Source organism: Molossus molossus, unplaced genomic scaffold, assembly GCF_014108415.1.
Source record: "Molossus molossus isolate mMolMol1 unplaced genomic scaffold, mMolMol1.p scaffold_m16_p_2, whole genome shotgun sequence".
Lineage (NCBI taxonomy): Eukaryota > Metazoa > Chordata > Mammalia > Chiroptera > Molossidae > Molossus > Molossus molossus.
The window spans coordinates 44,646,696-44,790,874 of NW_023425355.1; the positions used below are offsets into that span (position 1 = coordinate 44,646,696).

The following is a 144,179-nucleotide window of genomic DNA, read 5'->3' on the forward strand; positions in this document are numbered from 1 at the left end:
TAAAAGGTCAATGAAACCAAGATCTGATTCTTTGAAAAGATAAACAAGACTGATACACCTTTGACCAGACTCAACAAGAAAAAAAGAAAGAGGACCCAAATAAATTAAATACAAAATGAAAAAGACAAAGTAATAAAAGATACTACAAAATTCAAAAGATTATAATAAAATAATACAAATAACTATATGCCAACAAAAAACAATCTGGAAGAAAGAGATAAATTCCTAAAAACATAGAGTCTTCCAAGACTGAATCAAGAAGAAACAGAAAATTTGAACAAACCAATTACAACCAATGGAATTGAAGCAGTAATAAAAGTCCTGGGCCAGATGGTCATACAAGTAAATTTTACCAAACGTTCAAAGAATAATTAATATCTATCTTTCTCAAAATATGCCAAAAAATTCAAGATGAGGAAAGACTCCTAAGCTCATTTTACAAGGCCAGCATTACCCTGATTCCAAAACCAAATAAAGACACTACAAAGAAAGAAAATTATAGGCCAATATCCCTGATGAACATAGACATAAAAATCCTCAACAAAATATTAGCAAATGGAATTCGTCGATACATTAAAAAGATTATACACCATGATCAAGTGGATTTATTCCTGGGAAGCAAGGTTGGTACAATATCTGCAAATCAATTAACCTGAAACATCACATAATCAAAATGATGGTAAAAGTCACATGATCATATATCAATAGATACAGAAAAATTATTTAACAAAATAGAGCACCAATTTATAATTTTTTTAAAAAAACTCTAATAAAAAGTCTATTGCCCTGGCTGGTCTGGCTCAGCAGTTAGAGTGTCGGTCCATGAACCAAAGAGTTGCGGGTTCGATTCTGGTCAGGGGCACATACCTTGGTTGCAGTTCATTCCCTGGCCCTGGCTGGGGTCGTGCGAGAGGCAATCAATTGATGTGTCTCTCTCACATCAATGTCTCTCTCCCCCTCCCACTCCTTCCCTCCCTCCCACTCTATCTGAAAATCAATGGAAAAAATATCGTCAGGTGAGGATTACAAAAAATAAAAATAAAACCCTCTCAGCAAAGTCGGAATAGATGGAGCATATCTCAACATAATAAAAGCCATATATGACAAACTCACAGCTAACCTCATACAAAATGGGGGGAAAACTAAAAGCATTTCCCTTAAGATCAAGAATAAGATAGAGATGTCAACTTTTACCACCCTTATTCAACATAATACTGGAATTCCTAGCCACAGCCATCAGACAAGAAGAAAAAATAAAAAGGCATCCAAGTTGGAAACGTAGTAAAACTGTCATTATTTGCAGATGTATATATAGAACTGTATATAGAGAACCCTAAAGATTCCACACACACAAAAAAAAACACTAGAACTGATAAATAATTTCAGTAAAGCAGCAGGACACAAAATAAATATCCATAAATCAGTTGCATTTTTATACATCAATAATAAACTATCCAAAAGGAAAATGATCCCATTTATAATTGCATAAAAAATACCTAGAATAAATGGATCCAAGGGGGCAAAAGATCTGTTCTTAGAAAATTATAAGACAATGAAGAAAGAAAATGAAGAATATACAAATGAATGGAAGCATATACCATGCTCACAGATAGGAAATATATAGTTTTAGTATGACGTAAAACTATATTGCATAGTAATCAAAACAGCATGGTACTGGCATAAAAACAAACATGTAGATCAATTGAACAGAATAGGGAACCCAGAAACAAACGCATGCCTATATGGTCAAATAATATTTGACAAATGAGACTACAGCATAGAATGGGATAAAGACAGACTATTCAATAAATGATGTCGGGGAAATTGAACAGATACATGTAAAAAAATGAAACTAGACCACCTGCTTACACCATATAAAAGAATAGTCTCAAAATAGATTAAAGACTTAAATGTAAGTTCTTGAACATTTCTCTTAGTAATATTTTTTCTGCTTTATCTCCTGGAGCAAGGGAAACAAAAGAAAAAAATAAACAAATAAGACTACATCAAACTCAAAGTTTTTGTACAGCAAAGAAAACTATCAACAAAACAAAAAGACAACCCACTGAATGGAAGAAGATATTTTCCAATGATAGATGCAATAAGTGTTAATATCCAAAATTTATAAAGAACTCAGAGAAATTAACACCAAAATTAAACAATTCAATTAAAAAATGGGCAGTGGACCTGAATAGACACTTCTCCAAAGAGGATATACAGATGGCCAATAGACATGAAAAGATGCTCAATATCATTAATCATCAGAGAAATGCACATTAAAACCACAATGAGATATTACCTCACACCTGTCAGAATGGCTATCATCAATAAATCAACAAACAAGTATTGATGAGCATGTGGAGAAAAAGGAACCCTCATGCACAGTTGGTGGGAATGCAGATTGGTGCAGACACTATGGAAAACTGTATGGAATGTTCTCAAAATATTAAAAATGGAAGTGCCTTATGTCAGTGGTTCTCAACCTTCCTAATGCAATGACCCTTTAATACAGTTTCTCAAGTTGTATTGACACCCAACCATAAAATTATTTTTTTGATACTTCATAACTGTAATTTTGCTACTGTTATGAATCATAATGTAAATATCTGATATGCAGGATGTATTTTCATTGTTACAAATTGAACAGAAAGCATAGTGATTAATCACAAAAACAATAAGTAATTATATATTGTGAAATATCTATTTCTAATTACAAATAAATGAAATTTTGTCTTGAAGCATGATGTAGCATGGATAACAGTCTTAATATAACAGTAAACTAGAGGAGGGTATCAATGGGGTAAAAAAGGAGAAACATCTGTAACAAAAATAAAAATTAAAAATTAAAAAATAAACTACATTGCTACATTTTGCGACAGTATGTGTAAAAAGCCAGTGTCAGTGCACAGGTTAGATTGCTTCTTTCTCACCAGATCAGAAATTCTCAGGGCAGTCTTCGCAAGAGCACAACGAAGATCATCTTCCACAACAAGTCTTCTTCTGTATTTAGACTTGATAACCAACAAGCTGGAAAACCCTGTTTCACAAAGATATATTGTTGGAAATGAAAGAAGAAGGCACAACACAGTCTCAGACAGAACAGGATATGACTGCAAACACTTGATCCAGAATTTTGTAACTGGCATTGTAGAGAAATCAGTTCTTGGTGCATCGCTGTTAATAAGTTCAATGAACTCCTGTTGTGCTGTCTCAGGAACATCTTCAACTTTGACAGTGAATAAGCTTCTGGCAAGTGCAAATGGGGTGTCAGGTAGATTTGGAAAGTATGATGAAATTTTGTCTGCAAGCATGTGCAAGGGTTCTTTTACAGAAATTATTATCATAATCCTTTAGTCTGGTTCAATGTCATGTTCCTCAAAGAAAGCAGAGAAGGTAGGCAATATGTAAATTTTATTTTCATCCAATTTTTATTGCCAAAGCTGAAATTTCATTTGGAATGATTGGATCTTTTCAGACAAATCGAGGCATGTTGCATTTGGTCCTTGCAGTGATAAATTTAATTCATTCAAGATGGCAAAGATGTCAACCAAGTAAGCTGTTTTCTGCATATTACTTTTATCGCTGAAAAGTGCTTCGAACTGCGGTCTTGCTTTCTGATTAAAACATATTTTGAGTTCATCACGAAGCTCAAAAACACGTATTAAAACTTTTCCTGTCAACAACCATGTCTCTTCACTGTGAAATAGCAGAGCATTGTTCTGCGCATCCAACTCTTTGAACAGTTGTGAAAATAGTTGACTGTTTAAAGTGCTCACCTTTACAAAATTGACAGAACTTATAACGCTTTTCATTATTTCTTGTAACTCTTGTGGCAGCATCTTCATTGCTAATATTTGCCGATGAATCAAACAGTGAGTTCTGATGACTTTCGGTGACTCATTCAGTACCAAACATTGAAATCCAGATTGACATTCTAGCATAGCTGGATCAACACCTGTGCAAACACCAAAAACCTTTTCTCAAGAGATCTTATGCTCCTAAGATGAACCAACTGTGTCAAATACATTACGTGTAGTAGTTGTCATTTCAAGAGGTTTGCAAAAAAGAAATTTATCATTAAAGTCACCATCATTAATATACCTCATGTAAACCAGTAACTGTGAACAGTTTGCAATGTCTATAGATTCATCAACCTAAATGCTAAATATTGAAAGTGGAGAAGATTTAATTTCCTGGATTATCTGATCAAGAATATCAGTAGATACTTCGGGTCAAGATGGCAGTGTAGGTAAATGTGGTATCTCGTCCTCCCACAAGCACATCAAAGTTACAACTAAACTACAGAACAACCATCATTCAAAACCGCCTGAAATCAAGCTAAATGGAAGTCCTACAACTACTGAATTAAAGAAGCAGCCACATCGAGACTTGTAGGAGGGGCGGAGGCGGACGTGCCCCGCTCAGGGTTGCAGTGCCAGAAAAAGAATCCCCATAACTTCTGCTGGAAAAACCAGTGGGAACTGAGGCTCAGGGAGGCTGAGGTGGCTGGAGCCCCAGGCAGCTCCTCTTAAAGGGCCAGTGAATGGACTTATCAGACTCATTCCCTCTCAGCTTGGAGGGGAGGCAGTTCGCGGGGCGCCAGAGACATACAGGGGAGAACTGAGCTGTTTGGCACTGGAGCCAGGGCTAGAGAGGGGGCTTTCCCAGGACAAATGTGCTGTCAGAGGCCTTTGATCCTTTGGTGAGCCCTTCCCTGGGGCTGCAGACAGCCACCATAACTGGGACTCCAATAACCTGGCTCATAGTGGTTGCCCCACCCTGATGATTCCCTGAGCCCCCCCCCCAATTTTCAGGCCCATCCAAGCTGCTGCCAGTTGCTAAACCATAGTATTGGCCTGTCTTGGATCTTGCTTCAAGTTTTCCTAAATTCTTTCAAATGAGCAGCATCTGGTCTAAGCTGGCCCTATACCTTCTGTTAAGTAATACAAAGAAACAAACACAGGGAGGAAGCCAAAATGAGGAGGACAAGAAACAGGTCCCAAATGAAAGAACAGAAAAAATCGACAGGAAAAGAACTAAGTGAAATAGAGATAAGCAACCTAACAGTTACTGAGTTCAAAATACTGCTTATAGGAAAATGGCAGCAGAGTGAATTGAAGCTACACAGACCATCTCCCAGGACCAAACTGGAATTACAATGAAAATAAAGACAAATCATCAGAAAAAGGCAACCAAAAAGCAGCTTGGAGGAAGACATAAGCAGGGACGAGGACTCAATACTGGTAAGCTTGTGAAGATGCAAGAGGGGGTTGGGAGCCCATGGTCTGCAGTGGCCCGGGCTGGGAGCTGCGGGAGCCTTGGCTGGAACCTGCAGTCTCGGCTAGGACCAGCGGCCTAGGCTGGGACCTGCAGCGTCGGCTGGGGGCTGCAGCAGCCTTGGCTGGAACCTGCTATCTCAGCTGGGAGCTGCGCCCTTGGCTAGGAGCTATGCCCTCAGCTGGGAGCTGTGGTAGCCTCGGCCAGGAGTGATGGCCTTAGCTGGGAGAGGCGCCCTTAGCTGAGAGCGGCACTCTCGGGTTAAAGTCACAAGCAGCTCCACAGTGCAGAGCCGGGACAGAGGCTAAATTGGCAGCAGCCACTCACCTTGGGCTCCGCTCCGGCAGAAGGAGGGAAGACTGGACTGGAACTGGGATTTAAAGGGCGCTCAGAGCTTTTGCTGAGTTGCAGCCACACAGGACTGTGGTCATCTTACTCCTTCCCAGGGACCTGGGGAAAAGGTGGCAGCCCCTCCCTCAAAGATTCAACCACACCCGGTGGATATTAAAATGCTAATTGTGGCCCATTAACAACCAGCATCTGCCCAACCCTCAGAAAATCCTCTTACACTGAGCACCTGAGGGAGGTTTTCATTCAACTCAGAAACCAAGATTCTTCAGGTGATCATTACTAATAGCCTCCAGGCAAAAAAGCTAGAGGATAGTTACCATTCCCTGGGTTAGCAACTCTAACCAGGAAAGTAGTGTTGACAGTGGTGTTTAACGTGGGTCCTCTTTGTCTCATCCAAACCCAGGAGAGGGAGCCACAAACAGCAGAACACCGACACCTACAGGGAAAGTTAGGCAGACTCCAAAGTCCACTGTGAAAGCCAAAATGGTGAAACACAGAAACAAAAGTCAAGTGAAAAAACGAAGACCTCTACCGAAGATGAGATAAATGAAACGCAGTTAAGCAAATTAACAGAACTAGAATTCAGAGCAATGATCTTGAGGAAGCTCAACAGCATGTGTAAGGACATGAGCACCATGAGTAAAGACATAGAAATGTTGAAAATCAACCACTTGGAAATTTAAACCAACAAGAAGAAATGATGAATGACATATCAGAAATAAAAAACACATTGGAAAGTCTAAATAGCAGAGTACAGGAAACTGAGGACTGGATCAGTGAATTAGAAGATAGGATAAAAAAAAATCAACCAATCAGAAAACCAAAAAAAAATAAAATTAAAAAACAGAAAAACAGCTTAAGAGAACTGTGGGACAACAGGAAACGTAATAACATTCGCATCATAGGAGTCCCCAAAGAGGAAGAAAATGAGCAAGTGTTAGAGAATATATTTGATGAAATAGTGACAGAAAACTTCCCTAATTTTGTGAAGAAGTCATTCAAGTTCAAGAAGCACAGAGAGCCCCAAGTAAGAAGAACCCAAACATACCCACACCAAGATACATAGTAATCAAAGTGCTAAAAGTTAAAGACAAAGAGAGAATTCTAAAAGCAACAAGAGAGAAGCAACAGGTTACTTACAAAGAAAACCCCATTAAGCTCTCAGTTGACTTCTCACCATAAACACTACAGGCCAGAAGGGAATGGCATAAGGTAATCAAGGTCATGAATAACAAGAATCTGAATCCAAGACTACTTTACCCAGCCAGGCAAACATTCAAAATAGAAGGTCAAATAGTTTCCCAGACAAAAAAAAGCTAAAGGATTACATTAGCACCAAACCAGCACTGCAAGAAATGTTTAAAGGACTGCTGAAATTACCAGGAGAAATAGAAAGAAAAATAGAACCACACTAAACAAAAATGGTAATAACCAAGTACGTATCAATAATCACGTTAAATGAAAATGGATTGAATGCTCCCATAAAAAGACACAGAGTGGCTGATTGGATAACAAAGCATGACTCATCTATATGTTGTTTATAAGAGACCCACCTCACAACAACAGACTCACATAAGTTGAAAGTGGAGGGATGGAAAAAAATTTTTTCAAGCAAACAAAAAGGCAAAAAAAAAGCGGGGGTAGCAATACTCATATCTGATAAAATAGATTTCAAAATGAAGGCCATAATTAGAGACAAAAAAGGCCACTACAAAATATTGAAAGGGTCGATCCAACAGGAAGATATAACCTTGATAACCATATACGTATCCAATATAGGAGCACCAAAATATATTTACCAAAATATATTTAAAAGGTTCTAGAGGACTTCAAAGGAGAAATCGATAGCAATACAATCATAGCAGGGGACTTCAACACCCCCCTGACATCACTGGATAGATCCTCTAGACAAAAAATTAGCAAGAAAATAGAGACTCTAAATGAAGCACTACACCAAATGGATTTAATAGACATCTACAGCGAATTACACCCCAAAACTACAGAATTGACAATCTTCGCAAGTGCTCATGGAACATTCTCAAAGATAGGCTACATGTCAGGGCAAAAACTAAGTCTCTACAAGTTCAAAAACACTGAAATCATATAAAGCATCTTTTTTTTTTTATGAAGCCAGCATAATTCTAATTCCAAAACCAGAAAAAGACACTACAAACAAAGAAAACTACAGGTCAATAACCCTGAAAAACATAGATGCCAAAATCTTGAACAAAATACTACCAAATCGGATCGAACGATACACCAAAAAAATTATTCACCATGACCAAGTGGGATTCATCCCAGGGATGCAAGGCTGGTACAATATTCGCAAATCAATCAATGTGATACACCACATAAATAAAATGAATAAAAACCGCATGATCATATCAATAGATGCCGAAAAAGACTTCGACAAAATCCAGCATACATTTCTCATAAAAAGGCTCAGCAATCTGGGAATAGAGGGATCATATCTTGACATAATAGAGGCCATATATGAAAGACCTACAGCCAACATTATACTCAATGGGCAAAAACTAAAAGCATTTCCCTTAAGAACAGAAACAAGTCAAGGATGCCCACTTTCACCACTCTTATTTAACACAGTACTGGAAGTCTTAGCCACAGCAATCAGACAGGAATAAAAAATAAAAGGGATCCAAATTGGAAAGGAGAAGTGAAACTGTCATTATTCGCAGATGACATGATACTATACGTAGAAAACCCCAAAGACTCCATTAAAATTTACTGGACTTTATAAATGAATTTGGCAATGTAGCAGGATACAAAATTAATGTCACGAAATCGCTGGCATTCTTATACACCAATGAGAACTCACAAAAAGAGTAACTCAGAAAACAATCTCATTTATCATTGCGGCAAAAAAAAAATTAAGATACCTAGGAATAAACTTAACCAAAGAAATGGACCCAAGGGAATATGCTCAATTAATATTTGACAAAGGTGGCAAGAGCATACAGTGGAATAAGGACAGCCTCTTTAATAAATGGTGTTGGCAAAATTGGACAGCTACATGCAAAATAATTAAACTAGACCATCAACTTTCACCATACACAAGAATAAACACAAAATGGATAAAAGACTTAAATGTGACTCATGAATCCATAAAAATCCTAGAAGATACTTTAGGCAACAAAATTTCAGAAATCATATGCAGCAGAATTTTCACTAATACATCACCAAGGCAAGAGAAACAAAGGAGAAAATGAACACATGGAACTACATAAAACTCAAAAGCTTCTGCACAGTGAAAGATACAATCATGAAAATGGAAAGGCTACCCACTGTATGGGAGAGCATCATTGCCAATGATATAGCAGATAAGGGGTTAATTTCCAATATATATAGAGTGCTCATACAACTCCACAGTAGGAAGACAAACAACCCAATTAAAAAATGGGCAGAGGAACTAAATAGACACCTCTCCAAACAGGACATACAAATGGCTAAGAGACAAATGAAGAAATGCTCAACATCACTAATCATCAGAGAGATGCAAATTAAAACAACAATGAGATATCACCTCACACCTGTCAGAATGGCTGCCATCAACAAATCATCAAACCACAAGTGTTGGCGAGGGTGTGGAGAAAAGGGGACCCTAGTACACTGCTGGTGGGAATGCAGACTGGTGCAGCCACTATGGAAAACAATATGGTGTTACCTCAAAGAATTAAAAATTGAACTGCCATTCGACCTGGTGGTCCCACTTTTAGGAATATACCCTAAGAATCCTGAAACACCAATCAGAAAGAATATATGTACCCCCATGTTTATAGCAGCACTATTTACAATAGCTAAGATCTGGAAACAGCCCAATTGTCCGTCAGTAGATGAATGGATAAAAAAAAAAAGCTATGGTACATATACACAATGAAGTACTATGCAGCTGTAATAAAGAAAGTTCTCTTATCATTTCAGACAACATGGAGGGACCTGGAAAGTATTATGCTAAGCATAACAAGCCAAACAGAGAAAGAAAAGTATCATATGTTCTCACTTATTTGTGGAATATAATGAACATAACAGTCTGAGGAATAGGGTAGTCCGAGAGACGTGGAAGTAGGGTACAGACTGACAATCCCCAGAAGAGGGGGTGGTGAAGGAGGGATAAACCACAGAACTTAAATGCATGAACAATGGACATGGACAACAAAGCTGGGGACAGGCAGTGAGGGAGAGGGAGGGGGGAATCAGTGGGGAAAAAGGAGAAACATCTGTAACAAAAATAAATTAATTTTAAAAAATACTGTTTATAATGATGCTCAATGAACTTAGTGAGAGCCTCAGCAAACTTAGTGAGGGCCTCAAGAGCATGAAAAAGGACCAGTCAGAAATGAAGGAGGCACTAACTGAAATAAAAAATAATTTACACAGATTCAATAGTAGAATAGAGAAAGCCAAGAAGCAAACCATCAATTTGGAATCTAAAGAAGCAAAAAACACCCAATGAGAACAGCAAAAGAAAAAAGAATCCAAAAACATGAGGATAGTGTAAGGAGCCTCTGGGACAACTTCAAGCGTGCCAACATTCACATCTTGGGGGTGCCAAAAGGAGAAGAGAGAGAACAAGAAATCAAAAACCTATTTGAAACAATAATGGCAGAAAACTTCCCTAACTTAGTGAAGAAAACAGACATACAAGTCCAGGAAGCACAGAGAGTCCCAAACAAGATGAACCCCAAGAGGCCCACACCAAGACACATTATCATCAAAATGCAAAAGGTTCAAGATAAGGAGAGAATCTTAAAAGCAGGAAGAGAAAAGCAGTTAGTTACCTACAAGGGAGTTCCCATAAGTCTGTCAGCTGATTTCTCAAAAGAAACTTTGCAGACCAGAAGGGAGTGGCAAGAAATATTCACAGTGATGAAAAGCAAGAACCTACAACCAAGATTACTGTATCCTGCAAAGCTGTCATTTAGAATCAATGGCCATATAAAGATTTTCCCAGACAAGAAAAAGTTAAAGGAGTTCCTCACCACCAAACCATTATTATATGAAATGTTGAAGGGTCTTTTTGAAGAAAAAGATAAAATATATGAACAAACAAAATGGCAATGAATACATATCTACTGACAATGGAATCTACAAACAAAATGAACAGGCAGAACAGAAACATTCTCATAGATACAGAGAACATTTTGTTGGTTGCCAGATGGAAAGTGAGTTGGAAGAATTGGTGAAAAGGGTGAAGGGATTAAGAAGAACAAATTGGTTGCTAGACAGACAAACCTCAAAGGGAAGGGGGCGTTTAGAGGGTGGGAGGAGATGAACCAAAGAGCTTATATGCATATATGCATGGCCAATGGACACAGACAACAGTGTGGGAAAAGGCGGTAGAAGGGTGGGGGGGGTGGGGAGGAGGGGTCAATAGGGGAAAAATGAGGAACATCTGTAATACATTCAACAATAAAGATAAAAAAAATTTTTAAAAAAAGAATATCAGCAGATATGTCATCTATTCTTCTGCGCACAGTGTCGTTAGATAAGGAAATTGCACTCAATTTTGTAACAAATTCGTCTCCGATCATAACTCGAACAATGTCTTTGGCTGCTGGACAGTAAATCCTCAGCAATGGTGTGAGGTTTTATAGCTCTGGCAATTCTGAGTGCCACCAAATATGAAGCTTCAATGGCTGCTACATTTTGTTTGTTTGTGGTACTTGCCACCAGTGTCAAGTCTGGCTTTCTTGAGTCCATCAGCTTTGCTTCTAAAATAGGTTGTATCCTTGCCAGCAAAGCTTGAATGCTTGCTATCAAAATGGCATTTTAGTTTGTTCGGCTTCATAGATTCAACTGATAGAACTTCACAACAAATAACACATTGAGGTTTCTCAATTCCTACTATAATTATTGAGGTAAAACCATACTGTAAAAAATCCTCACTATATTTTCCTTTCTTAACTTTCTTCTCTACATGGTCCATTGTCATGGGAGGGTTTGCTAATAAAAATAATATATAACAATAACTTTAATAATACAAAAGATGATACATGGCATACTTTGCTCAATACAGTTGATTAAAGTTTCCTATAATATACCATTCTGTTTTGTCGTTTTTTTACATACCTGTTACTATCACAAGGGGGCAGTATTCACATCAACCACAGCTGAATATAAAAAGACGGATCAGCATCCAGCTTAAGTTCCTATGGTAGAGATATATTTTTTTTTTTGCAGTAGTTGATGATTTTACAGTACATGATTTTACATTTACCCAGTAATTATAATTCATGAAGTGTCATTTTACCTCCAATACTGCTGCTTTCAACACAGTAGCTGCTTTTAACAGAGTAGCTGCTTTCTACACAATAGCTGCTCTCTACAGATGTGTGACTGGACTTCATAAGTACATTATGGCGCCAACCCTGTCACATACACCTGTATTTGTACTCGTATGTGGACGTATCTGTATGTGGGCGGACCTGAATGTGGGTGGACCTGCCTGGAGATGGATAGAGGAACTGTGTCTTGGTTCCTAAAACCATCAGAAATATGTGTTTTCTGATGGTCTTAGGCGACCCCTGTAAAAGGGTCATTGGGCCCCCAAAGGAGTCGTGACCTACAGGTTGAGAACCGCTGCCTTATGACCTAGCTATTCTACTTCTGTGTGTATATCTGAAGAAATCTAAAATACTTATTTGAAAGAATATACACACTCCTATGTTCATTGCAGCATTATTCACGATAGCCAAGCTATGGAAATAACCCAAGTGCCCATGAATAGAGAAGTGGATAAAAAAAAAAGTGTGTTACATATATAGAATGGAATATTACTTGGCCACAAAAAATGAATGAAATGTTACCATTTGCAACAGAATGGATGTATCTAGAGAGTATTATGCTGAATAAAATATGCCAGTCACAGAAAGACAAATAACATATGATTTCACTTATATGTGGAATCTAATGAACAATACAAATTAACAAACAGAAACAGAGAACAAAATGATGGTTGACATAAGGGTTTGGGAGTAGGGGACTGGGTAAAAAAAGTTGAAGGAATTGAGAAGTACAGATTGGTAGTTACAAAATAGTCATGGGGATGTAAAGTAAAGCATAGGGAATATAGTCAATAATATTGTAAAAAGTATGTATGGTGCCAGGTGGGTACTGGAAATATCTGGAAGAGCACTTAGTAAAGTATGTGATGTTCTAACCACTATGATGTACAACTGAAACTAATACAAAATAATATTGAATATAAACTGTAATTTAAAAACAATAATAAATAATACTCAAATGAAAATCTATAAGCAACAATATGAACATTTAAATAAAATTGCATTTTAGAGCCAGTGCCCCTCCCATAAAAGATGTAGTGCCACCAATTAAGCGTCCTACAGCTTTTAAACTATGGACCGGTGCACTTCCATTAAAGTGACATTTCTTGACAAAAAAACTCTTGCTGAATTCTGACATCCTCATTGTTAGTGATGAACAAAGACTTTTATTAAAGTTTTTATGTATGCTTTTTTAAAAAAATAAACAAGAAAGCATAAATAGCATATGCATAGGATTCTTGACTTGTTCTAAATTCTACAATTTGAAAAACAAATTCAAATAGAATATTAATTTAAAATAATTGAGACAAGTATATCCATACTTGAAAACTTAGCTAGCAGAGTCCCTTCATGCTAAGTCTGTAAATATAAATTTAAAAGCAGCCCTGTCCAGGTTGCTCAGTTGGTTAGAACATTGTCACCCCAAGGCTCTGGGTTTGATCCTTAGTATGGGCATATACAGCAATCAACCAATGAATGCACGGATGAGTGGAACAACAAATTGATGATTCTCTCTCTCTCTCTCTCTCTCTCTCTCTCTCTCTCTCTCATCTCTCCCCTTCCTCTCTCTTGCTAAAATCAATCAGTAAGAAAAAAATTTTTTTTAAGTAGGTGGAAGCTTTTTAGTGGTAAATCACAGACACCATAAAGGGTAGAAAACTAAATTAACATATTTAGTATATCTAGAAAATATGTATAAAGAATTACTGAACCTACCTTGGACCAATTACTGAAAACCTATAATCTCATTTTGAAGCCTATTGTAAATGTGTGTGGCAATGCACTTCGTGGTTAACCTAACATCATCACATTGAAATCTGTATTGTTGAAACTGGCGCTTTTGTGCTGACCCAAACCTGACCCAAAACAAAATCTCTCACAACAGAAATTTAATGTTTCTAAAAGCATGATTGCCCTCTCATTTCGTTTTCACCTTCCGGTGCCTTTCATAAGGTTTTCCAGTTGGTTAATCATTAATTAATATTTAACAAGGCTTTTCCCCACTGCCAAGTCCTTCTCTGCTTGTCTAGCCTTGAGGCCTTATATGAACTACCCCACTTCTTCCCATTTAAGAAGCCCTGGCACTGACTACAGGTTAATTTCTCTAAAGAAATTTATAACAGCAGATGAGGTGGGGGGTTCCTTTACAAGAGCATTTAATTTTTCAGGCCACTTTAATTTAGCACTTTTCCTAAAATGCATAAAAAAATGGGATGTAATTGAACCAATTTTAAATTCTTTTTAAAAAATATCCAAGTGCACATGTTCTGAACAGAATGATTCAGACTGGAATCGGAAAGGCTTGATTTAAACAGTGTCTATGACGGCTGTCTCTCAAGCCAATCTCTAGACCTGACCCTGGAGAATCCCTCAAACTCTGGCCCTCTGGGCCTGCAGAGGGTCAAAGAATAGAAATTCAGATAAGGAGGGGAAACCTCCACTTGTGTTAATGAAAGAGGTCAGCTCTGGCTTGGAGGTCATCTCATGGGCAAAGAAGAAGAAAAGGTACTCTAGGAACAGGAACCTGTCTCCAAGTTTTCTTTGGTGAAGGGAGACTGAAAAGAATTGATGTCCATTTCTAGTCAAAGGAGTGGAGGCACTTCAGTTCCATCATTCCTTTCCACCTCCACACCCCTTTCCGCATAGACATACATACCAGATAGGTGATTTGATCAACCGTTTACTTGGCACAAAGCTAAAGACTTGAGAACCCTGTCCTGTCCATAGTCTGCTTCCCAGACCTCCTAAGGAAAGGGACAATTGCTAAAATTTTCCTTCTGCGCTGCTCCGCACCTGGGCTGATTGGAGCCCATGAAACTATTAAGAAAACCCCTTCCCATATCGAGATTCTCTTCAAGATTTCGGGGAGAAACTGTACACTCCATAGACTTAAATAGTGGCTTGGTGGCATTCAAACTCTCGTTCCCGACATTCTCATCTTTACATTTATTCCACAGGATATTTTTGAACATGGACTCCGACTCGGGCACTGTGTACTTTTCTAATCTCTTCTTAGCTGGTGAGAGGGAGAAGCAGGCGCTGGGGACAAATCTCAGATCCCAGCCTCACAGTTCCAATCCCCATCGCTCCCGGGCGCCCATCCCGCTGATTATTCTCCCTGCACCCAGCTGATGTGACAGGCTCGTGGTCCAATCCGCTTTCTGGTTCCCAGGCCGCCTTCAAGCACCACCCGAACCAATGGTGACGGCCCCTGGCCGCAGGGGAGGGAGTGCTGGATTTAGAACCTCAGCAGCAAAGATTCCGAAAGGCAGAAGTTGTCTGAGCTCCTTGGTCCCAGGCAGTCGGGCTAGATCCGGTACTCTGCGACTTTAGGTAAGTGCCCAGTCGGCACGGGAGGGCATGAGGGTAAGGGGTGTGCCTGGGCGTTGGCAGGAGTGGGTCCCGGGAGAGCATCTCCCGGAACCTCGGCAGTAATGTGCCTCGCACAAGGGCGGGGGCAGAGGGCAGAGAGGGGGCCTGAAAAAATTCTCAGTCTTAGCCCTTGGGCGCCAAAGTGATCATTACCATCAGGGATGGCTGGGAATGACAGTGTTACCCAAGACCAGCACCCGCCGCAAATGTTTTCTGCTGTACACAATAAAGAAGGTTCTTTCCCAGTAGTTGCTCATGACTTGTTGCCAACCTTCAGCTGGAGTCCCTGACGCCAACACTTGCCCTTCTTCCCTTCCGCGGCGGCGGCCCCGAAGTGGAAACCAAGCGCCTAACTTTCCTCTGTTGTCCTTCTCCAGCTACTGCCACCACCACCCCCAACCCCCGCCCCGCTCGGGATTCATAAAATCCCGGAGCCCGCAGACTGCGACGCCTCCAGCCCCCGCTCGCCCGCCTCGGGTGACCTCGCGGGCTCGCGCCACCCCGGGAATCTAGGGTGTGCCTTGTCCTCGGGAGGGAACGAGGCTCCTGTGGCCCGCCATCTGCCCGCTCCCCGTGCCCTTAGAGCGTCGTGATCGCCCCGCGTCTCCCTATGAGTAAGCACTTTTTTCCTTTCAGTAGCCGAACATCTCCCAAGCCTTAGGGGCTGTACTTTTCTGTTCTCCTCTCCCCCGACTCCTGCCGCCCTGTTGGCTCTCTTCACAGCCCTTGTGGCAATGTCTGTGGCCCCGAGCGCGGTCGGGACAGAGGCAGCGGGAGACCTCTCCCGGCCCTCTGGTAGGCAGAACCCTATAGGTGGTGGGAAGGAGGTACTATCCCCTTCCCCCCACCAGCTGCACTTGCCGGTATTTACTTATCTCCACTTTTGCGCTCTAATGAGAGGCTGGGGGATGCCCACTACCCCCGCCCAGGCTTCTAGCCAGTCCCAAAGCTGCAGCCGCCCCTGCTGCTACTGCTCTAGTGTGCCGGCTGCTCCCATGGCCTCGCTCCAGGGCAGGAGATGATCCCAGCCTGGAAGGTGGAGTGGGGTTAATGCCTTACACGTGCTTCAGGCTACCCACCTGATGTGTATTACATCCGTAGTGCTGCAGAAGGTTGAGCTTAGAACTAACTGGGTTGGGGAGCCTCGCCATTTAGGATCAGATAGATGGGATGCTTGGGGTGTCTGGCCTGCTAGAGGGATTGGGGTGGGAAAGAGAGCTGGCTGGCTACACAGTAGGCAGAAAACATAGGTGAAGTTAAAACCTACTGAGAGGTAAGCAGTACTCCACTTAAATGGATGTCACAATGTAATTGGAAGCCTAAGTTTGGTCCTGGAGATGTAATTTAAAGTGAATTCCAACGAAGTGGCCAGAGTCCCACACATGCCAGTGGGTATCACATGCCTCAAGTCTCTGAAGCCCCTAGGGTAGTGGTCACATGACTTCTTTTGACTTTAAGATTGGAATGTAATGGCTGAAGCCCCTGTTTCAAAAAGACAGCCTCAAAAAATGGGAGGGGAGTGTGAACTGGCCTCTACCTATGGGGATTCTACTTGGATTTGGATGCAGGGAACAGACAGGGAATTTAGTGGTCAAAACTATCCAAAATAAAAAACAGTTGCTTTTAAAAATAAGGGTTGGAGATATATTTGTTCTTGGGTATATATCTCCCCTATGGGCCTTCAATCTAGTGATGGCTTTTCCAAATTTTAAAAATATCTTGCTAATTATTTTCTAGGAAAATTGTTTTTTTATTCATACCCCATTTCATCTCTGAACAATAGACTTGAAGCTATATCCCATAAGATTGTGGTAAAAAATAAATAAATAAAGCTTTGTCCATATTCCTGGGTCTAGCCTATATTGTAATTGTAGTGTTCTGTATATTAGGCATCTGTTTGAAGGTGGTAGATCATTTCCACTAAAATGAACCATCAGTTGGTTGCCAGAGGGGAGGAGCTTGGGGGACTGGGTGGAAAAGGTGAAGGGATTGAGAAATACAGATTGGTAATTACAAAATAGTCACAAGGATGTAAAGTACAGCATAGGGAATATAGTCAGTAATATTGTAATAACTATGTATGGTGTCAGGTGGGTGCTGGAAATGCAGAGGGGAACACTTTGTAAAGTATATGATTGTCTAACCACTATGCTGTACACATGAAACTAATACAAAATACTATTGAATGCAAACTATAACTGAAAAAAATTATAAAAGAACAATAAAATTAACTATCAGTTATTTGTGGTTTGGAATTAATTGGATCAGAAATCGGTCACAAAAACAGCGGACACAAAATTTGACAAATCAACTTGGTTGGGCTTTTGCCTGTCAAAGTTTGGTAAAATAATGAGAAGACAATGAAACAACTCCCATCTTGACCAATACCCACCCTTGTGGCCCAAGTTATGGTTGCTGTAAGGAAAAACATGGCAGTTTTGGTGTTCAGATTATATATTACAGAGTATAGAAATGGTCAGAGGAATCTCTGAGGTTATGAGTTTAAAAGCTTTACTTTCACAAAAATGGATGCAGCCTTGAAAACAACTAGGGCAGCTAAAAATGAAACTGGGAACATTAAGAGATTTTGGCTTTGTATGTGTTAGCCAAAAACCCTTTGTCTCCAGCAGCAACCTCTGATTGACTCCAGAACTCCATTTTCCTGCTGTGCATGGGTTTCTGAGCCTAAATACTATAACTAAAGCACATAGTTCTGATCCCAAGGGCTAGCCTTGGGGCACATATTAGCTGGAAATGGATTTAAACTGCACCTGAGTTATTGGAGTTAACTACACTTACAGAAACCGCCCCCCTTAGTGGAAGTGAGGTGATATCATTTTAGATTAAACTTTAAAAAAAAATTTTATTGATTGATTTGAGAGAGACAGGGTAAGGGAGAAAGAGAGAGATTGACTTGTTGTTCCACTATTTATGCATTCATTGGTTGTTTCTTGTATGTGCCCTGATGGGATCAAACCTGCAACCTTGGCGTATAGGATTGACACTCTAACCAACTGAGCTACAAGGCCAGGGCTCTAGATTGAAATTCTAATAAATATTTAATCTCAAAAAGAAGGAGAGTACAACTATCCAACTAGGTTAAAATGGTAGAAAGATAAGCTACTTAAAATATTATTAATTCATGTCAAAACAAGATCATCACTAGACTAGGTCTACAGCATTTCATTGTCTTGGGATGTCTACTCATTTAAAACCACTGACTACATTGCTGACTTCATTTTTTAGTGGTATGATCTAATGAACCTCAATTTATGATTAAAATTAGGGGGTTATAAGTCTAATTTTGAATTTCTACTGTGAGATCTATCAAGTTATCAACCTCTTTTTTACTTGAGGTGGGGGGCCACACAAATTATCCTGTGCCCGTGACTTAATACAAGCAACATGGAAGCCCAGGGTCTCTAGTCTGATGCCATCACTGAGATTCAGTTGCTAAAATTTTGTATTATGGCCTTTGGGATAGAAGGATTAATTATAACTACTGAATATTATTTGTTTGAGATTAAGTCTGTTCTACGAATGGTTACATGCACATTAGATTTGACCATGACTATTTTTTTTAATCCTCACCCGAGGATAATTTTACATTTATCTTCAGACAGAGTGGGAGGGAGAGAGAGAGAGAAACATCAATGTGAGAGAGACACATCGATTGGTTGCCACCCGCAGGACCCCAACCGGGGCTGGGGACTAACCATACCTGCCCCTGGCCAGAATCAAACCCAGGACTCTTTGTTCTGCAGGCTGACACTCTAACCGCTGAGCCAAACCTGCCCGGGCTGACCATGACTATTTATACTGGCAGAATGTCAGTATTCAGAGCTCTATCAGAAACCAAATAAAATTTTGCTCCTAGGCCAACAGCATGACTTTCACTGAAAAGAAGGATGTAGTTTGGCCATGGTGCTGGAGAATTAAAGTGATTGTTTTTGGTGAAACTGACAGGGAAAAGGAAGAAAATCCACTTGCCATTCAGTATTCCATATTCTGTGGTAGGCATTATTTTTACGTGCCTTTCCACGGAATTTACTGACATAATATTTTAGCACATATGATAAATTCATGAATTTGCTGTTGTGTTTGATGTAACATAACCTAGGTGGAATTTGTATGCTAAACTTTGTTTTTGCTCTTTAGTACAGATTCCAAAAGTAGCTGGTATAAAGTTGCAAATGAACATCTATCTATACATAACAACTTGGGTATCTGTTTTTAGAAGTATTTTGTAGTTGCTCATATAGTAATTTTTCTTTTGGTGAAAAGTAATCCAGAGGGTGGAAAATTTGATCTGTGAAAATAATAAAACTCAGTTTATAGAAGAAAACAGATCATGTTCTGAGTCTGTATAAATTATTCTTAAGAGTGACATAACATGTAATGTATGTTCAATATGTTGAAAGTTTAAAAAGCTTTTTGGATAAATCAAAAAGCTGTTGGAAGCTCCTTTAGATACTAGTGGTCACAACTAGCTGTTTTTAGTTATGAGAGAGCTTTGTGGTTAGGTTATGGCTTAGAAATACAAAAAACTGTCTAATCATGAACTGTCAGCCTTAGGAAAATATCTGATAATACCTGGGCCAACTTGTAAGTAGTTATAGAGGTGAGGCAATTTCAAAACATTCAATATGTTTAATAATGAATTTGCCTTATTTGTAGCACTTGAAAGACAAGTGTTAGTGAGTATAAACTGCTTTAGGAATGAACAAGCATTGCTGGTTAAGTGAAAATTAAAATACTAAGGAGGAAGCATGTTGGAATTGGCTTCAGAAGAACTGGATTGTAGACATGGCTCTGCCAGTGACTCATAGTTTGACCTTGAGAAAGCCACTTAAAATTATTATATTGATAACTAACATTGAATACACACATGTGCCAGACACCATGATTTTTTTCCTTTCTAAAATGAGGGCATGGCTCAAGGTTTTTGGTTTCCTGGGATTTTTTTTTCAAATAGTTATAGTCTGTCCTATTTTATTTATATTTATCAGTTGACTTTTCAACTTTTATTGTGCCTGTATTAAAATAGGCTAAATGCCTTGTTGACAAATTGATGATTACCACTGGCTTATTCTAGGACTAATGTTAGTTCTTTAAGATATAGAGGTATCGTTTATATCATTCCTTAACAAGGATTTTTGGCATATTAAACCTACTGATTTTATATTATGAAAAACCTTAACTTTTCTTACCAGTCTAGAAATGTGTTTGATAGTAAGGAGGTAGTGTTGTTAATTGAAAAGGCATCGAGTGTGGAATCCAAGACCTTTTAGTCTAGTCCTCTACAGTTTGAACAGATAGCCCGTCTTAAGTAAATCATGGAAGTTCTCTGTTCATATCTGGATTTTACTTTATTTGTTAGCCATCTGTTTCCAATCTATGTATTTCACAGACATGCTGAAAGGATAAGTGAGCTATGTAAGCCTTGGCTCTTCAGGAGACAGGTGCTACATAAATTCAAAGTACTGTAGTAGTATATCGTACAAACACTAGAACTTTAACAAGAGTTTATAGAAATGGTACTGTTCTCATCACTTAAGTCTTGCCACATTTTTACTTGTGTGTAAATGTTCTACAGCCATCCAATTTCATGAGCAAAGGAGAAATAAAGCCAGACATAATACAATTAAAAATAAGAGAAATGGTCAATAACAAGAGAATTAAAACCTATACATAATACTTTCTTATATTTTTTAATCCCCTCAATTGTGCCAAGTAGGCTGTGAAAGCCATTAATGTGGTGGGTTGTTGTTTGTTTTTGTTTTTTACCCTTCTCAAGTAACTACTGAGCAGTGTTTTGATGTTCATTATTAATCATTACAGAATCTTAGCTTATACTTCATTCTTAGTTTTGTAATTGCTTGTAATAGGAGGTTTTGTGTAAAATTGCTCACGAAAAATCAAGTATTTCTCCTTATAATTGAGAAGACAACATGCAGGTATGCAAAAAAGCATAATGAATATAATCTGTATATTTAAATGGCATTCCATCATTAACACAGGAAAGGTGAGAAGTTAATATAAATCTTCATTTGAAAAAAATCAAACGTGTTGGACTAGATGGGTCGTTTTCACCCCCTACCCTCAAATCTATTAACTTGGAATTAATCTTCAGTGTTTATTATCATCTTGCCAATTATATGATGGTTTTTTAACTGTTGTTCTTTTGAGTTATCATGCACTTTTTTCTTTAGTTAAAATAATGTTTGATGACATTTGTTAAAATATCATTTCTAAAGTAATAGTGGTTATGTAAAATGAAATAAGCAGAAAGCTCTGGGTTAAAGATCTTTTAAAATAACCTGCTATTGCCCTGGCTGGTGTGGCTCAATTAGTTGAGCATCATGCCATGCAACAAAAGGTAGCCTGTTGGATCCAAGTCAGGGCACAGGCCCAGGTTTCGAGCTTGATCCCCCAGTAGGGGGCATGCAGGAGGCAACTGATCAATGTTTCGTTCTCTAAAATCAATTTTAAAAAACATATTTAAAAAAATAACCTGATGCCCTGGCCGGTTAGCTTAATGGTTAGAGCATCAGCCCATGGACCAATGAGCCATGGGTTCGATTCTGGTCAAGGGCACGTATCTTGGTTGCAATTCGTCCCCAACCCTGGTTGGGGTCGTGTGGGAAGCAACCACTCAATGTGTCCCTTTCACATCAATGTTTCTCTCTCTCTCTCTCCCCCAACTCTATCTGAACAGAAATGGGAAAATGTCCTTGGGTGAAGATAAAAAATAAATAAATAACCTGGTATCATAGGACTAGTTCTGAAGAGTAGCTTCTTTTTGCTATCAGAAATCATTTTTTTTAAGTCTGAGCTCTTATTTCTACCATCTCTGGTTTAAAATAATAATAGCAAATTATTTTTTGTTATCTTGTAAACCATTCATTGAAAATGTAACTCTGATTCTCTTAAACTGTTATATACTTATATATAAAGTTTTTACTATCTATAAAATAAAATTTATGGGGATAGTATCATAGCTTTGAATATTGATATTATTGCATTCTACTTTATATGTGCTGATTACATAGTATGCATTCAGTTTGACATTTTGCTATTGACACTGAATGAATCACTGTCTTTCATAGATGAGTATACTTTTTAAAGCTTATTTCCTTGTATTTCTTTTTTTAATATGTTTTTGGTTTGTTTTTTTTTTAGAGAGAGAGAGAGACATCTATGTGAGAGAGAAACATCAAGAGACATCCATCGGCTGCCTCCTGCACTCCCCCTACTGGAGATGGCAGAAGTTTATAAATTAAATTAATAGCTTTCCAAGATGATATATAGCCTTTAGAAATGGGTGAGTCCAAAATATATTAATCTTTAATTTATTATGCCCATTATTTCTTCCAATGGAAGTTTTCAAAGGGAAAAAACAGAAAATGATAAAGGACATTGACACATTCAACAAATATTTTGAGTAGCTTTTGGGTCTCCAGTTTAAAGCTACAATGAAATCATTTTTGCAAGTGTTTATGAAAAATTAAATTTTATTTTTTGTCTTGTGATGATTAAAAAACAAATATAGCCAAAGTATTAAGTGTAGATAACAAAAAAGTAATATTGATAGATTTATATGTTTAAAAATATAAGCCAACCCATGTACTTGGTGTCTTACCCTAGATCCAAATGTTCCAGCATTATTTGGACTTTAAAATAAGGCAAACTAAAGCTCTGGCCAGAGTTTCTCAGTGGTTGGAGCGACGTCCTGTGCACTGAAGGCTCGTGGGTTCAATTTCCAGTCAGGGTACATGCCTGGGATGTGGATTCAATCCTGGGTCAGGGCATGTGTATGAGGCAACCAATGAATATTTATCTCTTACATCCATGTTTCTCACCCTCTCTTTTTCTCTCTCTAGAATCAATGAAAAACATATCCTGGATGGGGAGAATTAAAAAACAAACTGTTCAGCCAGTGTGGCTCACTGGTTGAGCATTGACCCATGCACCAATAGGTCGCTGGTTCAATTTCCGGTCAGGGCACATGCCCAGGTTGTGGGCCCGTTCCCCAGTGGGGGCATGCAGGAGGCAGCCAATCGATGTTCTCTCTCTCATTGATGTTTCTCTCTTTCTCTCTCTCTCTCTCTCTTTCTCTCTTTCTCTCTCTCTCTCACTTCCTCTCTGTTAAATCAATAAAGGAAAAAAAAAACTAGAATATATTCATAGGGGCCAGCAGAAAGGAGAAAACTTCCCTAACCACAGGAATTTTCTGTAAAGCCGAGGAGAAGGTTGATAGGTCAAGTCAAATACCTTGAAATATATATTATGTAAAAGAAGGCTTATAAGCCATTTACAAATAAAGGAAAACTTAAAAATGTTCCTGAAGTTCTCAGGTATATATTGAGATAGTACAAACTTCAAATGGAGTAATAGTTAGCCAAGGATAGTAACACAGACAATACCTGTTTGTGGAATGGTTTCATCATTCATTCAACTAAATAAAAGTTGAATGAAGACAGGTAGGTGCTAGAGCTACAAGGATCTATAAGATACTCCTGCAGTTTAGTATAAGAGAAAAACACAAAAGTAATGGTTGATTTCATGAAACCTAAAAATATCCTCATATGTAAAAAATAAACTTAAATATGGCCCCTTTTCTAAACATGAAATAATTTCTAAATTCAAACATTGTGCCAACAAAGACATTCATTTAACCTACTATAACCAAATCTAAACTAAGAACAAATCAAATTTAAACATTGTTATTTCTTTGCAATAATTATTGCATCCTAAAAAAGTATCCACAATGAGTTAATTTTACTTAAATAGAACATTGCTCAGCCTATAAATGAAGGTCAGCAGACACCAGTGTCTTGGAATAAAATAGCCGTTTGGCAAGAAAATGAGCCACACCCCATTTAGTTTTTACAAAAATAAAATTCTTTCCAGCTTTACTAAATTGTAGATGTTGTGCTCAGCATGTACTTCTGCAGTAGTTGGTTCTGCAGCTGTGGAAATATTATCTGTAGTACAGTAATCTGTCGTTTTATCTGAATTAAGGATAATAGTAAATAACTACAAGTATAGCTTATACCTTAATTTCCTGCCTTGAACTTCCTGAATGTCACAGAATTTAAAATGAGCAGGAAAACCCAGGATTCCAAATCTGATCATTGCTTCTTTTCAGTGGGAGAGAATCGAATGAATGTACTATGCTTGGATGTATTATGTCTGCTGTTCTATATGGTTGTCTTCAAAGACAATAGGACTATATCTCTGCCATGTACCATAGAGAGAACTATACTTCTAGGGAGGAAGGAAAATAAACCTTGAGGGGAGGCCCCATTCTCCTATTTCTTTCACAGTGCACCTGACACACAGCAGGTCTCCCTATAAACATTTGAAAGAGTGAAAAATAAATGACCATAAATAGTTTATGTTGAATAGTAAGTTTCATTATTTTCTATGGATGAATAATATTCCACTATATAAAGATTAGAGTGTGAAATCCTAATCAGCAAATGAGTTACCTTGAATACAATACATAATGATGCAAACCTATAAGACTAAGCAAGTGACTTACTTGGTTTTCTTTCTCTTTTAGTTGTTTTAAAAGAATGTTCATAAGTAAATGTTATGCATTGCACTTTCATTGTAAGAACTACTCGACTTTAGAGGTAAAGAAGAAATATTTTTTCACTTACAAATTTTTTAATTTTTTTGCCCAACCAGTGTGGCTCAGAGGATTGAACATCATCCCATGCACCAAGAGGTCACTAGTTCGATTCCTGATCAGGGCACATGCCTGGGTGTTGGTCCCAATCCCTGGTAGGGGGTGTACAGGAGGCAGCAAATCAATGTTTCTCTCTCATCAATATTTCTATCTCTTCTTTTCCCTTTCTATATAAAAATCAATTTAAAAATATTTTTTAAAATATTTTTGTTTATTTTTAACTTTTTATTCTCAGTACAGTTGACATTCAATATTGTATTAGTTTTAGGTGTACAACATACAGAGTGATTCCATATATCTTGCACCTACCTGACACCATGTATAGTTGGTACAATATTATTGACTATATTGCCTAAACGGTATTTTACATCTCCATAACTAATTTGTACTTCTTAATCCCTTTACCTTTTTCACCCAGTCACCCAAACCCCCTCCCATCTAGCAACCATAAGTTTGTTCTCTGCATCTATGAGTTTGCTTCTGTCTTGCTTGTTCGTCTATTTTGTTTTTGAGATTCTATATATAAGTGAAATCATATGGTATTGGTCTTTCTTTGTCTGGCTAATTTCACTTAGCATAATACCTACTAGGTCCATCCATGCTGTCACAAATGGAAAGATTACATTCTTTTTTATGATCAAGTAATAGTTCATTGTATATATGTACCACTTTATCCATTATTCTTTATATTGGAGCATTTAATATATTTACATTTAAAGTAAGTATTGATAAGTATGTAGTTATTGCCATTTTATTAATTGTTTTCTGATTGTTTTTGTAGTTATTCTCTGTTCTTTTCTTATTCTCTTGCTCTCTTCTCTTGTATGTTGTTGACTTTCTATGGTGTTGTGTTTCAATTCCTTTCTCTTTATTTCTTGTATATCTCTTGTATATTTTTAGTTTGTGGTTACTATGTGCTTCATATATACCAAGCTGTGTTTATAGCAGTCTATTTTAAGTTAATGGTTGCTTAAGTTCAAACACATTCTATAATCACCACTGTTTTTATTCTCCCCCTCCTTATATTTTGTCATTATTTTTACTTCTTTGTGTGTGCATGTGTTTGTGTGTATCCCTTAATTTCCTGTTGTAATTACACATGATCTTCCTACTTTTTCCTTTTAACCTTGTACTAGCTTTATTGTTGGTTGATCCACTGCTTTTTTTTCTTTTCTTTATTGATTCTAGAGAGAGAGGGGGAGAGAAAAGGAGAGAGAGATAGAAACATTGATGAGAGAGAACATTGATTGGCCGCCTCCTGCATGCCCCCCACTGGGAATTTGGCCCACAACCTGGACACGTGCCCTGACCAAGATTAGAACTGGCGACCTCTTGGTGTATGGGTTGATGCTCAACCACTGAGCCACACTGGCCAGGCTGATCCACTGCTTTTATTATGTATTTGCCTTAGTCAGTGAAAATATTTTTTTTGGTGATACTTCCTTGTTCATCTTTTTTTTCTTCTTAAAGAAGTCCCTTTAACATTTCTTGTAATACTGGTTTAGTGGTATTAAACTACTTCAACACTTTCTTATTGGGGAAGCTCTTTATCTCTCCTTTGATTCTAAATGATAGCCTTGCTGTGTAGAGTAGTCTTGGTTGTAGGTCCTTGCTTTCCATCACTTTGAGTATTTCATGCCAATTCCTTCTGGTATAGAAAGTTTCTATTGAGAAATCAACTGACAGTCTTATGGGAGCTCCCTTGTAGATGACAAACTGAAACAGTCACCTCTCACAGACACCAGAGAGGTGTTATCGGACAGCCCCCTGAGTTGGAGGGAGAGGAATGTCCCCAACCTCGATTCTTGTCTTCTTGTATAAACGACTGAATGAGAAAACTCCAGATGATTGTGTTGTGAAAAAAACAATTCATTAAAGCAAGCAAATGTTATTAAAGAAGCAAACAAATCTATACATCTGACTTATGAAGCTCAGATGGGCTCTCAGCTAATCTGAAGTGTGAGTTTGGGTGAGGGTTCAATGCATTATATACCCTCCTGTCTATATGGTTCAAATTTCATTTACCCATTGGGGTTGTTTACACTTTTTGGCTGTCACGAATAATGGGAGATGTTAATATTAAATGTATAACCATTGCCATGGCCGGTTTGTTCAGTGGTTAGAGTGTCAGCCCACAGACCAAAGAGTCGCTGGTTTGATTTCTGTCAAAGGCACATACCTCAACTGCAGTTCGTCCCTGGCCCTGGTCGGGGTCATGTGGGAGGCAACCAGTCGATGTGTCTCTCTCACATTAATGTTTCTCTCTCTCTCTCCCACTCTATCTGAAGATGAATGAAAGAATATCCTCCAGTGAGGATAAACATAAATAAATAAATGTATAACCACAGGTCAGCTAATGAGTTAGAGGTGGTACTGACAAGATAATGGTTTATCACTATTCTGCTATTAATGTAAATCCTTGTTTTGATTGACTCTGAGCAATATTGATTTCTACATTTAAGTATAGTTGTTTTTTCTTGTTTCCTGATGCTGACTAGATTATCTTCAACTTGTTCTAAGTACCTTTGTCCCTAGTGGTATATTTACTTGAATAATGGAAAGCCTGTAAAAGTTTTAGAGTCACCTTTTGTAAAACTTATTGTTTAGTAGATGTTTACAAACTTCTTTGTTTAGACACATTTACTGAACACCTACTCTAAGAAGCAAAGGAAAGCAGGGAACAGAGCTCTAATTGATTTTTTTCTTTTTCTTTTTTTTATTGATTTTTAGAGAGAGAGGAAGAGAGGGAGATAGAAACATCCATGAGCGAGAACATCGACTGGCCACTTCCTACATGTCCCCCACTGGGGATTGGGCCCACAACCTGGGCATGTGCCCTGACCAGGAATTGAACCAGTGACTTCTTGATACATGGGTCAATGCCCAACCACTGAGCCACACCAGCTGGGCTCTAATTGATTTTTATTTCTCTCAGCACAGTTTTCAAAGACAGTGGTAGAGGACGGGGATTCCTGATGCCTGATCCATCACTCTTCTCAGCATGAATTTAAACACCACATCCAGTGTTCAACTTTGTTTAATAGGAATGCCTCTTCTTCCCTGAATCAATTAATACTGACTGGTGTTCTCTTTCAGATGTTAACAAAATGTCAGATGCCATATTATTAAAGTTGACATGAACTCTCTGAAATTCACTTCACTTGTAACTTCAGCTTCCAGCTTTTCCATAGCTAATGGAAATGCATTGGCAAATAGCTTTGCAGTGGTAAATTATTTTTCTAGGTCATATCTTTAATTCAAAGTACTCTTTATGCTAACAAAACTACAGTCCTAATTATTGATCTTAAAGTTTCCTATATTGTAATGCATCCAAAAGATTTTGAAAACTAATTCCAATACAGTATATTCTATATACATGATAGGATTCATCACTTTTGATTTCTTCTAAACTGGAGTTTATCACTTCTGTAGAGCTAGTATTTGTATTATCACCAAGAAAAAATTTTCCATTTCATTCATTTATTAATGGAGAAAATTAAAACAGGGTTAAAGGAATAGGGAGTGGGAAGGAGGGCATTGTCATTTCAAACCATGTGGTCACAGAAGATTTCACTGGGGGAATTATTTGAGGCAAGACATGGAGATCAAGGAGTGAGCCATGTGAATAACTAGAGAGAAGTATCACTTAAACGAGTAAAATATATTTCTAATAACAAATACCTAAGTTGTCATGCATTAATGGATTCTAGCCCTGAAATTCTACTTTATATCAGTTTTTGTCTTAGTATTGAACAGAAAGAAAAATGTTTTACCCAGATCAAATACTCTGGTGGAGTCATGTCAATAATGGAATAAAAATAAAGTAAAAAAATAATGTTTTGGAAAGATTAATGGGAATAATGTTTAAAACCATATGGAGTTAATGTAAGTGGATTTTCTTCCCTTTTACCTATCAGTTTAATTGTAGTATATTCTGTATTCCAAATTACATTTTTTAGTTAACTTTTTACTTTGTGATAATCATAGACACATTGTGATTATCAGAAATGACACAGAGATCTTGTGTACCTTTTACCCAGTTTCCCCTAGTGGTAACCTTTTGCAAACTTACAATATGATATCAAAATCAAGATTCTGACATGGATACAGTCAAGATACAGAAGAGTTCCATCACCACTGGAGTCCCTTTTGTTACCCTTTTATAACAACAAACACCTGTCTCCTTCTCCTGAAAACCACTGGTCTGTTCACCATTGTATAATTTTTTCACTTGAAAAAATATTATATAAATGGAATCCCAGTGTTGCCAGAGGAACAAGGGGACCAGATGCCTCTGATATTCATGAGAGTGGGGCTCTTGTGACATTTTTATAAAATTAATTTTCTTAGACTCACACGGGAGAATGGATGGTTTTTATTAATGTGGAATTACATTTCTGGGGTTTTAGTGTCCCAATTTCCCCAGTCCAGTCCTGGAAGAGGGGCAGTTGTTAATTTAAGGCCAGAAATAAGGCCAGAGCCCACACTAACTCAACCATTTAATCTCCTACCAGCAATGTAGGAGTGGTCCAGTTTTTCTACATCCTTGTCAGCATTTGGTATTGCCATCGTTTTGCCTTTTAACCATTCTGATAGGTGTGTGGTGATATCTCATATTGGTTTCATTTTGCATTTCCAATGCTTAATGACATTGAACATCTTTTCATGTGTTTATTTCCCATCTCTATATCCTCTTTGGTGAAATGTCCTTTCATATATTTTGCCTATTTTCTTATTTGATTTTTTTAAATGTTGAGTTTTGAGAGGTCTTTATATGATCTAGATAATATTTTGTCAGTTATGTGTTACACTGCTATTCTACTCTGTAGTTTGTCTTTCAATCCTCTGAACAAGCTCTTTTTTTTTTATATATCACCATTTATCCCCTCTATGCCCTCTTCCACCTCTCTCCACTCCCCTACCTCCAGCAATCACCACGCTGTTGTCATATCTATGAGTTCTCTTTTTGCTCAGTCCCACTGCCCATCCCCAACAACTCCCTCTCCCCCTGCCAGAGATGTCTGCCTACTTTCTTCTATGAGTCTATCTCTATATTGCTTGAACAAGCTCTTTTATAGAACAAAAGTATGTATTTTGACAAGGCCAGATTTATTAATACTTTCTTTTATGGGTTGTCTTTTTGGTGTCATGTCTAAGACTTCTTCATCAAACCTGGTTCTCAAAAATTTCTTCTAAAGTTGTATGGTGTTCTGTTTCACATTTAACTCTGTGATCTATTTTTGAGTTTATTTTTGTATAAAGGTATGAAGTTTAGGTCAAAGTTATATTTTTCCTTATGGTCGTCCAATTATTTCAGTACCATTTCTCTGCGATTGTGGTTTTAAATCCTTGTCAAAAAGCAGTTGAGCATATTTGTGTAGGTCTATTTCTGGCTTCTCTGATCTGTTCTATTGTTTTGTGTCTATTACTCTGCCAATACCACACTGTTCTTTTTTTTAATTAATTAATTTATTTTTGTTACAGATGTTTCCCCTTTTTCACCCACTGATTCCTCCCTCCTCCTCCCTCCCCACCCAGTCCCCAGCGTTGTTGTCCATGTCCACTGTTCATGCATATATGCATATAAGTTCTGTGGTTTATCTCTCCCTCACCACCCCCTCTTCAGGGGATTGTCAGTCTGTACCCTACTTCCACTTCTCTGGGACGACCCTGTTCCTCAGACTGTTATGTTCCTTATATTCCACAAATATGTGAGATCATGTGATATTTGCCTTTCTCTGCTTGGCTTGTTTCGCTTAGGATAATACTTTCCAGCTCCCTCCATGTTGTCTCAAAGGATAAGAGATCTTTCTTAGAGCTGCATAGTACTCCATTATGTATATGTACCACAACTTTTTGATCCATTCATCTACTGATGGACACTTGGGCTGTTTTCAGATCTTAGCTATTGTAAATAGTGCTGCTATGAACATGGGAGTTCATATATTCTTCCTGATTGGTGTTTCAGGCTTCTTGGGGTATATTCCTAGAAGTGGGATCACTGAGTCCAATGGAAGTTCAATTTTTAATTTTTTGAGGTAACACCATATTGTTTTCCATAGTGGCTGCACCAGTCTGCATTCCCACTAGCAGTGTACTAGAGTCCCCTTTTCTCCACCCCCTCACCAACACTTGTTGTTTGATGATTTGTTGATGGCAGCCATTCTGACAGGTGTGAGGTGATACTTGTACCACACTGTCTTGATTGCTATACCTAAATGTGAGTGATTCCACTCTATTTACTTTTGAATGTATTTTACCTGTTCTAGGGCCTGTCTTTTCCCACATAAAATTTTTGGAATAAACTGGTCTATGACTACAAAAAACTGTACCAAGATGTTGATAGGAATTGTATTAATAAATTAGAATTTTGAGATTGCATATATGATATTAATTAAGTTATTATGGTAATACCATTAAGGAAGAAAATTTTTCATTTCTTCTATAGTCTCATGGTAGGTCATATTTTTTAAAGTCATGCTTATTTTTATGTTTTTTAAATCATTGACTGAATATTAACTCCTTGTTTCTCTTCAGATACAACTTGGATATCTTTTTTCATTGCCAAAAATTGAAGCTTTTTCCCCCAAAGGAATGACACAGTCTTGATTTAGGTGTACAAATTTCAAGTTTGAAATTATTGATCTTTTTTTTTAATTTAAACATTTTTGAAGGCTTACTTCTAGTATGTTTTTAAGACCACCTATTAGATTTCTATTTACAAGATTCCTAAACCTATTGTTCTGCATTAAGAAAAGTATGGTTTACCTCTTCTGTTGTCTCAAACAAATGTATTTTCCCAAATAGCAAAATATAATATGCCACTGGCATTAGGATTTAGGGTATTGGATTTTGAGATGTGTTTATTATTGGTGAATAGTAGATCAGTTTTTAAATTAAAATTTTTGTGTATTCTCATGCTTTATTATAAAAAATGTTTTTAAAATTGCAAAAAGAATCTAGTGAAGCTCTTAATTTGAAAAGGACTCTTGGAAACTATTAGGCGTAAAAAAAGGCAAAAGGAACTGTTTAATGATTCAGGGTTAAGACTTCAAAATTCTTTTGGCTCTTTTTCCTACCCTGTTTATATTATAAACTGGCTTTTATTGCTGTAGTAAAATATGAGGGGGGCAAAAGTATAGGTTACAGTTGTTTGTATGGAAAATAATACAATAATTAATAAATAATATAAGAATAAACTCTTGCCTACTCACAACTATCAACCTACTTTTTCTCCACCTTGTATATCACTGGTGGCCTATAATATTATGAATATGGTATTAAGTGGTTAGACTTAAAAAGCAGGAATTTGTAAATCAAAGTCCAATTATACTATATTAAATACAGTTAGCAGAATTACTTCTCAATAATAAAGATTTTCCTAAGTTATAGCATATGGTTTATAGTTTTAGTATTATCATTACAGTGGAATTTGCTACCACTAATATCAGTGATTTGTTTCTTCTCCATCTACTCCTAACTTTGTTTGGGTAATAGTCACAGTTGCAGCAATGTACAGGTACATATCCTATGACTGAAAAAAGTGTAATTTAAGGAAGAAAGCAATACATGGGTGGGCAAAAGTAGGTTTACTGTTGTTCATATGGACAATAATAAATAATAATACAAGAATATACTCTATGTTTCCCATTATCACAACTATAAACCTACTTTTGCCCACCCTTGTATAATGATAGCAGATATCTCAATTTCTTTCTTCACATACAAGTTATCTGTATTTTTTATATTTATTTGGTCTACTGAGAGACTTTTAAAAGGTCATTCTTTAAAGCAGTGAAATCTCAGAGCCAGTGAGCTTAGGACAGCCTACCCCATCAAAAGAACTCTCTAGTGGCTTTAGCCAATTTCTGAGATATAGTACCAGAGAGAGGGATAAACTGGGAAAGGTAAGAAGTTACTCTTGTATAGATGACTTTTTTGCTAGCAATATGATTTTTAGTAAGTGAAGGCCACAAAAGCCATGTGGTTTATAGCAGAATTAATTATAATGAGACTTTATTTGCTGTATAATATCCCCACTCTTGTCTGTGGTTTCACTTTCTATGGTTTCAGTTACCCGTCCTCAATCATAATGTGAAAATATTAAATGGAAAATTTCATACATAAACAATTCATAAGATTTAAATCTCATACTGTTCCACTCTATCCCACTGGGGGATGTAAATCATCCTTTTGTCCAGCATATCCATGCTGTATATATGCTCCCCACCTGCTGGTCACTTAGTAGACATCTCAGTTATCAGATCAACTGTCACAGTACTTATGTTCCAGTAACCCTTATAGTAAGTAGCCTAACACAATGTCACATGTCACAATGCCTATGTCATTCACCTCACTTCCTCTCATCACATAGGCATCATATCACCTCACCAGGTGGGCATTGTTGTTTGAATAGAAAGGGGATATAACACTTTATAACACTCTGTTACTTTTGCTGCCAATCTTAAGGATAAATCTACATTGTGTTCAGGATTCTGTGTTGGGCCAAACTTAACAATGACCATTATGTGTAGAAAATAGCAACCATTGTTGAATTAAACTATCTCTGGAGATTTAAAAAATGTTAATTAAGCTAATAAAGCCTTAATGGCAACATAACCAAAGAAGTTAACATAACTGGAGAAGAATGGGTAGAAGTAGAAAACAGTACAATTGTTGAATTATACCTGGCAAAAAGACCCCAAACCATGTAAAGGTGGTGACAGTTTACTTGTCTAAAAAAAAATTCCAAAAGTATTCACAAACACGAATTTGAATTTTTCAGCTAGAACTTCAAGTGGATTGTTTATGACAAACTCCCAATGAAATGAAATTAATTTGTATTGCTTTTTAAAAGTGTATGTATGTGTTTGCAAGAGTTACATGGAAGAATTAGACTAACATAAAGTACTTGATGGCTCTTGAAGTGAATATTGGTGATCTTAAGGATGTTTTATTATACAGTGAGGCAACAATTTTTCTCTGGGAACATGTTGCCACAATAATAGCGGAAGTCAGAAAATATTTCACATGCAAACATATCTGAACCTCTTCATGAATGCATTTAACACTTTGAAATGATGGAAACATCTGGTAACAAGTAGAAACCAGCGTCCTGTAAACTATGGCTTCATGTTACCACTTCAGCTGAATTAGTCATTTAAGTGGTTTTACATATCTTCTTAAGAACTGACAAGGTTAATTTTGGACTAGGGCAGGCAGGCAGGAAATGCTAAAGCAGCTCTTTCTTTTGAAGGTTTGATTGTTCTTTATGAGGTCAAAAAGTAGTAGTATTAAAGTTTAGAAAAAGATAAAGCAGTGAAATCTTGATAGCTAAGTGAGATTTTTCTTTTTTGTGTGGAAAAGTTGAGGGAAAACTCAAAAAACTTTAAAGTTCTTTATACTTTCCACCCCACTTCTTTTCTCTGAAATGCTTTCATTTTCTAAAAGTGAAGTTTTATTTTTTATTTTTATTTTTTTTATTTTGTTACAGATGTATCTCCTTTTTTCCCCATTGACACCCTCCTCCCCATACCCGCCACCCTGTCCCCAGCTTTGTTGTCTATGTCCATCGGTTATGCATATATGCATATAAGTTCTGTGGTTTATCCCATTACCCCCCTCTTCTGAGGTTTGTCAGTCTGTACCCTACTTCCTTGACTCTGGGTCTATTTTGTTCATCAGTTTGTTTAGTTTATTATATCCCAGCAATAAGTGAGATCATGTGATATTTGTCTTTCTCGGCTTCGCTTGTTTCGCTTAGCATAATACTCTCCAGGTCCCTCCATGTCATCTCAAAGGATAAGAGATCTTTCTTACAGCTGCATAGTATTCCACTGTGTACATGTACCACAGATTTTTTTTATCCACTCATCTACTGATGGACACTTGGGTTGTTTCCAGATTTTAGCTAATGTAAACAGTGCTGCTATGAACATAGGGGTACATATATTCTTTCTGATTGGTGTTTCAGGCTTCTTAGGATATATTCCTAGAAGTGGGATCACTGGGTCAAATGGCATTTCAATTTTTAATTTTTTGAGGTAACACCATAGTGTTTTCCATAGTGGCTGCACCAGTCTGCATTCCCACCAGCAGTGTACTAGGGTCCCCTTTTCTCCACAACCTTGCCAGCACTTGTTCTTTGATGATTTGTTGATGGCGGCTATTCTGACAGGTGTGAAATGATACCTCATTGTTGTTTTAATTTACATCTCTCTGATGATTAGTGACAATGAGCATTTTTTTATATGTCTCTTGGTTATTGTATGTACTGTTTGGACAAGTGTCTCTTTAGGTCCTCTGCCCTTTTTTTTTCTTTCCATTTTTTGTTCAGATAGAGTGGGAGGTAGAGAGAGAGAAACATCAATGTGAAAGGGACACATTGAGTGATTGCCACCCGCATGGCCCAACAAGGGTTGGGTACAAACTGGAACCAAGGTATATGCCCTTGGCGGGAAGCAAACCCGGGTCTCTCTGGACCGCAGGCCGACGCTCTAACCGCTGAGCCAAACTGGCCAGGTCTCTGCCCATTTTTTAATTGTGTTCTTTGTCTTTCTTTTGTTGAGTTGTATGAGTACTCTATATATTTTGGAAATTAACCCTTTATCTGATGTATCATTGGCAATGATGCTCTCCTATACAGTGGGTTTCCTTTTTATTCCGATGGCTGTTTCTTTTGCTGTGCAGAAGCTTTTTAGTTTGATGTAGTCCCATGAAAAGTGAAGAAGTTTTAAAAACCACTTTAGTCCGGCTGGTGTGGCTCAGTGGTTGAACATCAGCCCATGCACAAAGAGGTCACCAGTTCGATTCCCGGTCAGGACACATACCCATGTTGTGGGCCCAATCCCCAGTGGGGGGCATGCAGGAGACGGCCAGTCGATGTTCTCTCTCATCGATTTTCTCTCTCTCTCCCTCTCACTTCCTCCCTCTATAAAATCAATAAAGGAAAAAAAATTTTAATAAATGAAAACCATTTTAACTGTCAAATATTATGGATTTGGTGCCACTAGAAATATGTAACCTATCATTTATTTGGCCGGATTAGCTTTTAGAAATCATCGTATTTTGTAGTTTTTCAGTAGGACAAGAGTGGCTGCCTTTTATATTTATTTTATTTGCATTAAAAGTTCAGCCAGAAGTTTGCTCTTAATTATGTAATAAACCACTATAGCAAATGACAGTGAGTTTAATTCCTTTAGAAGGCAATGTCATTACCATGTATTCATTTAATAGATACTTACTGAGTGTCTACCCTGTGCCAGGCACAGTCCTTGATGCTTAAGATAGATTGGTGAACAAAGTAATCAAATCACTGCCTTTGTAGAGCTTAATAAATATAAATAATAAGACAGAACAATTTAAAATCATGTAATGCTATCACTCAGCTTTTAACAACCCTCATTAAAAAAGTTTTGAGAACTATAACACATTTTATCTGAAGTTTGAATAGAGAAAAAATTGACCATTTGTTTGGAATATGTGGCAATAAGCCAGAAGCTGATAAAGTAAACATTTGTTTTTTTAAATTTATTTTTTATTAGTTTGATTTTTTTATTCTCACTTTTATTTTTTTATTTATCAGTGTTACAATTAGATCTTAAGTAACTGAGAACTGTTATAAGTTTAGCTTGATTTAGTCTGTAGAAGGGCTTAATTTGGGGAGGGGATGATGGTGAAAGGCTGTAGTAGCTCTGGGAATTAATTTTAAAGTATGACACTTGTAAACATCTTCTGTCATTCGAAGAAGTATAGTAGAATACTTAATGTATTTAATGTTCATTGTGGAAAATGAATGTACTGCTCAGTTATTTTTGCCTGTGTGAGTAGTACAAGAGCTGACTCAAAAGGAGATGACATGATGGTTCCTGTCCTGAAGTGAAATAAAATGATGGGTTGTGTAGAAAAATGATGTGGTCATGCCCATATTTGCTCACATCTCTTATTTGTTTCCTTTTATAGAGGAAAACCAAAGAGAGTCTCATTTCTTATTTTTTAACTTTCCTTTATGTATTTTCTTTTCATGCCATTTTTCTTCTTAAAATTGCATTGTAATGATTTGTAATTCAATTGGCTCAAACTGTGGCTTGCAATAATATAAGTGCTCCTTAGGATGGTTATAGTGGAGGGATTATACCCATTTTAAGGAATCTATTACATATATGGACACAGACACTATGAGCTCCATGGATGTGAAAGATATTTTTCATAAAATTTTATATTTCCTACTGCCATCTCATGCAGTGGCTTTTACAGAGTGGATGCTCATTCAGTGTTTGTCTAAGGATAAACACAAGCCAGGAATTTTATTTTTGTTTTCCAAAATACCAAAAGCTTTCTTATAAGTATATGAAATTTTAAAAATGTATTTTTATAGAAAATTTGAAAAATACAAAGCAAAATAAAATGATGAACCTCCCCCCAGTTTCAACAGTTCTCAGTATTTGATGTTTTTATCTTTTTTCTCCTCTTTTTTTTGTTGTTGTTGAGATTAGCTTTTAAATATCCTACTTTTTATTTTACCCATAAATATTACAGTGCCTGTAGTTTGTAATATTTTAAGTAGTTTTGTAACAAACATATTTCCTTTCTTAATCTTTTCTAAAAACGTATTAAAAGTTCCTAAATTACATGATCCTGATAAATTCGTGTGTCATGAACATGAGCCTAATTCTGCAAAATGTGCTTTGGAGTAGATAAACTGTAGATTGGTCCCCTCAGAATTGATATTAATGAGTTAATTTTTCCTTTCATAATTCAATAGCACAGAACTCATGTTAAAAACCTATTCTGGTAATTAATTGTAGTCTCAGTTTTGAAATTTCTTGTTAAAATCTACAGCCCTGCCCTAGCTGGTTTGGATCAAGTGGTTAGAGTGTCAGCCTGCGGACCAAAGGGTCACTGGTTCAATTCCCAGTCAAGAGCACATACCTGGGTTGCAGGTTCCATCTCCAGGCTCTGATCAAGGTCCTGTAGGAGGCAACTAACGGATGTGCCTCTCACATGGATGTTTCTCTTTCTCCCTCCCTCACTTCCACTCTATCTAAAAGTCAATAGAAAAATACCCTCAGGTGAGGCTTAACAAACAACAACAACAGAAAAAAACCTACAGCCCTCATGTTTTTTGTCTCTAAAAGTGAATGACTCCATCATAAATATCACTATGTTAAGCATAGTTCTCAAAAATGTGTGGCATATGGGCCATTGGCAGTCAAAATTACTTGCATAGTAACATTCAAATGTGACTTGATTTTTCACTGTGTTGACGTTTGCACTGGTGCATAAAACTACTGGTGCCTTAGCATGCAGGGTGTAGCACCACGCCGTATTAGTAGTCATTTGTATTCAAAACAACACTCTCCCTTTTAGATAAAGACATACAAAATGGGTTTCATTTACAGATGTTCTTGATGAAGCAGGAAAAATTAATTTTATTAAATTTCAACTCTTGGTATACATCTTTTTAGTATTCTGTGTGATGAAATGGGAAGTACATTAAAAGCATTTCTGCTGCATGTGGATGTACAATGGTTGTCTTGAGGAAAAGCACTTGTGCAATTGAGTTGCAAGCTAAACTAGCTGCATTTTTAAAAATAAAAACCCATTTTTACTTAAAAGATCAAATGACACATTAACTGATTATTCAGACCTGAATATTTGACAGCTATTTTATCAGAACTAAATCAAGTGTGCCTGTCACTGCAACAAAAATAGAATATTTGTTGCCAATGATAAAGTTAGAGCTTTCAAGGAAAAATTCAAGTGTTTGCAAATTTGCATCAGCAACCAGGTGTCAGTGCTTAGACTTTTCTAGTGAGATCAATGGTGTCTTTAATGAAAGTGATTTATTAGATACTGTAAAATGAAGCGTGACAACATTTGGAAGTTCTGCATTAGCCAAACAGTATTGTTCCAAATGACCAGTGCATGACGTTACAAAATCAAGCATGACTCAAGGGTCCCTTTAGAGTACAAGGTAGACCAATGGATTTTAATGTAACAGAGTATGAAATTTTCATTATTTGGTATCTAATTTCACACTCTAAGTAACATTAAATGAACTTCCACTTCTTGAGTTTTGACATAGTGTTATAAACAATATCCATAATTATCTGAAAAGGCTCTTAAAATACTTCTTTTTCAAAAGCATATCGGTGGGAGACTATATTTTCTTCATATGCTTGAATGAAGCAACATTGTAGCAGATTGAATGTAGAAATAGATATGAAAATCCAGCTGTTATTGTATTAAGTTAAACAACAAAGCAATTACCAAATTGAAACAAAATACTACAACATACTCTTCTCACTGAATTTTTGAAAATATAGTTATAGGTTTTATTTTAAAATGTTATTTATATTAACATGTAATTGGTTTATTTTGGTTTTAAATAAATACCTTTAAAATCATCTAGTTGTAATTTTTAATATGATAAATTACATTGATAGCTCTAACGCACATATCAAAAACCTCTTTGAGGTCTTCAGGTCCTGAGGCCAAAATGTTTAAGAACTGCTAAGTTAGTTGGGTGTTTTATTTGTGCTTTGTGTCCTTTCCTGTCCTTTTTTTGAATGGTATAGAGCATGTAAGTTTTTCCTGTATATGATTTGATTAGCTATGAACAGAACATAGATGTCTTTTTTCCAGTTTCATTGAGATATAATTGATGTACAACATTGTATTAGTTTAAGGTATACAACATGATTTGATATTTTTATATGTTGTTAAGTGATCACCACAATAAATACAGTTAACACCCACCACCTCTCAGTTACAATTTTTTTCTCGTGATGAAAACTTTTAAGATCTATTCTCTTAGCAACTTTAAAATACACAATTTAGTATTGTTAACTATAGTCACAATACATGTCTTTTAAATTAGTTTCTTGCCCTATGTGTAGTTCAGTTGATAAATTTTGAAGAGCTCTTACTTAAACCTACCGTCTATTTCAATCTTTTGTTTTAGTGATTAGGACAAGGTTTATAATTTAATATATAATAAGATATCCTATTCTAAATTTCTCTGGTTTGATTACTTGCTACACAAATACAGAGCTAATAGAGATTTATTGGGGAGACATTCCTTGGAATATTCAAATCAGGATATTTTGTGGCTTATTCCCTCCCCAAAATGAAAAAAAAAAAAAAAAGATTACATAAACCAGATCTACTTGATTGTTAAAACTGACACATCCATGCAACAGGAAGTTTGTGTACCCAATACTTTTCCTGCTATAAATTTCCTAAACTTTCCATTATAGTCTAAAATTACATTAATAATTTCCTATATGTTAATTTGGTATCTGTTTTATGTTAGATCCCTTTGCTTCAGTTCTTCACTCACTATGTATGTTACCTATTTGTTGGCTTTATAAATCAAGAAGATGGGTAAAATTTTGTTTCATTAAAGGACAATAGAGCAGTGTTATTGAGGTGTGTCATTAAGTACAGTGGGTGAGGCCTCCACTGTATATGTCACACATGGAAAGACGATACTGAGTACTGGGTGTGGTAGAGAGCATGATGTTTGAATAAAAATTGGCACATACATTAAAAATACTATATCTGAATCTTGTGTTCTAACTTTATATTACACTTGTATGTCTATGAAACTCATGCAGCATAGGGTGTGCCTCTTTCCTTCCTTTCCACCCTGACGGGTGTGTGTGTTCACAGGTTCATGTGTATGAACTTGTAACTTTATGAATTTGTTTGGAGAAAGAGAGAGATTGAGATTGAGATTGACTGAGACTGTTACGTATACAGATAAAACATGGGTTTGCTTCCATTGGCTTTCCTCAGCATTCATCATAATGAATTTGAAATGCAGTGTAAAAGTCATTTACAGCCCTGGACAGTTTTGCTCAGCAGTTAGAGCATCAGCCGTGGACCAAAGAGTCTTGAGTTCAATTCTAGTCAAGGGCACGTACCTCGGTTGTGATTTAGTCCCTAGCCCTGGTTGGGGCGTGTGGGAAGCAACTAATTGATGTGTCTCTCTCACATCGGTGTTTCTCTTTCTCTCTCTCTCTCTCTCTCTCTCTCACACACACACACACACACACACACTTTCTGTCTGAAGATAAATGGAAAAATATCCTCGAGTAAGAATTTTTTTTTAAAAAGTTGTTTTCATTCTGTGGCCTGCTTGTAAAAATGTGAAATGTATTACATAACCCTTGCCACCATCTTCTATTCCCAAACCAATTTTCATTACCCATAGTAAAAATAGAAATCTGTTCATACACAGAGTCACATACACGCACATACACAAATACTCTCTCTTTCCACCCCCACCCCGTACACCACACATACCTCAGATGATGAGTGAAACATTTAGAAGGTTACAAATAGGCCACAGATGAAAACTGGTTGAACTACTGATGTGATAGAACAGCCTTTTGGGCAATATTTTAGTGGTTAATAATTAGAAGCTAATTATTTGAAGGGAGTATCCATTCCTAGAACTTTGACCACAATATTTTATAGTTTAAATGAATTCTGTTATGTTATGGTGAATAGATTTTAAAATCAGTGGCTTGGTGTTGACAGATTTTACTGTGACCAAAGATTAGCCTTAGAGTTCAGAAAACTAGAAAGCCTATATATTCCAGATGACCAAGAAAGAGAAAGTCAAGGAAGCTGTTTCTAGGTAGCCTTAACATTGAAGAAGTTAATAACAGTTGGATAGAGCCATGTGAAAGGTTTGAAGTGACAAGTATAGCTGAAGAAAGAGTAAGGCTGGGAAAAAAAAAAAAAAAACCAGCATCTCTGGTCTGATGCTGATACTGTCTTCTCACCTGAGGTAATTGCCTGTGACCCAATTTTCTCTGTAAAATGCATGATAATACATATATGTATATCCTTGTCCATGTAACTCAAAGTGCGTGAGAATTACTAACTATCTCATATATCCCCGGACAGGCCACAGTCAGATAGTGCTATGCTTGTTTTACAAATGGTGAAATTGAGACTTGGGAAAGTTGAAGAGGTTTGACATAGTGAGTGAGTCAGCAACAATGACATGGAAAAACATACCGTCTGGCTCCTGCTGGTATATTCCTTCTGTTCTGGATTATATTGCCTTTTGATATTTTATGGGATTTTTGTGATTGATGAAATAAAGTGCTTCTATTAAGGAGATAAAATGTAATCCAGTGTCTGCTAACAGTGGTTAACGATGAGGACAGAACACTCCTAACATGGACTATCCCGATCCTCTTTACAAGTGAGTACAGTGTGAGTCGCTTCCTTATTCTGGGAATTAAGTATATTATCATAAAATACTTCACTGTCTTTGTTTTATATTATTTATAAAGAACTAGGGTAGCTATTATCTCACTTTGATTCCTATTGGGAAGATAGAACAGGTGATATTATATTATGTGTGTTATATCCCAGGTAGATTATAATAACGGCTGCCACTTACTGAGCACCATTCTGGAGCCAGATGCTCTTATATACTTATATTGTCTCATTTAACCATCATAGCAACCCTGTGAATTAGCTCCACATTTATAGATATGAACATGGGGTTCAGAGATGCTAAATAATTTGTTCAAGGTCACACAGACTTCAAATTTGTCAGACTCCTAAGACCCTGCTGCTCCCATTGTGCTCCATTTCCTTTCAAATGATTTTCAGTATTAGACAGGGTCTCCTAAGCCTGGTATATCACTCCTGTTGATTTTCAGTTCTCTCCCTTAAAGGGAACTCCCCACAAACCAGTTGCTTAATTTAGCAATTAACTGATTGGAATTGCTACATCAGTTAAAAAGCAAATTTGAGTAATAAGACTAGAGATCCCATATCAAATGCTTACCTTGTGCCAGGCTACGATCTAAATTTTAAACTCACATTAAATCACTTAAACAACAATGTACAAAGTAGTTACTATTATGTGAAGTAGTTACTATTATCATTCCTGGATAAGAAAATAGGCACAAGAGCTTAAGCAACTTGTCTAAGGAATGCTCAGCTAGAAAATTGTGGAACCAGGATTTGAACCCAATCTGGCTCTAGAGCTCTTAACAGCTCTGCAGTCTTGCCTCTCAATAGAAAATTCAGTTCAAGTATTAGCTTAGTTCCTATATGAGCCTCTGGTAGAAAATAAATCTTCCAGGCTGGTGTGGCTCAGTGGATTGAGCATCGTCCCATGGACTGAGAAGTCATGGTTTGATTCCTGATCAGGGCACATGTCCAGGTTGTGGGCTCCATCCCCATAGTGGGCATGCAGGAGGCAGCCAATTGATTTTTCTCTCACACGTGGATGTTTCTATCTCTCTCTCCCTTCCTCTCTCTCTAAAAAAATCAATAAAAACATATTTTTTAAAAAAGAAATTTAACAGTTTACATTTCAACAGAAAACACGTGTGGTAGATACTAGCAATAAATGCTACAACATGGTAAGTAAATGTTGTATGAAGGTATGAATAAGTTTGGATCAAAATGAATAATAGAGAACATAAGTGGTCTGAGAGAGTTCACCTTTCTAAGTAATGTACTTTACTAAGATCTAGTGACTTGGGCACTGGGGAGAAGCTGGTTCCATCCATGTCTTCTAAAATAAGCAGGTTACTTGGCTAATGTTCAAACTCTAAATAGGTATGTGGGTTGTAGCCATTTGACCTGAACCACCTTTAAATTCCCTGGTGTTCTTGCATGATTTCAGTGGTGCTTAGATGAAAAAAAAATGAACCTTTCTCTAAATGTGAAGTTAAACTTCACTAATACCTGGCAAAAATACTGTGAGGTTTACAGGAAGGGGATTCATAAGTATTATATCATTCTTTTGTCAGGGTGTTCTCCTTTTCTAGCAGGAAGTGTTATGACTTGCTCTCTAAAGTTGCAGTTGTAAGAAGAATGTTGGGTTTCCAGATTGGCATTCTGAGCGTGGGAGGTTCCTTCTATTAGTGCTGTGAGAAAGAAACAGGTTTGCTCTCGTCTTCGCAAAAGGGTAACTATTTTAATATTATTTTCTTAGGCTCTAACTTTTAGATTACTGAATATTTAAGCAGAAATTTACTTCAAAACTTTGAAATTCTTATTATGTGTTTTGGTAGTTAAACATTTGGATACACTTTCTGAATCTTATTTATTCAAGTAGAATCAAACTTAAGAAAAAATTTTGAAGTTTAGAATCTAACCTGTTCTCTATATATTCTTTTATTGGAGAGGGGGGAGCATTTTAGGGACTGTACTTTTTTAAAATTGGTTTTGAAATCCTAGTTATATATAGCCATATCTATCAGAGTAGATGGCCAGAGGTTTAAATGACAGAAACTAGTACTCCATATTTTAGGGATTGGGAGGGTGGGATTTCAAATGCCTTTGATCCTTGTTAAGTGGTTTTTCTATATTCTGTGAAATAGAAGATGAGGTAGCTGTCATGGCAACATATCCTAATTAGATTGATATTCTACTCATATGGAATGACTTATGACAAACAGTTGTCCTAATATTTATTTATACTTTACAAAATAATTGAAAACCATTGGTGATGAAATTTTGGTGGTGTTATAGTAGCGTCAAGTGATTTTTGGTGCTCACAAAATCACCAGGATTTCCCATCACACGGTGATCCTATAAGTTTATTTCTCCTTACTTCAATATAGTTAGTTATATAAATCCCAGCTCTGAGTTGAGGGTAATGTCTCAGAGAGGTTGTACTTAGTATACCTATATGAAGTAAAAAGTGAAGTGTGAAACAAAAGAATCTAGTTTTCAATTAACAAGTACTATATTTGAGAACCATAGAAGCAGAGTATGTAACACTGACGGAGATACTTTCAGTGAGTAATAGATAAGTTCTCAACTTAGCTCAAAGTGTAAGCTGAAATTGTATCTCTAGTTATTTCTGAGGTGTACATCATAATATTTGGTTTGAGTTGAAGCATGTTAACTAGTCTGATCCTGCCTTGTGTGTGTGTGTGTGTGTGTGTGTGTGTAGGTTGCCCTTAGTTTCAATGTTAACTTTCTAAGGAAAAGAGAATGAAAATACCCCTCAGGTGTGAAGATTAATTTCATTAGCAGCAGATTCGTTTTTTTCATAAATTACTTGGATATTTTTGGAAAGTGTCAAGGTTTAATTAGGAAATATGGAAGGGGTTAGACCTTTTAAAAAGGGAGAGTGCACTATTTCAATCCAAGCAGTTAATACACCTTAGCTTTGTAAAGATGGGGGAAGGAGTGGTATTATTTAGTTGTCTTTGGGTTTGATACAGTATTCTTCATCATAAGCAAAGGGGCTTTTAGAATATGATTAAGATGTACATTAAATATCTACAAAATTGTTGTCTGGCAAGAATTTAAAGAATGTCTTCGATCTGACTAAATTGAATTGACTGTTTCTATTATTGGAAAAGTTATTAACTTATTTTTAAATAGCTGTTGCTTTAAGATCTTATCTTTTTTAAAATAAAGTACAAAAAAAAAGGAAAGGAAACTTTTACTTAAAATGGAGATATTGGATATTCCTCCAGGAAATGACACAGACTTGGTTACCCTTTGGAATTTAAGTGACTCATTGGTATCAGTGCTTGAAAGAAAAAAAAAGGATCAGTTGGAATCTAGCTTATGATAGATTCTAGAATAGAATAGAGGTATTTCTAGAAAATTAAATCCTGGCATATCTGAGGTTTGCTTTAAAATAATTCAGGATAGGGAAAAGGAAAGGAAGTGTGGGAGGGTGTAAGAGAAGCAATTGTGGGAACTTCCTGATAAATGTAGACTCTGGATGATGGGTTTATGGGTGTTGGTTGAACTGTTTTCTCTTACCTTTGTATGTATTGAAATTTTTCATAATAAAAAAATAAGTATAGCTTTAGTTTGAGGCAATTTACATTTATTTCTAAATGTTACTTTTATCTATAAATTGCAGGTTTGTCCAAATGTAATTTGTACATGATGTGTATTGTAAAGGTGAAATGTGCTGCTTCATTGCCTAACTTGTTGCAAGTAAAAACTGTTTCTGAAAAAGAAAATCTTCCTGTTTGACTTTCAGCTAAATTCAAAGACAGGTTGCAAACACCTTGAAGAGTTTTGCAGTACCTTGAAGTATTAATCAAGAGTAGATAGTTAAAACATACTAATAGGCCAATTGCATGTGAAGAATGTGGGAACATTATTATGTCTTGACTATTTTGTTCACAGCTTTTGTAATAGAGAATGTATTTTTAAAACCACATGGACAAATATTTTGCCTGTGTTCTGTTTAAGTTCACTTTTCCTACTTGCCTCCATCAGAGTTTGTTCAACAAACATTTTGTAGGTGCTTATTGTGAGCCATGGCGCAAAGTCAAATAAGGTACCAACCTTGCTTTCAAGGAGCTCACATTTTTTTTGAGGTGGCTTAGTTGTAGATATTAGAGAGGTAGGAAGACTGCTAGAATAGTTTGTTTTAACTCTATACAGTCCCCCAAGCATGACTTGGCAAATAACAACCACTTCTGCTCCCCTGTCCTTAATAATCCTTTATACTTCTCATACATCCTCAGGAGTTGTTGGAACAGCATACATGCAAGAGATAGCAATCTCTTCTTCACATTAAATAGTAAGGTAATGTTTAAGTCTCCTTAAGTTCTTGAAAGAACCCAGGGTAAAAATTGCAGTTATAGACAGGCTGCTACTTGTGGTTGGATAAAGTGTCGAGTTAACCTTCAGTCACTGGTAGAGCCTTCAAAAGATTGTTTTTCAATTGATTAGGAGTTTGAAACATATTTTATCATGGAAATAGCAGCTGAGGTTTTTCAGGTCACTTCACAAATGTTTCTAAAGTGCTGTGTATTAAGTTAACCTGAAATGTTATGCTTTTGTGTATGTATTATTTTAATCTAAATGAGTTGTTCAAGCATAGTTGCTAAATATATCCAGACTTATGGTTCATCAGCCAGTTGCTTTAACCTTTAATCACAAATACTGTATAACCTAACAACATATATAACAGTGCCTTGTGGGAAAATACTGTTAGTTTTATTTGAGGTTATCTAGCAGTGTCCCCTGTTTAGTTTTACCAATTTGCAGCTGAAATGTCAAGTGGAAGTACCAGATCTAGGCTTGAAAAACAACCTTGCTAAGTAAAGTGGGCTGCACATGTTGAATATTGTTTCCATAGACGTTTGCTCTCCACATTGATAATAATATGCAATTTTTAATGATGCTAATGTACTAGAATAAAGAACAGTAAAACCTTTACTACTACTTCCTTCCACTTTAACTTTTCCTAAACTTTCAGAATTTGGAACCTGTGACACATGTGAGGGCATTGAAAGTTTGACTCACTTCTTTTGACTTGAAGAGTAACAAATCATTAAGTCGAGGAAGATACATAAAACCTCTTAAGCTACTGCAGTTACTCCTTTACCAAAAGTCTATTAAAGTTTTCTAGAAGGAAGCAAACAAAACTTCAAATCACATGCTCCTTGAGAAAAATCAGTTGTAAGGTTACAAACTAATCATTAAAAAACTATGGATACCATACTGATGGCTTATGCATGAAAACAAATTCCTAAACTGAAAAGTAAATCATATAGATACTTGAGTGTTTGATTGTGTTTACACTAAGACTAAGTTGTTAGCACTGATACAATAAATGTTAAGTTATTCACATGGTATTTAACATTTAAGAGACTGAAATTAAGCAATGTTAAATATAGTGAAGCACAAGCATGTCATATATAGGAATAAATGTGCCACAAGAGAAGGTAAGCATCTGTGTTCTAATTTTTTAAAAGTATGGCCTGTTTTATTGTCAATGCCCATTTAACACCAGTGTTTTGAAGAAAGAACTTTTAGACGATATACAGGGTGGAGCAAAAGTAGGTTTACAGTTGTGAGTACACAAAACAGAATTTATTCATATATTATTATTTATTAATTATTGTATTTTCCATATGAACAACTATAAACCTACTTTTGCCCCACCCTGTCTATAGTTTTTACTGAACCTGTTGCCTGTATTCTGTATGTTCTGCACAATTATATTTTTGGTGATTTCAGTTCAAAGAGTAAATCAATCCCTTATCCTTTAAAGAAAACAAGTTAGTACTAGCTAGAGAAGGGTCACTATCTACATTTTCTAGCAATTGTTCATACTTGTCAATATCATGGTCATGTTTGTTAGGAACTTTTAAATTATCTTCCATAGGCTATAATAGACATGAGCCTTCTTTCCACAAAGCAGTGTGTATGTAGCCTCTTTGTTTTTGTTTTTATGGTAAGAGTAGTTAATTACCTTCTCTCACACATACTCTTTTCATTTTACATTTGCTGAACAGCTTGTCCTGGGCAACATCCCTTTATTACCCCAGGCTCTTGTTTCTTCCCTAGTACAATTTCAGTAATCATTGGATATTGAGCATGCTGGGAATTATTCCTACCCTTGAAACATGTCAGGCAGTTGGAATATTTTTTTGAGCCATGCATCCAGCAATAAATTATTGTAGGTGTACAAGAGAGGAAGATGAAGTTTAGACTCTATTGTTGAGAAACAATCTTGAAATAAGACTTACAGATCAAGTGGTTAGACAAATATTTGTGAGCTGTTGATAAAAGAATAATCTCTCTTTTATTGGGAAAGATTATTTTCTTTGACCAAGTCTGAGGATCTGTGTGGAGGATGCAGGTGAACTGAATCAAATAGGATGGTGGATGTCCCAGACTGACTGTCCTCACATCCACTTATATAACTATAGGAAGGAACCTGTAATTAAATTGCTAAATTTGTGGCAAGATTTTAAATGCTGTGGGAGTTGAAGAAAAAGAGCAGAGCTGGAGTTATTGGGAAACATGATTTAGGGGAGGATGAGGCTTCTGCCTCACGGGGGAGGTTGAGTATAATTTGTATCAGAAGAGAAGAAAATGAAAGAGGAGAGCATTATAAATATGAGAGGCAGATGCACAGAGAGGGCATTCTTCCTAGGAGAAAGGGAAAGAAGAAGGGGTAGGATGAAACAAAAGGTACTGAGTGTTGTTGAAAGGTAAAATTAGTTAGAGGTGATTAGTAGGACCATTCTAGAGGACCTTGGATTATCAGGCAGAGATTAGATTATCAGTTTAGGCATAAGCAATTATATCTTCCTGAAAGGGGACTGGCATGATCAAAATAGTTGTAGGTACTAGTTGTGGGTTATTTTTAATTCAAATTATATTTACTGAGAATGCACTGTGTCCGTGCATTATACCAAGTGCTGTGGTGAATACAGAGATGAATAAGCTATATACCTACTCTAATTGAGTTTATAGTCTTATTAGTGAAATAAATTCATTCAGTATGTCTTTGTTAATGAGGCTATATATCATTAATCGTTGAGAATACTGACTTTGGCCCTGGCCGGTTTGGCTCAGCGGTTAGAGCATCGGCCTGCGGTCCCGAGAGACCCGGGTTCGGTTCCCGCTAAGGGCATGTTCCTCGGTTGCAGTTTGTCCCCGGCCCTGGTTGGTCGTGCGGGTGACAGCCACTCGATGTGTCCCTTTCACATCGATGTTTCTCTCTCTCTCTCTTCCTCTCTTTCCCTCCCACTCTACCTGAACAAAAAAAAATGGAAGAAAAAAAAAAGAGAGAATACTGACTTTGGTGTCAGGCAAACCTGGGTTTGAAACCTCTCTAACAATGTGACTTTATGCAAGTAACTCAAATTCTCTAAGCCTGTTTGCTCTTCTGTCAAATGGGAATAACAGTATCTACTGATGCAGAGAGGTTTTCTGAGAAGTAACTTAAATAATGTATATAAAGCATTTAGTACAGTGCATGTAAATAAGTCCTCCATAAATGTTAGCTGCTATAATATAAACTTATAATGATATGTAATTATATTGTCTTAATTATTATCATTACCTAGTCTGGAGATACTGCGATGGGGCTGGGAATATGAGGATGAATGGCATATGGTACCTTCCATGAAAGAACTTTGTATAATAGTATTAAAATGCTATCATTGTGGTGACTATATTTTCCCACTCAAAAATCGGTACATATGGTCTGAGAGTAAAACAAGATATTTAAAATTAGAGCTGTATGAAAGAGTCCAGCGCTGGCTATAATAAAAGAAAACACAGTTCTGTGAGAGTACTGGGAAGAGGGAATTTTTGTTTCAGATAGGACAGTCTGAAGAGACTTCCTTAAAGATGCTCTTTAAGAGTGGATAGGAGATGAGTGAAGAGCATTCCAAAGAGGAGGGCTAGAGGTGAGGAAATACATAGCCTACCTGGGGAGTGTGGTGTCTTTATAGAGTATGATTCAAGAATGCAGTGCATGTAATGGGAAATAACATTGGAAAGAAAGACAGGTATGGTCCTGGCCGGTTTGGCTCAGCAGTTAGAGTGTAGGCCCCGCGGACCAGAGAGTTCAGGGTTTGGTTCCCACTAAGGGCACGTACCTCTGTTGCAGTTGGTCCCTGCCCTCGTTGAGGTTGTGTGGGTGGCAACCACTTGAGGTGTCTCTCTCACATCAATGTTTCTCTCTCTCTCTCTTCCTTCCTCTCTCTTTCCTGCTCTATCTGAGGATGGATATAAAAAATGTCCTCAGGTGAGGATTTAAAAAAAAAAAAAAAACAGGTATCAATATAGAAAAGTGTAGGACCCTGAATGTTGTGCTTTAAAGTTGGGGTGTTTTTCTTAATGGACTATATAATAGATCTGCTCTTCAGGAAGTTAGTGGAGACAAATAGATGAATTAGCTAAAAGGCTTTTAGAGTAGGCCAGACATGAGATGATAAAAGGGTATGATGGAAGAATCCAGAATGCTTAGTGATTTACTTCACCCCTCCCTCTGTTTCTTGTGGCCAAACTTCAGCCCCAAATTTATAAACCTGGAAACTGGGGAAAGTTGGGAAGTTGAAAAGGAGACCTGATTTAGCAGAAGAGATCGTTGAAAGGGGAGGAAATAATGTAGCAATAAGTTCAATATTAGACACTCAGACTTTCCTGACTGGAATCCTCCTCACTGGACTTTCTTCTCCCTTGACCAGAGAATCAATCCAGATTTTGACTGTAGCCCTTCAAAATTGGACCCTGACCTTCTGCTCCAGTTGTGTCTGTCATAAACCCTAGACACAATGCTCCAACCACACTGTCTTTCTCCAGCTCCAGAATATCATCTCTCTCTGTGCCTAGAATGTCTTTACCAGTGATATCTGTCTGAGGGATTCCAATTTATGTTCTAAGATAAAGTTCAAAAATAACCTGTTCTGGAAAACCTTTTCTGATGCCCACCACTCAGTAAATATGACTATAATAGCATGATAGCACTAATATTATATCTTTATTTTTCCATCTGTTTCCCCCACTATACACTAAGCTCTCCAAGACTTTGGGTCCTAATTCTCTATATCTGCAGAACCCAACACTGCCTGGTACATGCTGAGCCTTCAATTAAGGCTTGACTATTAATAAATAAGTGGCTGAATGTGGTAGACATTCAAGTTGAAATCTAAAGCTGTTCAGAAACACGGGACTGGAGCTTAAGTAATCATAATAAGAGTAGGTGAGCTGTAGCTCAGTGTTGCCCGCCCATCTGACCTGGAGACTAGTGCTATTGACTTGCCTAACTAGGGAGGAGGCAGAGTGGCAGTTTCTGTTGGTACAGATAGGTATGTGAAGTGTGGGTGTTCCAAAGCCCTGCCTGTTTTGCATGGAAGAAGGGGATAAATACACACCTTTTTTTGTTGTCCAATGTTGAATTGTTCACACATAGCAGTGACTATGGTGGTTTTTCTTTTCATTCATAGTAAAATAATGTATTCTTCCATGTCTTGTCCACTATTTGTTGCTCTCTTCATGATACTAGCTTAAATATGTGTTGCCAGATCTCTGATTTAAGCAATCAGCCTTGCTTCCTCAATTCTATTTACCTGGCATACAGGTAGCTGGGATAGTCTATGGTGAATATATCCCCTGCTATTTTCTTTTAGTTGCCTTTCAATTTCAAGTACAAATATGAAGTTCATTATCAATTCTTGATTATCCAGGGATGACTTTCCCAATGTGTGTGCCCAGCCTCCTGCCCCACGTGGTACTGATTGACACAGACTAGTAAAATAGATTATTCAGTCAGCTGCATTCCTAAAGTGAAACACCTTAGGGCGTGAAAACATGCACCACCACCCCCAATCTGGTCAAATATCTTTCTGAATTTGAGTAATAGTTTCAGGTCGTTATTTGCAGGTACACCTTTCTCAAGAAAGATTTTGTGTTCAGGGTTAAATGTAGTTAAATGAGCCAGTGGAGTGGTTTCATAATTGCCGTATTGTTAGTTAAACTCTGTAATTAGGGATGACTTCATAGGCATAAGATTCCTCTATGGGTGACGCCCTGAATTCAGACCCTGTTGTTGTACACCATATCCTTTTATGAAAAAAACAAACAAGGTTTTGTTTGCTTTTGTTTTATTCTCGTATTTGAAATATCTTTTCCTGTGCCTCAGATGTTTAGGGAGAGAAAGGGTTTGCTTTTTGCCTTTATAGAGGAGGCAGACTTAGGAGCTAGAGACAGATCAAAATGCTTTGCAGATAAGTGAATTCAGAAAAATGCGGAGACCCTGGGAGCTCTTACTCTTGATTAGTATTTCATTTTGTAAATTTAAATGGAGGGAAAATATATTTCTTTTTTCAATATTAGCTCTGTCTCTGTGTGTGTCCCTCTCCATGTAAATAAAGTTCACCTTTGTGGGAAGACAGAGAGGGAAAAGTTACTTTCTTTTTGTCTATAAATCACTTACTGTAAATTTGAGGTTGAACTTTTTTATTCAACAAGTAATATTTACTTTTTACCTCTTCGCCTTTTATTTTTCATTGCTCGTGAAAAAAATGTGCAAATTACAAGGAATGTGATGATATTGACAAGATATTAGCTATTTTTTAAAGTGGTCCTGAAATATTTAAAGTAAAATTTGTACATTTTTTACTGTCTCCTCGCTGCTCTTTAAGTTGTGTTTAGAAACTCCTGATGAAGGAACCAAATTGATTCATGGGTAAAAAGTAGTTAACAGGTTTTCTTTAGGCCAACCCTACTTAAATTACTTTGACTAAAGGCTTATAATTACATATGAAGGAGATCTGTTATACTCTGTAGTCAATAATTATAGGGCAAATGAGATAATTTTTCAATGTCCCATTTAAAAGATTCTTGGTAGAACTTATGCCTTATATGGAGTGGGGCAAAAGTAGGTTTACAATTGTTCATATGGAAAATAATAATAATACAAGAATAAAATATTTGTCATATTTCCTATTATAAACCTACTTTTGCCCTACTCTGTATTTATATAGCCTCTCACAATTACTTAGGCATGCATTTATTCCCCATTTTCTTTCATTAAAGAAATTGCTGTATAATACTTTATAGTGTACAGTATGCCTTCACAAATATCATCTTTAATATTTACAAAGACCCTGAGGAAGTAGGTATTGTTTATCACTATTTTCACATGAGAAAACTGAGGCTCAGAGAAATTAAATAAATTTGCTCACGAATAGACTAATAAGAACTAACAATTCCAGGGCCCTAGCTGATGTTTTCTGATTCCATAACCAAAAGTCTTCGTTAAAACATACTGCGTCCTTGGGTGAGGAACAACAGTTTGCTTCAGGGGCTCAAGACTGAATGAAGTGTCTAAAGGGCAATGAACATGCCAAATCTTCTGTTTTGTTTCTAAGTCCTAGTCTGGAATATTTTAGTTGCTTTGAGAGGAAAAGGCCCTAAAACACAATGCTCCATGTAGAACAATAGAGCTTATGTAATTTTAATTTGTAAGATTTTAATTTTTAAAAATCTGTTGATGCTACCTACCAGTTGGCAGTCTTTCCTAAATTATTTAAATGTGATGTGTTAGTACATAGTTGTAGTACTTAGTTGCCCAGTTTCCTTAAAGATAACATCAAGTACCTATGAGTAGTCTTAAGGACAAGCCTTATTTTTATTCATAGTGAGATCTGGATTAAATAGCTAATTTAAAAACTTTTTTTGTTTTTGTTTAGTTTTTTTAGTTAACTGCTATAATTTATTTTTTTAATTAATAATTTATTTTTGTTACAGATGTTTCTCCTTTTTCCCCCACTGATTTCCTCCTCCCTCTCCCTCCCTACCCTGTCCCCACCTTTGTTGTCCATGACCATTGTTCATACATACATGCATATAAGTTCTGTGGTTTATCTCTCCCCCCCACCCCCTCTTCAGGGGATTGTCAGTCTGTACCCTACTTCCACGTCTCTGGGACTACCCTGTTCCTCAGACTGTTATGTTCATTATATTCCACAAATAAGTGAGATCATGTGATATTTGCTTTCTCTGCTTGGCTTGTTTCACTTAGGATAATACTCTCCAGTTCCCTCCATGTCCTCTCAAAGGATAAGAGATCTTTCTTTCTTACAGCTGCATAGTACTCCTTTGTGTATATGTACCACAGCTTTTTGATCCATTCGTCTACTGATGGACATTTGGGCTGTTTCCAGATCTTAGCTATTGTAAATAGTGCTGCTATGAGCATAGGGTTAAAAACTGGTTTTTATTAACTAAAGCATATATTGTGAGCCTTTAAATTTGACTTTGTATTTTTTTAGTTTTAGTTTACTTACTTCAGAGTAGCATTTATTTACTTACTTTCAAATAATTATAAATAAATGAAATTGAGTATATTTAAGTGAAAGACTCCTAAATTAAACCATTCTGTTATTCTGGACCAAACTTGCCTGGAAATGTCATTTGGGGGATACATACATGATCCAGTTGTCCTTTTTATTTTTATTCAGGTATGGCTCTTAATATCTCTTGTAGATAAGAAATCTGAGTTACAGGTGTAAAAAAAAAGTCATTTTAGGCTTTCATTAAGACAACTAGACAGGAATAAGAAATTAGAAAACTTGAAAGTATATTTTGGGTTCTTTGATGCTGCATTGTAGTAATATATTTTTAAGTATATGGATGCCTTCAGATCATTTCCTAATTGTGTAAGGAAAACCAAAAGTATTGCTTTCCTGGCCTACATGAGAAGGAATTAATAATCCTTACAGTTTCCAGAGCCTCTTTCCATCTCTTTTTGTTTTTTGACAGACTGAGTCTTTTTTTTTAATTTATTGATTTTTAGAGAGAAGGGGGAAGGAGAGACAGAGATAGAGAGACATCAACATTGATTTGTTGTTCCACGCATTCATACACTCATTGGTTGATTCCTGTATGTACCCTGACTGACCACTGATCAAATCGCAACCTTGGCTTTTCGGGAGGCTCCAACCAACTGAGGTACCTGGCTAGGGTACGTTCTGTATCTTTTATTGCTGTCACTAATTCACTTTGTGTTCAATTATTATTAATGTGTTTGCCTTCCCTAGATTTTAAATACCTTGAGGGTAGAAACTATGCATCTAATAGATGCCTAAAATATTGATAAAATTGTATGAGGATAGAGGTTTATGTGTGTTGGGTGAGGGGTATGAAGAAGAGGGAAACAGATATCTGCCAGGTTCAACCCTGCTGCCTGCCAAGGGGAGAAGTGGAAGGATTTAGTCATTTCACTGGTCAGCAGGAATGAAGGGTGGAGCAGGCGGAGTTATGTCCAGAACTGTCTTTGTCTAATTTTCTTCTGTATAGAAGTGATGTGGTAGTATGAAAATAAAATAAAATGTCTTTTTATTAACTCACATAATTTAGATTATTCCTGACTCACAAACTGCCCAAACTGGAAAGGACTTTTATAGGTAAAGGAGAGGCAACATATTTTGGATTGCCTTAGGCAGCCTCACTTTCAGACTTTCTGTGCCATTGTTCTATATGCTATGGAGGGTAATAATTCTGTATTGAAAACATGAGTACATAAATATGCATAAAGAAAATTGGAATAAATCCAATATAGTATTTTTGTAAATAGAAGTATTGAACATCATATTACTAAAATATAGAATACTTTTTCAAAAGTACTATCACCCTGGCCAGTTTGGCTCCGGCCCTGGTCGGGGGTCATGCAGGAGGCAACCAGCTGATGTGTCTCTCTCATATCAATGTTTCTCTCTCTTTCTCCCTCCCTCTTCCTCTCCCTCCCTCCTACTCTATCTGAAGATAAATGGAAAAATATCCTCGGATAAGAAATTTTTTTAAGTACTATCATTAGGTTGGAGCTTAATTTATGAAAAATTGCTTTTTATACTTAATCTTTAAAATGCCTGACTTAGGCTGGTGTGGTTCAGTGGTTAAGCATCAACCCATGCACCAAAAGGTCACTGGTTTGATTCCCATTCAGGTCACATGTCCAGGTTGTGGGCCTTCCTCTCTCTCTAAAAAATATATATCAATAAAGAAAAAAATTAAAATGCCTGACTTCAATTTAACGAAAATCTTTCTATACCTTGTAGATCCTGAGACCACTCTGAAACGTGTTTTTACCCAATTTATCTACTGAGAAGTTGTCATTCTTTTGTGACATTTAACATAACAGCTAGGAAAAGTTTGTGAACAAATTCTGTTTTATGTTCTTTAAAAGTCTGTTTTTATTTAATTTTTAAAAATCAAACATTGTAAGTGTGTATTGCATTATGGTGGAAATGGAGCTAATAGTATAATATGGTGATTTTAAAACTTGCAAGGAATTTGAGAAACCTGGGTTTGAATTCCAGTTATGTGGTCCCTCCGAGCATAAGTTATAAGAAAAAGGGGAGTAAGTATTTTTGCCTCATTAGGCTATTGTGAGGGTTCAGGGAATGAATATGAATATGAAGTTATTTAATGTAGTGCTTGGTACATAATTGTTGAGTGGATGAATTTATTACAATACTATTTTATTGAATGCCTTACTACGTGCCCGGGACTGTGATGAGTTCCAGAAATGACAACTACGGCTGTGGAAAAGACAGACGTGGCCCAGCTCTCTCTTGAGAGTTTCTCTCTACTGAGTATTAGGCTTAATGTCAAAAAAGATAATTTTTGAGTAGTTTTTTAACTTTTAATAAAGACCTCTAAAACGGATAAATATAAGATCTCAAATTTGTATTTTGTACTATATAGTTTGTGAAATTTAACACACAGAATACTTTTTTGAAAAGGCAACACCCTTAGGGCAGTGATATCTTACTGATGGATATATGTTCATTATGTAGTATTTGTCAAAATCCATAGAAAGTACAACACCAAGAGTGAACCTAATATAAACTACAGATTTGGGCCCTGGCCGGTTTGGCTCAGCGGTTAGAGCGTTGGCCTGCGGTCCGGAGAGACCCGGGTTCGGTTCCCACTAGGGGCACGTACCTTGGTTGCAGTTTGTCCCCAGCCCTGGTTGGGTCCTGTGGGTGGCAACCACTCGATGTGTAGCTCTCAGGTCGATGTTTCTCTCTCTCTCTCCCTCTCACTCTATCTGAACAAAATATCGAAAAATGTCCTCGGGTGAGGATAAAAAATAAATAAATAAATAAATAAATAAACAAACAAACAAACTACAGATTTGGGGTGATTATGATGTGTTAATGTAGGTTGTAACAAATGTACCACTCTGGTACAGGATGTTGCTAATGGGAGAGACTTGTGTGTGAGGGCAAGGGGCTACATGGGAACTGAACTCTACTTTCTGTTCAATTTTGCTGTGAACATAAAACTGTTCTAAAAAGTAAAGTTCTTAAAAAGATTAAAAGAAAAAAACAAAGAACTAAAAGCAACACACAAATGTTTTCATTTCCTCGTCTCTAAAAATTGTTCATAGGTTTGTATTTGAGAATTAACCATTCTGAAACAGACCTCCTTTTAGTATTGCAGTTTTTCTGCAAAGGTCCAGATCATTAATATTGTGAGCCAAGAGGAAAAATCAAAAATATTATATTGTTGATATCAAGGATATAACATTATTTCCACAAAATTTTATTGATGAAATAAAAATATAATAATAATTGTGTACTTTTTTGTTAGTAATTCAGGTCTACTGGTAAAAAGAATGGAATTTGTGGAGGCAACATTTCACTTAATTGGGGTTCAAAGTTAATGAGCCTTATCATCAAAATTGACTGCAAAGGTTTATGTGTATCTATAAAACTCAGCCTAGGTTTGGCCCATAGGCCATAGTTTGCCAACCCTTACTGTGCTGGTGAAATAGGTAAAATAGAGCCAAATCAGAAAAGGTGTAAACTCTAATGATGTTATGTGAATAAAGATATGTTTATTAGCACACACTTATGTATTTCTATACCAAGCCCCAATGTAATTTGTCTTAATTGATTCCTCCTTTAAGGGAGTGACTGGTAAGTATTAGTGTGCTATTTAAAAATCAGTGTTTTCACAGTAAATTATTTAAAAGTAGATTGATGGAAAAAAATGGTAGCTGAGGTGAAGGACATGTTAACTACCCTACTGTGGTAATCATTTTGCAATATATACATATATCAAATTGTCAAGTTGTACACCTTAAATTTACACAATATTCTATGCCAGTAATATCTCAAGAAAGCTGGAAAATGGAAATAAATAGTAAGGTAAATTAAAAGAATTAATGGATTGTTGGTAAAGTTATATTTTACATGAATCTTTGGTCATGTAATTTTGACTTAGATTTGGCACACATAACTTAGAAATTCTGTTATGTATCTCTTTCCTCTCATTGCCAGACACCTAGGCTCTTCCTCACACTCTAAATGTAATGTAAGATTTTTTTTCATGAAAATAAGATTCAGATATTTTTTTAAGTAACTTTTGGTATATGATAAATTCTCATTTGTTTTTTCTTTATTTTAGCTGTAGCTACTAATATGGGAACCTATTCAGGTGGTATTGGTTTTCTGTTAAATTATTCCTAAGATGAGAATTTCACAGGAGTGCTTATAATATATTTATCACTGAAAGTTTTTAAAGTCTGAAACCTTTCCTCTTTAGATCTTTAAATGGATGAGATGGCTACCACTCAGATTTCCAAAGATGAGCTTGACGAACTCAGAGAGGCCTTTGCAAAAGTTGGTAAGTATTTTATTTGTAGTATAAATATAGTAAAGTGATTTCCATTTTGGCCCTTATCAAAGTTATTTCTCTAAAAAATTATATGAATCATTAATTATGAACCTTAAGACAAGATAATTAAAATCGGTGGGTTAAAGTTTTAAAAGCTACACTTAAACTGAATTATTTCTAATTATATCTAGTATCTAATATGGTCAAAGGTTTTTAGCTCAGGTCCCAGTCCTTAACTGGGACTGCTGTGGCTCCTGAAATTTTTAAACAAATTTTGTGTTGTTATCATATTTGGTGAATCATTTTTTCTGAGAGGATATGGAGCATTTACCATATTCTCAAAGGGATCTGTGACCCCTGCAAATGTTAAGAATCATTAGATGCTGTTTTACCTTTCCCTAATTAGCTTGGCCTTATTGCTTTTTTTCATGTATCTTCAGTGCCTTCACATAATGCAGACTGTTTTACCTTCATATTAAATTATAGCATCAGGCCCTGGCTGGTTTGGCTCAGCGGTTATAGCTTCGGCCTGTGGTCCAGAGAGACTCGGGTTTGGTTCCCATTAAGGGCACGTATCTCAGTTGCAGTTTGTCCCTGGCCCTGGTTGGGTCCTGCGGGTGGCAGCCACTCGATGTGTACCTTTCACGTCGATGTTTCTCTCTCTCTCTTCCTCTCTCTCCCCTTCCCACTCTATCTGAACAAAAAATGAAAAAATATCCTCGGGTGAGGATTAAAAAAATAAATAAATAAATTATAGCATCAGTATAGGATGGGAAGGCATATTATGTCATTTAGTTTATCCTTTAACATCATATTGCAAGTCTCAGAATTTTGCAGCATGGAAGCAGTTTATAGTATTTACATTCCAAATTCCAGTGCTCAGGTTAAGTCAGTAGGAATAATGAGAAAATGGTAAGAACTGATTATTGATGAGTCAACATGTGCTTAGAGAAGTAAACTATTACTATTTGGTATCTCTTTTATTAAGGTATATGAAGTTAGATTATAATAATTTGTTATTTAAATTAGAATCTAGTCTTTGACCTATGTTGAAAATCTCATTAGTGAAAAGTGAGAACATATATACCCCTATTCCCATACATTTTTTAAAATATGTTTTTATTGATTTTTTTTAGAGAGAGAGGAATGGAGAGAGAGATAGAGACATCCATGTAAGGGAGAAACATCCATCAGCCATCTCCTGCATGCTCCCTACTTGGGATCAAGCCCACAACCCGGGCATGTGCCCTGACTAGGGATCAAACCGGCACCTCTCAGTCCGTGGGACTATGCTCAATACACTGAACCATACCGGCCAGGCTCACATACATTTTTGATCAATATTTTCTATGAAGTCATTTATTAGTAATGGCATGCCTTGGGAAGAATAATGATCACCAACCAGAGAGACTATTCATAATCCCATCATAATTCTAACTAGAAAAAAATCAAACTGTCCAGAATCTAACACGATTTTGTGTGTGTATGAAAAAAGTCAGTCCATAGATACCACTTACTGTAAGACTACTATCCATTCTGATATTAGATTGGTTATGAAAAAACAGTAGGTGAATTATTGGCTGCAATATTTTAAAAATCTCATTATTCTGTAGAAATCACCTTATAATTGTTTTAGGATTACATTTCCTTAGAACCTTCTGCTTTATTAAAATTCATCTTTCAGTGTTGGGGACAGCCAAATTTGTTTCTTTATTAACAGTAGGGAACATGATTTCTTACTGCTGTTTTTTAATCTTTAAGACCTCATTTCCTCAAAGAAATGTTTATTGTTGATTATAGGCCTTGTTCTTATGTGCAGTATCTTGGAAATATTTGTGTGAATAATATTTTTAATTTTTTTCCAATTTTTATTAATTTATTTTTGTTATAGATGTTTCTCCTTTTTCCCCCCTAGACCTTCTCCTCCCCATCCCGCCCCCCTCCACCTCCCTAGCATTGTTGAGAATACTATTTTTTAAAACTTAAAGATAATTCAAATATGTTTACCTGATGGGACTGAATACTTTTTTAGTAAAAGAGCTTAATTGTTCCTTAAAAGCTTAATGATATAAAGAGGGTTGATCAATTACCTCCATGGAGGACACAGGGTTGAATTGCACTAAGTGTAAGATCAATTAGAGCTTGGACTACAAGAAAGGTTCATTGTTGGAACTGCTGTCTTATTTTAAATCATACATCTTAGAGGAATTAGGGTTAGCAGACAGCTTCCCAAAGACAGGAGATTGGACCATATGACTTATTGGAGTCCCTACCAGGCATATATTCCTAATATATGCAGACTTTTATTACTCTATATGCTGTACTTAGGAATTATGGAGTCCAAAATTTCTTCCTGTTTTTCATTTTATTCTTTTGTACTCCCCTCCCCCAGTATCTAGCTCAGTGTTTATACACATGTTAGGTTCTCAATAAATATTTTATTGATTGAATCCCAGGGAATTATATATAGTCTTTTCATATACTGGGCCTTTGTCATTATCAACTATAAACTCAGAAGGGCCTTTGTTACGAAGATTTTCATTATGGTGGAATTTATTACTAAAGGTTTTGGCCATTACATTATAACACGTAAAATTTATATATTTTTTCAGCAAAATAAAGTCTCTTATGTGCAGTCTTTTCAAAAAGTGTTTAAGGATCCAGCTGAATCTTTTAATTTGCTTTTAAAATCTGTGTAGATTTTAGTTGTTGTTAGTTATAGAACCCTCAGGCAACTGTCAAAGGTGTTATGGAAATCCTTTTTATTTTTTTCTTAATTCAGGGAAACTTGATTTTTAAAAAATATGTATTAATTGATTTTTAGAGAGAGACATTGATGTGAGAGAGAAACATCAGTCAGTTGCCTTCTGCACACACCCTGACTGGGGATCAAACCCACAACCCGGGCATGTACCCTGACAGGGAATTAAACTGGCTCAGTGCACAGGACTACGCTCAACCAGCTGAGCCACACTGGCCAGGACCAGAGAAACTTAATTTTAAAAACAAGCTCCGTAACTTATTTTCCTGTCCATGACAATTTTTGTTTTGGGAGAAGTGAGGACTACTTGGTCTCAGTTCAATTGTGACAAAATATGGAAATCATTATATGATCTTTCCCAGCTATTAACAATAAAAGCCTTGATTTTCTCTTTAGAAATTCAGCAAAATCATAGTGTGTGGAGAAAATCTCTGTAATTATTACCACTAATCATACATTTTGTTTAATCAATTAGTAGTGCTTTGAAACTCTCTTTACTAGCAATAAATTGAGTACTAGGATTTAAAGTTCTCCTTTCACTCATTCTCTGCACCTGCTTAGTGTTAAGCTTCAAGCAGTATATTTTCATTTAATTATTTTAATTTTCTCAACATTTGTTTCCAGTATTTCCCCCTGGGACAGCAGAAGCCTTGGCTCTCATTATTTTCCTACTTTAATGTTTCTGTTTTAATTTAAATGCTGCAATGCTGTATAAGTTCTTCCTAATGAACAATAAATAAAACTTTCAAAACACTGAGGAAATACATATTTACCAACTACAATATGTCTTTTACATTCTGATCGTGTTATGGAAGTTAGAGGTCATTTGGATGATTACTTGTAATAAAGATAAATTTATGTAATGTAAGTCTTTTCAGATTGGCCTTTAGTCCTGCAAACACTTACGTCTGACTTTTTTCTTTCCTAAGCAGTCACTTTTTTTTTAAACATGAATTCAGCAGTTTTAAAATAAAAGAATAACGGAGTTTCTTAAATGACTAGTAATAATATGGGTATATTCCTTTGAGGTTGCCCACCAAACTAAGCCAAAAAATGTTGGTTATAGTGATTGTAGCTGTACCAGATTTTCTCATCTCAGGAAGTTGAGTTGTTTCAAATTACTTGATATTCTCTAGTATATAAAACCACATCAAAGTGATGCCACAGAAGGCATGGCGGTTTAGTTTGATTTACTTTTAGTATTCAATAAACTACACCAGTGCATATTTGTTTAATTATGACTTAAATTGTAAAAACTATAGCCCAACCAAAAAAATAAACTGACCATTGCTCTTTCACTATGCCATCTGGTTAATTATGGATAGACTACTAGAAATGGAGGTTTTGGAATGGTTTGAAAAACCACGTTTTGACAGTGTGGAAGATAAAAGTATGTGAGTGTGTGAGGGGAGAGCAAGAGCACACACATGTATGAGAGTGTACTCATGAGAGCATGTGTGTAGCCTGGGTGTGTATTTTTAAGGTGGGAGAACGGCAGCAAGTGAAAAATGATGGCCCTACTGCTGGAAATTTTGAGTTGGAAAAGAATTGCTAGACATTTTTGATTGCCTGGTTTCAGCTCTCTAACCTTATTCAGCCTTCAGCTGTACTTGACCTCCACCTATTAGTATGCACTCTTAGGTAGAAACTTTCATTCTACCTTTAGCTGGGACCCATTAAACTGCCTCCTATATTTGCTAAAACTAGCTACCTCAAAAGGTATAAGTTGGAAAAGGCAAAACTCATGTTCAGCTTAGCATCTGGAGATGTTTAGCAGCTGCCTTTTCTAAAGTTTTAATGCCAGTGAAAGCTTGACTTTACTGCTTAGATCTTAGGATGGAATATAATCAAAATTCTTCTGCACAAGTCTTTTGGCTGAGTATTTTAAATTAGTATATTGTGTGCTTTCATGAACATTCAAGGTCATGTGCATATGTGTGTAAGTCTGTTATTGTTAGATTCCTTTTGTCTTTTTTAGTACAAAAAATTTGTGGATTATTTAGTTAAACTAAATGAAACTTTTAAACCCAGCTGTTCTGAAAGGAAGTGCATCTGCACTTGATTGGTTTTCTTCTTTAAGTCCTAATGAGCACTGTCCAGAGTGGGTTAGTAAAGAGGTTGCATCTGTGTTGCAGATGAGGACACACATATGCGACCTCTTTATAAAGAAAGATACTAGATTTAGACAGAGTCAAGGGTGGTTAAAGCAACACACACACACACACACAACCTGAAGGTCAAAGGAGATCCTAATCTTTCTTACTATTAGATTTCTAAGACCAAGTAGCACCCCAAAAGATGCATCTGAATTGATAGATTGCTCCACACACCACGTGGACACGGGCAGTGTAAAACAGCAGCTAAAATCAAAACCACTTGAATTCTGGCTCAGCTTTCTCCAGACAAGTACTTAAAATAGCTTAAATAACAGGATGCAAGGGGAGGGAAAACATTTCCTTTTAAGGATATGCATTCTTGGTGTGATTCAAACTTCTGCAGGAACATGGCTGCATAATAAGTTTATTTACTTTAAGGTTACTTGGGGGATGGTGTTGGGAAAGTTAACTGCTTTTAAAATAATACTTGGTAGAAGAGCATAATGAAGTTTCTTTTAAAACAGAATGCAGATGTGAACCTAAGTGTGCCATGAGAGAGAAAGAGGAGACACACAGAGAGAATCTGTTACAAACAGTTGGTTCCTTCCTGATAATTCAGTAGTCAGTATGAAAGATGAGCCTCTCTGGTGCAGCATTGGGAGCCTCTTAGGGATTATTTTTCAAGTATCGTGATTTTTCTTTAAAAATAAGAACATTTAGTCAATTTATTGAAATTTAGCTCTACTCTCTGAGGGAACATTGTTCAGTGAGTACTTAGAGTTTCTTTTTTCCTGCCTCCCATTGAAGTATACCAGTACTGTCCATATTTTCTGGACCAACCAATTGAGACACGTGCTTGTAGAAACATTGAATATGCTCTAGGTAATATAGGCCATATGATAATATGTACTTTATCAGGTGGTTGAATATATGTTGCTGGAGCAAAAGTCTTAAAAATGCAGAACCTGTCCCGCTTCATGCCAATGTATAGTTAATGAAGAAGTGGCAAATGAATCAGAAAGGGGTTCTAGAATATTTGCACTTTTAATGAGAAAATCAAGGATGCCATTGTGCCAGGAGGTTGTGGTTTTAGTTTCCAGTTGTTAAAACTGTTTTTAATATAGGTCTGTGGATTTTGGTCAGTTTATTATTATTACGTTTATGTCAAACATAGTTTTTAGCTCCTGCTTAATAATGTCACTGATGAGATGAAGCTTTCTAAAATGCCTCTGTGCTATCTCATTTTCTGCCCTTTCAAGACACAGCACATTACATCTCTGATATTGTGAGAGAGAGAGAGACAGAGAGAGAGAGAGAGAGAGAGAGAGAGAGAGTGTTGGCTGGGGATTGAAAATAAAATTAGCATAAAACGCTTTAAAAATAATTGCACCCAATTTTGTCTTTCAAGTACTTTACCAGCTGGGAGATTTTGTAAAATTAACTGTAAGCTGCCTTTTTAAGTTCCCTCTGCTTTCTTATTGAAATTGAAATTGTTTTCTTCAAAAGATATGATTTAGAAACTCTAAGCACACAATGCAGTATATAGATCATGTGTCATAGAAATGTACACTGGAAACCTATATAATCTTATTAACCAATGTCACCCCAATAAATTTAATAAAAAATAAATAAAAATAAAACAATTTAAATCCCCCCAGAAAGAAAGGCTTGCAATGACTTACTAGGACTAACACTATAATGCCTTTGATCCCATGGGCACACAATGCCATGTACAGATGGTGTTTTCTTGACTACACTTGAAACCGGTATGGTTCTGTGAACCAATGTAACCCCCATAAATTCAGTTTAAAAAAGAATAAAATGTGAACAGGAAAAAATGCCTTTGATCACAGGAGGTAGTAAAAGCTAGATCTGCTGATAAAATAGGGGGAAATGGCAGAATAGGTAAAACTTTTAAAATATGTAAAACTAAATGACACATGTTCAATGATTCATTGTCCATCTCAGCAAAGATATACATTAGATATTCCAAGTGACTCAAAAGTTTTCCAAGGATTTTAAAGCCACAATTTCAAGTACAAACCAGAATGTTCTGTCTGATTAATTTCTGTGTCTAGTATACAGCCCAGTGCCTGTCACAGAGTAGGTACTCAATTTGCTCTGGAGGTTGACTCATGCTAAACAAGTGCACATAGTCTTTCTTAATAAAGTTAAGCAAGTTTCTACATTTAGAACGAGAGAGATGTCCTGACCTGACAGCCATCACTGGTTGTCTACTTGGGTACTCCTCAGTGGGTGTGTTCACTTAGAAAACCAAATTACAGATCTGAAGGCTGCTGGGTGGGGATAGGATTAGAACAAAGTGAATGAGATTGAATGTTATTTAAGGGATATTTCTGTCATTATGGTTCCTTGATAGAATTGACATTCAGCCTTGAAGTGCTATTTCTGTATTTTTTGTCATTGTTGTTTAATTTTGTTTTTAAAATGCTCATTAGATTAGAGCATTTTTTTCCTAGTTAATACTTTAGAACCAATGGTTCTACAGAAATAATTTTCCCCATTGCTTATTATGTGCAAGGTACTGTGCTACCTATTGGGGTGACAGATAAAAAGATTTAGATGAATATAAAGGGATTTGCAGCCTAATAAGATTGTTGTATAATGACAAATTGTTGTTCCTCCATCCCTCTCCCGCCCTTTAAAATGTTCCTGTCAGTTACTAAAAGCATCTGTTATTACTACTCTTAGTTTGAAATGGACTTTCCACATGTAGTTATTTTATGTTAGTTATATTTTAGGGTGGCTACTTCCTGGCATCTTTTAATCACATCAGTGAGCTTCTAATTAATGCTCATAAGAGGTTATTTCAGAAGAGGTTCACACAAGTGGTAGTTCCCCATTGCCTACACCTCTATCGTGAATAAACTGCTAGATAGACTAGACTCTCAGGGCCTTGGTTTTCATGTAGCTTTGAATTCTTTATAGTTCCACAATTTTTATTTTTAAACATCTCTACCTTCTATTATTATTATATCGCTGAGAATACAAGAACAATTAAGTACCTATTATATATGCTAGGTCTAAACTGGAGTCAATAACAAGATTAAATTATGCTCAGATATGTCGTTTCAGAAGTCAAAGAAAAGAATACATTTTAAAATGCTTTTCTATCAGAAATTGCTTAAGTAGACAAAGTTTTGATAGTTGCAAAGAATAAGCTGTCTCCTTCAATAAAGGTGTCAGGAATGTTTATTTAGGTAAGGGGGTATAGCAATGATCAGAATATTACTCTGTATTTGTTTTTAATGTGTATTATGGATTTATCTCATGTTTTTATTTTTATTTATTTATTTATTTTTATCCTCACCCGAGGACATTTTTCCATTTTTTTGTTCAGATAGAGCGGGATGGAGAGAGAGAAAGAGAGAAACATCAAGTGGCCACCACCCATACGACCCAACCAGGGCTGGGTACAAACTGCTACTGAGGTACATGCCATCAAGTGGCCACCACCCATACGACCCAACCAGGGCTGGGTACAAACTGAGGTACATGCCCTTAGCGAGAACCGAACCTAGGTCTCTCGGGACTGCAGGCCGACGCTCTAACCGCTGAGCCAAATCAAATCAGCCAGGGCTATTTCATGTTTTTAAAGTGTGTGTGTGGGGGGGGAGGGGGGCTGAAGTCCTGTGTATATTGAATTTACAATCAGAGTGTGTTAGAGCCGAGAAGGGACCTTACAGATCATTTGATCCAAAGCGTTCCTTTTACAGATGAGAAAACTAAGACCTGGAGAGGTAAATTGTGTAAATTAGTAGCCAAGATGAAATTCAGTCCTGTATCACATTACTCCCACTGTTGTGTCCTTTCAACAATGCTGTTTATCTTTCACTGTGACACACTAGCAATGATTTCAGTTTTAACTTTTTATAGAAATGGGAGGGGCAGACTAGTATATGCATGGGAGGTGTATTGAAAAAGAAGACTTTCATTCATCAAAAATTGCTAAAATCCTGCCCCAGTGCCCTGTGGATTACTTTGTTCTTTTGGTGACTGCAGATGTTGCTGGATTGATTTCTACATTTAAACACTACTAATAAAGTGTTTGCTGTATGATCTCTGTAAAAATCCAAATAAAATATAGGGAAGATGTTCGCTAGAGGAATTAAGTGTTTTACCTTGAAGGAAATATAAGTGATTTTCAGAAGTGTTGAGTAGTTTGGGGATTATGCTTTAAAAGCATAGAGATTTTAACTGATAGATTTAAAATGTAATCATCTATACTTAAGAATATTTGTTTGACTCTGAAGTCTATTTCATTAAAACTAAACATAGAATTTTATCAGCCTTTAAAGCACTAGGGAAATGGTTTCATATAGGTTATTTAATATTTTAATAATTGGCAAAAAATTGGTCAATATGAATTAACACTTAGATAATACTTGGGATAAAGTCCAAAGTATGTATCATGGCCTTTAAGAGGTTTTATGATTAGCTCCCTATCTTTATCTCTCACATTTTCCTTCGCTCACTCTGCTCAAGTCATACTGGATCTTCTCTGTTCCCTAAACACCACTCTTCCACATCACAGACTTTACATTTGCTATTTCCTCTACCTGCAGTCTCTTCCCCCAGATATCTACATGATTTGCTCCCTTACCTCATTAAGTCTTCATTCAAATACAACTTCCTCGCCCTGGCCGGTTTGGCTCAGCGGTTAGAGCATTGACCTGCGGTCCAGAGAGACCCGGGTTCGGTTCCCGCTAAGGGCATGTACTTCGGTTGCAGTTTGTCCCCGGCCCTGGTTGGTTGTGCCGGTAGCAGCCGCTCCATATGTCCCTTTCACATCGATGTTTCTCTCTCTCTCTCTTCCTCTCTCTCCCTTCCACTCTATCTGAATAAAAAATGGAAACAAAACAAAACAAAAAAAAACAAACAAACAAAAAAACAAATACAACTTCCTCAACCAAAAATGTCTCCAGAAGTTTCTGAATATCCCCTGAGGGAAGGGGGACAAAGTAGCCCCAGTCTAACCCCTTGCTTTATTTTTCTTCAAAGCACTTACAATTACATTATCTTTTATAGTCATACTTCATGTTATATTTGCTTATTAGTTGTCATTAGAATGTGAGCTCTTTGACAGCAAGACTTTCTTTCATTGGTTGCAGTATCCCCAATTCCAAAAACAGTACCTGATACAGAGTATTTAAGTAATGTATCAAATAGATTAACTATTCACAAAGCATTTTCTTGAACAGTGCCATGTTCATCTTGGGTCATTTCTCTATTCAGATGGCTTTCTTTTATTATAATAATTAAATTTATATATGAAACTGACTGGGGACATAAGGAATAAAAAGCATTGTTGAACAGTAGGTATTTGAAATTGCTGGTGAAAGTCCAACTTTCTTTACAACAAAAAAAAAATTGCTCAATGATCACAACCCTCAGTACATTACCCCTCTTTCTCTTTAAATTAACTTTTGATTATTCATTAGTTTTTTTTTTCATTTAACAGTTTCAGATTAAGCATCATCAGTACTGAGATTCATACTCTGCTAAAATTCTGATAGCACACACACACACACACACACACACACACACAGGTTATTTATAGTCATGTTAGACATTTGCATTACTCAGAACTGCAGTGATTTTTATGAACTTTATATTTGTCTTGGACTAATGTGTATTTATATTAACTCTTAAGAAGTTGGCACTGAAGATGGTAGCTTAATTTAGGTGTGCTTTGTAATATAATCATCATTAATTCATAAAACTATTTGATTAGATTAATGCAAGAATAAGGAACATAAGACACCCAAATAGCTACAGTGGAAATTGTTTTACTATACCATGTCAGTGTTTTATTGATGTACAATCTATTAATTCTTTTTTTTTTTTTTATCCTCACCTGAGGACACTTTTCCATTTTATGTTCAGATAGAGTGGGAAGGAGAGAGAGAGAGAGAAAAACATCAATGTGAAAGGGATACATCTAGTGGCTGCCTCCTGCAGGGCCCAACCAGGGCCAGGGACAAACTGCAACCGAGGTACACGCCCCTAGTGGAAACCGAACCCGGGTCTCTCCGGACCACAGGCCGATGCTCTAACCGCTGAGCCAAACTGGCCAGGGCCTTTTCGAAAGTTCAATTAGCTTCATAATTTAATACTGATTTTATTAAACAATTATGCTTTCTTAACATTGGGTTGCTATTTTAAGCAAAGCTACTTATATACTGTTTAATATACAGGATATACGATGTAAAACCTTGCTCTGTTAAAGATTGCTTTTCCCTTTCAAACAACCAAAAAAAATGTGTTTAAGCAAGCTCATGAACTGAGCCTCAAATGAAGAAAAATAACAGGTTAATTTATTTCTTCTAAAACTGTTTTCCTATTTTGTTTGCTCTTCCTTTTTACAAAGATCTCAACAGCAATGGCTTCATTTGTGACTATGAACTTCACGAGCTTTTCAAGGAAGCTAATATGCCATTACCGGGATATAAAGTGAGAGAAATTATTCAAAAACTCATGTTGGATGGTGACAGAAATAAAGACGGAAAGATAAGTTTTGATGAATTTGTTTATGTAAGTATGTGAAAATCCACCATTTTTACAAGTAATAATTGTTCCTTTGTCTAGTGGTTTCATAGAGTCATGAATACCATCTTGTTAAGTTCCTAAACATATCATATTAGTACTGTTATAACTAATAAAATTTATCTTATCCTATCCACTAAATTTAGTTAGTTCTTTTATCCATTAGAATATCTTAACAAATTAATTGAGAAAAAGAACACTGACATAAAGATATAACACACTGCTTACTTTGTAAGGTGAACAATCTTCTGTAGGGTTTCATTAAAGGACATTTTTCAAGGTGCTAAATGAATGACATCCTTGAAGTGCTCTTTCTTTCTCAGGGAACAGTGTGCTCCCAAATTTAATGATACATCCTGAGATGAATATTCTGATTGAAAAGATGTTTACTACTCTTCCAGTAGTATTTAGCAGTACCATTTTCTCTAGGATGATAATTTTGACAATTAAAAGTTAGAAGCATATCTTTTTTGTTCATTGGAAGAGGCATTTAAAATTCTTGTGTTCTTCTCTAGTATCATAAAATAATATTCTTCAAGGTTAGGGCCTGGTTTCTTAATTTTTTTAAAGCACCTGGTTTATTGTTCTGTACTCAGTGCTTAGAGAGTGTATGTGTAGTACTCACTTATTGGAGCCTAATAATTTTAGGTGCTAGTGAGTGAAGTCTAGATTTTTCTGGATATGTGCCATTTTTCAGTCCATATTCATTGACAAAGTATTTGAGATATATGTTAAAGAATAACTGTTGCCTCTTTCCTCAATTAAGAACTCCCTTAAGAATATTGTCAATAATATTGTGATAATTATGTATGGTGCCAGATGGGTACTAGAATTATCAAGAGGATCACTTTGTAAATTACATAATTGTCTGACCACTATGCTGTAAATCTGAAACTAATATAAAATAATATTGAATGCCAAAAAAGGACACCCTTAAGATTTTGTTTACATTTATTATTTAAGGCCAAGTTGGACTAGATCTAATTAGGCATTCTTTACAGTATTTGCAAACAGCTAATCAGTGCCTAATATTTATCAGAAACTTCCTAGCACTCCTATCCTCTTTTTTCATGGTTTATTTTTGCCCGAAGACACCTGAAATGATAACATACATCCCATCAGTAACCACAGCTACTGAAATTCTGATATGTTCTCTCCAATTAGAATTAACCCCTTTTTAAAGCATCATAAGAGTTCAAGAAAAATTGACTAAGGAATGATGGCATTTTGGGGGAAGGGAGTTGTTACTGTTTTAAAAATGCAAACGTGTCATAATTATAATGATATAGTTCTTGCCATCTTTTTTTGAAATACTGATTTCCTCCCCACAGTTTTTGTCTCCAGTTACTGCCAAAGCCATTTGTTTTGAGTTCTGTGTTCAATAGTAAGTTGTAGTTGACTTGCAATATGAGCACTTGCATGTCCTCTGGTGTATAACTTGCTCACCTTGTAACTGCATGTTTAATTGTGAATTTAAAGCAGCTTAGAGCAGTAGTTAACTGTGATTGGGTTTTATAAATATAATTTGCTGTTCAGAATTTTTAATCTAGAAAGAACAGGCTTAAATCATTAAGATTTGTAGTGCCAGTATTGTTAAGGATAGAATTATGAACGTGTCTTTGAGAAAAATGATCTTAGGGAAACAATTTTGTACATTTTGAAACATTTCAGATTTCACACTGCTATTTATAGCCTTTAAGTGAGGAGGTGTGACTACCTTAGCATATTCTTACAAAGTAATCTGCATAATAATTTTGGCTTCACCAGGGATTTTTAAATGTAAAATATTAATAAGGACTTTTTTATTAAAATGCACATTTTAAAATAGGAAGAAATCAATACATTTATACTCCATGTTTTCAAATTAAAAAAAAAAAAAACCTGGGTTTCTGAAAAAGGAAGTGATGTACCCAACATTACAACAGGGAAGAGTGGCTTTTTTCCTATTCAAGAAATTTGAAATATGAAAGACAGTAAAAGTAATCTGCCTGAAGTTTCAGAATGATCCCATCATGACTATAGTGAAAAAAGGATGGACGGCCTGGCTGGTGTGGCTCAGTGGACTGAGCATCATCCCATGGACTGAGATGTCCGGTTTGATTCCTAGTCAGGGCACATGCCCGGGTTGCAGGCTCTATCCCCAGTAGGGGGTGTGCAGGAGGCAGCCAATCAATGTATCTCTCTCATATTGATGGTTCTCTCTCTCTCTCTAAATAAAATCAATTAAAAAACACAAGAAAAAGAAAAAAGGATGGACATTTAACCAAATGTCTGTTCATTCCCATCTGTTTTGTCATTGATGAAACAGCTTACAAATTGTCTTATGTGGGGATCTTAGTTATCTGAGAAAGGGAAAGGTATACTTGTCGCATATTAACATAAGGACATAGAAATAAACTTGTTGCATGGTAGCATTTTGTTTTTCATTTAAATTGCTGCTCAAGAGGAGTTAACTGCAAACAGGGCTACAAACAAAAGCCGTTTATGTTATTTTGGAAAAGAATATATATGGGGCATAGTCCCAAAATTATATGTAAACTTCAGATGTTAAAATTAAATCTCATATGCTGATTCTGTTTCTTGTAAGTATTTCAAAATTAAATTACTGGGTTTTTATACTTTAAAAGATTTTTTTAAAAGATAATAGTGGGTTATTTTTCTGCATCTGTAAAAAGACTGGTACAGCAATAAGTTCTTTCAGCAGAGATGTGTGCATTAAATTCTCATTTTCACAATGAGAAACTTGCTTTTGCTTAATGGTAATAAGTTGTTGACTTGTTTGAGAATTTTACTAACAGTACCAACCTCATAGGATTAAATAACTTCATATAAGTGCTTAGAACAGTGCCAGGCATATAGCATATATACGTGTTAGTTGTTGGTAGTTATTACTTTTTTTTTAAGAGCAGTGTTCTTTTTCTGTTATCACTAAGTTTAGGCCTACAACAGATTCCCCTCCAAAAAAGTAAAAATTTAAACTTGCTACTTTGTAAACAAACCTCGAACACTGGAAGCCAGTCAATATATTTTTTTGTAATTCTCTCTGAAATATTTCCTTCTTAAGTTCTATGCCTCTGAATTTTTTTGGTTTGGTCACTAGGTCTGTGCTGAGCTAGAAAGGAGATGAAACTTTTGAAAGGAATAAGAAACATATATATTCCATAAAAGAGACTGAAAAAGATGTATAGATCCAAGAGTGAGCAGGGCACACCAGGAGTTTGTTCATACATGATAAAGCAAGTCCTTCCTCTTGGAGGGAAAACATCACGAAACAGTGAGCTCATTGGTATCACAATGGGCAGCATTGAAAATATTAATTGAGAAGTCTCCAGCACAGTAGATGGCCTTGTGTTATCTCTGATTTCAGAGATTCTTGTTAAACCAAGGCTTATACTCAAATAGCTTGGTCATCCAATCAATTTATTTTCTAAAGTAGCAAATAGAATGCAAATTCTCATGTAGTGACTCAATTTAATAGATACATAAATCTTCAATGACTTTAATTTTTAAATCTAAAGAACAGAAAAATGCTATAAAACTGAAAATTTGAGCTTGGCTGTAATAATTTGTTTAAATATTTAGAGAATAAAGGTCATGTAACTTTTCTAAGACAATTAAAAATTAACTAATTGCAAGTTTTAATGTCATTCCTGAGCATCGAGACTTTAACTAAGAGCTATTAAGTAATTGCATCACAATATTGTACAGCATTCTTTTTTATTATCATTACTATTTGTATCAGTCCTCTTTTCTATGATGTATATAAATTTAGATTTATTTTTTAGCTGAAATTATAATAATGGAAAAAACTAATTTTTAGAATCAAATAATCCTTGAAGCAAAAATATGTGTAATAAGAAAAATAACTTTTCATATATCATTTTGAGGCAGTAGCATTTTGGACATGTTTTGTCATTCAGTGATTGATGGTATGTCAGTCATGAGGAAATGTACACATTTTAGATCTTAATTTACTGGACAATGTTTTGCTAAATGAAGTAGAGTTCAGAATGAGGTAGGATAGTGAATACTGTTTTTTCAATGAGCCTATATATAATTATCAAAGGAGGTATTATGGGAACAAAATGCATCACAGTTAAGACTGCTACATTACCAGGTAACAATTTTGTTATACAGTCTTGGAGGTTAAGTAAATTGGATGAAATTAAAGTTGGACTAGAAAAAATCAGAGTATATGTAAAAATAATTTTAATAATTTGAAAATTACCCAGAGTGCATGAATCAGCTTCACACTATAGGAATCAAGGAGTCAAGGAAGCCAGAGAGAAAGGAGCACTGGCTGTGTGCAGAATTTAGAGTAGTTAGTGTGTGTGGGTGTCTATATCCATATACAGATACAGACATCCACACACATACATCTCTTCTAAAATTCTACATCGGAAATTACAGGTATAGCACGAAATCCCAGGTATAGAAATTGAGTAAGCTTGATTTTGTAAAACTTACGGTTTAGTATTTTCCTATATAAAATTGTATTTGTAACTCCAAATAAAGTCAGTATTTAAGAAAGGTAACAGGCCCTGGCCTGTGTGGCTTAGTTGGTTGAGCATCCTACCATGCACTGAAAGACTGCTGGTTCGATTCCCACTCAGGGTACATGCCCAGGTTACAGGTGAAACCCCCCGATAGGAGGCAGCCAATCTATGTTCTACTCTATTTTTTTTAATTTTTATTAATTTATTTTTGTTAAAGATGTTTCTCCTTTTCCCTATTAACACCCTCCTCCCCATCCCCCCCAACCCTACCCAGCTTTGTTGCACGTGTCCATCGGTTATACGTACATGCATATCAGCTCTTTTTTTATTTTTATTTTTTTTATCCTAACCTGAGGACATTTTTCCATCTTTTGTACAGATAGAATGGGAGGGAGGGAGGGAGGGAGGGAGAGAGAGAGAGAGAGAGAGAGAGAGAGAGAGAGAGAAACATCGATGTGAAAGGGACACATCGAGTGGCTGCCACCCACACGACCAACCAGGGCTGGGGACAAACTGCAACCAAGGTACATGCCCTTAGTGGGAACCGAACCCGGGTCTCTTCGGACGCAGGCCGACGCTCTAACCGCTGAGGCAAACCGGCCAGGGCTCAGTTCTGTGGTTTATCTCTTCCCTTCCCCACCACCCCCTCTTCTGAGGGTTGTCAGTCTATACCCTACTTCAACATCTCTGGGTCTACACAATTCCTCAGACTGTTATGTTTATTATATTCCACAAATAAGTGAGATCATGTGATATTTGTCTTTCTCGGCTTCGCTTGTTTTGCTGAGGATAATACTTTCCAGATCCCTTCATGTCGTCTCAAAGGATAAGAGATCTTTCTTTCTTACAGCTGCATAGTGCTCCATTAGGTATATGTACCACAACTTTTATATCCATTCGTCTACTGATGGATACTTTGGCTGTTTCCAGATCTTAGCTATTGTAAATAGTGCTGCTGTATAAAGGGTGGTACATATATTCTTTCTGATTGGTGTTTCAGGCTTCTTAGGGTATATTCCTAGAAGTGGGATCACTGGATCAAATGGAAGTTCAATTTTTAGTTTTTTGAGGTAACACCATATTGTTTTCCATAGTGGCTACACCAGTCTGCATTCCCACCAGCAGTGTACTAGAGTCCTCTTTTCTCCACACACTTGCCAACACTTGTTGTTTGATGATTTGTTGATGGCGGACATTCTGACAGGTGTGAGGTGATACCTCATTGATGGTGTAATTTACATCTCTCTGATGATTAGTGATGTTGAGCATTTCTTCATATGTTCCTTGGCCATTTGTATGTACTGTTTGGAGAGGTGTCTATTTAGTTCCTCTGCCCGTTTTTTAATTGGGTTCTTTGTCTTCCTTTTGTAGAGTTGTATGAGCACTCTATATATATTGGAAATTAACCCCTTATCTGATATATCATTGGCAGTTATGCTCGCCCATACAGTGGGTAGCCTTTCCATTTTGATGATTGTAACTTTTGCTGTGCAGAAGCTTTTGAGTTTGATGTAGTCCCATGTGTTCATTTTCTCCTTTGTTTCTGTTGCCTTAGGTGATGTATCAGTGAAAATTCTGCTGTGTATGATGTGCAGAATTTTGTTGCCTACATTTTCTTCCAGGATTTTATGGATTCATGGATCACATTTAAGTTTTTTATCCATTTTAAGTTTATTTTTGTGTATGGTGTAAGTTGATGGTCTAGTTTAATTTTTTTTTGCATGTAGCTGTCCAATTTTCCCAACACCATTTATTAAAGAAGCTGTCTTTACTCCACTGTACGCTCTTGCCTCCTTTGTCAAATATTAATTAAGCATAATATCTTGGGTCCATTTCTGGGTTCTTATTCTGTTCTGCTAGTCTATATGCCTGTTCTTGTGCCAGTACCAGGCTGTTATCATTACAGTAGCGTTCTAGTATAACCTGATATCCAGAATTGTGATCCCACCTACTTTGTTCTTCTTTTTCAAGATTGCTGTGCCTATTCGAGGTCTTTTTTGGTTCCATATGAACTTTTGAAGTACAGTGATACCTCGGTTCTCGAACGCCTCGGTTTTCGACCAAATCGGTATTCGACCAGGAGATTCGAGAAATTTTGTCTCGGAATCCGAACAAATATTTGGAACTCGCACTTCCGAGATGAGCCGAGTTGAGCCGAATGGCGTTCATTCGGCCCAGCGCGCCTTGCTTGCGTCATCAGTGTGAGTGCAGAGAGAGAGTCACGCTTTGTGGAGTCACGCTTTCCTATTGGGTTTCATTGCTTCGGTTCTCGAACAATTCGGTTCTCGACCGTCCTCCTGGAACGAATTATGTTCGAGAACCGAGGTATCACTGTATTTGTTCTAGTTCTATGAAATATGTCATTAGTATTTTGATGGGGATTGCATTGAATCTATAGATTGCTTTGGGTAGTATGGACATTTTAATGATGTTCATTCTTCCTATCTATAAACAAGATATGTGCTTCCACTTTTTTATAACTTCCTCTATTTTTTTTTTCAATGTCCTGTACTTTTCTGTGAATAGGTCCTTTACTTCTTTGGTTAAGTTTATTCCTAGGTATCTTAATTTTTTTTGGCACAATGGTAAATGGGATTTTTTTTTTAGTTTCTCTTTCTGTGAGTTCATCATTGATGTATAAGAATGCTATCGATTTCTTGACGTTAATTTTGTATCTTGCTACTTTGCCAAATTCATTTATTAAGTCTAGTAGATTTTTGATAGAGTCTTTAGGGTTTTCTATGTATAATATCATGTCATCTGCAAATAATGACAGTTTCACCTCCTCCTCTCCAATTTGGATCCCTTTTATTTTTTCCTCATGTCTGATTGCTGTGGCTAAGACTTCCAGTACTATGTTAAGAGTGGCAAAAGTGGCCATCTCTGTCTTGTTCCTGTTCTTAAGGGAAATGCTTTTAATTTTTGCCCATTGAGTATGATGTTGGCTGCAGGTCATTCATATATGGCCTTTATTAGGTTGAGATATGATCCCTTTATTCCCACATTGTTAAGCATTTTTCTCAGAAATCAATGCTGGATTTTGTCGAATGCTTTTTCAGCATGTATTGATATGACCATGTGGGTTTTATCTTTCATTTTGTTTATATGGTGTACCACATTTATTGATTTGCAAATATTGTACTAGCCTTGCATCCCTGGGATGAATCCTACTTTGTCATGGTGAATAATTTTTTTGATGTATTGCTAAATCTTATTTGCTAGTATTTTGTTAAAAATTGTGGCATCTATGTTCATCAAGAATATTGGCCTGTAGTTTACATTCTTTGTAGTGTCTTTATCTGGGTTTGGAATTAGAATTATGCTGGCCTCAAAAAACGAGTTTGGAAATCTTCCTTCTTGAATTTTTGAAATAGTTTCAGGAGAATGAGTGTTAGTTCTTCTTTAAATGTTTGGTAAAACTCCCCCGGGAAGTGATCCGGGCCTGGGCTTTTGTTTGCTGGGAGAGTCTGGGTTACTTCTTCAGTTTCCTTAGTTGTTATTGGTCTGTTCAAGTTTTCTACATCTTCCCGGTTCAGTTTTGGGAGAATATGTGTTTCTAGAAATTTGTCCATTTTGTTTAAATCATCCAATTTGTTGCCATATAATTGTTCAGAGTAGTTGTTAACAATCTTTTCTGTTTCTGTGGTGTCAGTTATTACTTCTTCTCTTTCATTTCTGATTTTGTGTATTTGAGTTCTCTCTGTTTCTTGGTGAGTCTAGCTAAGGGTCCATCAATCTTGTTTATCTTTTCAAAGAACCAGCTCTTTGTTTCATTGATCCTTTGAATTGCTTTTTTGGTCTCCGTGTCATTTATTTCTGATCTTTACTATTTTCTTCCTTCTACTTCCTCTGGGACTTTCTTTTTGTTTGCTTTCTAGTTCTTTAAATTGTGAGGATAGATAATCTATTAGAAATTTTTCTTGCTTCTTGAGGTAGGCCTGTAGTAGTATGAACTTCCCTCTCAGAACTGCTTTCACTGCATCCCATAGATTTTGTGTTGTTGCGTGTTCATTTTCATTGGTTTCCAGGCAGTTTCTAATTTCTTCCTTGATCTCTATGGTAACCCATTCATTGTTCAATAACATGCTATTTAGCCTCCATGTGTTGAAATGTCTTTGCATGTTCTCATTGCAATTGATTTCTAGTTTCATGCCATTGTGATCTGAGAAGATGCTTGATATGGTTTTAATCTTCTTGAACTTGTAGGAACTTATTTTGTGTCCTAACATGTTGTCTATCTTTGAGAATGTCCCATGTGCACTTGAGAAGAATGTGAATTCTGTAGTTTTGGGGTGTAATTCTCTGTAGATATCTATTAAATCCATTTGGTGTAGTGCTTCATTTAGAATCTCTGTTTCCTTGTTAATGTTAATTTTTTGTCTAGAGGATCTATCCTCTAAATGTCAGCAGGGTGTTAAAGTCCCCTGCTACGATTGTATTGTTGTTGATTTCTCTTTTGAAGTCCTCTAGAAGATTTTTAATATATTTTTGTGCTCCTGTATTGGGTGCATATATGTTTACTAAAGTTATATCTTTCTGTTGGATAGATCCTTTCAATATTATGTAGTGGCCTTCGTTGTCTCTAGTTATGGTCTTCATTTTGAAATCTACTTTATCAGATATGAGTATTGCTACCCCAGCTTTTTTTTCTTTTCTGTTTGCTTGGAAGATTTTCTTCCATCTCTTCACTTTCAACCTATGTGAGTCTTTTGTTGTGAGGTGGGACTCTTGTAAACAACATAGATATCAGTCATGCTTTCTTGTCCAGTCAGCTACTCTGTGTGTTTTTATTGGAGCATTCAAACCATTCGCATTTAAGCTGATAATTGATATTTACTTATTCATTGCCATTTTTGTTTAGTGTGGTTATATTTTTCTTCCTATCTCCTGCTAATTACAGCAGTCCTGTTAACATTTCTTGTAGTGCTGTTTTGGTGCTAATGTATTCCCTTAGCCATTTTTGTCTGTGAAGTTCTTTATTTGACCTTGTATTTTGAATGATAGCCTTGCTGGGTACAGTGGTCTTGGATTCAGATCCTTGTTTTTCATGACCTTGATTACTTCATGCCCTTCCCGTCTCGCCTATAGTGTTTCTGTTGAGAAGTCAATTGATAGCCTTATGGGGGTTCCTTTGTAGGTAATGTGTTGCTTATCTCTTGCTGCCTTTAGGATTCTCTCTTTGTCTTTAATTTTTGGCATCTTAATTCTTCTGTGTCTTGGTGTGGGCCCGTTTGGTTCTTCTTACTTGGGACTCTCTGTGCTTCTTGAACTTGAATGCCTTCTTCCTTCACCAAGTTAGGGAAGTTTTCTGTCACTATTTCTTCAAATATATTCTCTAACTTTTGCTCATTTTCTTCTTTTTCGGGGACCCCTGTGATGCAAATATTATTATATTTACAGTTGTCCCACAGTTCTCTTAAGCTGTCTTCCTGTTTTTTAATTTTCTTTTTCTTTTGGTTCTCTGATTGGTTGTGTTTTTTCTACCCTGTCTTTCAATTCACTGATCCAGTCCTCAGCTTCTTCTAGTCTGTTTAGTCCTTCCAGTGTGCTCTTTATTTCTGCTATATCATTCTTCATTTTTTCTTGGTGGTTTTTCATTTCCAATCTGTTGATTTGCAATGTTTCTGTGTCTTTATTCATGGTGTTGATATCGTTACTCATGCTGTTGAGCTTCCTCAAAATCATGGCTCTGAATTCTGCCTCTGATAACTTGCTTAACTGCCTTTCATTTATCTCATCTTTGGTAGAGGTCTCTTGTTCTTTCATTTGAGATTTGTGTCTTTGTTTCATCATTTTGGCTATCTCAGTGCGTTTTGGTGCTTGCCAAATTTTCCCTGTGGGTGTTGGTATTCTGCTGTTTTTGGCTCCCTCTACTTGGTTTGGATGAATGTGGGAGGACCCATGTTAAACACCACTGTCAAGTCTTGCTTTCCTGGGTAGAATTGCAAGCCCAGAAAAGGTTCAGTTATCATCAGCTTTTTCATGGAGGCTATTAGTCTTGGTTACTTGAAGAGCCTTGGGTTCTCAGTTGAATGAAAAACTCCCTCAGGTGTTCAGCATAAGAGGATTTCCTGAGGGTGGGTCAGATTGTTAATGAGCCTCAATTTGCATTTCAATTGTCCACCTGGGTAGGGTTGAATCTCTGAGTGAGGCACTGGGACCTCTCCCCAGAGCCTTGGGAAGGAGTAAGATGGCCACCATCCTGCGAGGCTGCAACTCAGCAAAAGCTCTGAGCACCCTTCAAATCCTGAGTGTCCCCACACATTTCCAGTTCTTCCCTCCCTCTCTATGCCACAGCCCAAGGTGTGTGGCTGTGGCTATTTTAGCACTCTGTCCCAGCCCTCTGCACTGTGGAGTGGGCTTGGGACTTTAACCTAGAGGGTGCTGCTCACAGCTATGACTGCTGCTGTCTATGAGCTCCCAGCCCCCCTCTTGAGCCTCCACAGACCTACCAGGCTCGATTTAATGTCCCTGGTTATTGGTCCTCTCAAGCTTCTTTTCTGTTGTGTTTTCCCAACGATTTGCCTTTATTTTAGTTGTAATTCCAGTTTGGTCCTGGGAGATGGTCTTTGTAGTTTCCATTCACTCTGCCACCATTTTGGAGTCTAAAAATCAATTTTAAAAATCTTTTTTAAATGAGAAATTTTTTCAAAAATTAAAAAAAAAAAGAAATGTAACAGGAAGAGGTGACTTTGTGATAGGGCTGCTGATAACACCAACATCAACTTTTCTGCCAGTTACGAAAAGTCACTCTCTAGGTGGATTAATTCCAAAAAGGTATCCTCCCGGAAAGACTAAATGGGAAAAGATACTACTGCTTTCTGCCTCATGCAGTCTAGTGCAAGATATAAGGCAGGCCTGATTAGTGGAGCATGAGCTGGATTTCAGCTTCTACTCAGGCTTGCTTCCCCAGATACAACCTGGACTGACCCTATTCTGTGAATTACAAACATAGGCTACGCTTTCTGAGGTCAGGGTGTATGTGATAGAGAGAGTAAATACTTATCAATAATGCTAAAGGCCTTTGAGTTATTTATTTTCTATTTGTTCAACTTTTTCATTGGGACCATAAGTTTATTTTGATAAGTACACTTATGTGTTCTAAACACCTTTTAAAGAAATGTTTATGAAGATGCTATATCTTGTTCTTGTTTTACTGGCAGTAGCTACTTTAGCCATGTACATTGGTAGATCAGGAACAAATTTAGGTTTAGTTGAATTACAGTATTGAAGAAATACATAGACAGTCTTTTAAAATGTCCATTCATTCAACCAAGTAGTTAGAGTAGGGTGTGACATTTGCTGTGCCACAACTTGTTCTTGTACAATTAGAATTTGCAAGTTAATTTAGTTAGCCTTGTTCCTTGTTGTGTAGAGAAGCTGGACTTCATAAATGCACAAATAAGACAGTCACTATAAAACATCTTTCTTTGCACTAAGAATTGTGGTTAAAGGAGGGATCCTTCAACCTCTTCTGTCCAGGAAAAGAGCAAAGCCTCCCTAGTTCATAGAAAATTAACAGATCTACCTATGCCTTTGATGCATACTAGTTTTTGGCTTGAAGCAGATTCACTGCATGTGGTACTTAATGTTTTTGACAAGTGTGTGTAGTTTACTTTCTGGCACTTCATTTTCAGTAGCAGTATTGTAGTATTTGTTTACCATTTTAAAAACTCAATCCCAGCCCTGGCCAGCGTGGTTCAGTTGTTTGGAGCATCACCCGTACACCAAAAAGTGGCAGGTTTGTACCCAGTCAAGGCACATACCCGAGTTATGGGTATGATCCCTGATTGGGGCACATATGGGAGGCAACCGATTGATGTCTCTCTCTCTCACATGATTGCTTCTCTCTCTCCCTCTTTTTCTTTCCCTCTCCCTTCCTCTCTCTAAAATCAATTACAGACAAAAACAAAATCTCAAGCCCAGTTTTTCATATTTTTTAACGTTCATCACCTATGGGGGCAATTTTAAGTAATCAGTATAAAAGAAGATAAATATGCTTATTGTTCTGCCTGATATAAAATTAATTGTGACTCAACAACATATTTTAATTAATAGATTTTTCAAGAGGTGAAAAGCAGTGATATTGCTAAAACCTTCCGCAAAGCAATCAACAGGAAAGAAGGGATTTGTGCTCTGGGAGGAACTTCAGAGCTTTCCAGTGAAGGAACACAGCATTCATATTCAGGTAGTAATTTCATGTGCATTAAGTTAACAGAATGAACTAAGTAGGTTGCATGCTATAATGGCAAGGAGGATCTCACAGAAAATATTGCCTCCTAATTAAGAATACAGAAGTCCTTTGTGACATATATTTGGACCTGCAACTAATACTTTTTGTAAAGGCATTACAAGTATTGTATAGCTTTGTTAGCTTGCAAGAGACATGATACAATATGTGCAATGACAAGCTTTATTATAGTAGAGTTTGATACTAATGTAAATTTAAAAAAATATTTTTATAACTAAATTACCTTAGAATCAATTAACTCTGGTCTGTTTTTGTTTTGGTTTGGGGGGGGGGGGGGTTGTTGTTAATTTTATAATTCCTAATAGCCACTGGGTTGCATTCAAGTGTCTGGGTTTCCAAAGAGGATAAACAAGTTTGTGATACACTAACGATAAGCATTACTGAACAACTATTTTAGGCTTTAGAGTCATATTTAACCTAGAGTATGAACTAATTTCTTGTTATTCAACATAATTTCAGAGGAAGAAAAATATGCTTTTGTTAACTGGATAAACAAAGCTTTGGAAAATGATCCTGATTGCCGACATGTTATACCAATGAACCCAAATACCGATGACCTGTTCAAAGCTGTTGGTGACGGAATTGTGCTTTGGTAAGATGTTGGCTTATTTTATATACAAGTTTCCAAAGATAGTGTTTCAGGTTCCTCTTGGGAAATAAAATAGAAAATTGTATCTGTTCTGCCCATTTATTTCATCTCTAGGTCTGTCCATGAAAGTACCACCAAAAAATGAATCTAAAACTCAGTCATTTAGCCTAGGAGCATCTTCATAGGGAAGTTCTCAGCTTCAAATTTCTTCTCATCATTGAGCAAGTAGAGCATTACAACTTTGTTGAACTTAAGTATGCCAGTATCTTTTTATCCTGAAGTACCATAGCTTCCAAAAGAAAAGAAAAAAGCTGCTCTTCAGTTCTCACTCTCCAATTACTTATTTCTGAAAAATGCATGTATCACTGCTGCTGCCCCAGAGCCAACAGTATCTTGGCAGAAATGACATAAGATTATCAACACTGTCAGTTAATGCTCCTATTTATAAAGTCAGTGTAGCACAGGAGTTAAAAGCATACCCTATAATCAGTCTGCCTGGGTTCATATTCAGGCTCTGCCACTCAGCTGTGTAACTGTAATCAAGATTTTAGCCTCTTTGCATTTCACTTTCCATCTATCATGATTTCTATATTATACTTTCCTGACAGGGCTGTTGTGAGCATTAAGTAAATGACTACATACATATACAGTGCATAGAACAGTGCAGTGAATATATTTTATATGACAGTATACAATACATAAAATTCCTTTTTGTAATAAAGTGAGTTTACGTGTTTGAAAAACTGCTTTTAAAAATATAAGATATCCCCTATTTTGTTATTTATAGGTGTTAAAGAAATAATTTCCCATATATTTTCATAGAGAAAAATAATATAGTACTATTTATTTAATATTTAAATTTTGCATGAAAGGCAGAATAATTTTTCTTATACAGAAAAATATAAATGGATAAATGACACTTCTAACTGAATTATATAATCTAGATGAGATTTGATTTCAATGTGAGATTCTTATCTCTTTTTAACATTTAATCAATGAAGTTTCTTTCAGTATCCAAGTTATTCATTTTTATAAAAGAACGTAGAAAATACAAAAAAAAAAATTAGAAAACACGCCTCAATCCCCAATTCAGAAGTACCCAACGACTGTAAACATTTTGGTCTTTTTTAATTTGTTCTATCTATGTATCTATATAGTTTTTTTTGAGATCAAAATAAAAATTATATATTGCATTTATTTTTTCAAACTACATGAGAGCTATAATAAGCTTGAAAATATTTGTGAATATTTACAGATTCTTTAAAAATAAATCAACTCTGTATCATAGAATTGTACACTTGAAACCTATATTATTTTATTAACCAATGTCACCCCAGTAAATTCAGTGAAAAAAAATCAATTGATTTTTAAATTATGTTTCAGTAAAATGATCAACCTTTCAGTTCCTGATACAATTGATGAAAGAGCAATCAACAAGAAGAAACTTACACCCTTCATCATTCAGGTATGCATTGTTCTTCCCCTGTCTTCTATGAAATTACTATTTGAAAGGACATGTTCTACAGACCATAGGCTCTGTACTTCTGTCTTCTCATTTAATTCTTACAACAACTGAGTTTAGGATTGTTATCCAGATTTTACGGAGAAAAGAGCTGGGACTCAGAAGGGTTTCTGAGATTACCCAAGATTAATGTTGGAATTGAAGTTCAAATCCAGGTCTAATTCCAAACCCTGTGTTGGTTTTTTTGTTTTGTTTTGTTTCATTAGTTTCAAACGTGCAGAAATAAGTAAACACCCAGGGTGAGCAAAAGTAGGTTTACAGTTGCTTGTATGGAAAATGATACAATTATTAAATAATAATATAAGAATAAACTCAGTACTCACAACTGTAAACCTGCTTTGGCCACATCCTGTATATTTAAGCTCTTGATTAGCATATTTAAGAAACAGAACATTTTTCTTTTGCATGAAGTGCTTATTAGTTAGATTGCAAAATTTTCTCAGGTAAGAACACCTCTTAGGATGTGAAATTGAAAACTTCTAGAACTCTTTCAGCTATACACAATAGACCTCTCATTAGATATTTTTTAGAAATATGACCCTTAACCTACATGGATATACTTACTCTAGTAACTCAGCCTTTTTCTTTAGTATTTCCAAAGGGACCAAATAAAAATACCAGGTTAATTTCCCATGGAATTCTGGAAAAGACAATAGCAGTAAGGCTGAGAGTTGTTTTAACTATGCTTTTAATACTAATGTCTGAAATTTGTTTTCTGTGGATTATGTATGGCTGAAACTAATACAGGGTTTTAATTTCCTGGTTAAGTGTTGTTTTCAGTAGACTGCTAAAAATGGAAAGGTCAAGAAGCAAGTGTGTAAATTGGCTGTCTTGCAGGAAAACTTGAACTTGGCACTGAACTCCGCTTCTGCCATTGGGTGTCATGTTGTGAACATTGGTGCAGAGGATTTGCGGGCTGGGAAACCTCATCTAGTTTTGGGATTGCTTTGGCAAATCATCAAGATCGGTTTGTTTGCTGACATTGAATTAAGCAGAAATGAAGGTAATAGAACACACTTGTTATTTTGAAAGTTATTTATTGGTAATTTTTTCTAATCATGCAGACTGTCATACTTTCACTTCATTAGGGTAATTAGATGACATAATTAACATAAGGTAATGCTATAATGTTATTTAGGAAAACCGCCTACTTATAACTTTCTTTTTTAGTAGTAATTAACATTTGTCTGGCACTTTAGAATTCATTTTTCGATAAAGACACAAAAGCACAGAGAGTTTGAGGAACTTTCTCAAGGTCCCCAAACTTGTTATCTATCCTTTTCTGCTTTGCCTACAGAAACTCCATCCCTTCATCACCCTCAGCTCTACCACTGTGCACCATCTCCTATTATTGTCAATTCCTTTTATATTCTATCATAAATTTAACCTCTTAAAAATATTCTTACTCGCCCTTGCCCAGCTGGTATAGCTGAATGGACTGAGTGTCATCCCATGGACCAAGAGGTTCCAGTTCAATTCCCCATCAGGGCTTATGCCTGGGTTGCTGGCTCAATCCCCAGTATGGAACATACAGGAGGCAGCCAATCGATGTTTCTTTCTCACATTGATGTTTCTCTCTCTCTCTCTCTCTCTCTCTCTCCCTTCCTCTCTCTAAAAAATCAGTAAAAACATATTTTTAAAAAATATTCTTACCTTCCCTTGATAGTCTCATATTTCTAAACCAGCAGAGGCATCATCCTTCTTATAGTATAGGTTTTTAAATCACATCATGAATTTGTAGAATGTATAAACATACGCAATACAATTGTCATGGGGTATAAGGAAGTACTACATTATTCTCTCTCTATGAAGTTTAAAATAGTAAGCACCACAACAAATATTCATATTTTATTCCAGAAATCACAATTTCAACCATCAGTTGCTTTTGGGAAAGAATATATATTTGGGGTTCTCAGTATTTCAAGGTCTCATGTCTGTCAAGAGTCTTATTTTGCACATTTTTATCCATTATAAGACTTTTGCACTGCAAGAATTTATTTCACTTATGCTTTCAATCTACTCAAAGGTACCTATATTTGAACAAATACAGTAATTCTATTTGCTGACCATCTTCACAGCAGTGTTTGTCTTGTTAAAGGAATTGAAGTCCATTAAAAAGGGAAAAGAAGACAACAAAATAAAATTATATTAGCTCATGTAATAAATGATATGATTTATCTTTGACAAGGTCTTAAGTGCATAGATGTCAGGCTGTTTGATCTTTTCTAGCCTTTGACTTCACAGAGATGAGGAGCATAAGGAGGGTTCTGTACAAATGATCATGCCGCCTCTCTTGTTGCTTAAATGTCTAGTGCCAAAATGACATGGCATGAAGCGGAATCCGTGAAAGGTGACATTTGCCTGACATAGGTATTACTTAGCCCTTTTCAGAAATCAGGCACTTTCAGTCTTATTCAGTACAAATTTCTTTTATTTGGGGGGAGGTAATTATTGCATAACTTCTTCATAAAACAGTGCTCATATTTAGACACTTCTCTATGCCAGCAGTGTTTAACTGGTGTGCTGCAAGAGGCTCAGCGGTGTGCCACTTGAATTTTTAAAACATGCACTACCTGACTATTTAGTCAGGGGCATTGATCTCTTTTCCCTTAGATTGTCAAATAAAACAATGACAACAGCCAATACAACAAGAGCCATCTGGTGTGAATAAATCAAAATTATACCTATTTTTTGTCAGATCGGCAAAAAATACATTTTTTTTTTTTTGTATGCCACAGAATTTTGGTAATTAGTTTATGTGTGCCATGACAGGGAAAAGGTTGAAAATCTCTGCTCTATGCAAATATCCAAGCTCTACTTATTTTCTGTAGGATATTTACCAAAAAAAACCCCCTCTGCTTCTTTCACACATTCAATTCAACAACAAAAACTATTGAGCAGCCTTTACATGTTAGATGCTATGCAAAATGTAAAGTTGAATTGTATTCCATTAAAAATAGGTTTAACCCTTCAAGAGTTAATTATTTATGCTTAAATGTAATGCCATAATTGTTCTATGCTCCTTTCAAGAAAAAGTTAAGTAAAAGGCTCCACTATTTTAAACATCATCCCCCAAATCTATGATTTTAATATTATTAAACAAGAACAATTTGTGTAAATATGTGATACAATGTGAAAATGCTCATCTTAAAAGCTATAATTTATTTGGTATTTGGAATGTGAATAATAATTAAAAGGGGGAAATTATAATATTGTGTATTTGTGTGTATTCTCATAAGACAATGTCTTTATTTGTATCATCTTATAATTATCTACTTATATATTTATCTTTTATTAGATTATGAGTATCTGAAAACCAGGAAGTAGGTCATGCTGGTTTTTGCATCTCTACTATTTAACAGTGTCAAATGACTGAATAAATTTGTAGTGATCATTATCATATAATAAATTGGTCGTGGTTTGATTTTGTTTTTCTTATAGCCTTGGCTGCTTTACTTCGAGATGGTGAGACTTTGGAGGAGCTTATGAAATTGTCTCCAGAAGAGCTTTTGCTTAGATGGGCAAACTTTCATTTGGAAAACTCAGGCTGGCAAAAAATCAACAACTTTAGTGCTGACATCAAGGTAACTGTAACTGTGCAAGGAACTTTAACACTTTGGGGAAATATAATGGCTTGAGAGATTTCATACCAGCTTAAGAGAGGAAAAATCCTACCACTTTATCACCAAGCCTTGTTGCCTCATAGCCCCAATGGTAGATTTCAGTAGAGAGGTGGAGCCAAATAAGGAGCATAAGTAGTATCAAGTCTAGCTTTCATTTTGTGAAAAAGCGTAAAAGTATTATAGTCCTAGTGTTTTATATTCTGCTTACTGTTAAACATAGAGTATAAAAGGATAGGCCATGACTATTCTGTTCCTAGTAGCCTTTCCCAGGCCTCAGTGTACCTGTTAGCAAAGACCTAGAACAGAAAGAGGGCCTCAAGTTTCCCCTTACCCTTTCTTACTTGCCTCCTCTCCTATCATGTGCTCCCACCTTTAGACATTGAGTTCTTGGTGGTACTGATGAGCTTTTATATATGTCTGTGTCTCCTACCTCAGTCCCTGCCCCAGTGCCCTCCTAGTAAGTCCACCTCTGACACAACACCTGGCACATAAAAGACCCACAAAGATTCCTTGCATTGAATAGAATTCTGGAGCTCACTGCTCACCATGAGCAGTAAGGAAAAACCAGCAAGGGAAGGAGACATTGGTAGCATTCATTTACCACATGGTACCCTTGGCTTCTCAAGGAGAAAGGGCCAAAATTATCATAGCAAATATCATGGAGTTCTTATTAACTAACTAGACCCTTTCCCAAATCCAGATGTTGGGACATAAGGAACAAACTCGAGGATCTTTACCAGATGTCACTGACCAACAGGTCTATGAAAACAACAGGCTGTGATCATATTAATTTTTTCAGTGGTGAGATGAAGTAATGGAAATATCCCACTACTGATTTCATCAGTGAAAATTACAGATAGCCCCCAAATTATCAGACCTATTGGCCCCATACCTTCTTTTAACTTATACAACATGCTTGGAACAGTGTATTTTGTTTCATGCATTAAATGTGTCTCTGAAAACCATTCGTAAGTGCATTTTATGTTCTGGGACATACACAAGGAAATCTTATTTGAAAATGAAGCCTGCTTTGAATATTTTTAAAAAGAAAGAATTGCTCGATAATGTGAAAAAGAATTTCCAGTTTATCTGTATTCAAGTTCAAATTTTTACCTGCAGAGCACTTTTCAGTGTAGTAAATACAGAGTGTGCTGGGTCTGTTCTTTACCTGTTCTTCTCAAATGCATAGGACTAAATTACATTTGTCTGTACCTTTAGTAAGTAATTATAAATGATAGCACTATCATAACTGTCATGCACTCTTAGAAGGAAGAAAATCCTATGTCTACTAATGGTATGATCTGGGTTTGCATTTCATGAATTGCTTTGAATTGTCTTTAACTCACCTAATTTTCTCCATGCTCAGAATAATTTAGAGTACTTGGGTAGCTTGTTTAAAATGGAGCTTTCTGGGCAGCTCCCAGATGTCATATTTGGTAGGAATGGGATTGGATCCAGCAATTAGCATTTTGAACAACATCCCAGGGGATCAATATGCACATAATATGTAGAGTTTATAGTAAGAAACATTCCTTCAGAGCCTGTCTGGACTGTCAAGGCCCAGTAACAGCAAACTATCATAGCTGGAAAGGTAGTCTTCAGATATAGCAGGATTAAGGCACCTTGACTCCAATTCTTGTCCTCTGGTATTTCAGAGAGGAAAAAATTTTACTTGATATATTTGTTGAAGATCCCTATTAAATGTTTCTACTAGTGGAACAGTTTTCAAGCTGTGTTCTGTGGAGTGTCCACACAGCCTGAATTCACCCAGCCCACTCCCAATATGAGCAATGCCACTTTGTTTTAAGAATTAGAATTTTGCCCTGGCCAGTTTGGCTCAGCAATTAGAGTGCCAGCCCACAAACCAAAGAGTCATGGGTTTGATTCTGCTCAAGGGCACATACTTTGGTTGTAGTTCAGTCCCTGGCCCTAGTCAGGGCCATGCAGGAGGCAACAGATGATGTGTCTCTCTCACATTGATATTTCTCTCTCTCTCTCTCTCTCTCTCTCTCTCTCTCCCTCCCTCCCTCCCTCCCTCTCTCCCCCTCCCCCTCTCCCTCTCTATCTGAAGATAAATGGAGAAATATCCTCAGGTGAGGATATTTCTAATTAAAAGAATTAGGATTTGAAGGAAAAATGTTTAAGTGCTGAAAGAGTTCAGGAGCTCAAAACAAGAGAGGCTTATTTTTGGTTAAGTATATTCAGATCACAAAGGGTTAAATGTTATTTCAGCAGCTGATGTGTTGCTCATTAAAAGAAAAATTTTCAACAATTAAATACATCTTTAACACAGCTAATCTCTTTTCCATAGGGTATGGTATGTATTGTTCTTTGTAATGACATAACCTGTTTATTTTCTTTTTCCCTATGCCTCCTGGATTTCTACTCTCACTGGTTTTTCTTGCTCATTTTATCTACCAAGCTTATTGACTTCAGTAATTCAGTGAAGGTACACAACTACTTATGTGTTTACTAGCATTATTGTATTGATGACTTCAATAAATAATATAATTATGACAAAATTCAGTTCATCCATTTTCAAGGCAGACCTAGGCCAGATAGATGAACTTTTCTGGGGAAAAGATCTGTTACACTAGAAGACAGAGATTTGTGCCATATATTCTTACAAAATTCAGTGCAAATATCCTTCCAAACATGGGACAATAGGATACTGTCGTTCATTCTTTGTAAATGTGATCTCAGTGATGTTTTCAATTCATCTGTAGGATTCCAAAGCCTATTTCCATCTTCTCAATCAAATTGCACCAAAAGGACAAAAGGAAGGTGAACCACGGATAGATATTAACATGTCAGGTTTCAATGTAAGTATAGGTGTTTCTTTGCAATTTTACAAAATTGTTGTCAGTTTCTTATAAATACAAGAATCTTTATAATTGTATGTAGTGGTATTGACAGTTTTAAGTATTATTTTTAAATTATTTTAAAATTGCTATACTTGTCATTCAGAGGCAGAAAGACTAGCTTTGATTTATTTTGAGAGCTCATTAGTAAGTTCCATAATTATGGTGGTATTGGTTTATAATGGATGGCATAAAATATTCAAAGCAAGTATGGGGAAATAAGTACTAGAGACTGACCTTTCTCAAATATTTGTATTATAACCACAGTGATATATTTAATGACTGCATATTTGTATATGCATCTGTTATTCCTCTGTTTATAATAATGTGAATATGTTTACAAATGCCTGATGCACAAAATACAATTTGGGGAACTACTGACATGAACCATATTCCCTGGTTACATCATTAATTTTTTCAATGATCTGGGACTACTTCCTTCTCAAAATTGGATCTCACTTTGTCCATCTGCAAAGTAAGGAGTTAGACTAGACTGTTTAGTGTCAAGGTTCTAGGATACTGTCGTTCTTTATACCCATTAGATATGGAATGCATTCTACTAATCTTAAAAATCCACATTTCTAGCCTATTATGCAATAGGATTGAATGGATTACACTGGCTAAATCATTTACACCGCCCTCACTAGAAATGATTTTGTAACTGACTTATTTGCTTATATTTCTGTCTTTATGTTAAATATGAAGCTCAGGTAACTCTTAGTACAAATGTGGCACCATGCTGTGCACTAAGGGAACCAGGTGCCTGGGTAAATGACCCCAGTATACTGATTCTGATTCTGATAAAGCTCTTAAGTCAGTCCTCCCCCATTGATCTTCTTTAAACATTCCTTTCTTTGTCTCTTCCCTCTTCAGAATCCTTCTGGGATTCCCCATTGAGTCTAGAGTTCAATCTGAAATGTCCTGTTTAGCATTTTAAGGTCGCGACAACTCCTACCCAGTGTTATTTCACACTAGTCCATACCCCTCAAACGCTCATTTTATTTATCTCAGAACCTTTGCTCACGCTTTTCCCTTGTTTTTCACTGTACTTCGTCTTTTAGCCTTATACCTTCTTTAGGACCTAATTTAAAAATCTGAACAGTTTTGGCTTTTTCTTTATGGAGTTCAGCATAAGAGAGTAATCCCAATGGAGTTTAATGTACTGTACTCTGTCCTTAAATCTATGATCTGGTGCCATCTAGGGTATTTTCAAGGTACTGCAAATCCAGCACAACCAACTTTTTTTTTTTTCCCCATTCAAAACAATTTTATAATAAGTACCGTATGTTGGCTAAGGGAAAGTAGAATTGTATATCCAGCCTATCATTGTAAGGAAACATGTCTGTATTTTTATTATGGCCTCTTAAAAATGTCTTTTTTTACTTCAACAGGAAACAGATGATTTGAAGAGAGCTGAGAGTATGCTTCAACAAGCAGACAAATTAGGTTGCAGACAGTTTGTTACCCCTGCTGATGTTGTCAGTGGAAACCCGAAACTGAACTTAGCCTTTGTGGCTAACCTGTTTAATAAGTATCCAGCACTAACGAAGCCAGAGAACCAGGATATTGACTGGACTCTATTAGAAGGTAACTAAAGTTTTTTTCAAATTCTAATGAGTGGGACCACAGAGCAGAAATATACAGGCCATAATGATTTCATAATCTTGACTTAATAAGTTTCCTTATTCACTTTCCTTTAGCAAACATCTGCTAGGAGAAGTCTCAAGGACTGAATAAAAAAAATGGCAGCTGAAAAAAGGGATGATACAAGTGAAGAAAGGGATATGAGGGAACTTTTAAAGTAAAGTAATCTAGGGCCACTCGGCTTAAGGCCCCTTAGTAAACCAATGTTTTATTTTAATATTTTAATGTTAGATCTCTTTTTAAACTTCTCACCAGAAAAATGAACATCTGCATAAAATTTGACCTATAAGTTTACTGTATTTATGTTTCATTCTTCCACAGTCAGACTAACTGAAAGTAGCTATCCCGCCCCATTCCTTTCACTCTTACCTACTAAAAACAAATAGTAATAATGTGTAGTGATTATTTGTTTAAGTTTAGGGAAGGCAATTTACCTTTTCCAGGTTATATATGTATGAAGTATAGTATTTAAAAATAACAAATATAAATAGTAGTTGTTGAATATCCACTGGCATTACAATAAAATGTTTAAATTTTATGCTTTTTGAAGTTTCAAGTAATATGTTGCTTTAATATAGGCATGTAAAAGACACATCTATGTGTAGTTCAGTAAACATATTACAATATACAGATGATGTGTCATAGAATTGTACACCTGAAACCTATATAATTTTATTAACCAGTGTCACTGCAGTAAATTTAATAAAAATAAAAGTGGGTAGAGGGAAGATGTAAATTAATATGAGTATAGGTTCACATGACCAGAGAAGATGTTTTGAAAGACAAACTAAACTTGATGACATCAGTTACTTTGAAGTATGGGACTTGGAGAGATATTGGAGAGGAATTAGAGACAAGTAGGAGACTATAAAAAGTTTCTAAATGTTTAATTTGCTTAACTGGTTATAATAAGGTTATATTCTTTAATTTTAAAGTAAATTAACAAATTTTAAAAAATAAGCATGCATCTAGAGCATGTACTTAGAGAGAATGCATAGAGATTCATATTGGAGAAAACCCTAGATCTGTAGAGAGGAAATAATCGTATGTATTTGTTGACATTATATGCACTTATACAAGGTGTTGAATGAATATATAAAATTTGTAAATATTCTTAATAGGAGAAACTCGTGAAGAAAGAACCTTCCGCAACTGGATGAACTCTCTTGGTGTTAATCCCCATGTAAACCATCTCTATGCGTAAGCCTTCCTACTGCCATTGTAAATAGTAATGAACATCATGAATGGGTGCTACACAAATAATTACAGCTCTAAATATTTTCTAAATGTTAGTTTGTAGTGATTATTTATGTTGGAAATTTTTGAGTCATAACTTCTGTTATTCCAGAAATACACCAAAGCCCAGATTATTTCTTTACACTATCATCAACTATAAGTGATAAAATGCACAAATGTCTTTCTGGGGAGCAGATACCCTCACTTGAGACAAAGATCAAGGAATACTTTAAGCAGACCATCCATGATGCTTGGGGGCCTTTGTGCTCACTATTCTCCCAGCCTGGAATGTTCTTTCCCACATCTAATGCCTCACTTCCTTACAATATTCACACCACTGATTTAGATCAACACTGATTCCGGTGTTGACCACCATTTGCCACTCTAACCCCTAACGCTTGATCTTTTCTTCTTCATAATACTTATATCACCCCCAAATCATATCCCTTTATTCATGTACTTGTTTATTGTCTCTCTCTGAAGCTAATGTAAAGCCAGGGATTTTTCTCCTATGTGCCCAGTGCCTTGCAAACAGTAAACTCTCAACAAATAATTTTAAGTGAATCAGGTGCTTTATTTTCACCAGAGAGTGACAGAATATGTGTCTTGGGTATTATCTGTGGTTTTATATATCTTGTTTGACAGTGTCGTGTTATTATTTTTAAGAAAACAAAAGCCAAGCTGTCTGAAAACACTAAATTGTTTTTAAATCATTAGTGACCTGCAAGATGCCCTGGTAATCTTACAGCTGTATGAGCGAATTAAAGTTCCTGTTGACTGGAGTAAGGTTAATAAACCTCCATACCCAAAACTTGGAGCCAACATGAAAAAGGTAGATAATTAAGTTGTCACAGATCTATTTGTTACCAACCATTTTTCTTCAAAATTTGTTTTTGTTTTTTGTTTTTTTTGGAAATTTCGTCATTCTGAGCTTCTTGCAGACAGGAACAGTATCTTATTTATTTTTGTGTGCTAAGCATCTGGCATCACACATGTATATAGATTAAACAAATGAAAGTCTTTAACCATTTATTTTTGTGTGTTTGCAGCTAGAAAACTGCAACTATGCTGTTGAATTAGGGAAGCATCCTGCCAAATTTTCCCTTGTTGGTATTGGAGGGCAAGACCTGAATGATGGGAACCAAACCCTGACTTTAGCTTTAGTCTGGCAGCTGATGAGAAGGTATGATACACAATTTTAGCTGTTTAAGCTTCACTCCAATACAGGTCTATGACCTAGTCCTTATTATTTTTAAATAAACATGTCAATGATTACACCTTTGAAATTTTTGTATTTAGATTCTGAAATGAGCTTAAGTAATGAAATATATAATAGGTGGGAGATGATGCCTACTTGAGAGTTAGGCAACGGAACTGTGAATGTTTCCTTTTCTCGTAAGAAATCTGACCCATACACTTGAACCTCATTTAGTATCAATGAATAAATAAATAGTCAGCAAAAATTGTGAACATGCCATGTATCCATTTGAAAAAGATCTGTTAACTATAATGCTGAGAGGCATGTATTATGACTGGGTATCAGCACAGCTTATTTTAAGACATTGCCACTGTCTGAATAGTACAAAATGTGCCTGCTGTAGACTGTTGAGCTTGCTCACTGAATACAGCACTAAAAATTTTTTTCTTTTAAATATATTTTTTTATTTAATTAATTTATATATTTTTGTTACAGTTGTTTCTCCTTTTTCTCCCACTGATTCCCCCCTCCCCACCGTGTCCCCAGCTTTGTTGTCCATGTTCATTGTTCATGCATACATGCATATAAGCTCTATGGTTTATCTCACCCCCACCACGCCCTCTTCTGGGGATTGTCAGTCCGTACCCCATTTCCACGTCTCTAGGACTACCCTATTCCTCAGACTGTTATTTTCATTATATTCCACAAATAAGTGAGATCATATGATACTTGTCTTTCTCTGTTTGGCTTGTTTTGCTTAGGATGACACTTTTCGGGTCTCCCATGTAGTCTCAAAGGATAAGAGATCTTTCTTTATTACAGCTGCATAGTACTCCATTGTGTATATGTACCGCAGCTTTTTTAGCCATTCGTCTACTGATGGACATTTGGGCAGTTCCCAGATCTTAGCTATTGTAAATAGTGTTGCTACAAACATGGGGTTACATATATTCTTTCAGATTGGTGTTTCAGGCTTCTTAGGATATATTCCTAGAAGTGGGATCACTGGGTCAAATGGAAGTTCAATTTTTAATTTTTTGAGGTAACACCATATTGTTTTCCATAGTGGCTGCACCAGTCTGCATTTCCACCAGCAGTGTACTAGAGTCCCCTTTTCTCCACACCCTCGCCAACACTTGTTGTTTGATGATTTGTTGATGGCGGCCATTCTGACAGGTGTGAGGTGATACCTCATTCTTGTTTTAATTTGCATCTCTCTGACGATTAGTGATGATGAGCATTTCTTCATATGTCTCTTAGCCATTTGTATTTCCTGTTTGGAGAGGTGTCTGTTTAGTTCCTCTACAAATTTTTTAATTGAGTTCTTTGTTTTCCTTTTGTTGAGTTGTATGAGCACTCTATATATATTGGAAATTAACCCCTTATCTGATGTATTATTAGCAGTTATGCTCTCCCATACAGTGGGTTGCCTTTCCATTTTGATGATTGTATCTTTTGCTGTGCAGAAGCTTTTGAGTTTGATATAGTCCCATGTGTTCATTTTCTCCTTTGTTTCTGCTGCCTTAGGTGATGTATCAGTGAAAATTCTGCTGCGTATGATGTTTGAAATTTTGTTGCCTACAGTTTCTTTGAGGATTTTTATGGATTCATGAGTCATATTTAAGTCTTTTATCCATTTTGTGTTTATTGTTGCAGCACTGAAAATCTTAAACACCACCACCACTACTACTGCAAAGTGTACATCAGTAACAGCCACTTCTACTTAAAATATTTTTTCCATATAGGGTGATTCTTTTTCTGTGAAATCGTTAGTTTTTCAAACTTAAGGAATAAAAGAAATGGAAGATAAAGCATCTTCCTAATGTTTACATTTTTTCTCATAAAGTAGACTGGGACCTTTTCTTCTGCTGCTTCTTTTAGATATACCCTCAATGTCCTGGAAGATCTTGGAGATGGTCAGAAAGCTAATGATGACATCATTGTAAGTTGGGTGAACAAAACATTGAGTGATGCTGGAAAATCAACTTCCATTCAGAGTTTTAAGGTAAGAATTTCCTTGTGTGGTTATTAAGCATTATGTTTACTAGAAAGTATCAATAATTTTGAAAGGACAACCTTTGGTGTGGTATCTTTGTGAGTGAGAATTATCATTTGGCTAATAGCAAGATTATCTTTTAATTCTCTGGGCTTTTGTTTTGGCAACTTTATGTAAGTAATCATATGTTTTACATGTCAAAATTTATTAAAATTCTAAATTTTTTTTCTCCTTTTACACTAGGACAAGACGATCAGCTCCAGTTTGGCAGTTGTGGATTTAATTGACGCCATCCAGCCAGACTGCATTAATTATGACCTTGTTAAGAGTGGTAATCTAACAGAAGATGACAAACATAGTAATGCCAAGTAAGGGATACTGCATAATATCCTGGCAAGAGCCAGGCAGATCTTCATTCTCATTCAGGTTCTACCACTTAAGAATTGTGTAAATGGGGAAACCTCTTTGAGCCTAAGAGTCCTCATCAGTAAATTGGGAACAAGAACAATTACCTTAGAGATTTTGAAATGAACAAAAAATATAAGAGCCTACCATTGTGCCTGACCTAGTAGGTGCTCAATCAGTTGTTGTTTTAGGGGATTACAGAAATAAAATGTTTCTGTATGTTTTAATGCAACTCAGCTACAAATTTATAACAAGGAGAAAAGAGATATAATCATGCCCTAGATGGGAGTATTCTTGTGTCTCATTTTTTTAAAAACACATTATCCTCTGATGGGTTTTTTTTTACTGTACATAGATCACTCTGGCTACATATGTTGATGTTATTATCTTGGTCCCAAAAACGGGCAAGATGCTTACCCCTCAGCTGAAAATATGCTTTGGAAGTTTCTTGCATTTCAACAATATTGAGAAGGTCTTTTCCACCTGTCTTCCCTTCTTCACCAAGGACATAGACTGTGACCTAGTTTTATGGGAAACCCATGGAAGGTTTACCTAATACACACTAAAAACCAGCCCAGAGCACGGCTTCATAGGATAGTTAAGAAGCATTACTGCAAAAAAGATTGCTGTTATAAAACACCTAGAAATGCCTCACGTATTTACTGAGGTATGCTCCTGCAAATTTCCCTAGCTGGACATGTCAGTTCTTTCTTTCCTTCGTCTACGCTTTCTGTTCCTTGCTCTGCCACTCTGGCCATGTGCAATGTAAACTCTCCCTTCCCTTAAATATTTGGAAGTATTCACTGTATCTACCAAAGCAACTTGGATTTTGCATCTGGCATAATTTTCCACCCCATATCTCTAAGATCACATGAGTGTCTTGTATATTATTAGATGTGCAACGAGAATATCAACATTGATTTTAGCCCTGGCCAGTAACTCAGTTGGTTAGAGCATCGTCCCAGTGCGCCGAGGTTATGGGTTCAATCCCTTGTCAGGACACATACAAGAAACAACCAATGAATGCATAAATAAGTGGAACAACAGATCAGTATTGCTCTCAAAATCAATAAATTTTTTAAAAACATGACCTTAAAGAAAACGGATTGTACAGCCAGTCGGGGTGATTATATACATATTTTTTTTAATTTTCATATCAAGTCAGTGCTCCAAAATTAATTCTCATTTTATATTGGAGTAAAAGATTGAGTAAATATTGTCACTCCCAAATAGCAGAGCTGAGAAACCTGGTGTTGCCCTGCCGGTGTGGCTCAGTGGTTGAACATCAATCCGTGCACCAAGAGGTGGCTGGTTTGATTTCCAGTCAGGGCACATGCCCAGGTTGTGGGCAAATTTCCCAGCGAGGGACATGCAGGAGGCGGCCAATTGATGTTCTCTCTCATCAATGTTTCTATCTCTCTCCTTCTCCCTTCCCTCTCTCTCTAAAATTAATAAAGAAAAAAAATGTTAAAAAAAAAAAGAAAAAGCAAAGAAAACCTGGTGTCACTTAAGGTTAAGAGTAACCTCAAAAACAAAACAACAAAAAGTGAAATTGTTTTGATTTGAACTTTCAGTATGGAAGCTTTACATCCTAGCCAAATGATTAGATAGGAGAAAATAGATCTCATATTGTGTGCTTGACTGACAAGACTTTCATCTTAATTTTTGTTTCCTCAAAAAATAGATATGCAGTGTCAATGGCAAGAAGAATTGGAGCCAGGGTGTACGCTCTTCCTGAAGACCTTGTGGAAGTAAAGCCCAAGATGGTCATGACCGTGTTTGCATGCTTGATGGGTAGGGGAATGAAGAGAGTGTAAAATAACCAATCTCAATAAAACTGCCTTGCTCCCAGGTGCATGAATAGCAGGTCAACTATTTCCAGGTGAAGTGCTCATGGCTTAAGAAACTGTTGGTCATTGAAAGGACTTTTAGTTTTGATTGATTAACAAGACTAGCGCCTCATAAGAGCCCTCAGGGGAAAGAGTTTTCAAAAAACTCCTCCTCTTTCCCATAGTCATAGTTGGATTGATCAGGCACACCTGAAACAAGCTCATAGCCAAATAATTTACTCTCCTTCTAGATTGCTGCCCTTGACATTTCCCTTTGTTATATGTTATTTCTCTGTGTATCTTTTTCCCTCTTAGAATGTCCACCTCTTGAGAGTTGCTTAGATGATTGGATATGAATATTATTAGACAATTTTGCTTTCCATCCAGTATGCTAGTTCTTAATTGAGAACTGTGGTCAGAGGGTATTTGATTGTGAGTATCCTTTGCTTATATTTATAGTACTGAAAATTTGTAGAAGTAACTGGCTGTGCAGAATGTAATAGAAGCTTTTCATATTCTTTTATTCTTAGAATCAGTATCTTTTTACAGTATTCTTTCTACATGATCCTTTTTTGTACATTTAAGAATATTTTGACTACATTAAATAAGACTGCTGATTTTGCTACTTTTTTAAAGGGGTCTTCAAGTAAGTAAAAAAAAAAAAAAAACACATTATAGGTAGAGGAAAATGTACCTTAAATTTGAATCTTCCTCCTCGCACACAAGCTGTAAACAGTTGACCTATTTGGCTTAAGATACTTGGTTCAATATCTGCTCATTTGTTTTAAAACCTGTATCATCAAACTCTCTCTTTAAATTTAAAATGCTGTTGAATATGACACTTTTGAGGGGAGAGAGTGTGCTCAGAACTTAGGTAGGATACAGTAAGCCAAGTATGCTATATGTACAATAGATGTTCTAATTTTACACCTAAGATGAGATGTGGTCACTAAAAAATAAAAATATATGTAGGACTTATGTACTCTTGCTCTGTCAAGCTGTTTGCTATAGTTTTCAAGATCATAATGTTACTCTAACTCTGAAAAATGATGTAATCTGATAGCAATGTATTAGTTCAAATAAAGGCATTTACATAATAATCTTTTCATGCTTCTGTCCTTTTTGCCAGGTATTTTCTCCAATATTTTGACTTTTTTTCTGGTGTACAGTATAAAACGTTTGTTAAATTTAAGCTTTTGAAGCTGAATTACAGGGACTGAATTAAGGATAATACCAACCAGGAAAGATGGCTTTCACCAGCTTATGAAAATTTCCTTACCCAGTTCCTCTCTTTTTATTTCTTTCCCATCTCACTCAGTCTTTTTAATGTTCCATGGTATTCAGAAGACCAAAACAATGAGGATCTGAACAACCAGGAAAAAGAGGTGGTTTATACCAGATTTTTTCAACCTCACTACTATTGACATTTTTTTGGAGCTGGGAGGGAGCTATTTTATGCATCGCAGGAGGTTTAGTTGTAACCCTGGCCTCTACCCACTAGATGTCAGTAGCACACCCCAGAGTGTAAACCAAATCAATCTTCAGACTTGGCCAAATGTCCCATGGGGCAGAGGGCAAAAGCATCCCTAGTTGACAACCAGTATTTATGGTACCATTTTAAGGCTTTGTGTGAATGAGTAATATGAAATGTAGTCCTCTGAGGAACTTCATAGTGATGTTGTAAAATGTTATATATTTATAGTCTAAAAGTAAGAAAAACCTTTTTAAGTATGATACAAACCCCAAAGACATAAAATAAGAGAATGATAAATTAAATAATTCTACTTTTGCAAAAATGTATATAAATAAGTATAATAAATAAAGTCAAAACATAGATGACCAAGACAAAGTTTAGTCCCATTGTCTTAGTCCATTTGGGCTGCTATAACAAAATACCATAGACTAGGTAACTTATAAACAAGAAACATTTATTTTTCTCATAGTTGTGCATTCTGGGAAGTCAAAGATCAAAGTGCTGGCAGGTTTATTGTCTGGTGAGGGCCTAATTCCTGGTTCATAAATGGCTATCTTCTAGGTGTAATCCAACATGGCAGAAGGGGCAAGGGAGCTCTTTGGGGTCTCTTGAATAAGGTCCCTAACCCCATTCATGAGGGCTCTGTCCTCATGACCTAATCACCTCCTAAAGGCCCCACCTCCAAATATCATCACATGGGAGATTCTGTTTTTATGTAGGAATTTGGGGGAAGATGGAAACATGTAATGAGTAAGTAAAAGACAAGTCTTCTGCAAACATACACATACCAGAATAACTAATAAGGTAAGGACAATCACGTCCTATGACCCTCTTCTAACTTGTATTGTCTATGCTTGTTCACATTTGTCTCCTTGCAAGTACAAAGGTACTTCTCTACAACTATGGCCCTAATGCCTTTTTAAGTTTTTTAATTAAATTTGTTGGGGTAACATTGGTTGATAAAATTATATATGTTTCAAGCATATAATTCTATAATATATCATCTATATATTTAATTGACCACCCAAAGTCAAATTGCCTTTTTTCACCATATATTTGACCCCCTTTATCCTTTACTATGTCTCCCCGACCCCCCTTTCTCTCTGGTAACCACCGTACTGCTGCATGTGCCCTAAAAGGGAATGAAACCAGCAACCTTTCCTTTTCTTTTTTTTCAGAAATCATGGCTTTAGCCAATGGCACTTTTATTTTTTATTTAATTAATTGATTTATTTTTGTTACAGATGTTTCTCCTTTTTCCCCACAGATTCCCCCCTCCCCATCCCTCCCCACCCTCTCTCCACCTTTTTTATCCATGTCCATTGTTCATGCATACATGCATATAAGTTCTGTGGTTTATCTTCCCCCTCCACCCTCTATTCTGGGGATAGTCAGAATGTACCCCACTCACACACCTCTGGGGCTACCCCATTCCTCAGATTGTTATGTTCATTATATTCCATAAATAAGTGAGATCATATGATACTTGTCTTTCTCTGTTTGGCTTGTTTCGCTTAGGATGACACTTTCCAGGTCCCTCCATGTCATCTCTAAGGAAAAGAGATCTTTCTTTCTTACAGCTGCATAGTACTCCATTGTGTATATGTACCACAGCTTTTTGCTCCATTCGTCTACTGATGGACACTTGGGCTGTTTCCAGATCTTAGCTATTGTAAATAGTGCTGCTACAAACATGGGGGTACACATATTCTTTCTGATTGGTGTTTCAGGATTCTTAGGGTATATTCCTAGAAGTGGGATCACTGGGTCAAATGGAAGTTCAATTTTTAATTCTTTGAGGTAACACCATATTGTTTTCCATAGTGGCTGCACCAGTCTGCAGTTGTTGTTTGATGATTTGTTGATGGCAGCCATTCTGACAGGTGTGAGGTGATAACCTCATTGTTGTTTTAATTTGCATCTCTCTGATGATTAGTGATGTTGAACTAATGTTCATATGTCTCTTAGGCATTTGTATGTCTTGTTTGGAGAGGTGTCTATTTAGTTCCTCTGCCCATTTTTTTAATTGGGTTCTTTGTCTTCCTTTTGTTGAGTTGTATGAGCACTCTATATATATTGGAAATTAACCCCTTACCTGATATATCATTGGCAATTATGCTCTCCCATACAGTGGGTTGCCTTTCCATTTTAATGATTGTATCTTTTGCTGTGCAAAAGAGCTTTTGAGTTTGATGTAGTCTCATGTTTTCATTTTATTCTTTGTTTCTGTTGCCGTAGGTGATGTATCAGTGAAAATTCTGTTGTGTATGTCTAAAATTTGGTTGCCTACAGTTTCTTCGAGGACTTTTATGGATTAATGAGTCACATTTAAGTCTTTTATGCATTTTGAGTTTATTCTTGTGTATAGTATAAGTTGATGGTCTAGTTTCATTTTTTCGCATGTAGCTGTCCAATTTTTTCAACACCATTTATTTAAAAGGCTGTCCTTACTCCACTGTATGTTCTTACCACCGTTGTCAAATATTAATTGAGCATATTGCCTTGGGTCCCTTTCTGGATACTCTGTTCTGTTCCACTGATCTATATGCCTGTTCTTATGCCAGTACCAGGCTGTTTTGATTACAGTGGCTTTGTAGTACAACCTGAAATCTGGTAATGTGATCCCTCTTATTTTGTTCTTCTTTTTCAAGATTGCTGTGACTATTCAAGGTCTTTTTTGTTTCCATGTGAACTTTTGAAGTATTTGTTCTAGTTCTGTGAAGTATGTCATTGGTATTTTGATGGGGATTTCATTGAATCTGTAGATTGCTTTGGGTAGTATGGACATTTTAATGATATTATTTCTTCCAATCCATGAACAGGGTATGTGCTTCCACTTTTTTATATATTCTTCTATTTTTTTTTTTCAATGACCTGTAGTTTTCTACAAATAGGTCCTTTATTTCTTTGGTTAAGTTTATTTCTAGGTATCTTAATTTTTTTTCCACAATGGTAAATGGGTTTGTTTTCTTAGTTTCTCTTTCTGTGAGTTCATCATTGGTCTATAAAAATGCCATTGATTTCTTGACGTTAATTTTGTAGCCTGCTACTTTGCCAACTTCATTTATTAAGTCTAGTAGATTTTTGATGGAGTCTTTAGGGTTTTCTATGTATAATATCATGTCATCTGCAAATAATGACAGTTTCACTTCCTCCTTTCCTATTTGGATCCCTTTTATTTTTTCATCGTGTCTGATTGCTGTGGCTAAGACTTCCAGTAATATGCTAAATAAAAGTGGTGAAAGTGGGCATCCTTGTCTTGTTTCTGTTCTTAAGGGAAATGCTTTTAATTTTTGCCCATTGAGTATCATGTTGGCTGTAGGTCTTCATATATGGCCTTTATTATGAAGAGATATGATCCCTTTATTCCCACATTGCTGAGCGTTTTTATCAGAAATGGATGCCGGATTTTGTCAAAGGTTTTTTTGGCATCTATTGATATGATCATGATGTTTTGATTCTTCATTTTGTTTATGTGGTGTATCATATTTCTTGATTTGCAAATATTGTACCAGCCTTCCATCTTTGGGATAAATCCCATTTAATCTTGGTGAATAATTTTTTTGATGTATTGCTGACTCCGATTTGCTAGTATTTTGTTCAGGATTTTGACATCTATGTTCATCAGGGATATTGGCTTGTAGTTTTCTTTCTTTGTAATGTCTTCTTCTGGTTTTGGAATTAGAATTATGCTGTCCTCATAAAACGAGTTTAGAAGTCTTCCTTTCTCTTGAATTTTTTAAAATAGTTTGAGAAGAATGGGTGTTAGTTCTTCTTTGAATGGTCGGTTAAACTCTCCCATGAAGCCATCTGGGCCTGGGCTTTTGTTAGCTGGGAGAGTCTTGATTACATCTTCAATTTCCTTAGTTGTTATTGGTCTGTTCAAGTTTTCCATCTTTCCCAGTCCAGTTTTGGGAGAATATGTGTTTCTAGAAATTTGTCCATTTCGCTTAGATTGTGGAATTTGTTGCCATATAATTGTTCATAGTAGTTGTTAACGATCTTTTGTATTCCTGTGGTGTCAGTTGTTACTTCTCCTCTTCCATTTCTGATTTTGTGTATTTTGGTTCTCTCTCTTTGTTTCTTGGTGAGTCTAGCTACGGGTCCATCAATCTTGTTTATCTTTTTAAAAAACCAGCTCTTTGTTTCATTGATCCTTTGAATTTTTTTTTTTTTCTTTAGACTCTGTCATTTATTTCTGCTCTGATCTTTACTATTTCCTTCCTTCTATTTGATCTGGGATTTTCTTTTTATTTTTTCTTTAGTTCTTTAAGTTGTGAGGTTAGATAATCTATTAGAGATTTTTCTTGTTTCTTGAGGTGGGCCTGTAGTGCTATGAGCTGCCCTCTCAGAACTGCTTTCACTGCATCCCATAGATTTTGTGTTGTTGTGTCTTCATTTTCATTGGTTTCCAGGAAGTTTTTAATTTATTCCTTGATCTCCTCAGTAACCCATTCATTGTTTAATAACATGCAGTTTAGCTTCCATGTGTTCAAATGTCTTTGCATGTTCTTATTGCAATTGATTTCTAGTTTCATGACATTGTGCTCTGAGAAGATGCTTGATATGATTTCAATCTTATTGAACATGTAGAGACTTAGTTTGTGTCCTATCATGTGGTCTATCTTTGAGAATGTCCCATGTGCACTTGAGAAGAATGTGAATTCTCTAGTTTTATGGTGTAATTCTCTGTAGATATCTATTAAATTCATTTGGAATAGTGCCTTATTTAGAGTCTCTGTTTCCTTGCTAATTTTTTGTCTAGAGGATCTATCCAGTGATGTCAGTGGGGTGTTGAAGTCCCGTGTTATGATTGTATTGCTATCAATCTCTCCTTTGAAGTCCTCCAGAAGATTTTTTTTTTATCCTCACCTAAGGACATTTTTCCATCTTTTGTACAGATAGAGTGGGAGGGAGAGAGAGGAAGAGAGAGAGAGAGAGAGAGAGAGAGAGAGAGAGAGAGAGAAACATCGACATGAAAGGGACACATCGAGTGGCTGCCACCTGCTCGACCAACCAGGGCCGGGGACAAACTGCAACCGAAGTACGTGCCCTTAGCGGGAACCAAACCCCGGGTCTCTCCGGACCGCAGGCCGATGCTCTAACCGCTGAGCCAAACCGGCCAGGGCCCTCCAGAAGATTTTAAATATATTTTGGTGCTCCTATATTGGGTGCATATATGTTTATCAAGGTTATATCTTCCTGATGGATAGATACTTTCAATATTATGTAGTGGCCTTCTATGTCTCTAGTTATGGCCTTCATTTTGAAATCTACTTTATCAGATATAAGTATTGCTACCCCATCTTTTTTCCCCTTTCTGTTTGCTTGAAAGGTTTTTTTCCATCCCTTCACTTTCAACCTATGTGAGTCTTTTGTTGTGAGGTGGGTCTCTTGTAAACAACATATAGATGAGTTGTGCTTTCTTATCCAAGCAGCTACTCTGTGTCTTTTATCAGAGCATTCAATCCATTTACATTTAAGGTAATTATTGATATGTATTTATTTATTGCCATTTTTGTTCAGTGTGGTTCTATTTTTCTTCCTATTTCTCCTGCTAATTATAGCAGTCCTTTTAACATTTCTTGAAGTGCTGGTTTGGTGTCAATGTATTCCCCTTGCCTTTTTTTGTTGAACCAGCAACCTTTCAATGCACAAGATGATGCCCAACCAACTGAGCCACACCAGCCAGGGCAGCAAATTTTGGTAGAAATTGTATGAATGTACAATTGCATCAAAGTGGAGATGATAACCACATACTGGAAAACATATAGTATTTGTGAAACATGTTTATATAAAACCATTAAACACCAGGTATAGGGACTCATGATGAGGAATTTATCAGATTTTGTTCACTTTGTGAAATGTCCCTAATCCTGTAAAGAACTTGGGACATTAGTCTTCCTTTGTTGTTGTTTTTTATTCAACATACTTCCTGTGGATGGAGAAGTTTTCACATTACATTTTCTGTTGAGTCTTCTGTTAAAGTGGTTTTAATTAATAACTAATCAATTAAACCATATTAAGTACCTACTTTGTCTCAGGCTTTTGTTGAGGGTCTGAATAAGATGAATGAGACATCCTTTTTCTTGAGCTCTATGGCTGTGTATCTGGGACACAATAAGAAAATGATGTGTAACAATGGACGTTTTTATCATGTAGGGGCACAAAGTCATAATGGGTAAATTGAACACTGGCAGACAAAATGTGTTCGGTAAGGGGGGGTCAGTAAAACACCCAGTGTGAAGTGATGCTGTAGCTAGTGATTAATTTCAAGTTTGATTAGAGATAAAAGGGCCCCGGTGGATTTTTTTTTTTTAATCCTGAAGGATCTTCTTGAGGTGCAGATTTCATTTATATTTGCTCTCTGGTTTCAAACTCCTATTTAAAATCTGTGCTATGCATATTAGATTTTATGGAAGGGGATCCTTGTAAATCTTGACAGCTTGGACTTAAAATATATGTAAGATATTTAAACAGCATGACCAATTTTCCCTCTCACAATCCAATATTACTGGTAAGAAAGAGGAAAATGGCCTCTGACATGGGAGCTGGCCTGGCCCTCACAGCTAGTCCTAGTTGTTCTCCTGTGATCATAAACAAATTCAAAGAACACCAACATTGAACAAGGCTACCCTGTGATAGTGATAAAGTGAAACAAAAACAAGACCACTGCATTATCTCACATGAACACAGACAAAACATGAATATTGTCTAAGTTTCAGAAATGAACAAATATCCCCCTCACTTTGCTAATATGAGATACCACTGCTGCTCCCCTCCTCCCCCATACAACTTTAGCCTGGGTATAATCTAGTATTGTTTTGCAATGTTGACTGTAAATATATCTCATCTTTAGATACTTATGACTTATACCTTGTCTTCTCTAATAACTATTCTTGGTATTTCCAATCCCAACTCCAGGCTACAAATTCAGAATAATAAAATTAAGATGTCTTTTATGCATAAACTATCTATGTTTGGGTTTCCTGAAATGGCCACTAGGGGATACAAAGACTTGGTCTTCAATCTTATAAAAGAAAGAACAATAAGAATAAATGTTTCTAAGTTTTAATTATGTAGTATTACCATATTTAGATTCAGAAAAAATAATTTAAATCTAATAGAATGCTAAAATTATATCAATTATCTCAAAGATCCTCAAATTTCCTGTGCCCAAATACTGACATTAGTTAGCACATAAGACAATAAGATCAAACCTCTCAACGACCCATAAGTTATCTCCTTATATGTTAATAAAAGGTTGCCTTGTGCAGTTGGAAATTTCACTTCCAATCTCATATTCTACTCTGTTATAGGCTAATGTGACTGACTATTTCAGGAGACTCATAAAATATCTCCAGTTATATGACCATCAGAAACAAAGTAAATTTTCAAAATCTGTACATAAAGATCCTATATACCACCAGGAGATTTGGTCTTCTGAAACAGGCAACAAAAATAAAACTTCTCTTGAGACTTCATTAAAACAAATTGTCACTTGGTACCTGTAACAACTGACATATTAGTAAAACTCCAAGGTATTGATAGTTAAATTTTTTATAAGTTTTTAAAACATTTTACTTAAAAGATGCCACCAACTAAGTTGGTGTGGCTCAGTAGATTGAGTGTCACCCCATGGACTGAGAGATCCCAGTTCAATTCCCGGTCAGAGGACATGCCCGAGTTGCAGCCTTGATGCACAGTAGAGGGGCATGCATATAGGAGGCAGCCAATCGATGTATCTTTCTCACATCAATGTTTTCATCTCCCTCTCCCGCTCTCTCTAATAAATCAATAAAAACATATTTCAAAAAATAGATGCCATCCTCATTACCTTCTAGAATCTGGTAGCAAACAAGTTCCCCACCCAAAGTAAATCCTCTTACCTGAGAGATTTCTCATTCAGCTGAGGGTTCCGTATTGAGGTTCATGAAGTAACTGAGACTAGTAGCCTCAAGGCAAAAAGCTAGAGGATAACTGGACCATCCCTAGGCTTGGAAATCTACCCAGGAAAATAAGACTTGACAGGGATGTTTAATATGGTTCCTCCCACACTCATCCAAACCCAGTAGAGGGAGCCACATCCACTGAAACACCAACACTCACAGAGAAAATTTGACAGGTTCCAAAATCCACTGAAAAAGCCAAAATAGTTAAAGAAACAAATACCAAATTAAAGAACAAGAGAATTCTACAGAAAAATAAATAAATGAAGTGGAATTGTCCAAGATAAGAGTGGTAGAGTTCAGAGCAATGATCATGAGAAAACTCAACAGCATGAGTAAAGATATACAAACATTGAAAACTAAGTAACTGGAAATGAAGAATGACATAGGATAAATAAATAACACATTGAAAAATATAACCAGCAAAGTAGAGACCAGCAAAAAGGATCAGTGAATTAGAAGACAGGATAAAAAGAAATCACCCAATCAGGGAACAAAAAATAAAAAACAGTGACATTCCAAAATGGTGGCTGAGTGAAAGGAAGCTACACAGAACATCTCCCAGGACCAAACTGGAATTACAACTAAAATAAAGACAAATCGTCAGGGAAAAGCAACAGAAAAGCACCTTGTGAGGACCATATAACCAGGGACACTGACTTGATCCTGGTAGGATTGCAGAGGTACAAGAAGGGGGATGGGATCCCACGAACAGCAGCGGCCTTAGCTGTGAGCAGCGCCCTCGGGGTTACACTCCCAAGCCTGCTCCACAGCACAGAGCCAGGACAGAGCACTGAAATAGCCACAGCCACTAAGCTTGGGCTCCGAAAGAGGGAGGGTGGACTGGTCTGGAACTGTGTGGGGACACTCAGGATTTGAAGCGCATTCAGAAATTTTGCTGAGTTGTGCCCACTCAGGACTGTGGCCATCTTACTCCTTCCCAGGGCTCTGAGGAGAGGCAGTGACCCCTCCCTCAAAGACTCAACCCCACACTGTGATCCACTGAAATATAAATTGAGGCTCAATAACAACCAGGATCAGCCCCACCCTCGAGAAATCCCCTTACTCTGAACACAAGAGGGAGTTTTTCATTCAACTGAGAAACCAAGGCTCTTCCAGTAACCACAACTAGTAGCTTCTAGGAATAAGCTATTCCTGGGTTTGCAACTCTACCCAGAAAAGTAGAACTTCACAGTGGTGTTTAATGTGGGTCCTCCCTTGCTCATTCCAACCCAGTAAAGGGAGCCACAAATGGAAGAACACAAACACCCATAGGGAAAATTTGGCAGGCTCAAAAACCCACCGAAATAGACAAAATGGTAAAACAAAGAAACAAAAGCCAAATGAAAGAACAAAAGACCTCTACTGAAGATGAGATAAATGAAACACAGTTAAGCAAGTTAAAGAGCTAGAATTCAGAGCCTGATCTGGAGGAAGCTCAACAGCATGTGTAAGGACATAAGCAACATGAGTAAAGACATAGAAATATTGAAAACCAACCAACTAGAAATTAAAAACCAACAAGAAGAAATCAAGAATAACATAGCAGAAATACAGAACACATTGGAAGGTCTAAACAGCAGAGTAGAGGAAGCTGAGGACCAGATTAGTGAATTGAAAGACAGGGTAGGAAAAAAATCAACCAATCAGAAGACCAAAAACAAAAAAAAACAAAAACAAGAAGACAGCTTAAGAGAACTATGAGATAACAGGACACGTAATAATATTCATATCATAGGAGTCCTCAAATAAGAAGAAAATGAGAAAGGGTTAGAGAATATATTTGAAGAAATAGTGACAGAAAACTTCCCTAACTTGGTGAAGGAAGAAGGCATTCAAGTTCAAGAAGCACAGAGAGCCCCAAGTAAGAAGAAACCAAACAGGCCCACACCAAGACACATAGTAATTAAAATGCCAAAAATTAAAGACAAAGAGAGAATCCTAAAAGCAGCAAGACATAACCAACAGGTTATCTACAAAGGAAACCCCATAAGGCTATCAGCTGACTTCACAACGGAAACACAACATGCCAGAAAGGAATGGCATGAAGTAATCAAGGTCATGAAAAACACGGATCTGAATCCAAGACTACTCAACCCAGCAAAGCTGTCATTCAAAATAGAAGGTCAAATAAAGAGCTTCAGAGACAAAAAAAGGGCTAGAGGAATATATTAACACCAAACCAGCACTGCAAAAAATGTTCTAAGAACTGCTGTAATTAGTAGGAGAAATAGGAAGAAAAATAGAACAAAACTATACAAAAATGTCAATAAATAAGTACATATCAGTAATCACCTTAAACGTAAATGGATTGCATGCTCCCATAAAAAGACACAGAGTAGCTGATTAGATAAGAAAGCATGACTCATCTATTTGTTGTTTACAAGAGACCCACCTCACAACAAAAGACTCACATAGGTTGAAGTGAAGGGATGAAAAATAATCTTCCAAGCAAATGGAAAGCAAAAAAAAGCTGTGCTAGCAATTCTCATATCTGATAAAATAGATTTCAAAATGAAGAGCATAACTAGAGACAAAGAAGGCCACTACATAATATTGAAAGCATCTATCCAACAGGAAGATATAACCTTGATAAACATATATGCACCCAATATAGGAGCACCAAAATATATTAAAAATCTTCTGGACGACTTCCAAGGAGAAATCGACAACAATACGATCATAGCAGGGGACATCAACACCCCGTTGACAGCACTGGATAGATCCTCTAGGCAAAAAATTAGCAAGGAAACAGAGACTCTAAATGAAGCACTAGACCAAATGGATTTAATAGATATCTACAGAGAATTACACCCCAAAACAACAGAATACACATTCCTCTCAAGTGCACATGGGACATTCTCAAAGATAGACCACATGATAGGACACAAACTAAATCTCTACAAGTTCAAGAAGATTGAAATCATATCAAGCATCTTCTCAAATTACAATGGCATGAAACTAGAAATCAATTGCAACAAGAACATACAAAGACATTTCAACACATGGAGGCTAAATAGCATGTTATTAAACAATGAATGGGTCGCCGAGGAGATCGAGGAAGAAATTAAAAACTTCCTGGAAACCAATGAAAATGAACACACAACAACACAAAATCTATGGGATGCAGCGAAAGCAGTTCTGAGAGAGAAGTTCATAGCACTACAGGCCTACCTCAAAAAACAAGAAAAATTTCTAATTGACTGTCTAACTTCACAACTTAAAGAATTAGAAAGCAAACAAAAAGAAAACCCCAGAGCAAGTAGAAGGAAGGAAATAGTAAAGATCAGAGAAGAAATAAATGACATAGAGACCAAAAAAAAAAACAATTCAAAGGATCAGTGAAACAAAGAGCTGGTTTTTCGAAAGATAAACAAGATTGATGCACCCTTAGCTAGACTCACCAAGAAACAAAGAGAGAGAACCCAAATACACAAAATCAGAAATGAAAGAGGAGAAGTAACAATGAACACCACAGAAATACAAAAGATCGTTAACAGCTACTATGAACAACTATATGGCAACAAATTCGACAATCTAAGAAAAATGGACAAATTTCTAGAAACACATAGTCTCCCAAAACTAGACCCGAAAGAGATTGAATACTTGAACAGACCAATAACAACTAAGGAAACTGAAGAGGTAATCAAGACTCTCCCAGCAAACAAAAGCCCAGGCCCAGATGGCTTCACGAAGGAGTTTTACCAAACATTCAAAAAAGAACTAACACCCATTCTCCTCAAACTATTTCAAAAAATTCAAGAAGGAAGACTTCCAAACACGTTCTATGAGGCCAGCAAAAGTCTAATTCCAAAACCAGAAAAAGACACTACGAAGAAAGAAAACTACAGGCCAATATCCCTGATGAACATAGACGCCAAAATCCTGAACAAAATATTAGCAAATCGGATCCAGAAATACATCAAAAAAATTATTCACCATGACCAAGTGGGATTCATTCCAGGGATGCAAGGCTGGTACAATGTTCGCAAATCAATAAACGTGATACACCACATTAAAAAATGAAGAATAAAAACCACATGATCATATCAATAGATGCTGAAAAAGCATTTGACAAAATCCAGCATCCATTTCTGATAAAAATTCTCAGCAATGTGGGAATAGAGGGAACATATCTCGACATAATAAAGGCCATATATGAAAGACCTACAGCCAACATCATACTCAATGGACAGAAACTAAAAACATTTCCATTAAGAACAGGAACAAGACAGGGAGCCCACTATCACCACTCTTATTTAACATAGTACTGGAAGTCTTAGCCACAGAAATCAGACAAGAAGTAAAAATACTTATTATTTTTTTTAAATAAATAGGATCCAAATTAAAAAGGAGGAAGTGAAACTCATTATTTGCAGATGACATGATACTATACGTAAAAAAAAAAACCAAAGACTCCATCAAAAATTTACTAGACTGAATAAATGAATTTGGAAAAGAAGCAGGATACAAACTTAATGTCAAGAAATCCATGGCATTCTTATACACCAATGCTGAACTCACAGAAAGAGAAACTAAGAAAACAATCCCAATACAATTGTGGCAAAAAAAAAAATTATGATACCTAGGAATAAAGTTAACAAAAGAAATAAAAGACCTATTCGAAGAAAACTACAGGTCACAGAAAAAAGAAATAGACGAAGATATTAATAAGTCAAAGCACATACCCTGTTCATGGATTGGAAGAATTAACATCATTAAAATATCCATACTACCAAAAGAAATCTATAGATTCAATACTATCCCCATCAAAATACCAACGACATACTTCACAGAATTAGAACAAGTGCTTCAAAAGTTCATATGGAACCAAAAAAGACCTAGAATAGCGACAGCAATCTTGAAGAAGAAGAAAAAAGTTGGAGGGATCACATTACCAGATTTCAGGTTATACTACAAAGTCACTGTAATCAAAACACCCTGGTATTGGCACAAGGACAGGCATATAGACCAGTGGAACAGAACAGAGAACCCAGAAATGGACCCAAGGTAATATGCTCAATTAATATTTGATAAAGGTGGCAAGAGCATACAGTGGAGTAAAGACAGCCTCTTTAATAAATGGTGCTGGGAAATTGGACAGCTACATGCAGAAAAATGAAACTAGACCATCAACTTACACCCTACACAACAATAAACACAAAATAAATAAAAGACTTAAATGTGACTCATCAATCCATAAAAATCCTAGAAGAAACTGTAGGCAACAAAATTTCTGACATCATACGCAGCAGAATTTTCTCTGATTCATCACCTAAGCAAGGAAAACAAAGGAGAAAATAAAAACTTGGGACTACATCAAACTCAAAAACTTCTGCACAGCGAAAGATACAATCAACAAAACAGAAAGGCTTCCCACTATATGGGAGAGCATAATTGCCAGTGATATATCAGATAAGGGAATAATTTCCAATATATATAAAGTGCTCATGCAACTCCACAAAAGGAAGACAGAGAACTCAATTAAAAAATCGGCAGAGGAACTAAATAGACACCTCTCCAAACAGGACATACAAATGGTTAAGAGACATATGAAGAAATGCTCATCATCACTAATCATCAGAGAGATGCAAATTAAAACAACAATGAGTTATCACCTCACACCTGTCAGAATGGCCACCATCAACAAATCATCAAACAACAAGTGTTGGCGAGGGTGTGGAGAAAAGGGGACTCTAGTCCACTGCTGGTGGGAATGCAGACTGGTGCAGCCACTATGGAAAACAATATGGTGTTACCTCAAAAAACTAAAAATTAAACTTGCATTTGACCCAGTAATCCCACTTCTAGGAATATACCCTAAGAATCCTGAATCACCAATCAGCAAGAATATATGTACTCCCATGTTTGTAGCAGCACTATTTACAATAGCTAAGATCTGGGAACTGCCCAAATGTCCATCAGTAGACGAATGGATCAAAAAGCTGTGGTACATATACACAGTGGAGTACTACGCAGCTGTAAGGAAGAAAGATCTCTTATCCTTTGAGACGACATGGAGGGACCTGGAAAGTATCATCCTAAATGAAACAAGTCAAACAGAGGAAGACAAGTTTCATAAGATCTCACTTATTTGTGGAATATAATGAACATAACAGTCTGAGGAAAGGGGTAGTCCGAGAACGTGGAAGTGTGGTACAGACTGACAATCCCCAGAATAAGGGGTGGGGGGGGGAGAGATAAACCACAGAACTTATATGCATGTAAACATGAACAATGGACATGGACAACAAAGCTGGGTACAGGGCAGGGAGGGAGGGGGAGAGGGCAATCGGTGGGGAAAAAAGGAGAAACATCTGTAACAAGTATTAATTAATAAAAAATAAATAAATAAATAAAATAAAAACACACAAAAATATTCAAACACTTGGAGACTAAATAGCATGATATTAAATAACAAATCAGTTACTAATGAGATCAAGAAAGAAATTAAAAACTTCCTGACCAACCCATGCCACTCGGCACGGAATCTTCACAAGGTTAAACCCCTGGACACAATTTATTTTCTTGCCAGTACTGTGAGATTTTTTCTTTTAATTGGAAACCACATCTGAGACAGTGCCTTCTTTCCCCCACTTCAGACTGGGCTAAAGAAGCTCCAGCTGCACTCACCGCCCCCCAACCTGGCCCACAAGGAATGCCCTGGCACTTAGCAGGCCTGGCAAACTGGGTGCATAGGGACAGCTAAGGACTGCCCCAGCCCAGGCTGCATCACATAGGGCATATCTGACTACCAACCAAGAGACATTCGGGACAGAGCGAACCAGCTGTGGTTGACAAACTGTAGGAGAAAACCTGACTCGAGATTCCAAAATAGTGGCAGAGTGAATAGAAGGTACACGGACCATCTCCCAGGACCAAACTGAAATTACAACTAAAATAAAGTCAAATCATAGGGGAAAAGCAACAGAAAAACAGCCTGTGAGAACCATATAACCAGGGACACTGTATCAATCCTGGTAAAATTGCGGAGGTGCGAGAGGGAAACTGGGAGCCCACAGACAGCAGAGGTCTTAGCTGTGAGTAGTGCCCTCGAGGTTAAACTCCCAAGTGGCTGCACAGTGCAAAGAGCCAGGACAGAGTGCTAAAATAAGCACAGCCACTCATCTTGGGCTCCGGCACAGGGAGGGCAGGCTAGACTGGGACTGTGTGGAGACACTTGGGATTTGGAAAACACCCAAAACTTTTGCTGAGTTGGGGCCACACAGGACTGTGGCCATCTTACTTCTTCCCAGGGCTCTAAAGAGAGGCAGTGGCCTCTCCCAAAAAGATTCAACTCCACCCAGCTGGGCCATTGAAATGCAAATTGAGGTTCATTAACAACCAGCATCTGCCTCATCCCCCTACTCTGAACACCTGGGGGAATTTTTTATTCAACTGAGAAACCAAGGCTTTTTAAGTAACCACAACTTATAGCCTCCAGGCAAATAGCTAAACAATAACTAAACTTTTCCTGGGCTTGCAACTCTACCCAGAAAAGTAAGACTTGACAGTAGGGTATAACGGGGATCCTCCCACACTCATCCAAATGCAGTAGAGGGAGCCACAAACAGCAGAACACCAACATCCACAAGGAAAATTTGGCAGGCTCCAAACCCCACTGAGATGGCCAAAATGGCAAAACAAAGAAACAAATCTCAAATGAAAGAACAAGAGACCGCTAACAAAGATGAGATAAATGTAATGCAGTTAAGCAAGTTAACAGAGTGAGAATTCAGACCCATAAACTTAAAGAAGCTCAACAGCATGAGTAAGAATATCAACACCATGAGTAAAGACATAGAAACATTGAAAATCAACCAATTGAAAATGAACTGTAAAGGACAAACACATGACCTTACACCCGGATTTTAAGGGAATGGCAAGAACTAGCTGCTAATAGATAACCACTGCATTGTATAGATAACCATTGATTTGTATACACCGAAACTGATTGTTTCCTTAGGGATAACAGCTAACTGCAAATATCTGCTTCTGTACATGTTTGCTTGCTCTCATACCCTTAACTCAAATTCCTTAACAGGGGCTAAGACAACAATATAAGCAACCCACCCCCTGAGCTCAGGGCTGCTCTCTCCTCTGCGTAGGATGGGACAGTCACTGTGTGGCTAATAAAACTCTTTTAATTTGAACCCAGTTCGGAGTCTGAGTCTGGTCTGTCTCATTGGTCTACATCATTTGGAGGCCCCAGCGAGATAGACAAACAAGGTCCCCCACTTCGGCAGGTTGACCTCTTTAGACTCCGGGAGACAGGTCTATCCCAGGAGCAGATGGGCAGTCTAGGGGAAGGCCTCAGAGAAGACGTTCCTCCACCCCAGATGCCATTCTGCCCTGGAAATTGTCTCTACTGCAAAATTTCATCTAGAGAGCATCTGGAAACCCTGGGCCCAGGTTTGGTTCAGCAAATGGGACGTCCCTTGGTAAGTCTCTTTCTGAAAACTCTGCAGAGTGAGGGGAAGTAGATCTGCTAGATGCAGCACATAGATCCAGCCCCAGGGCCATAACGAGACATTGCTCTTGGCCCCGGTTTGGTTTGTCTGGTTTCTTTGTTTATCATTTGTTTGTCCTTTTGTGTTTTGTGTTTCTGTACTGTGCCAGCCTGTGTCCTTCAAAATGGGTCAGGGACCTTCAGGACCTAGGACCCCCCTTCAACGTCTCCTTAATAACTTCTCAGACTTTACCAAGCGCGTTTCAGGTTACAGCATCTCAGTAGATCCTGGATTCTTGTGCACTTTGTGCAAATTGGAGTGGCTCACTTTCTGGGTCAATTGGCCCTCCCAGGGAACTTTTGACTTAAGCTCTTTGTTTGCAGTTCAAGGTGTCGTCCACGGGACTCCTGGACACCCAGACCAAACTCCTTACATTGATGTTTCAATTGACATAACTACTGACAAATCTAATTATATTAAGAAATGTTTGTGCCCTAATAGGGAGAAGATTTTAATTGCCCAGCTTCTACGGAAACCTCAGAAGCCCTCGGCTCCTGGTCCCTCCCAAAGGCTTTACCCTGTTCTTTCAGGTCCCCAAGAACAACCACTCACTGACCCTGTAGGGACACCCCTAATCGGCCACTGCCACCTGCCACCATTGCTGGAGAGGCTCAAGCCCTTCAGCCACTCAGTCCTTTCCATACATGTGGCAGAACCCCTTATAACCCTCCTCCGCAGGCGCCAGACTCCTTAGCTGCCATCCTGCCCCTCCGTCAGGTTGCTCCACCACCGGGTGGAGACCAGACTCGGCCCTTCATGGTTTATGTCCCCTTCTCAACTAGTGATCTGTATAATTGGAAACAACAGAACCCTTCCTTCTCTGATAAACCCCAAGGTTTAACCTCTCTCCTAGAGACAGTCTTCCACATCCATCAGCCCGTTTGGGATGACTGTCAGCAATTGTTGCAGGTCCAGTTCACCTCTGAGGAGAGGGACAGGATCCACAGAGAGGCAGTAAAATCCATCCTCGGGCCAGACAGCCAACCTCTCATGGATCTGGCCCAAATAGGAGCCTACCTCCCAACTACCCGACGCAATTGGGACCTGAACACTGATCAAGGTAAGGAGGCTTTAACCCAGTATCGCTGATCTCTACTCCATGGAGCTGCCAAAAAGCCAACTAATCTGTCTAAGGTACGCGAGACTGTTCAAACTGCAGGGGAATCCCCAGTGGCCTTTCTTGAACGTCTCATGGAGGCTTATCGCCTTTTTACTCCCATAGACCCGGAGGCCCCTGAGAATAGACGGGCAATTAATATTGCTTTTGTCACTCAGTCGGCCCCAGACATTAGGAAGAAACTCCATAAATTAGAGGGTTTTGAAGGAAAGAATCTTAGTGACTTAGTTGAAATAGCTCAGAGAGTATTTAACAACTGGGACGACCCAGAAATGGCCAATACTAAAAAAGTCACAAGAGTAATTATAGCTGCTCTTCAAGAAAATCAAAAAGGGCAACGGGGAAATAGGCCTAAAAACATAGGGCCAACCCCATGGAGACCTAGGCAACGATCTCAGCCACCTCCTGATCCTAACCAATGTGCCTACTGCAAAGAATATGGTCATTGGAAAAAGGACTGCCCTAAGAGGGGGACCCAGCAGAAACTTAAGGACCTCACCCTCTTGGAAGACACTGAATGAGGGGGTTGGAGCTCCTACAGATTAGGCCCCCCCGGGAGCCCAAGGTAACATTACAAATTGGGGGCCATTCTGTTGAATTTTTAGTTGATACTGGAGCCACCTTTTCTGTTTTAAAGGAGACAACAGGGCCACTGTCATCTGAGAAAATGCCAGTTGTAGGGGCAACAGGGAAGTCCAAATCCTACCCTTGGACTACAGCGAGAATAACTGACTTAGGCAAAGGAACTATTACTCAATTTTTGCTAGTTATGCGGGACTGTCCCTACCCCCTCCTTGTCTGGAATCTCCTTCAAAAATTGCAGGTCACTATCTCCTTCAAGCAGGAAGGCTCCACCCTGACCCTAGGGGAATAGGCATTTACTCTCCTACTCTCTGTGCTCCTTTCCGAGGAATACCTCCTACTAGAGGAGCCTTCTAAAGAAACCTCTAATGCTGTCCTTCAGAGATGGAAAAAAGAAATACCAGGGGTTTGGGCAGAGACTAACACCCCTGGCCTAGCTAAGTATCAGGCTCCAGTTATAGTGCAACTAAGCAGCAATGCCTCCCCAATTCAGGTCTGCCAATACCCAATCTCCATAAAGGCAAAACTAGGAATAACTATGCATATTAATAGACTCAGAGAAGCTGGCATTTTAAAACCTTGCCAGTCGGCCTAGGATACTCCCCTCTTGCCGGTTAAGAAGCCAGGGACTGAGGATTTTAGGCTGCTCCAAGACTTAAGGGAAGTAAACACTCGGGTGGAAACCATCCACCCCACAGTTCCAAATCCTTACATGCTACTGAGCCTGATCCCTCCTAACCATGTTTACTATACTGTCTTGGACCTCAAGGACGCCTTCTTTTCAATTCCTTTATGGCCTCTCAGCCTACCCATCTTCGCCTTCAAATGGGTTGATCCGGAAGGGGGATTCTCAGGACAACTGACCTGGACCCGACTGCCTCAAGGATTCAAGAACTCTCCCACCATCTTCAATGAAGCCTTAAGCAAGGGCCTCCAAATGTTCCGGGAAAGGTACCAACATGTCACCCTGCTACAGTATGTAGATGATTTGCTTCTAGCAGCCGCTTCTCTTCCTGAATGTGAGGAGGCCTCAAAGGCACTCCTACTAGAGCTAGAACACTTAGGATATCAGGGCTCAACCAAGAAATCTCAATTATGCATCACCACCATGACCTACCTAGATTATGAACTCAAAAAAAAAAAAAAATGGTCACTCTCCAATAGCAGGATAGAGGCAGTCATGAAAATCCCTACCCCCACAAACAAGAGACAGGTACGGGAATTTCTTGGGGCTGTAGGGCACTGCCACCTCTGGATCCCTAGCTTTGCCGAGATCTCTAAGCCTCTCTATACCAGCACAGGGGAAAGACAATGCCTTAATCTGGACTGAGATAGAACAACAGGCCTTTGAGAAACTAAAATTGGCCTTAATGTCTGTGCCAGCCCTAACTCTGTCTGATATCACTAAGCCCTTTCAGCTCTTCATCTCTGAGACTCCAAGCATTGCCAAAGGGGTCCTAACCCAATCATTAGGGCCCTGGAAGAGACCAGTTGCCTACTTATCTAAGAGATTAGACTCGGTAGCCTGCAGCTGGCCCAGCTGCCTGCGAGCCATAGCAGCTACTGCTATTTTAGTTAAAGAAGCATCCAAGCTAACCCTAGGGCAAGACCTCCAGATTATTGGGGCACACTCTGTTGAGGCTCTCCTCAGGAGCCCTCTGGACCAGTAAATGTCTAATGCCCAATCACCCAATACCAGGTACTCCTCTTAGACTCCTCCCAAATCCAGTTCCTGAAGACCTCTGCCCTCAATCCAGATACCCTGCTGCCTGAAGATGACCCTCAGGCTCCCCTTCATGATTGCTCAGACATTCTTGAGACTAACTAACCAGAGGTCTGACCTAACTGACAGCCCTCTCCCAACTTCAGAGCATGCTCTCTATACAGATGGTAGCAGCTTCATCCGGGAAGGAGTCCCATATGCCGGAGTGGCGGTAGTCACGCAAGGTAAGGTCATCTGGGCCCAGGCACTAGGGCACGGAACTTCAGCTCAGAGGGCTGAACTAATTGCTCAACTCAGGTTTTAAGATGGGCAAAAGGCAAGTCAGTAAACATCTACACTGACAGCGGGTATGCCTTCACCACAGACCATGTCCACGGGGCCCTCTACCAAGAAAGGGGACTCTTAACCTCAGGAGGGAAACAGATCAAAAATAAAGAAGAAATCCTTGCCCTCCTAGAGGCCATTTGGCTACCAACAAAAGTGGCCATTATCCACTGCCGGGGCCACCAGAACTTCGACACCCCTGAAGCTAAGGAGAACGCCTTCACCAATCAGACAGCCAAGGAGGCTGCCCTAAGACCAGTGGGGCCACTAGAGATCCTTCCTGTCCTTCCAGGGAAAGCCTCCCCAAGGAGCCCTCCTATACCCAAGAACAGGAAGGACTTGGATGGAGGCTCAACTACAACCAGGGGCCACATGGCTGGAGGCTTCTCCCTGACAAGAGGATCCTCTTGCCTGCAACCCTAGGCCAAGAGCTGATCTCTCAGCTCCATCAGGGCACCCACCTGAGCAACACAAAACTTTCTAGTCTCATAGCCCGGGACTTTTATGTCCCAAATTTCAACAGATGGATAGAATCTGAAATAAGGGGATGCACTGCCTGTGCCCAAGTCACCTCTCACCCTAGTGAAACAACAGACCTCGGGACCCAAGAACGAGGTACAGCTCCTGGTGACCACTGGGAAATTGACTTTACTAAGGTCACCCCTGGCCAATATAGCTATAACTATCTGCTTGTTTTCATAGATACCTACTCTGGCTGGACTGAGGCTTTTCCTACCAAGACTGAAACTGCAACCACGGAAGCTCGGTTACTGCTCTCTGAGATCGTCCCCCGATTTGGCCTCCCTCTAGCACTGGAGTCTGACAATTGCCCAGCATTAATTGCTCAAACTACAAAATTGTTTGCTAAAGCTTCAGGGATTACTTGGAAATTGCATTGTCTACAGGCCTCAGAGTTCAGGACAGGTAGAAAGAATGAATAGGACATTAAAGGAAACTTTAACTAAGCCCCACCTTGACATGGGCGATAACTGGGTAAGGCTCCTTCCTTTTGCCCTCCTTCATGTGCACTGTACCCCTTATCTTAAGGGTTTCACCTCATTTGAAATCATGTTTGGCTGACCTCCACCTATTCTACCCAAAATCGGGGATGAGGTCTTAGCCAACCTGGGTAACCATAATCTCCTCAGCTCTTTGCAGGCAATCCAGAGGCTGAGAGAACAGACCCGACAGCTAATCAAGGACACCAGACCCCAACCTGGGACACCCCAGATACCACCACACGACTTCACCCCAGGTGACTGGGTCTGGGTCAAGAAACATCAGCCTGCTTCCCTTGAGCCTCACTGGACTGGCCCTTTACCTGTTATCCTGACTATGCCCACTGCTCTGAATGTAGCAGGATGGAAATTCTGGATTCACCACCCTCAGGTAAAGAAAGCATACCCTGGGCAAATACCTGAACAATGGGCCTTACAGCACACTGAGGATCCCATGAAGATAAAGCTCCCCAGGGTTTCCTCCTAGTCTCTTTCCTGACTCTGATTGCCTGTAAAGCACCTACCCAATTTAGATGCACTCAAGGGCGGCCACTGCTATGAAGGTCGGGCCCCTGCCTGACCCTCGGAGACCTACAAGGACAGGGGACATGCTTCATCATCGGCAACTACGACCTAAGCTCTTCCCCTTATGCAGACTCATGGGGGGACACTACCACCCTAACCCCTTTAAGCCCCTGATCACAAGAAACTTGGGTCCTAACTGCACCCCCCCAGGACTTGGTTTGCTTGCGCCTCAGGACTGACTCCCTGCGTCTTTCCCGTTGAAACCAAAGACTTATGTATTCTTGCTGACATTGTTCCACAGGTTTATTTCTTCTCTGTTTAGCCTTAGGAGAAACCTGTTGCTTTTATGCTAACCAATCTGGTATTATTAGAGAAAGCATAAGATTAGTTAGACAGTGACTAGATGAACGAGAACAGGCTCTATCCACCTCTAAGAATTGGTATGAGAACCTCTTTAATTGGTCCCCATGGTTCACTACTCTTATCATTGGCCTTGCGAGCCCCTTACTCCTCCTCCTATTAACATTAACTTGTGGCCCAATCCTGATTAATCACTTAATGCAATTTTTTAGAGAAAAAGTACATGCTGTTGATCTCATGGTTCTTAGCACTCCCTATCAGAGGCTAGCCACAATGGAAGAAATTGAAGACACTTTAAAATCAAAGATTTGACTTAACCCTAAGACCAGTGGGGAATGTAAAGGACAAACACATGACCTTACCCCCTGGATTTTAAGGGAATGGTGGCAAGAACTAGCTGCTAATAGATAACCACTGCATTGTATAGATAACCATTGCTTTGTGTACACAGAAACTGATTGTTCCCTCAGGCATAACAGCTAACTGCAAATATCTGCTTCTGTACATGCTTCTTGCTTGTATACCCTTAATCCAAATTCCTTAACAGGAACTAAGACAACTATATAAGCAACCCACCCCCTGAGCTCGGGACTGCTCTCTCCTCTGCGTAGGATGGGACAGTCGCCGTGCGGCTAATAAAGCTCTCTTAATTTGAACCCAGTTTGGAGTCTGAGTCTGGTCTGTCTCATTGGTCTACAACAGAACCACCACCAAGAACAAATGAAGAATTACATAGCAGAAATAAAGAACACACTGGAAAAACTAAACAGCAGAGTAGAGGAAACTGAGGACTGGATCAGTGAATTAGAAAACAGGGTAGAAAAAAAAAATCAACAAATCAAAAAACCAAGTGGAAAAAAACAATTAAAACACAGGAAGACAGCTTAAGAGAACTGTGGGAAAACTTGAAACGTAATAATATTTGCATCATGGATTCCAAAATGGTGGTGGAGTGAATGGAAGCTACACAGACCATCTCCCAAGACCAAACTGGAATTACAACAAAAATATAGACAAATCATTAGGAAAAAAGCAACAGAAAAGCAGCTTAGAGGACTATATAACCAGGGACACTGACTCAATCCTGGTAGGATTGTGGAGGCGTGAGAGGGGGGCTAGGAGTCCATGAACAGCAGTGGCCTTAGCTGTGAGCAGCACCCTCAGGTTAAACTTCCAAGTGGCTCCACAGTGCAGAGCCAGGACAGATGCGAAAATAGCCACAGCCACTCACCTTGGGCTCCGGCAGAGGGAGGGCAGACTGGACTGGAACTGTGTGGGGACACTCAGGACTTGGAGGGTGCTCGGAGCTTGTGCTGAGTTGCAGCCACTCAGGACAGTGGTCATCTTACTCCTTCACAGGGCTCTGGGGACAGGCGTTGGCCCCTCCCTTGGAGATTCCACCCCACCTGGTATCATTTGAAATGCAAATTAAGGCTCATTAAAAACCAGCATCTGCCCCACCCTCAGGAAATCCCTTACGCTGAACACCTGAGGGAGTTTTTCATTTAACTGAGAAGCCAAGGCTCTTCAAGTAATTGCGACTAATAGCTTCCAGAAAAGAGCTCGAGAATATCTGAACCATTCCTGGGCTTGCAACTCTGCCCAGTAAGGTAAGACCTGACAGTGGTCTTTAACGTGGGTCCTCCCACGCCCATCCAAACACAGTAGAGGGTGCCACAAACAGCAGAACACCAACACCCACAGGGAAAATATGGCAAGCTCTAAAGTCGACTGAGATAGCCAAAATGGTGAAGTCACTATGGAAAACAATATGGTGTTACCTCAAAAAATTAAAAATTGAACTTCCATTTGACACAGTGATCCCACTTCTAGGAATATACCTGAAGAAACCTGAAACACAAATCAGAATCAATATATGTACCCCCATGTTCGTAGCAGCACTATTTACAATAGCTAAGATCTGGAAACAGCCCAAATGTCCATCAGCAGACGAATGGATGAAAAAGCTTTGGTACGTATACACAATAGAGTACTATGCAGCTGTAAGAAAGATCTCTTTTCCTTTGAGACGACATGGAGGGTCCTGGAAAGTATTATCCTAAGTGAAACGAGCCAAACAGAGAAAGACAAGCATCATATGATCTCACTTATTTGTGGATTATAATGAACATAACAGTCTGAGGAATGGAGTAGTCCCAGAGATGTGGAAGTGGGGTACAGACTGACAATCCCCAGAAGAGGGGGTGGTGGGGGAGAGATAAACCACAGAACTTATATGCATGTGTACATGAACAGTGGACATGGACAACAAAGCTGGGTACAGGGCAGGGAGGGAGGTGGAGAGGGCAATCAGTGGGGAAAAAAGGAGAAACATCTGTAACAAGTATTAATTAATAAAAAATAAATAAATAAATAAAATAAAAACACACAAAAATATTCAAACACTTGGAGACTAAATAGCATGATATTAAACAACAAATCAGTTAGTAATGAGATCAAGAAAGAAATTAAAAACTTCCTGACCAACCCATGCCACCCGGCACGGAATCTTCACAAGGTTAAACCCCTGGACACAATTTATTTTCTTGCCACTACTGTGAGATTTTTTCTTTTAATTGGAAACCACATCTGAGACAGTGCCTTCTTTCCCCCACTTCAGACTGGGCTAAAGAAGCTCCAGCTGCACTCACCGCCCCCCCCACCTGGCCCACAAGGAATGCCCTGGCACTTAGCAGGCCTGGAAAACTGGGTGCATAGGGACAGCTAAGGACTGCCCCAGCCCAGGCTGCATCACATAGGGCATATCTGACTACCAACCAAGAGACATTCCAGACAGAAAGAACCAGCTGTGGTTGACAAACTGTAGGAGAAAACCTGACTCGAGATTCCAAAATAGTGGCAGAGTGAATAGAAGGTACACGGACCATCTCCCAGGACCAAACTGAAATTACAAGTAAAATAAAGTCAAATCATAGGGCATAAGCAACAGAAAAGCAGCCTGTGAGAACCATATAACCAGGGACACTGTATCAATCCTGGTAAAATTGTGGAGGTGCGAGAGGGAAACTGGGAGCCCACAGACAGCAGAGGTCTTAGCTGTGAGTAGTGCCCTGGAGGTTAAACTCCCAAGTGGCTGCACAGTGCAAAGAGCCAGGACAGAGTGCTAAAATAAGCACAGCCACTCATCTTGGGCTCCAGCACAGGGAGGGCAGGCTAGACTGGGACTGTGTGGAGACACTTGGGATTTGGAAAACACCCAAAACTTTTGCTGAGTTGGGGCCACACAGGACTGTGGCCATCTTACTTCTTCCCAGGGCTCTAAAGAGAGGCAGTGGCCTCTCCCAAAAAGATTCAACTCCACCCAGCTGGGCCATTGAAATGCAAATTGAGGTTCATTAACAACTAGCATCTGCCTCATCCCCTTACTCTGAACACCTGGGGGAATTTTTTATTCAACTGAGAAACCAAGGCTTTTTAAGTAACCACAACTTATAGTCTCCAGGCAAATAGCTAAACAATAACTAAACTTTTCCTGGGCTTGCAACTCTACCCAGAAAAGTAAGACTTGACAGTAGGGTATAACGGGGATCCTCCCACACTCATCCAAACCCAGTAGAGGGAGCCACAAACAGCAGAACACCAACATCCACAAGGAAAATTTGGCCGGCTCCAAACCCCACTGAGATGGCCAAAATGGCAAAACAAAGAAACAAATCTCAAATGAAAGAACAAGAGACCTCTAACAAAGATGAGATAAATGTAATGCAGTTAAGCAAGTTAACAGAGTGAGAATTCAGACCCATAAACCTAAAGAAGCTCAACAGCATGAGTAAGAATATCAACACCATGAGTAAAGACATAGAAACATTGAAAATCAACCAATTGAAAATGAACTGTAAAGGACAAACACATGACCTTACACCCGGATTTTAAGGGAATGGCAAGAACTAGCTGCTAATAGATAACCACTGCATTGTATAGATAACCATTGATTTGTATACACTGAAACTGATTGTTTACTTGGGCATAACAGCTAACTGCAAATATCTGCTTCTGTACATGCTTGCTTGCTCTCATACCCTTAACTCAAATTCCTTAACAGGGGCTAAGACAACTATATAAGCAACCCAACCCCTGAGCTCAGGGCTGCTCTCTCCTCTGCGTAGGATGGGACAGTCGCTGTGCAGCTAATAAAACTCTCTTAATTTGAACCCAGTTTGCAGTCTGAGTCTGGTCTGTCTCATTGGTCTACATCATTTGGAGGCCCCAGCGAGATAGACAAACAAGGTCCCCCACTTCGGCAGGTTGACCTCTTTAGACTCCGGGAGACAGGTCTATCCCAGGAGCAGATGGGCAGTCTAGGGGAAGGCCTCAGACAAGACGTTCCTCCACCCCAGATGCCATTCTGCCCTGGAAATTGTCTCTACTCCAAAATTTCATCTAGAGAGCATCTGGAAACCCTGGGCCCAGGTTTGGTTCAGCAAACGGGATGTCCCTTGGTAAGTCTGTTTCTGAAAACTCTGCAGAGTGAGGGGAAGTGGATCTGCTAGATGCAGCACATTGATCCAGCCCCAGGGCCATAACGAGACATTGCTCTTGGCCCCGGTTTGGTTTGTCTGGTTTCTTTGTCTGTCATTTGTTTGTCCTTTTGTGTTTTGTTTTTCTGTACTGTGCCAGCCTGTGTCCTTCAAAATGGGTCAGGGATCTTCAGGACCTAGGACCCCCCTTCAACATCTCCTTAATAACTTCTCAGACTTTACCAAGCGCACTTCAGGTTACAGCATCTCAGTAGACCCTGGATTCTTGTGCACTTTGTGCAAATTGGAGTGGCTCACTTTCTGGGTCAATTGGCCCTCCCAGGGAACTTTTGACTTAAGCTCTTTGTTTGCAGTTCAAGGTGTTGTCCACGGGACTCCTGGACACCCAGACCAAACTCCTTACATTGATGTTTCAATTGACATAACTACTGACAAATCTAATTATATTAAGAAATGTTTGTGCCCTAATAGGGAGAAGATTTTAATTGCCCAGCTTCTACGGAAACCTCAGAAGCCCTCGGCTCCTGGTCCCTCCCAAAGGCTTTACCCTGTTCTTTCAGGTCCCCAAGAACAACCACTCACTGACCCTGTAGGGACACCCCTAATCGGCCACTGCCACCTGCCACCATTTCTGGAGAGGCTCAAGCCCTTCAGCCACTCAGTCCTTTCCATACATGTGGCAGAACCCCTTATAACCCTCCTCCGCAGGCGCCAGACTCCTTAGCTGCCATCCTGCCCCTCCGTCAGGTTGCTCCACCACCGGGTGGAGACCAGACTCGGCCCTTCATGGTTTATGTCCCCTTCTCAACTAGTGATCTGTATAATTGGAAACAACAGAACCCTTCCTTCTCTTATAAACCCCAAGGTTTAACCTCTCTCCTAGAAAGTCTTTCACATCCATCAGCCCAATTGGGATGACTGTCAGCAATTGTTGCAGGTCCTGTTCACCTCTGAGGAGAGGGACAGGATCCACAGAGAGGCAGTAGAATCCATCCTCGGGCCAGAGAGCCAACCTCTCATGGATCTGGCCAAAATAGGAACCTACCTCCCAACTACCCGACCCAATTGGGACCTGAACACTGATCAAGGTAAGGAGGCTTTAACCCAGTATCGCTGATCTCTACTCCACGGAGCTGCCAAAAAGCCAACTAATCTGTCTAAGGTACGCGAGACTGTTCAAACTGCAGGGGAATCCCCAGTGGCCTTTCTTGAACGTCTCATGGAGGCTTATCGCCTTTTTACTCCCATAGACCCGGAGGCCCCTGAGAATAGATGGGCAATTAATATTGCTTTTGTCACCCAGTCGGCCCCAGACATTAGGAAGAAACTCCATAAATTAGAGGGTTTTGAAGGAAAGAATCTTAGTGACTTAATTGAAATTGCTCAGAGAGCATTTAACAACTGGGACGACCCAGAAATGGCCAATACTAAAAAAGTCACAAGAGTAATCATAGCCACTCTTCAAGAGAATCAAAAAGGGCAATGGGGAAATAGGCCTAAAAACATAGGGCCAACCTCATGGAGACCTAGGCAACGATCTCAGCCACCTCCTGATCCTAACCAATGTGCCTACTGCAAAGAATATGGTCATTGGAAAAAGGACTGCCCTAAGAGGGGGACCCAGCAGAAACTTAAGGACCTCACCCTCTTGGAAGACACTGAATGAGGGGGTTAAAGCTCCTACAGATTAGCCCTCGGGAGCCCAAGGTAACATTACAAGTTGGGGGCCATTCTGTTGAATTTCTAGTTGATACTGGAGCCACCTTTTCTGTTTTAAAGGAGACAACAGGGCCACTGTCATCTGAGAAAATGCCAGTTGTAGGGGCAACAGGGAAGTCCAAATCCTACCCTTGGACTACAGCGAGAATAACTGACTTAGGCAAAGGAACTATTACTCAATTTTTGCTAGTTATGCGGGACTGTCCCTACCCCCTCCTTGTCTGGAATCTCCTTCAAAAATTGCAGGTCACTATCTCCTTCAAGCAGGAAGGCTCCACCCTGACCCTAGGGGAATAGGCATTTACTCTCCTACTCTCTGTGCTCCTTTCCGAGGAATACCTCCTACTAGAGGAGCCTTCTAAAGAAACCTCTAATGCTGTCCTTCAGAGATGGAAAAAAGAAATACCAGGGGTTTGGGCAGAGACTAACACCCCTGGCCTAGCTAAGTATCAGGCTCCAGTTATAGTGCAACTAAGCAGCAATGCCTCCCCAATTCAGGTCTGCCAATACCCAATCTCCATAAAGGCAAAACTAGGAATAACTATGCATATTAATAGACTCAGAGAAGCTGGCATTTTAAAACCTTGCCAGTCGGCCTAGGATACTCCCCTCTTGCCGGTTAAGAAGCCAGGGACTGAGGATTTTAGGCTGCTCCAAGACTTAAGGGAAGTAAACACTCGGGTGGAAACCATCCACCCCACAGTTCCAAATCCTTACATGCTACTGAGCCTGATCCCTCCTAACCATGTTTACTATACTGTCTTGGACCTCAAGGACGCCTTCTTTTCAATTCCTTTATGGCCTCTCAGCCTACCCATCTTCGCCTTCAAATGGGTTGATCCGGAAGGGGGATTCTCAGGACAACTGACCTGGACCCGACTGCCTCAAGGATTCAAGAACTCTCCCACCATCTTCAATGAAGCCTTAAGCAAGGGCCTCCAAATGTTCCGGGAAAGGTACCAACATGTCACCCTGCTACAGTATGTAGATGATTTGCTTCTAGCAGCCGCTTCTCTTCCTGAATGTGAGGAGGCCTCAAAGGCACTCCTACTAGCGCTAGAACACTTAGGATATCAGGGCTCAACCAAGAAATCTCAATTATGCATCACCACCATGACCTACCTAGATTATGAACTCAAAAAAAAAAAAAAAATGGTCACTCTCCAATAGCAGGATAGAGGCAGTCATGAAAATCCCTACCCCCACAAACAAGAGACAGGTACGGGAATTTCTTGGGGCTGTAGGGCACTGCCACCTCTGGATCCCTAGCTTTGCCGAGATCTCTAAGCCTCTCTATACCAGCACAGGGGAAAGACAATGCCTTAATCTGGACTGAGATAGAACAACAGGCCTTTGAGAAACTAAAATTGGCCTTAATGTCTGTGCCAGCCCTAACTCTGTCTGATATCACTAAGCCCTTTCAGCTCTTCATCTCTGAGACTCCAAGCATTGCCAAAGGGGTCCTAACCCAATCATTAGGGCCCTGGAAGAGACCAGTTGCCTACTTATCTAAGAGATTAGACTCGGTAGCCTGCAGCTGGCCCAGCTGCCTGCGAGCCATAGCAGCTACTGCTATTTTAGTTAAAGAAGCATCCAAGCTAACCCTAGGGCAAGACCTCCAGATTATTGGGGCACACTCTGTTGAGGCTCTCCTCAGGAGCCCTCTGGACCAGTAAATGTCTAATGCCCAATCACCCAATACCAGGTACTCCTCTTAGACTCCTCCCAAATCCAGTTCCTGAAGACCTCTGCCCTCAATCCAGATACCCTGCTGCCTGAAGATGACCCTCAGGCTCCCCTTCATGATTGCTCAGACATTCTTGAGACTAACTAACCAGAGGTCTGACCTAACTGACAGCCCTCTCCCAACTTCAGAGCATGCTCTCTATACAGATGGTAGCAGCTTCATCCGGGAAGGAGTCCCATATGCCGGAGTGGCGGTAGTCACGCAAGGTAAGGTCATCTGGGCCCAGGCACTAGGGCATGGAACTTCAGCTCAGAGGGCTGAACTAATTGCTCAACTCAGGTTTTAAGATGGGCAAAAGGCAAGTCAGTAAACATCTACACTGACAGCGGGTATGCCTTCACCACAGACCATGTCCACGGGGCCCTCTACCAAGAAAGGGGACTCTTAACCTCAGGAGGGAAACAGATCAAAAATAAAGAAGAAATCCTTGCCCTCCTAGAGGCCACTTGGCTACCAACAAAAGTGGCCATTATCCACTGTCGGGGCCACCAGAACTTCGACACCCCTGAAGCTAAGGAGAACGCCTTCACCAATCAGACAGCCAAGGAGGCTGCCCTAAGACCAGTGGGGCCACTAGAGATCCTTCCTGTCCTTCCAGGGAAAGCCTCCCCAAGGAGCCCTCCTATACCCAAGAACAGGAAGGACTTGGATGGAGGCTCAACTACAACCAGGGGCCACATGGCTGGAGGCTTCTCCCCGATGGGAGGATCCTCTTGCCTGCAACCCTAGGCCAAGAGCTGATCTCTCAGCTCCATCAGGGCACCCACCTGAGCAACACAAAACTTTCTAGTCTCATAGCCCGGGACTTTTATGTCCCAAATCTCAACAGATGGATAGAATCTGAAATAAGGGGATGCACTGCCTGTGCCCAAGTCAACTCTCACCCTAGTGAAACAACAGACCTCGGGACCCAAGAACGAGGTACAGCTCCTGGTGACCACTGGGAAATTGACTTTACTAAGGTCACCCCTGGCCAATATAGCTATAACTATCTGCTTGTTTTCATAGATACCTACTCTGGCTGGACTGAGGCTTTTCCTACCAAGACTGAAACTGCAACCACGGTAGCCCGGTTACTGCTCTCTGAGATAGTCCCCCGATCTGGCCTCCCTCTAGCACTGGAGTCTGACAATTGCCCAGCATTAATTGCTCAAACTACAAAATTGTTCGCTAAAGCTTTAGGGATTACTTGGAAATTGCATTGTCTACAGGCCTCAGAGTTCAGGACAGGTAGAAAGAATGAATAAGACATTAAAGGAAACTTTAACTAAGCCCCACCTTGACATGGGCGATAACTGGGTAAGGCTCCTTCCTTTTGCCCTCCTTCATGTGCACTGTACCCCTTATCTTAAGGGTTTCACCTCATTTGAAATCATGTTTGGCTGACCTCCACCTATTCTACCCAAAATCGGGGATGAGGTCTTAGCCAACCTGGGTAACCATAATCTCCTCAGCTCTTTGCAGGCAATCCAGAGGCTGAGAGAACAGACCCGACAGCTAATCAAGGACACCAGACCCCAACCTGGGACACCCCAGATACCACCACACGACTTCACCCCAGGTGACTGGGTCTGGGTCAAGAAACATCAGCCTGCTTCCCTTGAGCCTCACTGGACTGGCCCTTTACCTGTTATCCTGACTATGCCCACTGCTCTGAATGTAGCAGGATGGAAATTCTGGATTCACCACCCTCAGGTAAAGAAAGCATACCCTGGGCAAATACCTGAACAATGGGCCTTACAGCACACTGAGGATCCCATGAAGATAAAGCTCCCCAGGGTTTCCTCCTAGTCTCTTTCCTGACTCTGATTGCCTGTAAAGCACCTACCCAATTTAGATGCACTCAAGGGCGGCCACTGCTATGAAGGTCGGGCCCCTGCCTGACCCTCGGAGACCTACAAGGACAGGGGACATGCTTCATCATCGGCAACTACGACCTAAGCTCTTCCCCTTATGCAGACTCATGGGGGGACACTACCACCCTAACCCCTTTAAGCCCCTGATCACAAGAAACTTGGGTCCTAACTGCACCCCCCCAGGACTTGGTTTGCTTGCGCCTCAGGACTGACTCCCTGCGTCTTTCCCGTTGAAACCAAAGACTTATGTATTCTTGCTGACATTGTTCCACAGGTTTATTTCTTCTCTGTTTAGCCTTAGGAGAAACCTGTTGCTTTTATGCTAACCAATCTGGTATTATTAGAGAAAGCATAAGATTAGTTAGACAGTGACTAGATGAACGAGAACAGGCTCTATCCACCTCTAAGAATTGGTATGAGAACCTCTTTAATTGGTCCCCATGGTTCACTATTCTTATCATTGGCCTTGCGAGCCCCTTACTCCTCCTCCTATTAACATTAACTTGTGGCCCAATCCTGATTAATCACTTAATGCAATTTTTTAGAGAAAAAGTACATGCTGTTGATCTCATGGTTCTTAGCACTCCCTATCAGAGGCTAGCCACAATGGAAGAAATTGAAGACATTTTAAAATCAAAGATTTGACTTAACCCTAAGACCAGTGGGGAATGTAAAGGACAAACACATGACCTTACCCCCTGGATTTTAAGGGAATGGTGGCAAGAACTAGCTGCTAATAGATAACCACTGCGTTGTATAGATAACCATTGCTTTGTGTACACAGAAACTGATTGTTCCCTCAGGCATAACAGCTAACTGCAAATATCTGCTTCTGTACATGCTTCTTGCTTGCATACCCTTAATCCAAATTCCTTAACAGGAACTAAGACAACTATATAAGCAACCCACCCCCTGAGCTCGGGACTGCTCTCTCCTCTGCGTAGGATGGGACAGTCACCGTGCGGCTAATAAAGCTCTCTTAATTTGAACCCAGTTTGGAGTCTGAGTCTGGTCTGTCTCATTGGTCTACAACAGAACAACCACCAAGAACAAATGAAGAATTACATAGCAGAAATAAAGAACACACTGGAAAAACTAAACAGCAGAGTAGAGGAAACTGAGGACTGGATCAGTGAATTAGAAAACAGGGTAGAAAAAAATCAACAAATCAAACAACCAAGTGGAAAAAAAACAATTAAAACACAGGAAGACAGCTTAAGAGAACTGTGGGACAACTTGAAACGTAATAATATTTGCATCATGGATTCCAAAATGGTGGCGGACTGAATGGAAGCTACACAGACCATCTCCCAAGACCAAACTGGAATTACAACAAAAATATAGACAAATCATTAGGAAAAAAGTAACAGAAAAGCAGCTTAGAGGACTATATAACCAAGGACACTGACTCAATCCTGGTAGGACTGTGGAGGCGTGAGAGGGGGGCTAGGAGTTCATGAACAGCAGTGGCCTTAGCTGTGAGCAGCACCCTCAGGTTAAACTTCCAAGTGGTTCCACAGTGCAGAGCCAGGACAGATGCGAAAATAGCCACAGCCACTCACCTTGGGCTCCGGCAGAGGGAGGGCAGACTGGACTGGAACTGTGTGGGGACACTCAGGACTTGGAGGGTGCTCGGAGCTGGTGCTGAGTTGCAGCCACTCAGGACAGTGGTCATCTTACTCCTTCACAGGGCTCTGGGGACAGGCGTTGGCCCCTCCCTTGGAGATTCCACCCCACCTGGTATCATTTGAAATGCAAATTAAGGCTCATTAAAAACCAGCATCTGCCCCACCCTCAGGAAATCCCCTTATGCTGAACACCTGAGGGAGTTTTTCATTCAACTGAGAAGCCAAGGCTCTTCAAGTAATTGCGACTAATAGTTTCCAGGAAAAAAGCTCGAGAATATCTGAACCATTCCTGGGCTCGCAACTCTGCCCAGTAAGGTAAGACCTGACAGTGGTCTTTAACGTGGGTCCTCCCACGCCCATCCAAACACAGTAGAGGGTGCCACAAACAGCAGAACACCAACACCCACAGGGAAAATATGGCAAGCTCTAAAGTCGACTGAGATAGCCAAAATGGTGAAGTCACTATGGAAAACAATATGGTGTTACCTCAAAAAATTAAAAATTGAACTTCCATTTGACACAGTGATCCCACTTCTAGGAATATACCCGAAGAAACCTGAAACACAAATCAGAATCAATATATGTACCCCCATGTTCGTAGCAGCACTATTTACAATAGCTAAGATCTGGAAACAGCCCAAATGTCCATCAGCAGACGAATGGATGAAAAAGCTTTGGTACGTATACACAATGGAGTACTATACAGCTGTAAGAAAGATCTCTTTTCCTTTGAGACGACATGGAGGGTCCTGGAAAGTATTATCCTAAGTGAAACGAGCCAAACAGAGAAAGACAAGCATCATATGACCTCACTTATTTGTGGATTATAATGAACATAACAGTCTGAAGAATGAGGTAGTCCCAGAGACGTGGAAGTGAGGTACAGACTGACAATCCCCAGAAGAGGGGGTGGTGGGGGAGAGATAAACCACAGAACTTATATGCATGTATGCATGAACAGTGGACATGGACAACAAAGCTGGGGAAAGGTCGGGGAGGGAGGGGGAGGGGGGAATCAGTGAGTGAAAAAGGAGAAACATCTGTAACAAAAAAAAAATTAATTAATTGAAAAAAAAAAAAAAAGAAACAGAAGGTCCTGTAGTAAGATCTATGGACTTGGGTTGATTCAGATTCAATTGCTTTAGCAAGAACATGTCATAGTTGATGCTTTGTACTGTTATTACGTCATATAAAAGCACATGATATCTGTTGGTCACATTTCTCATGATGTAAATAAAGATTGATCAAAAATTAGAGTATTCTTACCTGATTCACCCACACTGTAAAAACTCCCACTCAATTTTTACCTTAATTTTATTGAAGTCATGCTGGTTTACATTTTTGTTATTGATATGCTACTTACATATCATACTAGTCACCGTACAAAATAATATTGAATGTAAACTGTAATTGAAAAAATCTGTAATGAAGTGTACAAACTACTATTTTTTAGTAAATTTATAAAGTTGTGGACCCATTATCACAGTAAACCACAGGACTTTTTCACCCCCAAGAGAAAGTCCACACTTATTATCATTCCCCATTCTCTTGATGGGACTGATCACCCACCTGAAGTCTATAAAGACACTTCAAAGTGAAAACCTCTGAACTACAACGGAGAAGGAAATAAGCCTTTTCTGAGCATCCCTTATCCAAGGAAAGCAGAGCTTTATAAGAGACAGCTGCCAACCCACCCCCAAAGTTGGGAGCTGGCACGATTAGGAGGGCTTGATCTTGGACATTAGCACATTCCAAAAGATTGTGCAATCGGATCCTTCCATCCTCTGAAGTCCTAATCCGACAACCCCCTTGTGAAGTTGGTATATGAACCCCTATCTGTAGCTGTTTAGGGAGCCTCTTCACCCGAAAGCTCCCACATAATAAATACACGTTCCTCTTGTTCATTTACTTTAATTAATTTGCAGTACCCTAGCCCCTTGACTCTGAGAAAGAGGTAACATTTTCTGCCCAACATCCCCCTCTCACTAGCCCCTGGCAAATATTAATTGACTTTCTCTCTGTAGACTTGACCATTCCAGACATTCCATGTGAATGAAATCTTACATTGTTCTTTGGTGTCTGGCTTTTTTCATGTATCATCATGTTTTCAAGGTTCATCCATGTTTTTGCATGTGTCAGCATTTTATTCCATATTTTACCAAAATAGAAGTCCATGCTATGGATATAGTACCTTTTGTTTACACATTCATCAGTTGATGGGCATCTGGGTTGTTTTCCCTTTCAGCTTTTGAATGATGCTGCCATAAACATTCATGTACACGTTTTTGTTTGAATGTCTGTTTTCAGTTCTCTGAGCTGTATGCCTAGGAGTGGAATTGCTGATCGTGTAGTCACTCTATGTTTAAGTTTTTGTGAAAATGCCCAACTGTTTTCCACATTGTCCGAGCACCACACAATATTCTCACCAGCAGTGTATGAGAGTTGCAATTTCTCCACATCCTTATCACACTTGTTCGTTTCCTTTTTTTTTTTTTTTAGCTGTCCCGTGACTTTGATTTCCCAATGACTACTGATGTTGAGCGTCTTTTTGGCGTGATTTTTGGCTATTCGCAAGGAGAGAGCAATGGATTTGCAGCATGAGCACCCCTGTGTGTGAACCCATCCTGTCCACCCTGCTTCACAATGTCAAAGCCATTTAGACCTCATTTCCCTGGCACAATGAGTAGTTATTGAATATGTATGTGTCTGTCCAGGAAATAGGGACAGAAAAAAAAGGCTTTGACTTGGATCGCTGCATGGGGAAATGGCCACTAGTTTCCAAAGTGAAGGACAAGAAACACTGGGAAGAATCCAGTGGGGCCGCTAAGATCCAGGGCCCAAGGATTGGTCAGGTAATTCCACCTGGGGAGGAGGCGGAGGCTCTTTCACTTTCCCGTCTACAAGGTAGTGAAATTGTTGCAGAGCATTAAGCCCTCCTTTCACTCCCTAGGAGTTGAAGGCAGCTGGGTTTTGCGAGATTTCCTTCCTGTGTTGACCTGAAATGCAAAAGGACAGCTGCCTGGCCAGGACAAAGCACCTCAAGGTCCTCACTGCCTCCTCCCTCCTGCCCTGGAAAATCCCATCCACCTCTGCCCAAAATGCAAGGGAATGGGTGAGAAAAGCGCTGAGTCAGAGCCTGAGCGCAAGGCTGTGAGTAGCAGGACAGCAGGTGGTCTGGGGAAAACTGAGCCTGTGCAGGTCCTTTGTGGCGAGTAGAATAGGGGCAGGGAATTCTGAGGAGTTAGAGGCGGTCAGCAGACCCGTTGTGTTGCTGTCTTCCTTTCCCTCTCTGCACTACTCGCGTTTGTTTCCCTCGTGTGAACATGAATTTGCAAGAGGAGCGCGCTCCTTTTTCAATAGGAAGGAATAAATAAATCAAGGCACCGGTCAGGCAGGAGAAACCTGCGAGTCGCTGTGACTCCTTCGGACCAAGCACATCCCCCCACCCCACCCCCGCCTAGGTGGTGTGCACGCCAAGGGCAGGAGCCCCGGGCGAACGGCAGGTGCTTGGCAAAGAGCAGGAGTGACGAGCGCAGGCAGTGCCTGGTCTTGGGAATCTGCTTCTCACCTGAGGAGGGAACAGTGAAAGTCTTGATAACCTCGGGCAAAAATGAATGATGTAAACTTGTAGCATCGTTTTTCAAAGTATTACTTATTTAAACATTTTTTCCCCTCTAGTTTTCCCCGACTGTTGAACGGTAAGTTTTCCGTTTCATTGTTCCTCCGATCACATTCACCATTTGCCCTCTTGCTGGCAGGGACCCTACAAGAGGGACAAATTGGTTCTCCTGAGGAAATGGCAGTGGACTGGAGGTTTCCCCTCAGACTTTCCCAAGCCCACCTCTCTCCACCCCTTCAGGCACAAGGGACCATCTGAGGACGCCCCACCCCTCCCCTGGGAGGGGTCAACACCGGAGAACCGGACTCCCCCCTCCGGGTACCCCACCCCTCGGAGGAACTGGAGTAAGGCGCGCGTGGGGGGAGGGGTGCTGCCGCCGCTTTAGGGCAGGGCCGGGTGCAGGGCGCAGTGGAGTCCCGCAGGCCCCCGCGAGAGGAGCAGAGTGGACTGGATCTTTCCCTTCAGCGCGGCCTCAGCCAGGTGGGTGCCCTCCGCCTTCCTTCCTTTGCCTTTCTTTCCTGGCCTTTCCCTGAAGCACCGGGTGGGGACGCGAGGTTGGGGGCTGGGCTTCGGCGGGATTTTGCCTGTCCTGCAGCGAGTGGGCAGCCCATGGCCTGCTTGCGACCTGGGCCACGGGTGGCTGCTGCCCATCCGGCTCCGGCGACCGGACCGCGTCGGGGTCTGGCGTTTCGGCGAGGTTGGCTGAGTTCTGGGCCCTGTTGCGTGTAGGGAGAGCCTCCAGGTAGATCCCCTCGGACGTCCCGCGTCCTGGGCCTGGAAGCAGCTCCCTGTGGCTGCAGAGCGGGGCAGGCAGGAGGATCGGGCCATCTCCCCTCTCTCTGCCTCCTCATTTACCGGGCTGTCCGAGGGTCTGCCGGTGGGTTTGGATGGAGTGCGCTGCCCACAGGGACTGCGCTCCCCGGAATGTATCCCTAGAGAAGGAACCATTTCTTTAATACATTTTTGAATTGAAATATTATACCTCCATCTCCTGGCATGCATTTAACCAGATGGAAGAACAAGCCCCCAAATCTTCAAGGGCTTCCTCACGGGGTGGGAATACTGGTGGGTTAACTTTTCATCTATTTACAGTTCTATAAATAGGAGGGATCTGAAAGAAGGTTGATTATTAATGGAAGAAACGAAGCTTTCTAAGATGTGATTTTAGGTTATCGAAGATAATAAAAGACGGTGGTAATAATACAAACATATATAAGGAGAACCAATTAAATGTACACAAAAAAGTTCAGGGGGAAGGAAAACGGTTGTGGAGTTTTTCAGACATTGTTAAGCGTGTGTGCGCACGCGCAAATGTTTCCTCATAGTGAGGCAGAAGATTGGCTTTATCTCCAAAATTTAAAAACAACTTCTTCAGAGAAGATTTGATGACATGAGAGGGCAATCGAGATAACAAGGGTCAGGGATTTATATATATATATATATATATATATATATATATATATATATTCTTATTGATTTTTGAGAGAGAGAGAGAGAAACATCTGTGTGAGAGAGAAACATCCAGACATATCCATCCTCCTGCAGGACCCCTATCTGGGATTGAGCCCACAATCCCGGGCCTGAGCTCTGATCATGGATCCAACCCGACTTCTCAGTCCATGGGATGACGCTCCGTCCACTGATCCACACCGCCAGGCAGGGTCAGGGATTTTCATATGAAGGACTCCACTTGGTTTACAATTCAGTTTTAATTATTTCATGGGTAAAGCAGTCTTGGGGCCACTTGAGACAAGCCAGACCCAAAAGAGGCCAGGAAATGGCAGGTAGGTAATTCAGGCGTCTCAGATACGCAGGTTTTGGTTGGGAACTCATAATATGTAAGAAATTATACAAGAGTGTAGTTTTTGTTTGTATATGAGTGGCGGGGTAATCTTTTTGAATATTTAAGTGATTGTGTGTGTGTGTGTGAACAGTTAATGCCTTTTTCTATTGGGTTGCTGCTCATTCTGTTAAATGATATGGATAACCTTGCTATATGTGAGGAAGACTGGAGATGTGAATTGAAAACAATTTTTTTCCACTTATCATTGCTTTTCTAATTGTTTTCTTAACATGTTGAATTTTATGTGGTCACATCTATCCATTTTTAAATGTTTTTTGACTCAAATGTACAAAATACTTTTCTTGCTCTATGATTATAAAGGGATCTGTGCAATATTTCTTCTAGTAGTTATATGAGTCGGTTCACTGTACATTTTTTAATCTTTCAAGATTTATTTAATGGCAATTATTTATTATATATTTTAAACCATGGACTGCACATAGTCCTCAAAAGCAGTGATCTACTCTTCCAGCATACCTGTTCCAATTTATCGTCTTCTATTACACACTGTTTTTGAAGTTTCTAAACTGGATCCAGCTTAGAAGAGCCCCAGACCAAGCCGTCTGCTTGAATGCTTCTGACGAGCTCCTAATTTTGCCATATCCATCTCACCTCCTCGAGGTTACACATCTAGTGAAATGGAAGACTTGGCAACAAGTGTAGGTTTGGGGGATTTCTTTGACTCATGCTGTGCAAGGCATTCTTCTCTTAGTCTCTTTGCTTCTTTGCTTTCCTCCTCATCATCAAATCCAAAGAGATCAATGTCATCATTGGCTTTACTCTCTGTAGCTACACTTCCTGTGGTGTCTTCCACATTAGCAGGGCCATTCTTGCCCAAAGCTTTCTTTACTGCTGGCAGGCTGGCCTTTCCTTTTCATAAGATTTGATGTGATGATTATACCAACGTGGGGGATGATACAAGTTGACAGGTGGTGAGTTGAAGACTGCTTCAAATATTGCCACATCTGCCTGTGACGGCACGCACCCCTCCATGTAGCATCTGGTCGTCGTGGAGCACCTGGAGGCTGGGAGGGCTTTTCAGGTCTCCAAAACCCATGACATCTGCTGATCCGAGAGCTGGGTGGCAGCAGAGGAAAGAGGACCGCAGGCAGTTGGTGCCGAGTGCTAATGGGGGGAGGTATTTGCTGCACATTTAATTCTTCGGTCTATGTAGAATTTCTCCTGGTTTATTGGGACAGGTGAAGAACTAAGAACTTATTGTAGATGGCTACCCTTTTGCCCCAAGGCCATCTTTACTCTCACTGACTCATATAATTTTACTCATATAAAATTCTTGTATGTCTTCAGGTCCATTCTTGGACTGTTTGTTCTATATACAGGGGAGGGCAAAAGTAGGTTTACAGTTGTGAGTGTATTCATGTATTATTTATTTATCAGTAATAATAATAACAACCTGCATGTCCTTTTCCATACGAACAACTGTAAACCTACTCCCTTCACCCCAGTAGAATTTTTCACATGTGGTAAGATGAGTTCTCTAACAACATGGCTATTCATTGTGATAATTCTGCATATTCCTGCCTGTCTGATTTCCTTATGAACAATGGAAAATAGCAAAGCCTTCAAAAGCCTTTTGGAATTTCCTTGGGATTAGTTATTAATTAACTGATGAAAATTGATATGTTCATGAGGTTAAGTCTCTTCATTTGGGAATATAGCACATCTTTACTCTTGTTTAAATCTACTTTCTGACCTTCCGTAATTTAAAAGTTTTCCTCATGCCGATTTTCATGTTTTTCACATTACTCCTAAGCATGTAATGTCATTAGTGATTTTAAAAATCCTGTCCATTTTATTTCTAACTGGATATTGTGGAATTGGCTTCTAAAAATTAGTTAAAGTCCTTGATCCTCAAGAATTTCTTTAACATTCTCAGTGTCAGTCAGTGGTATATTTTTCGTGTTATAATCAACCCTGAGAAAGGGTAAAGCAATTTGAAGCATACCACTCTGAGTGTTGGATTTTTGAACACTGGGCAGATAAAAAGAAGTTATAGATAAATGTCTCAGAAATGTTTTTCCTCTTATGTGCTCTGTTGCAAACAGTTCAAATGCCCCTAGTTTTGTTTGTTTGTTTTTTAAATGCCTCATTGGAAGGATAGTGAAACCCTTGAATGGCCCACTTTTCTACAAACTTCTAAGATTGTAACCTGTTACGAGTTAATATTAAAAGAGGAAAGGCACTGTCTGAGACTTTATATATTAAGCTAGCAAGTAAGTCCTGATCCACGCAAACACATGGTTCCTACCCATGGCTGTGAGCCAGGTGGTCTCAATGTACCCTTTTGCCAGAAGCTAACTCTGGTCCATAATGGAGACAGAGAACACAAACCACCTGCTTGAGTTCCCAGGTGCCTTTCCAAGCAGGAGAAACTTGATGTCGATGGGAAGCCGGGGAAGTAGGCGATCAATTGACCATTGTGGACAAGAAGTTTGGACAAGAGACTTTGATGCAGTGACTCTAGAAGATGACAAATATCTCAATGAGTTCCTACCAAAAGGCTGTAGACACACTTATTAATGCATAAGATGGGCTTAAGAAACTGTGGAGCTTATCACCAACGCATTAAAGAGGATTAAAAGAGAAGAAACTATAATACACTTGCATTATCCCTCTTTCATGGGCTGCCAAAATGGATAAACATCTCTATGGAAACGAAAGATTACCAAATGCTGATCATTTTTTCTTGAATGTTGTCCATTGACACTATTGGCTCTTTTATGATGCACTAACCTTTCACTGGTAATTAAAAATAAAAATGATACATACATAAAATGTTTTTAAAAGGGAAGAACTTGTTCTAACATTGTGTAAAGGGTAGGGCTTTTTACACTTATTTGGAGCTATTTATACTTAATGGTCTAATGTTAAAAGTCCAAAAAACAGTGAACCTCCCCCAGGGGTAGTTCCCTTCTGTGACTCTTCTGGGGAACCCAAACCCCTCCACCTAAGCCATCTGTAAAGGCTTCATTCTGGCCTCTCAGTGACTCTTGAGCATGCTCCCTTCAGAATGTGCCCTCACAGCCCCGCCCCAGCACTGGGGCGGGGCTGTGAGGGCCTTGGACTGTATGCCCACACTCGGTGTGTTTCCCGAAGTCTCATACAAACCTCCACTTCTAGATGCCTCCATGAAGAGCGGTCACCTTTTCATCACCAAGGCAGGCTAAGAAGACCCTCCAGGGATGAGACTCTGCTCCATGGAGCCCTAGAAGTGGGTGTTCTTCCCCAAAAGGGGCCAACGTAGTGAGCCTACACATTGGAAAGAGGTTGGTCCAGGGTTGGGGTTTTTGCTTCAGCAAAGGACAGAGGGAGAGGACCTGGAGAGGGCAGGTTGGCATTTCTGGTGCAATACCACCATCAAGTAGAACTCGTCGATCCCATGAGCCTGGCACCATTACTTTCAGTTAGGAGCCACATTGCTGTGAACTCAGAGGTCCAGGCAGGACTGTGGACCCTCTTTCCCTCCACACCTTCTTCCCCAAGGTCCAAAGCTCTGCCAGCCACTGGGGATGTGTGGGCTAAATCCCAAGGGCCTGTTGACCTGCAGGTCCAGCACAGGAAGCCCAGTCTCTGAAATCTGATAGCCGCCTTGTCTGGGCTGCATTGGCAGAGGCAGCCCTCTCAGAAAGAGCCCAAGAGCTACAACCAGGGGCTGTGGGCATTTGGTCCCTTCCGCTCAGAGCAAGAGGATATTCAACTCCAAGCAAGC

At 38.4% G+C, this 144,179-nt stretch overlaps 1 protein-coding gene and 1 pseudogene across 3 annotated transcripts; one reads left to right on the forward strand and one right to left on the reverse strand.

Moving 5' to 3' along the window:
* The first annotated feature begins 15,177 nt into the window (after nt 1-15,177).
* On the forward strand, nt 15,178-101,076 carry PLS3 (plastin 3). Of its 3 annotated transcripts, none has more exons than XM_036271461.1 (17): nt 15,190-15,263; nt 58,831-58,911; nt 70,151-70,314; nt 82,881-83,010; nt 83,533-83,665; nt 85,046-85,127; nt 86,022-86,187; nt 88,626-88,768; nt 91,230-91,256; nt 91,534-91,629; nt 93,060-93,255; nt 94,434-94,512; nt 95,266-95,380; nt 95,598-95,731; nt 97,628-97,751; nt 97,986-98,110; nt 99,832-100,644. In XM_036271461.1, the coding sequence occupies exons 2-17, from the start codon at nt 58,839-58,841 to the stop codon at nt 99,962-99,964; spliced, it is 1,920 nt and encodes a 639-aa protein (XP_036127354.1). In that variant the 5' UTR covers nt 15,190-15,263; nt 58,831-58,838; the 3' UTR covers nt 99,965-100,644. The 3 variants fall into 3 exon arrangements, with proteins under 3 accessions (XP_036127356.1, XP_036127354.1, XP_036127355.1); XM_036271462.1 differs by lacking the exon at nt 15,190-15,263 and adding an exon at nt 43,913-43,951; XM_036271463.1 differs by lacking the exon at nt 91,230-91,256 and having other exon boundaries at nt 15,178-15,263; nt 99,832-101,076.
* A 39,794-nt stretch (nt 101,077-140,870) lies between these two features.
* On the reverse strand, nt 140,871-141,506 carry LOC118635283 (annotated as a pseudogene).
* Between the last annotated feature and the right edge of the window lie 2,673 nt (nt 141,507-144,179).

Bases quoted from the DNA above. Each gene is read 5' to 3' on its own strand.
- PLS3 (XM_036271461.1), top strand. From the start codon at position 58,839: ATGGATGAGATGGCTACCACTCAGATTTCCAAAGATGAGCTTGACGAA. The intron at 83,666-85,045 runs GTAAGATGTTGG...ATTATGTTTCAG, and splicing joins GGTGACGGAATTGTGCTTTG to TAAAATGATCAACCTTTCAG. The intron at 97,752-97,985 runs GTAAGAATTTCC...CTTTTACACTAG, and splicing joins CTTCCATTCAGAGTTTTAAG to GACAAGACGATCAGCTCCAG.